The sequence below is a fragment of the Armigeres subalbatus genome, chromosome 1, assembly GCF_024139115.2.
Source record: "Armigeres subalbatus isolate Guangzhou_Male chromosome 1, GZ_Asu_2, whole genome shotgun sequence".
In the NCBI taxonomy this organism is placed as follows: domain Eukaryota; kingdom Metazoa; phylum Arthropoda; class Insecta; order Diptera; family Culicidae; genus Armigeres; species Armigeres subalbatus.
In genome coordinates, this window is record NC_085139.1 from 167,693,815 (window position 1) to 167,815,710 (window position 121,896).

General features: G+C 40.7%; 2 protein-coding genes across 2 annotated transcripts in view; one reads left to right on the plus strand and one right to left on the minus strand.

Moving 5' to 3' along the window:
* LOC134206738 (uncharacterized) overlaps window positions 1–11,329 on the plus strand; it is a 12,928-nt gene extending 1,599 nt beyond the window's left edge. Inside the window, exons 2-3 of the mRNA XM_062682465.1 lie at window positions 10,395–10,664; window positions 11,076–11,329. Of these exons, the coding sequence (XP_062538449.1) occupies window positions 10,395–10,664; window positions 11,076–11,273 (468 nt within the window). The 3' untranslated portion in view covers window positions 11,274–11,329. The remainder of the gene's footprint in view (window positions 1–10,394; window positions 10,665–11,075) is intronic.
* A 48,535-nt stretch (window positions 11,330–59,864) lies between these two features.
* On the minus strand, window positions 59,865–121,036 carry LOC134206739 (uncharacterized). Its single transcript, XM_062682466.1, has 5 exons — window positions 120,883–121,036; window positions 100,660–101,397; window positions 100,095–100,177; window positions 98,181–99,998; window positions 59,865–60,005 (listed from the first exon to the last, which is right to left on the minus strand). The coding sequence occupies exons 1-5, from the start codon at window positions 121,034–121,036 to the stop codon at window positions 59,865–59,867; spliced, it is 2,934 nt and encodes a 977-aa protein (XP_062538450.1).
* Window positions 121,037–121,896: the final 860 nt, after the last annotated feature.

A 121,896-nucleotide genomic window follows, 5' to 3' on the forward strand; every position in this document is an offset into this window, starting at 1 on the left:
TAACTTTACCTGATACATTTTCCGGACACGGAAAAGGTTTTCTCAATCCACAAGCACATCTGTCATTGAGCAGAGGTTCCAATAAAATAAAATAGTATGGACAATGATAGGGCAAACAGATTTGTCAGTAATAGGACTGTCCTCAATCTAAATTAGTCAGTACTGGTACTAAGTAACCTAACGCATTCCGAAATGGGGGGCTAATTGAGTTTATTCCATATTCCGACAGTAAGTTAAAATTCACCACTAATTGTAACATCAGTAAGCTCAAATCACTGCCAAAAGTCCCTTAGGCGCCTAGATGTTAATTAATTCATTTTACTAAATGACTTAATTGGTCCTGTTTAGCTCTTGTTATCTTACATCGCATTAATTAATGTCTAGAAATTTAAAATTCTCCCGTTTGCTATAATTCAACAAATTCTCACTCCGGAGTTCTATCCATCGTGTGAATCAACCGACACTCATTATTGAAGCTTTCACACACAATTTCCCATCATCCCATTCCAGGCCGTTTTTTACATCATTAATTTCTCGTCTCTGCCACGGCTCTAGTAAATCTCATAATCGCATTTATTAGGTTCTAAAACAATTTTCACACCAAGCTTATTTATCTCGTGCATATTTTATGTCGGTATCAACTCTCGACCCACAAGACTGTTCTACGGTAGTGATGAGCCACTCACTCATCCCGTCTCGTCGTCGTTGTCGCTGTCGAAGTTCCTTGCTGGGCCATCAGTAGTCATGAACTTTGTCGTGGCTCATTTCCGTTGCTCCTTGGATGGCACGCATGGGCGAAGAAAAGAGAATGTGTCAAATGTTTACTTTTCATTTCCCACCGAAAACCGTTCATCGTGTAGTTCAGCCAAAAAAAGTTAATGGATACGCGCTTTTTAACACTTACTTCAATCAAACCGGGTGTTACTCAACGTTATAAATCTGAGAGTTTTTGATAATCTTGAATGTGGCCTATGTATGTACATTAGGATAGTTCGAAGAATGCTCAACCACACCACAACGCTCATTCGATTCTATCGCATACTCTGAGCGTCCAAAAGCTAATTTGGATAGAAATTTACTTAGCTCAAGTTTTCATGGAAATTAATATGTGAAGATTAAATTTTCCGCTGTACTGTTTATACCACTTTCACATTGAATAGAAGCGAAAAAAGAGCCCACACACCTAAAAGCAATACTCAATATATTTCATTCAATGAATACCGCATCCTAATCATTCGTTCCAATAACTAGTAAACGACAGTAAAATAATAATGAAAATTAAACGACAGGTGATGCAATGTCGAATATAAAAATAAACTAGATTTAATGTAATCACGAACGTCATCTGATTTTAAACTTATATTTATTCAAATTTCAATGAATTTTGCTTTATTTTTACACAATGTTACATCATGTAATTTTCATTTATTTAGATTTAAAATTACATCACGTTTGTAATTTACATAATATTTTTGGCTGTGAATAGTTGCTACATGGAGCAAATCGCGTAACTATTCGATAGGCAACATTACTGCTCCTGGCGCGAAATGTAGCAGGAACAACTGCAGGCTATCAAGTTGCACTGCACGTTTCAGTGATGCCCTTTGAGAAGTTTAATGATCATGATCTAAGATTCGCAACCTGGTGTAATAAAATCGATTACTAATTAATGAAAAAATTAATCAAGATTCGGTTTTTATTGATTGAATGCAATTGAGTATTGCTTTTAGATCTGTGAGTTTTTTTCGCCTGCATTCAATGGGCATTGCTTACAGTACAGTAAAACAATAATTTCCTTATTTCAATGCTAAGTTAGTTTTTATCCAAATTAGCTCAAATTTTCGGAAGACGTTCAGAACATACGTCAGAATCGAATGAGCGTTTTGTAGCAAAATCGATTTTTTAACTACCCTAATGTACATACACTATGTAAACCCCTGATTTTTTTTTAAAAAGTATCAGTAATTCAACCGGTCAGCCATGAATTACAATTCTCATGCTAAAATAAGCCTTCAGTCAAATTAACTAATTTAGAAGAAATTTTAAGTTGGCTAAAGTCAATATAGTGTTTTTGGGCTATTTGCAAACACAAAAAATATATATGAAAAACCAGATTAATCCACCTAGTGGTGATGATGCCTTTCTCGCTTATTATAAAATGTACCGAGAAAAGTATTTTAGAGGGGTTTAAATTGCACAAATATAAAGCAATTAATGGTTTTTACTGTCATATAGATATCTAAAACATTTGGAATAATTCTTATCATTCTTTAAACTTCCAAATTATTGAAATAATTCATTATGAAAATAAAAATCATAAGTTGTTTTCAGTATTTTTTTATGAGACAAAAATGTGGCAAAATTGGATCGTGAATAAATTAGCTCAGCTTAGCTTAGACTGATTGTACATATCATTGTTTGCTACTCCGTGATTGAACTGGAGCAAATTGTGGCAAAATTGGATCGTGAATAAATTATATCAAAATTGTCATATGATCGGGTGTAGACAAAATCAGGAGTAGACAAAATTTGAACATGTTAAAAATCGGATCATCACATATTCATTTACAAAGAATTAAAAATAATTTTATTTGAAGTTAAATTGTAGACACATAATCAAGCCTAAATGCGTTTAACTAAAAATTTGAGAGCCTATTCCGATTACAAGTTTTACCACGATAAAGCTCTGATAAGAAGTATCTTGATGACAAAATTGTCGTTTAACACCCAAAAGGCCAAGCTCTTTGAGAAAGCGATTTTTGATTTTAAAAAAATCATAACTTTTTTATTTTTTGTCCAATTTTGATGAAATTTTGACACAAGGTCCAATTTTTATTCTACACTGAGTTTTTCGGAATTTCTGGATGGTTCCGGAATTATTCCAGATTCCCTTGGGGTACCAGCAAACTGGTGTTTCGGGTATTTCGCCAGTTACTCAATATTTCTCCATAGAACCCATATCAAACAGTATAAAATAAAAAAAATAGGGGGGTCCCGTAGCGTAGTTGGCTACACGTTCGCCTTATAAGCGAATGGTCATGGGTTCGATTCCCAGCCCCTCCACCAAACCCTCGTCAGTCGCCGGATGCGCAGCCTTTACGGTGGCGTATTGGGGAGCGCCATTACCGTTACGACTGCCTGATGACGACTGACAAATTGTTCTTCTCGGAGGCATTCCTCCAACGTACCCGGATAAATGGCAACCGAACAATGCGCAGCGATCATTGGATTCACGACACGGACAGATGGACACAATAGACTCACGATGAGATGGACCAGCAACGATAACAACAGTGAATAATGGAAAGTCTAAAAATAGATTCTGTGTGGATTCTGGCAGCAGAATACCACAGTAGATCTCGGCACAGTATCGGTTAAGTAACACAGAGTGCCTACCAAATAAAGAAAGGAATAAAAAAAAAGTATAAAAAAATGTTGCCACACTAAAGACGAGTCTCATAGCGATTTTTCCGAAAGTTGGTCTTCCTTACGGACATCCCCAGGAAGTTTCCAAATGTCCTCAGGGAACCTGTAATGGGGACAATTTCGATTTTGCTCCGAAACATGTCGTGCGACGGCTCTTTCTTCACAATTTTTCATGAATATACTCGCTGTTGTTATACAAGTGGTCTATGGCCAGTTTGGCTACTCTTGTGACGCCCGGAATGCCCCCAGGGAACCTGTAAAGAGGACAATTTCGATTTTGCTCCGAAACATGTCGTGCGACGGCTCTTTCTTCACAATTTTTCATGAATATACTCGCTGTTGTTATAAAAGTGGTCTATGGCCAGTTTGGCTACTCTTGTGACGCCCGGAATGCCCCCAGGGAACCTGTAAAGGGGACAATTTCGATTTTACTCCGAAACATGCCGTGCGACGGCTCTTTCTTCACAATTTTTCATGAATATACTCGCTGTTGTTATAAAAGTGGTCTATGGTCAGTTTGCAGCCCTTGGTTCACCCGGAATGCCCCCAGGGAACCTGTAAAGGAGAATATTTCGATTTTACTCTGAAACATGTCGTGCGACGTCTCTTTCTTTACAATCTTGTATCAAGTTATAGATCCCGTTAGAGGCCATCCAGAAACCACGTGGTTATATTTTTGAAAATTTTAAGCCCTCTTCCCCCATGTGATTTATCGTGGTCATTTGGCTGATACCCCCCATATGACCACATGGTTTTTTTTCTCAAGTTTAAAAAAAATCTTATATTTATTACTAAAAATACATGGTTAACTTGCTGAATTTTGAAGATGGACAAAAACAGGAATTTAAATTGATTAAAAAATTAACGCACCATCGAAATTATAAATGTTTATGAATTCGTAAATTGTGATGATGCAATCATGTTGTAATGTGTTTCAGGTATCTAGAACTCGCACACCCCTTCAATGCATCAGCATACAAAAAATGCGTAATTCAGAAGCATTTCTATGGCTTCACATTCCAACTGGAACTTGACCTGCTTTTCTACTTTTAGTATTATATATATATATATATATATATATATATATATATATATATATATATATATATATATATATATATATATATATATATATATATACGTTAGGATCAGAGTTGCCCACGTGCCATCCCATCAGAACGAGCCATCGACCGGCCCATCGATCGATGCAACATAAAAGTGATGACCCAGGGAATTATCCAGCTGAGGTGGCAACGTGCGCAAAGCCAAGCGAACGACAACGGATCGGACGACATCGATGCAGACTTTGACCGGGACCGTTTTGCTGAGTTGATAGATTTAGTTAATAAAAGGTTTAGCGGTAGGAAAATTCAATCAGTTTTCGAGTGAGAAGTGAATGCTACTTATTGTAACTTATAATTAGTGGAATAAAATTATTTTTTTATTGAACTCTGATCCTTCAGAGCATTTCTGGCGCAGTCGTGTAGTCAAATGGTAAAACTTAGTGTGAAGTGTTAATGCAGAGCGAATATCGGTTATCATAATCATCGAGTTTTAAAAGAGGAGCAATTCTACGCGCAATCGAGGGCACCAGTAGTCCAGCATTCAGCTGTCGTGGAGCGGATATCCAGGATTTGAGGCTACCGGAGGATTGTTCCCGCCATTTGGAACCCGTATCTCAACTTCACTCGGACTCCCTGATGAAAATCATCTTGTAAGTACCAACTTCATTACCATTACAAAGCGATAAGTGTATCGAAACGTGTATTAGTGAAAATTCAATTTGTGGGAGTGCGAATAACGAACCCAAATAATTTTATCCCAACGATTATTAGAAAAGTGCATTAACGGAATTTCGTTTGAGGGAGAGCGGATATTGAACCCAAATAATTTCTGTATTAGTGTTCTGTAATTATTGATCCAATTGATCATAAACTGTATTCGAATTCTATTTGAGCTGCGAGTGAATATCGAGCTCAAATAATATTCAGTACTCACAACCAAAATTAGCGCAAACGCGAAAACAAAACGATCCGTGCTATTCAACGCGAATAGAAACGTAGAAATGGCCAACGAATTAACGAAGGAAGAGCTTATTGCTCATGTGCAAAAATTAACAGAAAACCAGGAATCGCTATTTGACATCTTAGCTAGATTGCAAAATAGGGCGGAAGATCCATTTTTAGCTTACAATACCCCCGATCCAATAAAAATGTTAAGCCCTTTCAGTGGCAACAAAAAAAAAACACAAGCTTGGATCGAGGACGTCGAAGATACGTTGAGTCTTTTCGATAAGCACAAACATACACCCACATACAATCAAATTATACGTGCGGTCAAAAGTAAAATAACTGGCAATGCAAAAGAAATTCTAATTGCAGCCGGAAACCCGAGCACCTGGGATGAAATTAAAGAAGTGTTACTTAACGCGTACGGGGACAGAAGGGACCTAGCCTCGCACTTCCAATCTCTTTTTTATATAAGCCAGGGGAACAAAACCATCACGGAGTACTATAATATAACTAAGGGCATTGATACGGCGATAAAATCAACCGCCGCAGTAATGGACGATTATAAATCCAGTACTAAAGCCATAAATAAATTGATCGGTCTTATGACCTTAGCACGATTTATCGATGGTCTAGGGGAAAAATTGTCTATGCACGTCCGAAGGTATAGGCCCGAATCATTAGAAGAAGCTTACCACATAACTATGCAATATTCTAATGCGGCCTATAGGCAAAAATTAGAGCAGAAACCAAGTGTGCAACCACAACATTTTTCAAAGCGAACCTCTAACTATAATGCTCAATCCCATAGTTCTAAACCCAATCACAATAACACCAACAGTAATCAGAGCCAGAATCAGTCCGGCTCCGGCAATTTCAAAAACCATTCATCCAAACAACCGACCGACGGTGACGTCTCTATGAGAACAGCCAGGTCTAAAATGCAATTGAATGCACACATAAACGGAAAACGTAACGATGCAAAGGAACACGAGCTGGATGAACAAGAATCTGATACCCAACCGGTCGATGACTCGGCGTTGGATTCTGATGATGACGAATTCTTTCTCGGAGAGGAGTTAAATTTTCTCGGGGCTCGAAACCTAAATCCAAACGAATGAATAATAACTTTCTTCCTTACTTATCATTTATAACTAGCAAGGGCGAATTGAAATTCTTAATCGACACCGGCGCGAATAAGAATTACATTTCAGCCGATCGAGTTAATCTAGAATACTGTGACGTTGTAAAAGGAGTAAAGGTCTCGAACAATCAAGGGTCACACGAAATCACACATGCGGTTTCATTTGATCCATTTCAGATAAATAAGAAACTAAAGTTCTATGTTCTAAAATTTCACGAGTTTTTCGACGGGCTCATTGGCTATGAGTCATTGCGAGACCTTAACGCCAACTTAAACATAGCTAAGAACACATTAAAGATAGGACGGAAGGAATATAAATTGAAACAGAAGTTTATGAACGATCTTAAAATTAACGTTTCTGAACAAGAGTTCCAATATCTAACAATTAAAACCTTGAAAGACGGAGATTTCACAATCACCGACGAGAGGGATTTCGATAAATTTTCAATTTTACCGGGAATCTACAGAAGTTTAAATGGAAAGGCGACGGTAGCAATTCAAAACCATTTCAGAAAACCTCTAGAGATAAACATGAATCAAATTAACATTAGGCCAGATAAATGCGAAATTGCCGAAAAACCAAATTGTGAGTTGCCGGCAAAGAATGTCGATTATCACCTCAGGAACGAGCATATGAACGATGAAGAGAAAGATGCTCTTAATGAAGTGATCCGCAGAAACTTGGAAATTCTCTACGACGAAAGCGAAAAACTCACGTTTACGCATAAAATATAACATAAAATACGAACAACTGACAATTTGCCGATTCATGTAAAGTCCTATAGATACCCACAAATTTTCGAACAAGAAATTCAAAAACAAGTGAAGAAAATGTTGAACGATGGAATAATTCAGGAATCCATCTCCCCATACACTGCCCCTGTATGGGTCGTACCCAAGAAGGCGGACGCTTCTGGGAAAAAGAAATTTCGTTTGGTTATCGATTACCGAAAACTAAACGAAAAGACAATCAATGATAAGTACCCAATACCTGATATAACCGACATATTAGATAAACTGGGTTGAGCCTGTTATTTTTCTACAATTGATTTAGTATCTGGTTTCCATCAGATACAACTTGATAAAGAGGACACGGAAAAAAACGCATTTTCTGTGAATTCAGGCAAATACGAATTCACAAGAATGCCTTTTGGACTCAAAAATGCTCCGGCAACATTCCAGCGCGTAATGGATTGTATGCTCAGAGATTTAATTGGAGTTTGTTGCTTCGTCTACATGGACGACATTATTATTTTTTCTGCTTCCCTCAAGGAACATCAACTACATCTCGAAACGATTATGAAACGGCTTAAAGAAGCAGGACTAAAGATTCAGCTTGATAAGTGTGAATTCTTTAGAAACGAAGTACAATTTTTAGGTCACGCCGTCACCAAAGATGGAGTGCTACCCAATGAAGACAAAATTAAAGTTATTAGGTCATGGCCAGCATGAGCATGAGCATGAGCATGATGACCGTGCATTTCGTAGTTGCTACTCCGTGATCGCCCAGAACAATCGCAATTGCACAGGGAACCAATGGATGGAAGCATGGGATTTGCTCTCCAACCTCAATGTGCACAGTCCGAGAGCTCTAGTATTTTGGATGGTCGATAACGGCGCTGGCCACGTCCTCACGGTCATCGGGGATGGGAAGGAATTGATGATGCAGTCACTCGCCCACTGCAAGCCGAGAACACCTCTGCACTCGCCACGAGTTCCTGCGGAGTTTTATTGGAATCTGGGGTTTTAGGTTTTATGGCAGAGGTTCGTCTTGGTTAACGGGTTGCCAATGTGATAGTAATGAAAGGGTGGTGCATATTCTAATTGGAAGCCGAAACGAGTTTTTTTGCTCATTTCGATTTCTAACAGTTTCCTGTTAGAACTAATCAAGTTGTAGATATAGGGACAGAAGATGGAAACGGTGTGAAAGCCCATTTCCAGTTCTAGCGATTGCTAGAACATGAGAATTATATGAAAAGAGCAAAGTAGGAGGAATGGAACGGGCCTGGGATTGAACCCATGACCTCCTGTGTATGAGGCAGAAGCGGTAGACATATGACCACCAAGCCCGTTAAAGTTATTAGGTCATGGCCAGTACCTAAAAACGTTAAAGAAATTAGACAGTTTCTTGGAACGTTAGGTTACTACAGAAGATTTATCAAAGATTTCGCTAAACTAGTGAAACCTTTGACAAAGTTACTTCGAAAGGACGCCGAATTCGAAATCACTCCTGAAACGGAGGAATGTTTCATAAAATGCAAGGAGATACTTGTAAGAGATCCCATACTCGCCTACCCGGGCTATGAGAAGGAGTTCATTCTAACGACTGATGCGAGCGATTATGCCATTGGAGCGGTACTATCTCAAGGTACACTTGGGAAAGATCGGCCAGTAGCATTTGCATCAAGAACGCTAAACGTTACCGAAGAAAGATATAGCACTACGGAGAAAGAACTTTTGGCTGTAGTTTGGGCAGTGAAGCACTTCAAAACTTATTTACATGGTCGCAGATTTAAACTGGTAACAGACCATAAACCTTTGATTCACTCAATGACTAACTCTAATGATAAAATCGTTAGATGGAAGTTGCAGTTGAGCGGATTCAATTACGAATTCATCTACAAACCAGGTAAACAGAACGTCGTTGCGGCTACTTCCCGTGGTTTTTGATTGATTGCTGAATGAAAAGTATTATTGTAAACGTCAACCAAAACGTTAATTATTCCGTTAAGGCTCAAACTCATCAAATTCAACCAATCAGGAGGAAATAGCAGAAAACTTTCGTAAAATTCAATCGGCCGTTAAAGTTGAGCTTAATAAAAGAAAACTAAATCACGAGAAAAAAATTTCAAATAATGAAAGCCCTAAACATCTAAATCAGAATGAAAAACTTTATATTAAAAATAGTCAAAGACTAAATAAAGATAGAGACCCGTATAAAATTTCAACAGTTAAAACTAATAACGAACTCACATACATAGATAGTAATGACATAAAAATACATAAAAATCGGATTAAAAAATAAAAACATATAACACCTTAAAGCCCTCAACAGAACAAAACATTAAACAAATGAAATATGTTCCTTTTTCAGATTAATCTTCATCCACCTGATAAATGCGACTACATATAAGGAAATATCGAATAACAATCGCATGGTGGCCATAAAAACAAAAACAGTACGGATAAGGATAGGATACGATAGAACACTACATAAGATTAGTTTGGAATCACTAGAAGATAACATCAAATACATAGAAAAAATCATACACTCATTTAAAACCGTTGAACACTTAGAGCAAACCCTACAGGAAAAGTTAACAATAGCTAAGGAAAAACTTTTTAGTTTAAGCCCAAGTAGAACAAAAAGAGCACTGATAAACGTCCTCGGAACAGCAATTAAATTCATTGCGGGTAATCCAGATAACGAGGATCTTGAGATCATACACGAAGGATTAGGGATATTGAAGAACCAGGAGAATAAGTTAGTACAAAACCAAATCAAGCAGATCCAAATTAACGAACTTTATAAAAACAAAATCAATAACATAACAGATTCCTTGAGGAAAATTAGTTCTACAATCTCTAGAGAATTCAACACAGTACAAAACCTTAGATCAGACTTGGAGTTCATTAATCTCATTTGGAATACAGATAGAATAATTCATATATTAGAATCTATAGAAGAACAAGTCGAGTTCTCCAGATTAGGTCTCATAAATAAGAACATCCTCTCGTTAGATGACAAGCAAGCAATCGCAGGGAAACTTAGGAAGCAAAACATCCACCTTCACTATCTTGACGAAATATTTCAGTATTGCTCAGCAACTACCGGCATCAACGGCGGACAAGCGATGGTACTTGTGAAGACCCCAGTACTAGACGACAACGACTTCGACCTCCTGGAGCTCCACACATTGAAGGTCAACAATTCGAGGATAAAAACCGACATAAACCTGGTGGCTAAGCACGGCAATCTGATCTACGCCCAAACGACAAAATGCGACATTTGTGAAGGTACCAAGCTGATCGAGGACGAATGCATCTATAATATCTTAACGCATCAAACACCAAAATGCACACTCGTAAGTACAATACAAGGATTCCAAGCCAAAGAGATCACAGACGGCGTAATCCTAATTGACACTACAGAAAACATCGAGGTAAACGACTCATGCGAGGATTCAAGAATCATTACCGAACCAACAATAATAGAAATCGGCAATTGCACAATCAGAGCACGTAACTTCACATTCTCTGGTAAAATAGATGTCTTAAGACAAGACAACTACTTGATCCCAATTTACAGTAAACCTCTTCAGAAGTCAAACTACACGTACAACGAGGAGCAAAACTTCATGCTGCGGATTCAAAACCTGGAAGAATTGAGCATGATCCAGCTTTCCTTTAACAGCACACATAAAAGGGTAACTTTTGGAGGGCTAGCCCTCCTGATTTTAACATTTCTCTGTTTCGTCATTGCTTTTCTTTACAAGAAAACTCACAAGAAGGATGCCAAAAAGAACCACGTCGAGGCACTGATGCTTAGAACAAAGAAGCTAGAAGAAGTAGAAGCAACCGATGGTTCGAACAGTCAAACAACAAGAAAGGACCCCGGACAGAAGCGTCTGAAACTCATCCCAGAACCAAGGTTCGAGCTCCTGAAACATCAAACGAGGACGCTTGATACTTGAGGGGGGAGGCGTTAGGATCAGAGTTGCCCACGTGCCATCCCATCAGAACGAGCCATCGACCGGCCCATCGATCAATGCAACATAAAAGTGATGACCCAGGGAATTATCCAGCTGAGGTGGCAACGTGCGCAAAGCCAAGCGAACGACAACGGATCGGACGACATCGATGCAGACTTTGACCGGGACCGTTTTGCTGAGTTGATAGATTTAGTTAATAAAAGGTTTAGCGGTAGGAAAATTCAATCAGTTTCCGAGTGAGAAGTGAATGATACTTATTGTAACTTATAATTAGTGGAATAAAATTATTTTTTTATTGAACTCTGATCCTTCAGAGCTTTTCTTATATATATATATATATATATATATATATATATCTTCTTCTTCTTCTTCTTCTTCTTGGCATTACGTCCCCACACTGAGAGCCGCCTCGCAGCTTAGTGTTCATTAAGCACTTTCACAGTTATTAACTGCGAGGTTTCTAAGCCAGGTTACCATTTTTGCATTCGTATATCATGAGGCTAGCTCGATGATACTTTTATGCCCAGGGAAGTCGAGACAATTTCCAATCCGAAAATTGCCTAGACCGGCCCCGGAAATCGAACCCAGCCACCCTCAGCATGGTCTTGCTTTGTAGCCGCGCATTTTACCGCACGGCCAAGGAGGGCCCCATATATATATATGCTTTTCCTCAGTTATGAATTGAAAGCCTTTTTGTGCCTGCATGAGTATATATATCTTGTGTGGCAAGTACAATGGATACATTATATCCAGGGTGTCGAGAATGTTTCCCAACCGACAACTTCCTAGATAGGAAAGAGAATCGAATTCGCCATCTCCGGATTGGCAATCTTACGTCTTTGTTCGCAAGGCTAAAAATTTAGAAATTTTTGAAAAACTTTAATGTTTAATGTAATGATTTGTCCAAGAATTGTATAGAATCTCCGATAAAAATAATAAAATAAGTGTGCACTATTTATTCCACAGGAAATTATTTATATTGCCGACAGATCTGCCCGAAAAAAAATACACTGGATATTGTTTTGTTTTTGCCTTTCTCGTATACTAAGCATACGTAAAGGCTATATAATATAGTATATATTCGCAACAAGTTGCATTCGACGTAAGATCCTGTTCCTATTGAAAATTGGTCGGGTCGGACTATGGGATCAGAAGTTATGGCCAAAATACTTTTTTATGAAGAAGTGCGCAAAAAAGTGTTCTAGAAAGTCGACTATGAATCGCTTACACTTTATGAGCATGAGCATGAGCATGAGCAGGATAACCGTACAATTCGTAGTTGCTACTCCGTGATTGATTAGAACTTGCGAAATTGCACAGGGAACCAATTGAATGGAGCTTGGGTTTTAGCTATCATTCTCAATGTGCAAATTTCGGAAATTCAATGCATTTTACTAAGTCAATTACGGCGCCGGCCACGTCCTTACGGTCATCAAGGGAAGGAAGGATTATTAGTTCAACTCTCGTTGCTACTAGAGACCGAGTATACCTCTGCATCTCCAATAGTCTTAGGATAGGATATTGTGCTAGTATGAAGGGATATATTATCTGGATTCACTTTGGTAAGTGATGCGATCTATGGGATAGGAATATATGAATGAGAATTAGAAGTACTAGAGTAATGAGAAAGTATTAAAGTGGATTCTAATGGGATTCGTTTTTACAATTAGAATTTGAATGCTATTGGATTCTAATACCACGCACACGTCTACCACACCATCGCTACCCGCACATCAACCTCACACATTTTTACTTGTATGAGGCCTGCACGAGCATAGCGACCGTATATAGCAAGTAACAGGCAGCTTTTTATAACAATTCTATATTTGGAATCATACTTGCTAGCAATGAGAATTTGATTTGCAAAGAGATTTTGAGTTATATGATTAACGAAATTATCTAATAGGAAATTGGAAAGGGCCAGGGATCAAACCCTTAATCTCCTGCTTATGAGGCAGAAGCAGTGACACAAGGCCACCAAGCACCCTAAGACTATGAATCGCTTACACTTTATGTACAATTAGTCTTACAAAATTTTTCAAAATCCACCATACGAGATAGCGATTTTTGGATTTTTTAAATTTGCTGTGACTGGCTGTTGCTGTTGGAATAATATTTCAAGACTTTAATTATGTCCAAGGAATTCAAATTGAACAAGAGTTTTGAAAAATATAATTAAAAAAAATCAAGTTAAATAAACACAATTGAAAAACGCTCACTTTTATAAACATTGAAATTGCTCCGCTCCGCTCACCTACCGCGATTGAACCCATTATCGTATCTCAAAGTTTCTGGCCGGTTGGTGTCTCTATCAAGCCGTTTTATGATCGAAATGTGCAACGATCCAGACCTTTTTTAGAAACAGTTCGCCAACCTGCCGATATTCGCAGATACCCCCCCCCCCACCCCCTCCTCGACAACGTGCAGCCCTTCCCTTAACCCGTCAACAACAGATGATGTCTCCACTTGGCACCCAACGGAGAGCAATACCATCTCATCCAATTTCGAGCAATCGACTTCCAGTTCCGCCCAAACCAATGCCGTCAATCAACAGAGTATTATCGACAATGGTGTAGATAAGCAACTTTTAATCTATTATCAAAATGTTGGCGGAATGAACACACGGATTTCAAATTATATCCTGGCCTCCTCTGATTCAACCCAAGATCAACCCACTAGGTGTTCCAATCTGCCAAATTCATGATTCAGCCATCTTGGATTTTTGTATGGGAGAGCCAGCGGGTTTGTTTATGTTTTGCACCGAAAATGAATTTTTCACCCCCGCCTTCTTCTCGTCCATAAATTGGGCAGATTGAAACACCTAGCTGTGTATTCATCTTGATTCAACCTATGACGCTTTTATTTATTTATTTCGTCAAGCATTGTAGACTACAAACACATTGTTTCACATTGTTTCGCTCTTACCGAGACATGGTTGAAACAAAGTTCATCGATGTATCTCTATCCCGACGCTCATCATACTTCGCTCAGTTCAGCAAGCAACCTACTGCTAGACAATTACAGCATTGCATGCATTCATCAATTGAATCAGATATTGAATGATAATGGTAGGATGCATGATCTCTGCTTCGCGAATTTGGACGGTGACATACGTTACACATTAATTGAGGCCCCTTCACCCCTTGTAACGTCATCTATTCATCATCCATCACTGCTAATTACACTAAATAGCACCATGTCTTGCATCTCCTCCGATCCAGTACAAAGCATCTACTACGACTTTACAAATGGCGACACGTTTTCAAATAAGTTTTCCACAGTCGCCAAGAGTTATTTCGTTACTTGAAACGTTTGAAGAATATCAAAAAGTCCGCCTTGAGGAAATACTGCAAGTACAAATCTCGGTTTAGCAAAGCAGTTTATCTCTCCGCCAACCAACGATATAAGCGTGTAAACAATATACTTTTCAAATCGTATCAGCAAAAAATCGAGCAAAAACTTCGTTACAACCTAAAAGGATTTTGGAACTATGTGAATAAACAGCGAAAAGAATCTGGCCTTCCAACAGTCATGAAAAATGGACACATAGAACAAACATCCACGGAGGGAATATGTGGCCTTTTCCTAAAGCAATTCTCCGGAGCAACTAGTACAGCAATAAGCTGCTGCCAGCGTAACCCCTCCGTCCTCCAGTCGGCCAACATCCTTTAGTTACGGCAGAATACGTCGATGAATGCTGCTCGTCGCTAGCATCATCTACCAGTTGTGGCCCGGATGGTATTCCTTCAACTATTCTCAAAAAATGTTCTACAAGTTTGTCGTTACCTTTGTCAATCCTATTCAACTAATCGTTACGTTCAGGAATGTTTCCGGAATATTGGAAAAAAAATCATACACTTTTCCTGTCTTCAAGGTAATAAGCAAGAGGTTAAAAACTATCGTGGCATAGCAGCGCTATGTGCCATGTCTAAATTGTTCGAACTAGATGTTCTAAAGTTCCTACCCTACAATTGCCTGAACTACATTTCTGAGGATCAACACGGTTTTGTTCCAAAGCGATTTACAAATACTAACTTGATTATCTACATACTCTTCGATTATTATACAAGCTCTTCAGAAAGGACAACAAATCGATTCAATATATACTGACTTCTCATCAGCTTTTGACAAATTCAATCACCAAATCGCTGTCGCCAAATTTGAACGACTTGGATTCTCTGGTTCCATTCTCTGTTGGCTCAGTTCTTATTTAGGAAACAGTAAAATGGCGATAAAAATTGGCGACTGTGTTTCTTCGTTTTCCCCCTGTGACTTCAGGAGTTCCCCAAGGCAGCCATCTTGGTCCTTCAATTTTTAACGTTCAGGTAAACGTCATTAACTTGCTCAAGTGCTTTAAACTATCATTTGCCGACGACTTCAAATTATTTTGGATCGTAAACGGTGTACAAGACACACTTTCCTAGTTATGAGGACCGCTGTAGCACGCTGTAGGTTAATTGAGCTAGATTTACTAAGCGTCCGCCGTGATACTGCCCGTGCATTATTTGTAGCAGACCTTTTACTTCTGAACATTGACTCGCCTCCTCTTTTGTCCCAGCTGAATTTCAACGTCAGCCAACAAAACCTTCGTTCTAGACAATTCTTCTTCTCCGCGGTGCCCGAACGAATTACGGGCACAACGAACCATTTTTGAGCATGTGCAGAAATTTCAATCGTTGCTCAAATGAATTTGATTTTCACTTGAGTCGTAACACTCTTCGGAAAAGGTTTTCCCTCACCCTGTCACACTTTTAGAAATGTTAGTTTGAATTGTTGATACTAGATTTGACTCAGTTAATTATTGTAAATAGTAGTAAGAAATAATTGCATTGTGTATCATTTGGAGTGAAATTGTATTCTGTTGGTACGAAAAGACGAAGAGGTTTTGCGCCCATTTCAGAGAGGGAGCAAAAAGAGTTCAACTCAAACGGGCTTTTCCCTTTTCCGAAAAAAAAGACAAAATAAACAAACTTGTTGTGAGCACATCGGTTTAGGAAAGTGCCCAAAAAGTGATCTAAACTTTTTACGCCCTTTTGGTGTAAATCGATTGTATTTTGGCCAAAACTACCAAGACCATAGTCCGATCCGGCTTATTTTCTAAAGGAAATAATGGGACAGGATTCCCACTCAAATGCAACTTGTTGTGAGCAAATCGGTTAGGGGTAAGTGCCCAAAAAGTGAGTAAGACTTTTTTGCGCACTGACACACATACATCACCTCAATTTGTCGTACTGAGTCCATTGCTATATAACACTATGGGTCTCAGGGCCTTCTATAAAAAGTTTGGTTTTGGAGCGAATATATAGCCTTTACTCGTGCTTAGTACGAGAAAGGCGAAAATGAAATAAACTTTCATGTCACTGGAATATTCGGATCAAAACCATTTTGAACGAAAATTATGTTTTTTTTGTTCCGTTTCACCGATTTTAATTCTACCACCCTGTAAACAAGCTCTGTGAACTGTCAAAACAGTGAGGTTAAGTAAAGATTTTGCATTGGTCTATGGGAAGGAATATTTCTCCGCAAGGAAAAGTGACAGTTCCATTTAATTTAAACAAAAGATATTTTAGTTACCAGATAAAGATTGTCACTGTCGTCGCTGTCCAGAACATCTTTTGCTAGTGAAGATAGGGGAGCTAAATGTCAAAGAAGGAAAATCCATACGATTTGACAGCTTGGTACCCAACATGTTCCGGACAGCAGAACAAAGGGAACCGAAGCGACAATCTTTATCTAGTAATTAAAATATCTTTTATTTAAACACATAGCAGGCGTTATTAGAGTTATGATATTTTCTCTATTTTCCAGATCCAGATCCTCCATTTCTTGTCCTATCTTTTTGCACAGTAATGTTGAAGTCCATACTTTCCCTAATTCGAGAGCTAATCAAGCAAATTAAATTAAATTTATTATTATGAAAATAATAAATGGTCGAAATAGACAAGAAAATGATACGAAGAGAATCAATCTCGCACAATACAAGTTTAATTCATTTTTAAAATCAACAATCTTTTTAATCTCTTTAACAGAACTATCTTACATATAGCATTGCACGGGATGAAAATTAGAAAACAACAGGACCACTACCTGTTAAATTTGACAGGTACTGGTACTGCTGTTTTCTAATTTTCATTAGGTGGGAAATAGTAAGACTACGTGATGACGTCACCGTGCAATAGAGTATTGTTTCATAGTAATTACTCCTCATTTGAAGATTGCTCATTCTTCAACTTTGTTTGCTGAGATAAGTGTATTACTTCTGCTTGAAGTTAAATGCATTTCAAAAATTTCTTTGGAATACACCCAACTTGTTATCAACTTGTTCTTGATCGACCTTTTGTCCATTTCGACCTTATGTCCCTTTTGTCAATTTGTTTTTTCGACGATTTGTCTTTTCGACTTTTTGTCCTTTCGACCTTTTGTCCTTTCTAAATTTTGCCTTTCGACCTTTTGTCGTAGATTCATTAGGATTTTGGTATTCTACATTTCGCAGAACATAGGAGATCAAATTGTTTCAGGCACATGTGAACGTTCAATGCTAGCGAATGGGATGTTTATGCTATTAACCTATCGCAAATTTCCAATGAACTTGGTCTACATCCGATTTCCTCCATTTACTTACATGGGTAGCATTGCGTTATAAAATCTAAATTTTATGGAAATTTCTCGAATTAAATTTAATTTTATGCCAGCGTGCGCCCTGGCTCCTATACGCTGGAAGAACAAATTTATAGTCCTCCGGATCATATCCTTCGTTGCGAACGCGCCAACCGGCAAACTGCCAGGCAGGGTCCTTTTCCGTTTTTGTTGCGGGACGTAGCGAGAAAACTGTTGATGGCGAACTCTTAGGGTTTATCATTTTCACCAGCAGCCATACCACGCGGTTGACGTCGAGAAGCTTGTGATTATTGCCACCATGAAACTTGAGAACGAGCGGACAAATTGGTGGTGCCTGATGGAAGTACACGAATAAATGGACTAAGAAACAGATTGGATTTAAGTGGTACCAAATTGTTCTTCTTTTTGAATGGATCACATAGGTGGTAAGAGCGTGTAAGAAGCTTTTTTGGTCTCGCTGAGTGCTGATGCTGACTTTCATTTTTTCATTTACATGATTTTTCCGAATACAAAAGGATGAGAGATCGAGAGACTTGTAAGAGCTTGAACATGATGGTTCTCGCTAGTCAGTGAACGTACGATGTTTCATAATTTCGATTTCTTTAAAAAGCGATTCAATGAAACTAGTCAAAAACCATTTGTTGATATTCCCACACTTTTTTTTTCATTCCTGAGAACGACTGCTCTTTCTTCACGCTTGCTGAACGTCCTTTCTGAAGAAAGGACGACACGATTGGAACCAAATGCGTCTTTTCTGTAGCAAGGCTGAGAAGTACCCGTTAGTGAACCAGAAAAGCGTGTAATTTATGGTCATGACATCGGGACTTTTTCAGGTTCGAGGATAAAAGGAAACTTTTTTGAATTTGTACACTCTGGTTGTTCGGCATGTCATTTATTGCTCCGAACAAATGTTTGCAAAACGATAAGCATGTTTGTGGATTATGAACTGTTCCAACCAGTTAGTATATTTTCGATTGTTGGTTGGAATTATATTCATATAAAATGCCTTGGTCATAATTCTTCTTCTTCTTCGATTGCTTAACATTCCAACAAGTACTTGGTCTGCTCAGTGTTCCATTAGTATTTCGACAGTTTTCAATTTTTTTTTGAGTATATTTTAAGCTTAAAGCACAGGACTACTACTATCTACTTCTTAGATAACTGTAGTTAAAATAAAAATGACCTAGATGGCCAAAGTTGGTCTTTAGCAAAATGTTTTTCCGTTATCTGATCAGCCTTTACCATCCTAATGTTAACACTCAAGCACACGCGCTAATGTAAATAACACTGACGAAAAAACATCGCTCACGGTACTCAGCATGAGCGAGCCTGCATGTTCGTTCCAGGACCGCGCACGTGCTGAACCGTTAAAGAACTAATTCGGATGAAATTGACTTGGTTCGGAAAGAAAAGTTAAAATATGACATGCCACATTCTAAACTCAGAAAAAAAAGACCAGCTCTACCTAGGTGAATAAAAATATAAAAACTTGTTTGGAAAAACCGAATCATGCTTCACAAAGCCGCAACCTCATAATTGAATATAAAACTTTAAAAAAATTCCTATCATATTTCTCCTTCTAATGTCAAATCCCATTAGGCTGCTTATCCAATTTGCTCGGGGACGGCGCCTGAGTTTGTTTATAAGGCATCTCAAGTGAATAGTTTGGAGCTATGCTGTGAACGACATTTCTAAAACAAAATAAAAGTTTACAACCAGATTATTCAATTTGTAATTGAGCTTATACACTTTCCGTCTAATAGAACAAGAAAAATGAAGAATCAACTTGTCTTGCCGAAGCACGTGCCGGAAAAAAGTAGCTCGTTCTGTGAGCGCTTTCGGATACGGAGACTTTGTGTCATGTTTAGTTTCGAGGATAGTCTTCTTTTCCGAGCTTGCTGGCGACTTTCTCTATTTTGTGTCGTGTGTAGCGCTGCTTCGTGGCTTATATTGCCTTTTTTCGTGAGCTTCACGAGAAAGTTTTCCTGTTGTAAAAGTTTTTAAATTTTGAAGCCAGCAAAAGTGCTGAAAATAACACTCTTCTTGTCAGTTGGGCTGATATCGAAACATGAAGAATGATGCTTTTTGAAAAAAGGTTAGGGTATGTGGTATAAGAAGATTTTCTCTGTACAAAGTATGGTACACCGAAACACATATAATGTAACGAAAACATATATTTTTACCACTTTGGCCTAACGTAGATAACACGCTCATTTCAATGGAAGCTATTCAAAGAGCCGTAAAATTCAGATATATTTTGAAAGATTGGACTGATTGAACCATCTTTCAACAACTCCGTGAGAAATTTTACAGCAAACTTTTCTTCAAAGACCGAAACTGCCGAAAAAATTGCTTAACCTTCCTATAGTGCTTAAAAAATCACACATGATGTTCGGGTCATATTTACCCGGATTTAACTTAGTAATATCTCAGGCATTTCTCAGCAAAATTCACATGTTTATATACCCAAAACAAACGCCAGCTCATAAATTTTCCCAAACTGACCAGAATGATGATCGGTCACTCGTACATTCTGCAGTCACTCACTCACTCACTAACTGTCACTCACTCGCTCACTCTTGCTAACTCACTCTTACTTAATCACGCACTCTTGCTCACTCAATCACTCCTATTTACTCACTCACTTCTACTGACTCATTAACTCTTACTCACACAGTCTTACTCGCTCACTTTTACTCACCCACCCACTCGTCGATTCTGAGACCACGCTTCATCCAGAATCCGTTGCTTTCATTACAGGGACCAAGAAACGACTTCAGCCTTATTGCCCTTGTAGCCATGCTGACGCGAACCGCAAATGCCTCGGGTTCTCTGCATTGTGCATGAGAACGTGCTACATAATCTCCTCCTTCTATTTTCATTTATTTAGTCTACATCTAAACAGATAACACTGAATCAACAATTTGACGCCACAATACACGGTTCGAGGCCGCATCTCTCCATCCTCGAATACGCCCCACCAAGTCGTTCTGCACCTGGTCTGCCCATCTCGCTCGCTGCGCTCCACATCTGCTCCGTCTGCGAACACCATCTTTGCAGGGTTGCTGTCCGGCATTCTTGCAACATGCCCTACCCATCGTACATTTCCGGCTTTAGCTACCTTCTGGATATTGGGTTCGCCGTAGAGCTGGGCGAACTCATGGTTCATTCTTCGCCTCCACACACCGTCTTCTTGCACACCGCCAAAGATGGTCCTAAGCACCCGTCTCTCGAATACTCCGAGTGCTTGCAAGTCCTCCTCGAGCATTGTCCATGTTTCATGTCCGTAGAGGACAACCGGTCTTATTAGCGTCTTGTACATGACACATTTGGTGCGGTGGCGAATCTTTTTTGACCGCAGTTTCTTCTGGAGCCCGTAGTAGGCCCGGCTTCCACAGATGAGCAATGGTCAATTGAATATTGAGAAAAAAATCCCGCAAAACGAAGGGTTTAAACCTGTTATGTAACATTTTGAATATTATTAAGAATATGTATTTGGTTTAAAATGTTTTGATCAACATATTTGCATTATTACAATAGCCAAACACAACCCAAAACAAAATTGAACTATTTTGGCCTAATTTTAAATGTTAAAAATAATATATAAAAATATTTTTTAATTTTTTTTCACATCAGGCTATGTTAATCAATAAGATAAGCTTCGTCACACCTGCATTGAACAATGCAATTTTTTTGATAGCCACTTGATAAACAGCAGCAATTCTTAGGGTGTCCAATTTACCCCCACCACCTACAGTTAGAATAGTTCCAATAGTTCCAATAGTTCTAATTCCAAGAAAGCTATTTGATTGGTGCGCTGTGCATTTTTGTTATTTCTCGTCTCGACCAATCATGACTAGCAACTACGAAGTTTACAGTCAATCGAGCTAAGCTAATACTTAACCCATATTATCCCAGCGTCCTATTGATAGGATAGCTCTTGTCGGCGAGCTTTATCTATTCTCCGGGCGTTAATTGGTTAAACACATGACCCTAATATTCACTTTGTTTCTTATGTAATTTACGTGTATGTGCCTGTAGATACCCATCACCATTCAAAATCGATTGTTTTGAATCTGACTGCATATACCCTTAAGAATAAGTTTTGGCAAGTTCTAGGTTGAAGTTTGGAGTGGATAATTTCAATCATCTATCCTTAGCTCAAAGGAATAGAAAAAATCAAAGTTGAAATCGCATCCACAAGATTCGAGTACTAACTATCCACGCGAATGTCTTTACACTTTTCAATTGTTCGAAACATGATTCTCTCGCAGCGATTGTTGTGAAATATTTACTTCATTGGTCGGTGCATCCATACGACTAACTTGATACTTCAGCCATGCTATACGGTGAAATTCCCATCAAAGAAATTTCCCCCCCCATTCGGATGGGCGTGCATGAATGCGTCAAGTACAAGTGATTTATAAAGCTAAAAATTATTCAAATTTATTCCTCCAACCCAGCTGAATGGTTTCCGCCAGCCAGACAAACCCACATCGGATAGTGATATCCTGCTCCGACCGGCTCCGGTTCTCTCCCTTCTGGTTTTCGTGTTTTTCCAAAAGGGTGGCACTTCTTGACTCCTTCAGAGTGCTGTTGATCCATTTCTGGTGTTTACATTTGTATACCCAATTTGAACTCCTCTTTGAGGATGCCACCAACAGACTGCTCAGCGCCAGTGAGTCTTTCCTCGTGCTTCCCATCGATACACAGGAAGAAGAGACGATTCGAAGCCAATGACTCCGGAACAACCGAATGGATGTCGTTCAGAGATTAGGTGCTTCCGAGACGTGTTTGCTGAGTGTGATCCGAGATGGAAAGATAGGGCGCGCATCAGTTTTTTTAGAATGCCGCTTGTAGCGCAGTTGGGAAGTAAAAACAAGGATAACTTTTAGCTGCTGGTTGGTGTGGGGATGGATGATTTAAGGAATGATAAACAAATTGCGAATAACAGAACACGAGTAAGGTTAAACTACAATTAACTCAGACGTTTTAGAGTATCACGTTAGAATTTTGAATTCAACTTTTTACGTGTTTTACATTTTTATTTCAGTAAATTATTAGCTACAATAGATTAAGGTACTGTTTGCAGTGGAGCATCCAAACAGGCATAAATAGAAAATTAGAAAAATAGCCTTTTTATATAATTTGATGATTTTTTGAAAAGATAAAAGAAAAATGACACGTGCGGGCACGTGATCGAATATTTTCACTAAAATTTAATTATTAGTACCAACATTATTCTGAGAAAACAGTATGATTTTTAGAGAAATATAGGAATTTCTTCATATATTCCAATAGTTATCTCAAGACATTCTCCGGTTCCTCAGAAATTCTATTGAAAACTCCCTTGTATAATCATCTAAGAGCTTCTTCGGAAACTCTTTTAGCAATTCCTTCAAAAATGCCGTTACATAATCTTTCCAAACATATTTCAGCTGTTCTCTTGGAATATTTTCGAGAACTTATTCTGAAATTTCTCCAGGATTTTTTTTCGGATTTTAGTTTCTTCTGAAAATTCTTCAATAACTTTTTCCACTCGAGGAATAATTCAGAAAACTTGATTCCTTTTGACATTACTCCAGAGCTTCCTTCGGCAAATCCACTGAAAAGACTCATGCGGAACTTCCTTCGGAGCTTTCTTTCCCTCTCAGTAAAACTATACAAATTTCTTTCTGAAATTCTTGCAGGAATTATTCCGTATTTTTTGAAAGATTTTTCTCGGAAACTTATTTAAGAGTAAAACAGGAAATCCTGATGCTGTTTCCAGAAGAGTTTCTATCGGAAATATCAAAGGAATCTCCAGAGTAAATTTTCGGAAAGAACTCTTGGAGTAATTTTCGAATGATTCCTGAAAGAATTCTTGAATGAATTTCTGAAAAGATTCCCGAATAAAATTCTAAATAAATATCCGAAGGTCTTCAGGAATTTCTAATAGAATTTCCAGAAGAATGTCCGAAATAATTCCTAAAGGAATTTTGGAAATAATTCCTGGATGAAATTCTGGGGAAATTCATGAGAGATATTTCGCAGGAGTTCCAAGAATTTCTTTCTAGAGTTTCGGAAAGGATATCTGAATTCAATTCCTTAAAAAAATGAACCAGTTCCTAATCTCCGCAGGTTTTCTTAGAGCAATGTTCAAAGAAATTTATGAAGACATTCAGAAATGGAATTCTCCTTAAGGAATTTTGGAAGGTTTTCCATCAACAAATTCCGTGGGTATTCTTGAAGGAATTTCCGAATGGTTTTCCGTGGGAATTTCAAACAAATTTGTAAAGAATTTTACAAAGGATTTACGCAAAAATCCCTTGAAAAATTCCAGATGGAATTTCTGAAGGAATTTTTGAGAAAAAAATCGAAAGGTATTTCCGAAAAAAAATAACTTTCCGTTGGAAATTCCTTAGAATATTCCTTCGAAAATTCAAAGAAATAATAATGAGAAAATTGATTCGGAAATTCCTTTACATTTTTTTCTGGAGCTTCTTTTAGAAAATCATTCGGATATACCCTCAGGAATACCTACAAAAATTGTTTTAAGAATACCTTCAGAAATTCGCTAATGAGCTATTCTTCCGAAGTTTTTTTAATAATAACTTTTGAAATTCCAGTAACTTCTCAAGAAATTCCTTCGAAAGCTTTCGAAAGAAATTCTTGGAATTCTTCCGAAATTTCCCTCAGGATAATCCAGCTTTTTTTTCGAAAATTCTTTAAGGAATTCCTTCTATCATTCCTCCGAATTTTATTCGAGCTTTTCGGGAATCTTTTCAGAAATCCATTTAGAAATTCGTTTTGGAAGACATTAAAAATTGCGTATGGAAATTCTTTTGAGAAATCCTGAGAAACTCCTCAGCAAATACTTTTGGGATTTCTTATTTCATTTTTCAATAATTTTCCGGAAGAATTCTTTCAACAAAATTTCTGTTAAAATTCCTTCAGAAATTTTGAAACAAATTTGATATTGTTTTACTGAATAAACTTCTTTTTACAAGGGCATTCTTCAGAGAGGTTTCCGAAAGAATTACCGGAGGAATGTACAAAGGAACTATTGGGAGAATTTTATAAATTATTCCAGGAGGAGTTTCTGACAGAATTTCTGGATGATTTTAAGGGATGATCCACAGATTGGTGGAAAACGATATTGATAACGTCCGTGAGCTTGGCTACTCAGTAACGAATGTATTTCTTCCACGATTTTGTGTTTTACGGATTTATTCTTCTGTAAGCTAGATATGGCCGATTATTGTGCTTTATGTTGTAGACTGGTTGTAATGTTTTGTTTGGCCAATTACATAAATTAAAAGCTATAACTGGGATTGTTGCTTCTGGTGCAAAAGGAAATTTTCCTAAAGCAAAAAATATATGGCTCGCTGCCAAAATTCACACCGAAGAAGAGAAATAAATTAATGCAGTTAACCTCATTATAAGCGCGAGAATCGACAGTTAGATTTAACCTCTTATGAAAAACGAAAATTTGTTCAAAATATCATAATTCAACGGTTAATGATAAACAAAATCAAATGCAACCATTGTAACCAATGTATTGACTGGCTACACCACAAATTTGGGTAAACTGTTTTAGCTAATGCTATAAAAGCACTACGTTGATGCAGAAAAACACCAGAATGGATTGATTATGTCTATGTTTTGATTGCCCACATCATATAGCTCCGTGCTGCCTCTGACTCCGATTGGTACCTACTGATGATCAAAGCGGCTATCAGCCACTTTTCACCCCCAATCAAGCCGTTCGTCTAAAAAGCACAAAATCGAAATTGAAAGTGAATAGCGATTGTAATCCTCTTCCATTTCTCCCGCAGTTTTGTGATATTCCTCGGTGTGGCAATGTTGCTACGAGGCACCTACAATTGTACGACGCATCATGTCCGTGTACAGGTTTTCCAAATTGAGGGGGCTACAGTTAAGTACAAAAAAAGTGAGTGTTTATCTTGTAATGAACGCTAGATCGACTGTAGCTTTACTTTTTTTAATCACCCTCATGTCATAGAGTAATAAATAAAAGTGAAAAAAAATTGTAGCTCTATATCGGGGACGTTAATAATGGCTGCTTCGAATTTCTTTCTGTACCGTCATCGGGAGTCTGGAGGTCGTAGAGCAAAATCGTTTAAAAAGGTCTCTTATATTTCAGTCTTCTTGTCCTCAGATTCATTCAATTTATTCCACCAGCATTCTAAGTAGTTAAAACAGTGACCCATTCTCACCCCCATTTGACCCTTTGTCACCCCCGACGACGGTATTATGTCTTGTGAGAAGGTGTGTCTTAAGCTCCTCCACCAGCGTGGAGCGCGATGTACATAACGTCGACCCTGATAAGGAACCTAACACTGAAAATAATATACACGCTCATGATACTGGTTTCACACATGAGAAACATACCAATATAACGTATGAATCCAGTTACAAATGTCAAAAAATGAAACGTTCGATATAATGGAAATAAAGCTAGAATGGAAATGAGAAACACGTTAAAATTTGGTGGAATGTTTCAGTGGAAAATCTGGGCGCATGTTCTATGTCAATTTCAAAATTAAAGTATAAATTCGAACATTATCTATAGATAATTATAGATAGATAGATAAATATAGATAGATTAGTATACTAATGAAACACAGTAACAACGTTTGTTGAATAATTGATTTATTATACATAATAAGAACAAAAATACTGGACCAATCATGCATCTGGAAATAAGGTAGCATTTTGTTGAATTTTCCGTATTAGTCTCCTTGGATCTCAGCCAAATTCCCTATATGCAAGTTCCGAAATTCAAGTTAATCTGAAATAGTTGGACATAAATTCTTTAATTTTTGTAAGCTTGAATTTATTTAAACTTACCTTTTTGAAACAAAATACCCAGAAAAACACTAAAAAGCTGCAGCCATTTGCAAATCAATGAAAATTTACATATTATTTTTCTCTCCAGGCGTTTGCTATTTCTTCGATTCATCCATATTGAACAAATTTTCTCTGTTGCGACATGTTTATTGCTATCCCTATCATTGCTACGCCAAACCAAGTTCAAAACACGTCATAATGAACAGTTTTCTCAAATGGTGTTGATTCACATTTATTCCACGCGACTTTAACGTGGATTGGTAGTGAAAACGATGATTGATAAAACACGTTCGATTCACATTTTAAAGAATATTGTGTGAACGTGTATAATATTTTCAGTGTAAAACGAAGCCTCTGGACTACCACAAAAAAATGAGAAAGAAAATAGAGAGAACGTATTTTTTGGCAACCAATCTGGCAATGAAATGAAGTCTTAACTGGAAATTTAAGGCTCCCCCAGACCTAAGCGATTTCATCGTCGCGACGGCGACAACTAGTCGCCACGAATCTATCGTTGGGTCGCTGCAGGAAATGTTCTATTTACGCTTCCATACCAACGACGACAGAATCGCTGTTATCTGCTTACCTACCTATTATTATGTATCCAACTTACTTTTTTGTAGCCGCTGTAATAGATGCTTTATTCGAATACAGTATAGACTATTCGCGGCACTGAATTATCTTTAAGGTCACTCCTTACGGAATCCAAGTTTCAAAGTGCTCGCGTTTTCGGGGGCACACCACTCGATAGGGAGGCAGCGCACAACTGTCATTTTTGTTTATTTGACTTTGCTGCGTCGCAGCATGCATGAAATATTAAAAGTGACAGTTGTGCCTTGTTTATTTATAAAATGTAACAGCACATAAGAAAGGGACTTTAGGGAGATAAATTCAGTTATTTCCGTCAATTGCAGGGAATTCATTGCAGCAGTCTCTGAAAAAAATCGATTTTGAATTTTTTTCCAAAAATGGGGGAAAAAACATTGATATTTTTTAATAAATCCCGAACGCAATAGCCGATTGGGCCAATTTTCAATAGCAAAAAACGAACAGTGGGTAATGTCTGTGACATAACCGCTAAGTGGACGTAGGACTTGACTTGACCATGCCCTTAGGATACATAATATGTCCAAATTTCTCACATCAACTATTTTGGATAAATAATCGGCGTTGCATACCATTCCTTGGCAAAATCTTTTCATCAAACCGACACAGAAATCAAATCTACCTCGAACAAGAATCATAAAAAAAAAAATCAGGAAGTATCTGTCCGGTCACGAAGTATTAGCCTCAACAGTGGCAACCTTCTCACTGAAGGACTGCCTGAAATAAACAACAAGTTGGCTCAGCAGGGGAAGTAGACTGTATCTCATCCCTTCCACTGAAGAGCCTTCTAATCCGTGCGATAGCGACTGAAGGAGAACATTATTTTTATCTCTTAGAGCCTTGAAAAAGTCTGTTTGCTTCGGCTAAGTGCAAAAAGTAAGAAAACGATTTTTTCAAATAACCGCGAATTTCTAGTGATGGTATAAAAAAGACTGAATGCTCTGCGAGTGAATGAACTTTTCTTTTATACCTTATTTTGAATCTTCTCTGCTTCCCAATTGGTGGGCCAATCAGCTAGTGTCTTGTATCCCGCTTCTTTGGCAGCCAAAGCGTCATCATCATCGTTCGAGAAGGGCTTCTTCTTTTTTACGCTTGTTGATCGCTGCTGGCGTCTATTTCCTAACGGGACTTTTCGCTAGATACAGGCCAATAAGCCGGGCAAGCGAGCTTAGAATTGCAGTTCAGGTGGGAAGTATACGTGTTCTTTTCTGAGACGTAACAAGGGACGATCATTCAGTTACGTTCGCTTTGTGTGCGGTCAGTATCAAACAATGTTCATCTACATATTTTTTTATCAATGCCAAAAAATCCAACATTTGATGAAAAATCGATTGATAGTTTACTAATGTTTGAGCTGTTATCTGTTTTTTTATCCAAATAAGATTATGTGAGAGATTTGGACATCTTATGAATCTTTAAAGGCATGGTCAAGCGAAGTCCTTCGTCCACTTCGCGGTTAAATCAGAAAAATTATTAATGAAAATCACGCATAAAATTTTATCTCTAGAATATTGGATTTGGCACCCATTGATCTCTATTATTGGCTCTCTGAAGAACCGTTTGTTTTTTGGACATACATGCTGCATCATGTGGCTTTTCTTCAGCCTGTCTCGGCTCAGCACCGATGCCGGCCGGTCTCGGCTCGACTCTGCTGCTGCTGCCGGTATCTGCTCAGCATTGCTGCTTTGTCGGGTCTGTAGGGTGGACTGCTGATGTACTGGTTAGGTTTCGGCTGATGATGGTCGCTTCGATGGTGTCGAGCCGAAAAAGCGGTCGGTGCAGACTTCATTCCCTGCTAAAAGGTGTGAGTGCTGTTCAATCGATGATGCGGTTGCTTCGCTTGTCCCGGTCAGAATGAAAGGAAAAAATCGCGTTGCGCTATTTTATGACTTCACGGCAGACCCAGCGGCTGCTCATTCGCTGGTGTCTGCACCAATCAGAACGTGGTAATGGAATGATGCAAGAATTATGCGGTACCCATATTTATAGGTTCCCTTGATCTCAATGTTTTTCATTGAAAACAGTTTCATGCCTATTGAAACAAGTTTTTCGGGCCTTATCAAGCATGGACATGGAAGGCATACTTGAAATCTGTTGATTGAGGGGCTTACCGCAGAAATTCATCCACTGAGACGAACGCTATCAACGTTTAAAATCTTTCAACACAGCGTAACGCGGTCGATTTGAATATTTTGAAATGACACCCGGTATAGCAAAGAGAGACGTAAGTCCTACGTCAAAATTAGGAAATATTCCGCGTCGAACGCAACCTGTCGCAAGCAACCTGTCGGTTAAAGCTAAGTACAAAGAAGTGTGTCTACCATTTTTTTGTACACACACATACATACATCACCACAATTTGTCGAGCTGAGTCGATTGTCTATCGAAAGTTCGGTTTTGGAGTGATCTTATAGCCTTTACGTATACTTAGTATACGCGAACGGCAATAAGAAGTAACATGAGCGACAATATCAACAATCTATGGGTAAAAAAAAGTAAAGGTACAGAATCGAGTGCGCCAATTATTGAGTAATAACTCGGAAATCGTGTCTCGTATTCTGTTTATTAGCCTAAGAGTCTTTCGTCGGTAAATACCAAGTCGGTTTTCATGGAAGTGCACATTAACACTATCGCCCTGTCAACGTGTCTCTGTCAGCCACCAGATACTTACTGTTGACAGAGTTTTTGATCAGCCCTGGTCTTTCGGTCTCCTTTTCAAAAAATTGCTAGTGGTAGAATGACCGGCGGTAAAGCCGTGTTGGTTGGTGGCTGAGATGTTGTTTGCAGTGCGAATGTAGTGGTTCCATGACAACGAGTTCGAACAGCTTAGAAACGGCGCTTAATGACGTGATTCCTTGGTAAAGCCTAGTACGCAGCTCTCAAGGAAAACGGTCAAGGAAAATTTGATCAAATTACCAAAGTAATTTTGTCAATCGATCAAGTAAGCAAAAAAAATTATTATTTGTTCTGTCATCAAGCATGTAAGCAAATGGAAATAATAGCTGCAACTTTGTTTTTCTAAAAAAAATCATTTCTTTCAGTAATGTTTGACCAAAATCAATGGATGAACTCCTCTAAAAAAGCCAACGCTGGCCGCTTGTACCGACGTAGATGTGCATCTGAAGATGTCGCCTGTCGTATTCAGTGGTGTCTTATCTTCATCGCCAAAATGTGAAGATTGTGAAGTATTCGTTTGGCTTCCAATGAAATGGTCAATAAACGCTTTGCCGAGATGTGCAGCCGGTGATTTCTAACATGACACGTAGTGAATCAGTTCTCAGCTCTTTTTTTCATTCGCTGGCCACTGAAGGCATAATGGTTGAGTCTCAGAGCGTCTTCTCCGACCCGATTAGAATGCGTACACAGAACTAGGATGCCACTTCCTTCATATTTCTAGTTGTTTGCTGCATGTTATCTTGTCTAGCTGGTAACGTCTCGGTACCTGAAGGTGTTCCGTATTGATTCGAGTCGATCACCTGGTACGCCGAATTCCATTGTCGAATTGATTGTTCTCCACTTTCAAACTTCACTCTCTGAACATTCCACGAACTCTACACTACCGATGCCGCCTTGATCTTCTTTTTCCAATCCTATAATCTTCTGCAGACGGAATGATACTTTTATAGTACTGTTTGTTCAAAATGCAGTTCTAGCTGCTCGAATTCCGTTACATCCTGCTTTATTTTTTGTTGAGCTACTACATTTACTTTTTAATGGGTAAATTGAGATTCTCTGTATAGTTCTCCCTCCCTGTTCATGCGTTCTTATTTGCTTCGAAAGGGGTTGGGCCACTGAATGGGGTTCGAAAAAAATATGTTTTGGCCTTAACCTTCCGGGACTCGCACCGTTGTAAAAAGTACAACACATTTGAAAAAAGAACGCTTGTCGCTCACAAGAGCGGTGGGACTGCGTGAGTGATCCAGGACCATGCGAGTCCCGGAAGGTTAAATGATAGCGTAGGTCGTTTTCACTGGTCTATTTCATATTTTGACAGTGTATGAATACATTTGGAAATATGTAGATAAAAAAGACCTCGACCAGCAAAAAAGGTCTTACAGTCTGAAGAATCCGGGACAATTGTTTTTTTTTACCCGGGAACACCTTCCTTCGCATTCTTTTGAGGCAAAAAACTTACTTGATATTACATGGGCTACAGCTCTTCGATGAACCTACGCCGAATGGAGTATCCTTCTCCACTGGACTCGATCCTGGGCCAATCGCTTCCAGTCGCCCTGAACATTGAGTGCCCTCAGGTCCTCTTCAACTGCAAAAAGCCATCGTGTACGCGGCCTTCCACGAAGCCTGCGGCCTCCTCCGGTCTCTCTACTAAATATTATCTTCGCTTTATGTTCTTCCGGCATACGAACAACGTGACCAGCCCACCGTAGTCTGCCGTGTTGTAAAAGCTTAATAATATCCAGCCCTTTGTATACCTGGTACAATTCGTGATTCATGCGACGCCGCCAGATACCGTTCTCTTGTTTACCGCCGAGTATTGTCCGCAGCACCTTACGCAAAAAACACGATATTCATTATTGGTCGGGGTTCAGCGAAACCGCACCAAGTGCTTTTTTGACTGACTTTCGATATTTTGTTCATCGAATGAAAATCGGAAGTAATTCATATCAATTCATTCGTACACTTGTTGTTGGCCTGCGGGCCGCACCTTTGTTTTGCTTTGACCGTTTCGTACGGAGTGAATTTAACACCAATGTCCATTATATTACCCTGATAGATATATTAGCTGATAGATATATTAAAAAGGTTTTGGCTGAAAACCGACTAGTCACGTTTTTCTTGTAACCGTGTTTCTGAAGTCGGCCAGAAATAGAAGAGCTATATTTTTGATAAATTAATCTACTGGATCTGTTCAAAACTTGTTCTACATACTTTTTTTTTAGAAAAACTAAGCCTCTGCGCGTACTGACGCGTAATGAATAATTTTCAGCCAGGAACTTCTTTGTATATTGCAATGAAAAATTTAACGTAAATTTTCCTGAAAGAGTAGTTTGCAGAAACAGTTTCTGGATAAACCTTGAGGAATTGCTGGGGAATTGGAAGAATTTCAGGAAGACTTTTCCCAGCAATAAATCCTGAAGGGGATTTTGGAGAAATTAGCTTGAGAAATTTTCGTGACGAAGTGACGTGGAGTTTTCATGTAAATTTCCTAGACAACTTTCAGATACATTTTCAGGGGGATTCTTGGAGAAATTTCTGATGGAGTTGGTAAAGAAATTTTCGAAAGAGTTCCTGAAAAAATTTGTGGAGTAATAAACTTCTTTAGGAATTTTCAATAGAGATCTTGAAGAAACTTTCAAGAAAGGGCTTTTTTGAAGTTCTGAGGAAATACTTGCAAGAAGGAATCTGAGTAAGATTTCTTGGTTCAATTCGCAATTGAATTTCCATAGGAGTTTATGGGAAAATTCCTGGAAAAATGTCCGGCAAATTTCCAGAAGAGCTCCCGGAAGGTGTGTTGAAAATTTCTTAGGGAAAATTTTGGAGGATCTCTCGGAGGAACTCTTGAAGGAACTTTCCAATCAGTTCCTGGAGGAACTTTCCGAGGAGTTCCTTGAAAATCTTCCGGAAGAATTTCTAGAGGAATTTCTGGAGGAACATTCCTAGGAAATATTGGATTAACTTTCTGCAATAAGTTCTGGAGAAATTCCTGCAGGAACTTTTGGAGAAATTCCTAGAGGGATTTTTTGAAGAAGATCCGAAAGAATTCCTAATCGATCTTGAGAAGAGATTCCTAACAGAACATCATGAGCAAATCCTGGAGGAACTTTCTGAAGTGTTTCTGGAAGATCCATCGCAAAATTTCTACAGGAACTTCCGGAGAAATTCCAGGTGAAACTTCCCTAGGAAATATTGGAGGAACTTACTGAGGAATTCGTTGAGGAACTTCATGAGGAATTTCGAGAACAACTTCCGAAAGAGTTCCTGGTCGATCTCCATGAGGAATTCCTTAAGAAACTTGCCACGATAATTCCAGAGGAACTTCCTAAGCAATTTCTGGAAGAACTACCAATTCCTGGAGGATCCAGCAGAATAATTTCTAGAGAAACTTCCGAAAAAACTCCTGGTGGATAATATGGAGGAACTTCCGTAAGAATTTGGAGGAGCTTCTGAGGAAATTCTGGAACTTCCAGAAAAATTCTTAAAGGAACTTCCGGAAGAAATCCTATTTTTTTTAGAAGAATTCGTCCGGAAGTTCCTCCTTGAATTCCACTGTAAGTTCCTTCAGGAATTCCTCCAGAAGTTCTTCCAAGAATTCCACCGGAAGTTCCTCCAGGAATTCATTCGGAAATTCCTCCAGCAATTCCTCTGGAAGTTCCTCCAGGAATTCTTCCAGAACTTCCTCCAGGAATTTCTCCGGAAGTTCCTCCAGGAACTCCTCCGGAAGTTCCTCCAGGAATTCCTGGAGGAACTTCCAGAAGAATTGCTGGAGGAATTTGACAAAAGAACTTTCCTCCGACATCTTGGTGGTCGTTCTAACTTAATTCAAAATTGTGATCGTCATGGAAGCAAGCCGGTATGAGCTAATAACTCAGCCATTTTTAAACGATTTTGGTATCAATCGATCAACGGAGTCTTTAAGCTTTTGCTCAACTTATAAAAACAATGGATTAAAGAAGTTAAATCATTAAACAATTAAATTCCGCCTGATACTGTTGAAAATCGGTAAATCAACAAATCCCGTTCGTCGAAACATCAAATGCGATCATCTTACTTAGTTTCTTCAGGGATTCCTCTTGAAGCCCCTTCAGGGTTTCCTCTCGAAATTCCTTCAGAAGTTTTTCGGGAAGTTCTTTTAGGAATTCCTCGGAAAGATCCCTCAGGATTTTTTTTCTGGAAGATCCTTCAGTGATTCCCCCGAAAGTTCCTTCAGAGAATAATCCTGAAATTCCTCCGGATGCTCCTCCTAGAAGTTTTTCAGAAGTTCCATTAGTCATTTATCCGTAAGTTTCTTCAGAAATTTATCCGGAAGTTACCACATCAATTCCTTCAGAAATTCCTACGAAAGTTCCTTTAGAAATTCCTCCGGAAGTTCCTTCGGCAATTCCTCCGAAAGTTCCTACAGAATTTCATCCGGAAGATCTTTTAGGGTTTTCGCCGAAAGTTCCTTAAGGTCTGAGGGAAGCTCTCTCGCGCTATTTTCGTACTAAAATGTTTATAACTCGGAACTGGGAACGAATTTCGCTTATTCCTACTGACAATCTCTTTGAAATTTATCAAGGAATGGTCCTACAAAATTTCATGGACCTACTATTTCCCAAATTTGAATTAAGCTCTAAATACTGAACTATTGTAGAACTAAAATTTTCGCTTCTCAGTACCTCTCTCCGATGATTTGAGGCACAAAGGAACCGAGTTTCGCAAAACTCAACTGACAAAAGTTTTGAATTTTTCCAACGATCATTTTGATGTAATAAAAAGTATATGTCACCGCAATAAATTTTGCAGGAAGCTCTTTTTACTTCAACCAAGTTTTTTAAATTCTATACAATAGTTACCCTTTCGGGAGAGCAGCCAACAGCATATTTTCTTGTGACGCACGGCAGGAAAGGAGCGATGAGAGCGGTAGAAAGACCGTCAACTTTGTATCTAGCGTGACACTAGAAAAAAGCGTATTCCTATTTGTGAACACGAGGATACCAAATATATAAATTGAAATCAAATATAGGAATGAGATGAGATAAACAATTGAAAATAAATAAGACAAATAAAACAAATCAAACAAATAAGCCAAATTAAACAAATAAGACAAATAAGACAAAAAAATCAAATGAGACAAATAAGACAAATAGGACAAATAAGACAAATAAGACAAATTCCTTCGGAAGTTCCTCCAGGAATTCCTTCGAAAGTTCCTCCTGGAATTCCTAAGGAAGTTCCTCCAGAAATTCCTAAAGAAGTTCTTCCAGGAATTCCTAAGGAAGTTCCTCCAGGAATTCCTTCGGAATGTTCTTCCAGGAATTCCTTCGGAAGTTCCTCCAGGAATTCATTCGGAAGTTCTTCAAGGAATTCCTTCGGAAATTCCTCCAGAAATTCCTTCGGTAATTCCTCCAGAAATTCTTTCGGAAGTTCCTCCAGGAATTCCTCCGGAAGTTTCTCCAGGAATTCCTCCACAAGTTCTTCCAGGAATTTCTTTAGAAGTTTCTCCAGGAATTCCTTCGGAAGTTCCTCCAGGAATTCCTTCGGAAGTTCCTCCAGTAATTCCTTCGGAAGTTCCTCCAGGAATTCCTTCGGAAGTTCTTCCAGGAATTCCTTCGGAAGTTCCTCCAGGAATTCCTTCGGAAGTTCCTCCAGGAATTCCTTCGGAAGTTCCTCCAGGAATTCCTTCGGAAGTTCCTCCAGGAATTCCTTCGGAAGTTCCTCCAGGAATTCCTTCGGAAGTTCCTCCAGGAATTCCTTCGGAAGTTTCTCCAGGAATTCCTTCGGAAGTTCCTCCAGGAATTCCTTCGGAAGTTCCTCCAGGAATTCCTCCGGATGTTCCTCCAGGAATTCCTCCGGAAGTTCCTCCAGGAATTCCTTCGGAAGTTCTTCCAGGAATTCCTTCGGAAGTTCCTCCAGGAATTCCTTCGGAAGTTCCTCCAGGAATTCCTTCGGAAGTTCCTCCAGGAATTCCTTCGGAAGTTCCTCCAGGAATTCCTTCGGAAGTTTCTCCAGGAATTCCTTCGGAAGTTCCTCCAGGAATTCCTTCGGAAGTTCCTCCAGGAATTCCTCCGGATGTTCCTCCAGGAATTCCTCCGGAAGTTCCTCCAGGAATTCCTCCGGAAGTTCCTCCAGGAATTCCTCCGGAAGTTCCTCCAGGAATTCCTCCGGAAGTTCCTCCAGGAATTCCTCCGGAAGTTCCTCCAGGAATTCCTCCGGAAGTTCCTCCAGGAATTCCTCCGGAAGTTCCTCCAGGAATTCCTCCGGAAGTTCCTCCAGGAATTCCTCCGGAAGTTCCTCCAGGAATTCCTCCGGAAGTTCCTCCAGGAATTCCTCCGGAAGTTCCTCCAGGAATTCCTCCGGAAGTTCCTCCGGGAATTCCTCCGGAAGTTCCTCCGGGAGGAAGTCCTAAAGGAACTACTGGAGAAAGTCCTAAAGGAACTGCCGGGGAAAGTCTTTAAGGAACTTCCGGAGGGAATCCTAAAAGAACTCACGGAAGAAGTTCTAAAAGAACTTTTGGAAAAAGCTTTAAAAAAAAACTTCCGGAAGAAGTTCTAAAAGAACTTCCGGAGGAATTCCTAAAGGAACATCCGGAGAAATTCCTAGAGGAACTTCCGGAGAAAATCTTAGAGGAACTTCTGGAGGAATTCTTAGATGAACTTACGGAGGAATTGCTAGAGGAATTTCCGGAGGAATTCCTAGAGGATTTTCCGGAGGAATTCCAAGAGGAATTTCCGGAGGAATTCCTAGAGGAACTTCCGGATGAATTCATAGAGGAACTACCGAAGGTATTACCAGAGGAACTTCCGGAGGAATTCCTCGAAGAAATTCCGGAGGAATTCCTAGAAGAAATTCCGGTGGGATTCCTAGAGGAACTTCCGAAGAAACCCTAGAGGAACTTCCGGAGAAATTCCTGAAGGAACTTCCATAGAAATGCCTAGAGGAACTTCCGGAGGAATTTCTAGAGGAACTTCCGGAGGATTTCATAGAGGAACTTCCGGAGGAATTCCTAGAGGAACATCCGAAGGAAATCCTAGAGGAACTTCCGGAGAAATTCATAAAGGAACTTCCGGAGGAATGTATAGAGGAACTTCCGGAAGAATTCCTAGAGGAACTTCCGGAGGAATTCCTAAAGGAACTTTTGGAAGAATTCCTTGAGGAACTTCCGGAGGAAGCCCTCAAAGAACTTCCAGAGAAAGCCTTAAAATAACATCCGGAGAAAGCCCTTAAGAAATTTCCTGAGGAATTCCCAAAGGAACTTCCGGAGTAATTCCTAAAGGATCTTTCGGAGAAATACCTAGAGTAATTTCCAAAGTTGCTTATGGAGGAATTCTTAGAGGAACTTCCGAAGGAATTCCCAAAGAAACTTCCACAGGAATTCTGAAAAGAACATCCGGAGAAAAACCTAAAGTAACTTCTGGATAAATTCCTGAAGGTTCCTTCAGGAATTTATCCAGAAGTTAGGAAGTATTCGGAAGAATTCGTAAAGGAACTTTCGAAAGAATCCTTAGAGGAACTTTCAGAGGAATTCCTAGAAGAACTTGCGGAGGAATTCTTAGAGAAACTTCCGAGGATTTCCTTAAGGTCTGAGGGAAGGGTTTTCCGTTAAAAAAGCACGTGGTAGCACTCTCTGAGAGAGAAAATATCCCAATTCAGCCCGCCAGAATGACGCAGTCAGTATCGCCAAAATGATTTCATCAATATGCAGTTTACAATTGCTTGAGAATTTGCCGTAAACGGAGAACAAAAGGAAAACTTCCGAAGGAATTCCTGGAGGAACTTCCGAAGGAATTCCTGGAGGAACTTCCGAAGGAATTCCTGGAGGAACTTCCGAAGGAATTCCTGGAGGAACTTCCGGAGGAATTCCAGGAGGAACTCCCGAAGGAAATTCCTGGAGGAACTTCCGAAGGAATTCCTGGAGGAACTTCCGAAGGAATTCCTGGAGGAACTTCCGAAGGAATTCCTGGAGGAACTTCCGAAGGAATTCCTGGAGGAACTTCCGAAGGAATTCCTGGAGGAACTTCCGAAGGAATTCCTGGAGGAACTTCCGAAGGAATTCCTGGAGGAACTTCCGAAGGAATTCCTGGAGGAACTTCCGAAGGAATTCCTGGAGGAACTTCCGAAGGAATTCCTGGAGGAACTTCCGAAGGAATTCCTGGAGGAACTTCCGAAGGAATTCCTGGAGGAACTTCCGAAGGAATTCCTGGAGGAACTTCCGAAGGAATTCCTGGAGGAACTTCCGAAGGAATTCCTGGAGGAACTTCCGAAGGAATTCCTGGAGGAACTTCCGAAGGAATTCCTGGAGGAACTTCCGAAGGAATTCCTGGAGGAACTTCCGAAGGAATTCCTGGAGGAACTTCCGAAAGAATTCCTGGAGGAACTTCCGAAGGAATTCCTGGAGGAACTTCCGAAGGAATTCCTGGAGAAACTTCCGAAGGAATTCCTGGAGGAACTTCCGAAAGAATTCCTGGAGGAACTTCCGAAGGAATTCCTGGAGGAACTTCCGAAGGAATTCCTGGAGGAACTTCCGAAGGAATTCCTGGAGGAACTTCCGAAGGAATTCCTGGAGGAACTTCCGAAGGAATTCCTGGAGGAACTTCCGAAGGAATTCCTGGAGGAACTTCCGAAGGAATTCCTGGAGGAACTTCCGAAGGAATTCCTGGAGAAACTTCTAAAGAAATTCCTGGAAGAACTTGTGGAGGAATTCCTGGAGAAACTTCCGGAGGAATTCCTGGAGGAACTTCCGAAAGAATTTCTGGAGGAATTACCGAAGGAATTTCTGGAGGAATTTCCGAAGGAATTCCTTGAAGAACTTCCGAATGAATTCCTGGAGGAACTTCCGAAGGAATTCCTGGAAGAACATTCCGAAGGAATTCCTGGAGGAACTTCCTTAGGAATTCCTGGAAGAACTTCTTTAGGAATTTCTGGAGGAACTTCCTTAGGAATTCCAGGAGGAACTTTCGAAGGAATTCCTGGAGGAACTTCCGAAGGAATTTGTCTTATTTGTCTTATTTGTCCTATTTGTCTTATTTGTCTCATTTGATTTTTTTGTCTTATTTGTCTTATTTGTTTAATTTGGCTTATTTGTTTGATTTGTTTTATTTGTCTTATTTATTTTCAATTGTTTATCTCATCTCATTCCTATATTTGATTTCAATTTATATATTTGGTATCCTCGTGTTCACAAATAGGAATACGCTTTTTTTCTAGTGTCACGCTAGATACAAAGTTGACGGACTTTCTACCGCTCTCATCGCTCCTTTCCTGCCGCATCGCTTAAAATCAATAACACAGAGATGTGTTTGCTTCACACAAAACGGACCTAATGCGGAACATCCCCTAGATGAGCGACAGTTACACAGGTACAAAAATGCCTCGTACGGTCGTGATGACGGTCCTTTTCAACGTGTTAACGTTTGTACAGATTCCTTGTTTCATGAGGAACCAAATACTGTTGAAAATATTGAAATCCAAGCTTCAATAAAACCACACGAGCTATTTTTGTGGCTGTGTAACTATCGCTCATCTAGTGGATGTTCCGCATTAGGTCCGTTTTGTGTGATGCAAACACATATCTGTGTTATTGATTTTAAGCGTGCGTGCGTCACAAGAAAATATGCTGTTGGCTGCTCTCCCGAAAGGGTAACTATTGTATGGAATTTAAAAAACTTGGTTGAAGTAAAAAGAGCTTCCTGCAAAATTTATTGCGGTGACATATACTTTTTATTACATCAAAATGATCGTTGGAAAAATTCAAAACTTTTGTCAGTTGAGTTTTGCGAAACTCGGTTCCTTTGTGCCTCAAATCATCGGAGAGAGGTACTGAGAAGCGAAAATTTTAGTTCTACAATAGTTCAGTATTTAGAGCTTAATTCAAATTTGGGAAATAGTAGGTCCATGAAATTTTGTAGGACCATTCCTTGATAAATTTCAAAGAGATTGTCAGTAGGAATAAGCGAAATTCGTTCCCAGTTCCGAGTTATAAACATTTTAGTACGAAAATAACGCGAGAGAGCTTCCCTCAGACCTTAAGGAACTTTCGGCGAAAACCCTAAAAGAACTTCCGGATGAAATTCTGTAGGAACTTTCGGAGGAATTGCTGAAGGAATTTCCGGAGGAATTTCTAAAAGAACTTTCGTAGGAATTTCTGAAGGAATTGATGTAGTAACTTCCGGATAAATTTCTGAGGAAACTTACGGATAAATGACTAATGGAACTTCTGAAAAAATTCTAGGAGGAGCATCCGGAGGAATTTCAAGATTATTCTCTGAAGGAACTTTCGGGGGAATCACTGAAGGATCTTCCAGAAAAAAAATCCTGAGGGATCTTTCCGAGGAATTCCTAAAAGAACTTCCTGAAAAACTTCTGAAGGAATTTCGAGAGGAAACCCTGAAGGGGCTTCAAGAGGAATCCCTGAAGAAACTAAGTAAGATGATCGCATTTGATGTTTCGACGAACGGGATTTGTTGATTTACCGATTTTCAACAGTATCAGGCGGAATTTAATTGTTTAATGATTTAACTTCTTTAATCCATTGTTTTTATAAGTTGAGCAAAGCTTAAAGACTCCGTTGATCGATTGATACCAAAATCGTTTAAAAATGGCTGAGTTATTAGCTCATACCGGCTTGCTTCCATGACGATCACAATTTTGAATTAAGTTAGAACGACCACCAAGATGTCGGAGGAAAGTTCTTTTGTCAACTAGTGTGGAAAAACTCGATGCAAAATGGAAAATAATATAGAAAAAGAATGGCTAAATCGAGTAAAAGCTCGAGTCATTCAGTATACTAAATGCAGCTTCATTGACTCGGGCATTAACTTGATTTAGCCATTCTTTTTTTATATTACACCCGGTTCTTTTTTTACACGGGTGGGTTTTAGTTGATTACGACCTTCAGCGTTGATGAAACTATGAGTTAACCCCTTGAAAAAATTCAAAAAAAATCAAAGAAAATTCAGTTGGTATTTAAAAAGCTGTGAAAAATCAGGTTGACCGGGAAATTAAAGAATGCCAACCGTGTAAAAAAATATTGCGTGTATGTTCCATTTGGCATCAAGTTTTTCCACACAAGAACAGCTATTAAGAGGCAGAGCTCCAGATTACGTTATATATGGCAACAACGAAAAGTATAATGAACATCTCTCAATTATTTGATAATATTACATATATGATATAATTTTATTGATTGGAAATAATAAAACTGTTTCCAAAACAGAAAAAAGAGCGACAACATAAAACTAAAAAAGTCTACACTTTTCCCGATTAATAATGCGAACACTCATTGACACTTACGAGCACTTGGCTGTCCTCATGAGAACTCACATATCAAGCTCTATCCAGCAGTCACTTAGAATTCTAATGAATGCAATGTCAAATAATCTATCAATTAACAATTCCCATTCATTCAACTTTATACTCTTTTTTGGAGAAAAAAAAATCTTGAATTTAGAAAACGTTTTTTTAAGACTTTTGCTCGTTTGAATATTAGTTGTTTTTTTTCCACCCCTTGACCTTTCGAAGGGGTAATGGCCTTATATGGTGATAATAATTAAAAATTTGGCAGGGTAAATGTTGCGCATGGCATATCATTGGTACTTCGTGTAATTGAGACATTTAATCAGACCCTATTGAGCGGTTCTTCGGCTCCTGCCAAGAAACTTCTAACCCTATATCTCCATGGGATCGATCAGATAAAGAGCTTTGGTGGAAACTTTGAAATTTTTTGGATGCGCAACTTCTCGGCTCATATTTACAACAACGTCTGTATGCCTCGTTACGGGCGGTTTAACTACGCCCAAGTGTCTTTGAGTAACCCTAAGCAAAAGTGAAATATAGGTTTTGGTGTCAAGCCCTGCAAGATAACCTTAGAAAAAATAAACAAAAAATAATCTTAACTTTCGAATACAATTCGGAACAATCGACAAAATCCACAGTAGCTATTGGATGGTCGGTACAAGGAACTACACATCTATTCGTCGAAAGCACACACTAATTGCCATAATTGCATTGAAAAACCGCGGATTTGAAATCGTAGCACTACAGGAGGTGTATTGGATGGGATCAATGGGAACAGCTTTCATAGTCTCATCAAAATCATCATAGGATATTCAATCGCTCAGGTTGGCCAGCATGAAGAGATGAGTCCGACCATTGAAAAGTTTAGCGCCCAACGCCTGACGAACGTAAACTGCTTGCAACTGATTGATTTCATTATTTTCAAGAACGTGGGAATTCGTAGCACCTACTTCCTTCCGCTAACAGCTGGGAAAACTTAGATCTGTAATTAATTGCGATTAGTTAATTAAAAACAGCGATTAAAAACAAAAACAATGTGGAGAACTTATAACCAAACGTCACTTTACTTGCGGAATAATGCATCGGTGCATTATTTCGCAAGGGTAGACGAAAGTCTGTATTTTATTTACTGCAATACGCCTGCTATTGCTAAATCATTTGATTTCCTTGTTAGCTCCGTACTATTCAAGGAACATCAGCAGCAGAAGCATTCCTTGACCGCTACTTGTCCTATCTATTTGCACAGTACTTTAGAAGTCCATACCACCCTTAATCGTCTACGTTGCGTTTGCTACCTTTCTTGTGCACCGGGAACATGTAAGCGATTTTCCAGCAAGATGGAAATATTCCACTAGACAGTGACAAATGAAAAATACGATGAAGAGGGTCAACCAAACAAGAAATTTGTTTTTTGAGGAAAGCAGACGGAATACCGTCTGGTCCTGGATTATAGGACGACTTGAGTTTTGTTGCGGCCCTAGATATAGCGTCAACGTCGACATCTAACACGCCTAATGTTTGGTTGCTTAATGGAACGTTGCTAGCTGCGAGTCTAACTTGGTCAGCACTAATACGCTCATCGCTAAAGACACTGGCAAATTTTTCAGCGAATAGCCCACAGAGCTCCGATGGGGTAGACGCTGTTTCACCGTTGTACTGCATTGAAGATTGCAGACCAGATTCTTTGCGCTGTTTGTTGATGTAACTCCAAAAAGATTTTGGCCGCTACTTGAACTTACGCTCAATGCTGTGCTGGTAACGCAAAAAGTTCTGACGACTGACACGCTGGTATTCATGGTTGAGCCTCACGTACTGATCTCGCAGTGGTAGTGTCCGATACTTGGTAAATTGCCTCAGAGCAGCTCTCTTAACTGTCTTCAGTTTTCGTAATCCGCTTGTCTGCCAGGGAGGTCGCGAAATGTTATTCAGAACTCTCTTTGGAACGTGCCTATCGATGACGTACATCATGACATGTGAGAAGGCTAGAGCAGCTTCATCCACATCATGCGTATTGAGAACGTTTCCCCAATCGATACTCGATAATACATTTGAAATACTTAAGTGGTCGGCTTTCTTAAAATCGAATGACACGGGAGCAGTACGTTCGATGAAGTCGTGTACATGACTGTATTCGATGCTGATAAGTAGTGGAGGGTGATGAGCAGCATTTTTGACCAGTGCGCAAGGTGCTGGCAAGATGAGCGGTGCATTGTCCTGTCTGCTTACAAAGCATAGGTCCAAAGTGCAACCGTTTTCATTCACAATGCCATTTATTTGGCTAAGAGTGGCTGAGCTGTAGTTATCCAAAAGGCTGACAGCGCCAGCATGCAGGATCGAATGTTCTGGATCAGGGTAAAGGAAACCGCTGTGGGACTGCTTCCAAGAGACACCAGTCAGGTTGAAATCGCCCAGGACAAGCACTTCGTCAGTCGGAGTGGCCGTTTCAAAGACGGCGTAGACTGACTGGCAGTGAGTATCGATGAGTTGTATGTCACGGACCAGATCAGGAGGAATATACAACGAGAACAGGAACAGTTTTCGGTCACCCATCTCGATTGATACCCAGACTTGTTCGAGACTCCTCCAAGAATCACTTTCAATTGGTTTTGCTTTGATTCCGGAACGCACGGCAATCAAGACACCGCCACCAGTAGACTTCCTGCTGTTGTGTTGATTCCGATCGCAACGAAATACTTCGTAATCGTGACCAAACATTTGGCTGGAAAGTGATCTGGAGTCGAGCCATGTCTCTGTTATTACTATAACGTCGTAGCAGGAACTGGAAATAGCGAGGCGGTGGTCGTCGATGCTGGTGTTCAGACCACCTACGTTTTGATAGTAGATGGTAATGTATGTTGCTTTCTCATCGCGATGCTGTTGTACACTGGAATTTGAGACACTCTTAGGCGAAGCAATAGTTGGTCGCTGATCATACTTGCCAAACATTGAAGGTCGGAAGGCCCCGTCTCCCGACTCAAACGCAGGGCCGGGACGACTGCTGGTCGCTGGCAGGAGTGGCTCGACTGCGATGAGTGGAATAGGGGCTTCCTCACTGCTTGTGTCGAATGTGCGTCCCGGTGCAGAACAGGACGGATAAACAGCCGAGGCTTGACGTTGATGTCGAGGAATGGTAAGTGGTGCTTGCAGGTGCTGCGTGCGCATTGATTTACTGCAACTCGGAGGGATTTCAGACGAAGGCGAAGCTGACGGTTGATAATACTTGCCAAAAATTGGTTTCCGGAAGACCCCGTTTCCCAGCTCATACGCAGGGCCGGGAAGGCTGCTGGTCACTGGTAGGGATGGCTCGACTGCGATGAGTGGAATAGGGGCTTCCTCACGACCGGTGTTAAGTGTGCGTCCCGGTAGAGAACTGAATGAATAGTCAGCCGGAGCTGGACGTTGCGTTTGGCTTGGTGCGAGTCGATAGCTTGGGTTAGATCTCGGTGACAAACTAGCAGAGAATGGATCGTTGATGCTAAGGACGAAAAACGGATCAGAGAGCGGAATGTTCCATGGTGTTGCGTACTTGCCTGTAGATGGAGTTCGGAAGACCTCATCTCCCAACTCAGACGCAGGACCGGGACGGCTGTTGGTCGCTGGCAGGAGGGGCTCGACTGCGTTGAGAGGGATTGAGGCTTCCTCAGAGCTAGCGGCAAGATTGCGTCCCGATGTTCGGCTTGTAATTTTCAAGTGCTGCTGACTAGACAAACTGCTGAAAGGGGAAGACGGATGAGAGAACGGATCGCTCTGTGATGCCGTATACTTGCCTGTGCAAGCAAGGTGGAAGCCCCCTTTCCCACCACCAATCTCAGGACCCAGACGGCTATGATGAACGGAGGCAGCAGAGAGCGGGACTGGATTGGGGCTTCCAATAAGCTTTCTACGGCGCGTCAGGGTGTTGCGGAGTCTTTAGGATGAGTGATTTGCCATCGTATGAAAGGATGTTGTGCGGTTTTGCAGTGGCTTGCGATCAACACGCCGGGTCCTGTCCGGAAGTGGGAGTCAAGAACTGGGAGGCGTCCGGGACTGGAGAGATGATGACAGAAGGCGTGTTCACGTGGGGCATCCATAGGTTTTTTGAGAGGTCCTTAAACTCTCGGAAAAGTATTCCTGTCGACCAAGTGTCTGGACTAAGTGCAACTTCCTTCAATCTTACTGCCATTCCGACCTTGAATGACATGAAGCTCATTCTGCTATTGATATAGTACGGCAAAATGCATCTGCGTGTGAAATTTTATAAAGTTGAAAACGTTAAAAAAATAGATTAATGCACTTAGCGGCGATGATGCCTTTCTCGTGCATCGTAAAATGTATTGAACAAATCACATAAGAAAGGTCAAAAAAGCACTTTAGGGGAATAGAAAGGATGTTGTATATCATTTTGCATGTTTTTGTATTAATCACTATGCATTGCCACCATTCTTAAAAAAAAAAATTCTTCGATTTTGAAAAAAAATCAAGCCTTGGGAAAAGCCAATGATTTTTCAATAAATATTGTCAATGCAATGTCCGATCGGGCCAATTTTCAATAGCAAACAATGGGACCGCATTCCCCGTCGAATGCGAATGTTTCGAGTAAATCGGGCAATACAAAGTTTCAGAAAAATGTGTCTATAATGTTTTTTTATCTTTATTAAGGAGTTTTTAAATTTTCAGCACCGCTGTGTCTATGAAAAATTGCTTTCAAAAAACGGTAAAACAAACGAGAAAGGCAAAAAAATGAAACTAGTAGCAAAATAGTTTGATTTTTTTATGTCTTTCGTCATACCAATTATTTTGGTGACTTTTTTTTAGCTTCTCAACGTGCAGAATAGTCAGTGGTAGGCAAAAATCCAGCAACGGCTTTAAATTCATTGGTTTCATGGTTTCAATATGTTCTGATCCCGTAGCACCCCCTTCTGCAAGGTGTTGTGACGTACGGCTGTTGTCGGAAAGCAAAATCCCCTTATGAGGAGAACGCCGACAAGAGCGAAATGTATGGGTATTCATTCAGACAAATCGTTAAATCAGACGGGTGTTTGTCTGTTTAGATTACGTTTCATGCTCTTTTGGGCCCGGTCGTGAAGTGTACTTCGAGAGGAATTTAATATGTGGATAAAAAATGAAGAACGAAATGATACATACAACCCCAAGTTTATTTACAAGTTTTTTACTGTTACTATGGAAGCACAAACTCTAAAAAACTCTGAATAATCACTTAGCGGTGATGTTCCTTTTTTTTTGTGTATTATAAGGGGGGACCCTTGGGAAAAAATGGGGAAAAAACAATGTTTTTTAATAACTCCTGAACGCAATAGCCGAAATAAAATAGGAAGGATTCCGTCGTCGAATACAAATAGGATAAGGCTAAGTACAAAAAAGTGTCAAGTGCCCACAGCTTAAATCGTTATTGGTGCACTAATTTTCCTGATTTCAATGTAAAGTGCTGCTTTAGAAAACAGCCGAAAACACTAATTCAAGTTGAAGCACATTCAAATTTAAACCAAATGAGCTGGAATTGGCAAGGATTGGGAGCATAAATCGAACAGTTTATTAAACCCACTTTATTAAATGTGAACAGATCAATTGCCTACATCCATAGATTGGATGGAAAATGAACCAAAATTAAGGTAAAATGCCCAATAGTGGACCCCCTTGTAGCGAAATTTTGCTCTTTTTGTCATAAGGAGTTGAAATTTTCAACATATTACTTCTGCTTGACATCTAATGCCAAGTTCTGCATCTCCTCTTCACGATACATATATAAAACACTCAAATACACGACGTTTATCGTTGAAATTAACATTTTAAAGTCTGACTTAATTCGCCCTATAGTAGACAGGGGGTCCATAATAGGAATTTGCTTCCCTATAGTCGACACTTCATTTGATTTTTATGTTCCGTTTCGGGACGTTCTTCTTCCCTATTATGGACCCCCCAAAATATTCCTATAATGGACACTCTCGTGTTTATTTTTTATAGAAGTGTAAAAAATCATTAATTTTACTTTCCATAGCATTGCCAATACATGTAATCAGATCATAGGACTGTAAGGTAGGTTCTCCCGATGGAATTTCATAGTATAATGTTCACATTGTGCTGTAATAATGCAAAAATGGCTGGATGGTCCACTATTGGGCACTTTACCCTAAATCACTTCTTTCAGCCAAAACATCAACAATTTTCGTTCGAACCACCATAACCTTTATTACTTTTTAAAACAATGACCGATCGTTACCAAAATCAATTGCAATCAACTTGCCTTCTGTCAATTGAATCTTTTTTTTTCTTCAAAAAAGTCGGTTAGGGATTACTTTATAAAAAGTTGGTTATTGCGTTTCTTCATTTTTGTGGATACACACGGACAGACAGACATTTGCTCAGTTCGTCGAACATGAGTCGATTGGTATGTAACACTTTGGGTCCCGAGCCTTCTATAAAATTTTAGTTTTTGGAGTGAAATGATAGCCATTAGCTACAACTATTGGTGTACGAGGAAGGCAGAAATGTGAAACATGTGTTTTCAATGCATGCTCTTCCTAACAAACGTGCTTATTCATAACACTCACATACTTTTCGAATCTAACAATGACATTGTAATAATTGTCATCATCGCATACACCGTAGCACTTCGAAACGCTTTGAAAAGATTTACTGTGACAACTGAACACTTGAGTGTTTTTGAGCTCGTTTTCCCTTTTTTGCAGGAACAAAATCTACGAGGGGTCCACGTATCAGCACAGCAGAATAAATATATAATTCACAAACTCACATTTTTTGGGAAGCACACTGCAGCCTAATAGATTTTATATGCCCATAAATTTCAGAATTTATTCCGTGGTATTTCTACAAATCGTCCCCCGATCACGGGATCGCATTCTTCTTTTTATTGCCAGGACTTTCACTCACTACATCATCCAAGGAAATGTATCCACTGGTGTGTTTGGTTCTTTTGGCTTGCTTTGTTTGGACATTCACAAACGCAAGATGAACCACACTTGGAGAATACCGAAAGAGCCTGCCTCTTGCAGAGAAGTGGAAAAAGATTTATAAACAGGAAAATTGCGCTTTTGACTCCGAAGCACCATAAAGGAGATAAGCACGTGGGACATTCTGAGCGAAGGGCGAAAAAATGAATAACCATTGATGCATGGTTTCCCCTTCTCGCTGGAAATGGGTAGTTGGCATCATATGGGGAGAAGCATGAAGAGGGCGCATAATGTGTGAATTACATTTTGGATATACTTGGCCTATTGGACTGTTGACTCACATTACGGTGTGCTTCGCTTACGTATGTGATGATTTCATGTGGTATGGGGAATGTTTCTTCGCATTGAGAATGAAAGGTTGATATTGCTCGCTTAATGGGATGGAAGTTACCATTATGTTTCAATTACAAAAGCGTTCTTATGTTGTTATGCTATGAAAAAATATATTGATGTTTTTATTCCGTAGAAGATGGTAGATATATTATTATACATGGGATAGAAACAAAACGGCTATTTGTAACAAACTCAGTACAAATATGCTATATTGTTCAAAGTTTTTTTGAAATGCCTAATGGTCCTTTTTTCACAGTTTTTAGCTACAAGATCTCTAAACCATGTCAGCATGAGAACATTATTTTAGCGGTAAGTAAGAAAACTCTTCGAAACAGTTCAACAAGTCGTAAGCTTCTTACATCAGTCGTTACGGTTTTACTACTGAGCTTGGAGAGGTAGCAGCTATGGAGAAAGTATCTTATAAATATGCCATGTTTCTCGATAGAAAATAATACTTGGATCTTCTAATAGGCAAAAACGTAAAGTCAAGTTTGAAGCAAATTGATTCAGACTTGTCTGAGCATAGTTTGTATTACACTCAACCCTCTTTTTACGCCACTTTTTTATACGACACTTCGTTTTACGGCCCTCTTTTAACGGCACGTGGCTTAAAAAGAATTATAAGCAATATTGTCATCCAAAAGAGAACCTACTGGAAGGGATTCTTAGAAAGAAGAGAAAAGAATCCAAAGAATTAAGTTGCTGTTTTGCATTTTCAACATTTGCCTTTAACAAGTGTTCCATTCCATATCATCCAAGAACTCTCTGGAGTCAACACGCGTTATCAAGACCTTAAGATCTACATGCGTAACCAAAAGGCGGTTATGTCTTTTAAAATGTGGTTCATGTCCTATTTGATACATAAAATAAAATTGGATATGTTTTTAATAACTGCTCAATTTCAGGTCATCCAAGAATTCTCTGGAGTATAGGCGTTAAGGTCTACACGCGTAACCAACGGGTTGATATCCCTTTTATAAATGGTTTATGTGTCATTTGATGCAGGAAACCAAATCGGATGCTCCTCCAATAACTGTTCCGTTTAAGGTCATCCCAGAATTCCATGGAGTTTAGGCCTTAAGGTATTCACGGGAAAACAAAAGGTTGTTATTTCTTTTTTTAATGGTTCATGTCCTATTCCATCTAGTGAACAAAATTGGATATGTTTTCAATTGTTCCTTTCCAGTTCATCCAAGAATTCTCTGGAATATAGGCCTTGAAGTCTTCAATAACCGTTTCAGGTCATCCCAAAATTCCCTGGAGTATAGCCCTTAACGTAATCAAAGGGCTGTTATCTCTTTTTGGAGTATAGGCGTTAAGGTCTACACGCGTAACAAAAGGAAAGTTATCTCTTTTTTTTAATGGTTCATGTCCTATTCGATCTAGTGAACCAAAGTTGGTATCCTTTCAATAGCTGTTCCTTCCTAGTTCATTCAAGAATTCCCTGGAGTATATGACTTGAGTATTACACGCGTAACCAAAGGCTTATTCTCTCTATGTGAAACGGGTCTATGTCCTTTTCAATCCATAGATAAAAATGGATTCGCTTTCAATAACTGTTCCGTCCTAAATCGTCCATAAGTTTCCTGAAAATTGAAAATTTAGACTATCATTGATAAAACATATAACTAACACTTAAAAATTCGAATAAATTTATGTTCGAAGTTAAAAACTAGTCGACGAAAGTAACAAAGACAAAACATTTGTGAAAGATTTTAGTGTTGATCCAATCGTACAGTTGGGATCCGTTCAATTCGCTGCTCTCCGGAGATGCAAAAATAGGCTCAAAGCAAGGACCATACCCCAAAAATCGTCAGTCTAATCACTGATTCCCTCTGGTCAAAAGGTAGGCTTAGTACCTTGGGAGAATCCAAGGAAAGCTCGAAAGTCTCAAAGTGTCTCGATTTGCTGTTTTTTTAGGTTGCTTAGGTCCGTCCAAGCCGACGTGGTTCCCTTTTTTTCAATTTGTTTATTTAATAGGCTCAGTTGTTTTAAGAAAAACTCTACGGAGCCGAGAGCAAAAAAATAATATAAATAGGGGAAGTGCACCGGTTTTGGCCAACTTAGTACCTAATTTGGCCAACCCTGAAAAATACATATTTTTCTAAAATAATCGATCAGTTGAAAGCAGCGTTGAAGCGTTAGGGATATATCTCTTGTTGGAACTAATAAAACCCTTGCGAATTGCTTTATTTTTGGAGTTATTCGCAAAATTGGCCAAATTAGGAACATGGCCAAAACTGGTACAGTTCCCCTATTACTGGCACTTGAACCAGACCCGGAAGCTGAAAGATGAGCCCGCCGCTGATCCGCAGGTGGATGAGATATAGCTTCCTTAATCGCGACTGCAACCTCTTCCAGTGTTACGTCGTCTTTCTTACGACGTTTTTTTTATCTACCTGTTTGTTGTCACGTACAACCGACTGTGTCCTGTTTTTTCGGACTTTCCTTTGGACTAGAACCTCGATGAAGTCATCATCCGAAGTTTCCGATGATACTTGTTTTTCTTCCTTTCCAGCAACGACGCCAGCATACGTGGTACCTTTTTCTTGCTTTCCAGGCTTGTTCCGCACTTGTTGAGGGCAGGAATCACGTCGATGACCAACTACTTGACACCGAAATTGTATATCCTTCATTCCATCGTAAAAAAACTTTTTTTTAACCGGAGACACCTATGGATGGTGGAATACTTTTTCCGATTTCCATGTGTACACCACGAACACCTGTGAACAGCAGGGTTGTTACGGAGATCCTGAAATATTTTCCGCGCCAAATCCGCGCCGACTAAAATCAAATCCGCGCCATTTCCGCGCGACATGAAATCCATTCCGCGTCAAATCCGCGTGATCCAGATCTAAATTCTAAGCAAATACACGTTAAATGTCAATTTTTGTATAACAATTTATTGAGCGTCTTCCATTCAAGTTATTTTTTTTACAATTATTACTAATTCCAAATAAGATTTTAAACTGCAACATAACATATGTTTGTATCAAAATGCTAATAGGGCTAATAAACCGGCAGTAAGTATTACAATGGCCTGATTCGCCACTAAAGGTACTGAATCCAAGGGATTTGACTAAACAGTCAAAACTATTTGCATAAGCACCGCTTTTTGGCTTTGGCATGTTTTGTTCCGTTATTATCAGGTTTTTTTTTTGTTGATAGAACTTTATAAAATTCGGCTCAAGGTACGTTGATTACAAATGAGTGTTAAGGCCAGATTTGATCATAATTTATCAAAAATAAACGTGGCAAATACTACAATATCTGCCAAAATCGCAGTTTCTTTTAAAGTTATTGATTAGGCAGCTTTGTTGTAGTTATTGATCGCAAGACAAACTTGCTTAGATATTGAAGATATAGACAATGAAGCTCCGTTTTTAAACAAAACTTCTGTGAAACAAATATTTGAATTCATATCAAGAAACAAATAATACAAAATCTAACATAGTTGCTCAAGCTCATAGTTGCGATGATTTTTAAGTCAGAATCAAGCGTAAATTCCTTCAAAAATTCCAGAGGAATATTTTTAGAAATTTCTTTGGAGATACGGCAGAGTAATCTCCAACAGAAATTAGTCCGTTATTTCTCTTTCAATTCTTGTAACAAGCTTTTCTAAAAATTTACGCAGAATTTTTTTTGACCATTCTTACTGGAATTTCATTTGAAAACTCCGAGAACTCCTGTAGAAATTCATCTTTCGAGCGACGAATTTTCATGGAAATGTTTGCAGAAATCCAACTGCCCTTGGATCTGCTGAAGTGCAGAAGTTGCTCCAAATTGTCTGTGGAAATTCTTCCGAGAACATCTGTGGGAATTCCTCAAAGTATTCTTACAAAAATTCTCCTGGGAAATTATTTTGTAATTCATTTGGGAATTTTGTCGTGAGTTCAAGTAAATTCTCCACGAATAACCTGCGGAATATCTTCAGAGCTTACTTGCAGAAATCCCGTTATGAATTCCTACGGAAATCGCCTTAGAAATTCTTGCAGAAATTGATTGGTGACTTCTTGCGGAAAAACTCCCGGTTCTATCATCTTCTAATATTTGATCGAGTTTCTACGGAAGAACTTATTAAAATGAGGCATCTGCATTAAATCACAGAACATTTTTATGTTTTCAATTGTTGTATAAACCTTTATTCGTACTAGATGAATGTTATAAAGGAAATATAAAATGTTCCAATATTATGGAAGAATTCCTGACGACTTTTGAAAAATGATATGCTGAGTGGTTCATCGTAAAAGAAACAATCAATCAGAAACTAACAAATATCTTGGAATTACGAAGAAATTGGCAAGATGAAAATGGGTGTTCATGTCCTTCAATAGACATGGCTTGTGTGCGTCGTGTTTTAGAATGGATTAAAATGACAACAAGTGGCATAACTCTCCTCTTAACATTTGTTTAAATAATGCTTGAGAGTGTAATGCATATGCCATTAAATAAGGACTTGGACATATACAAAAAATAATGTTAATGAACTTGAAACGTAAATTTGTTCTCAACAACTAGATAGGCATAAAACTAATTTTTAAATAAACTTCCTTAGATTTTTTCTTGTAAATTTGGACCTAAAACTAAATCCGCGCCAAATCCGCGCGAAACCCTAAAATCGTTAAGTAAATCCGCGCCAAATCCGCAAAAACCGCGAAAATCGCGAAATCCGCGTAGTCGTAACAACCCTGCAGGTGTCCCAGACCCAATTTCGCGGGAAATTTCTCTCTAACAATACGATCCACTTTACCAAAAAACCCGAGCACCAGCGATAAATTTTGGTCTTTGACTTCCGGCGGCAGATCAAATACGCGGACATACCGCAAATTGGTACCTGCGATTTCCATCCGAACTTCAACCGACGTCCCACTTGAGTAAACAAACTTTCGCAGCTCCGTATTTCTCCTCATGGATTCGTCCATCGCATCACGAGAAACGAATTTGATGTACAGCGAGCGATCATGTGCCGTTTTGTACGCTGTGTCCATAAGTGATAAATCAGCCTCCTGCTGCTTCAAAAAGCTGGCGATTTCTGCCCAAGAGGGACGCGGACTTCCAATTGAGAACCGAAACTGAAAGTTATTCACAAACACTCTGTCACTCATTTTGTTTTTGCCTTTCTCGTACAACAAAGTTGTACCGAAAGGCTATCATTTCACTCTGAAAACGAACTTTTTACAGGAACATCTGATAGTAAAGTTTCTTATACCATTCGACTCAGTTTGATGAATCGAGGTGATGTCTGTGTGTGTGTATGTTTGTGTGTCTGTATGGTCACTTTATCAACCTCAAAAATTCACACGATTTTCATGTACTTAGACTTAACTGATTTTATCGCAACAAGTAGCATTCCGCAGAGCCACTCTTCTAATTACATGCTATTCAATTTCATCAAGATTGATTAATGCGTTTGCAGCTGACAAGGCAAATGGTTTAGGCAGTTTTCCATTTTTTCCCATATAATCGGGACTACGAGCATTGAGCAGCTACCATGCTATAATATAAATTACGTTTGCTCGATGGGTTAGAAACCTCGCTACGGCAATATCGATAACTCTAACGCAACGAGCAAAGCTTTTCAAAGCTTGCAATGTGGAACGTGTTGAACACGAAAACTTATCGACAAACAACGTACGCGCTTCAAAGTTTAGAGCCGACTCGATGATGTTTATTGCCATTATACTTTATCGGAGCATTCGCACCAACACAGTTGTAAGTTTCATCGTTGGCAACAGAAATTGCACTCGTTAACGACACGATTAACTGCTGGTTCGTACGCTCGTGGCCATGATGGTATTTGCGTTTGTTTTGTGTCATACATTGGAAGGGGAAAAAGAGGGGTTTCATTGATGCTTCAACATGCTGTTTGGTTTGGGTGGTGTGGAGTTATGGTGAAGTTTGGGTGATTTCAAGGGCAAATTTGAAAATAGTTTTCGTTTTATACATCTCCTTATTTCCATACTAGTCACTCTCAAAATTGAGCGTACAGTATGGATTAGTTCACCACATTCGAAAATTTCAAAGGAAATTAAATGCTTGGCTCGGTTGTTTTTATTGCATTTCAATATTCATCCCTTCCCTCAATGTATGCGTACATAAAATTGTTGAAATTTTTTCTCTAAAGTTCATTTATTTGAACATAATCTCAAAATACGCCTATTAGATGTGACAAAATTGAGCTTACAGCAAATTTTTTTCTATCAAATTTCTTATTATAAACACGATCAATGTATTTTAATATTGTTATTTCATGATTATATTTATAATAATAAACATCCGCTACTTAAACATTCAATGTTTTGAAATAAAACCATGTTTTGGTCAAAATGGCGAACAAGTGAGAGGTAAGAACATTGCTATTTAACAATTCAATGCTGCTGGGCAAAATAGATGCTTTTATTTGTATATTTCACCGGCATAGTGTCTTATATATGATAGATAATCGAAATCGAGCAAGACATACGATAAATTTGGGAAAATTCAGTCGGTAAATGATGAAAACAGGTGTAAACATACAGAGAAAACGATAAATGTTAGGAATGACATGAAAAAACCATTAAAATACATAAATCGTGTTTATAATCAGAAATTTTATAGAAAAAATTCGCTGTACGCTCAATTTTGTCACATCTAATAGGCGTATTTTGAGATTATTTTCAAATAAATGAACTTTAGAGAAAAAATTTCAACCATTTTATGTACGTATACATTGAAGGAATGGATGATTATTGAAATGCATTAAAAACAACCGAGCTTACAATTAAATTTCCTTTAGAATTTTCGAATATATTCATCTAATCCATGGTGTACGCTCAATTTTGAGAGTGACTGTATATTACGTATGCGGTTTTGTTAGTCTTCTATATCGTTCAAAAATGGCATCGGGCCTTAGCGAAGGGGGTGGGTGTGATGTTGGTTGAATAATCTTAAATGTATTGGACGTCATATGCTAGTCGGCCTTGAGAATTATTGGCTTTATTTTCAAAATGTTCGTGTAGATTTCACTCAGAAATCGAACCTTTCGAACCTGAAGTCTTGGAGACCCGTGATGTAATATACCAACCCGACCAGTTAGTCATAATATCAATATGTGTCTCAAATAACAATAGGTACTTGAAATAATTTCAAAATAAATGAAAGAAAATTTCACGATCGTCATAACTTGACTATAACATAATGTATCATGCTTATTTTACAGAAAAACAAAATTGCCAACATTGGAAAAAAACGAAGTTCCTTCAGTATATCTCGATTTAATCGAGAAAGGCATCGTCACCGCTAGGTGGATTAATTTGGTTTTTTTTGGTGCGATTCCTACGGTTGTATACTATTTCGCCGAAAAACACTTCGCGGAGTTTTTCTTCGCTGTACGATATTCCGCGGAATGTATCAACTCTCCGAAATACGTTTCGCGGAATGAACCTTTTTTCCGAAAGACATTTCGCGGAATGTACCTTTTCACCGAAAATCATTCCGCGGCATTCCATTAGAATAATTATCATTGAAATATTTATGGATTTCAGCTGAACTACATGCAATCTGGGTTATATTCTTTTGGATTGTGATTTAATGCAATGAAAGAATGTAATGCCTCCTTTGAATGACCGCAACCGGTCATTATAACGCAAAATGAGGGGACAATACCTTCTTGAAATGGACACGTTTGCTCGGTATAAAGAAAATAAAGGAGGTAGTCCCTTCTATGAATTAACGCATCAGCCCTATAAAGGGAAAAGATAATGCCTACTTTGAACGGGTGCGTTTGCCTTAGAGATGGTCGGGTTTGCAAACCCGAACCCGATTTGTAAATTTCCTTTAAACCCGGACCCGACCCGAACCCGGAATAATTTTTATATCAAACCCGAACCCGACTCGTACCCGATAATGTTTGCATTCGTAAGCCCTTACTCGACCCAAACCCGACACAATTTAAGCCCGCACTCAAGTCTTGCCCGAAAATTCAAACTAGACATTTCCGGTTTGATTTTCAAATCGACAAAAAATTAAGCCCAAATAACGAACTAGCCTCACAATTAACAATAAAATAATATTCAGTTTTTGATTTCTTAAACCCGTACCCGACCCGGACCCGATTTGTTAAATCTCACAAACCCGAACCCGTAGAAGGCGAAAGGAGTTGTTAATGTCTTTTTCAAAAGAACTTGTCTGCCCGGTATAAGGCGAAGGGAGGAGTAAAAAAAAAATCGGCTGTTTTAGGTATATAAGTTTTAACGTATTAATCTCGTGTGAAACTTCGCAGGTAATAATTGTGGAAGTGCTGAATGAACATTAAGCTATTATTAATAATATTCCGCGAAATGGTACATTCCGCCAAAAGTCATTCGGCGAAAAGGTACAAACCGCCAAATGTCGTACCGTCAAAAGTTACAAACCGCCAAATGTTATTCCGCGAAATGTTTGACCACGAAAATGAATTCCGCGAAATAGTTTTCGGCGAAATGTTATACAATCGATTTCTACGACTGAAAGGTACTGGCGAACGAAAAATAATGGGAATAATGGATGGCAAACGTGCGTGATGGTTACTTATGGCACCGAAACTACAAAAGCACAACTATTCCGTCTGTATCTGACAACGTCTGCGACTGAACTGAACATGGTTCCCTTGATTTGTTGCAGCTATCCAGTAGTGGAAGCTCTCCAAGATTTTTCCCAGTTGTCTCGCACTGTCTTTCTGATCCAGGTTTTTACGCCTCCCACAAGGATCGTTGACGTAAATTGCCGGCCTTGATATCCGACCCTGGCAAGGTAATCAGCCGTGTTGTTGCCAAGCACTCTGCAGTGCCCCGAGATCCAAGCAAAGTTCTTATTGAGAGCATGTTTTCTAGGATGCCTTGTATCCAGAAGTGATGAGGCGTTTCGCTCTGAAGTGCGGAGATAACACTAGCAGAGTCTGATAGGACGAGGACGGGCTTCCTGGACCAGTAGGTGGCGGCGATGTAAACCATAGCTGCATCGGCCAAGAAGATGGTACAGATGTCCGGGAGACTAGTTGAGATAGTCATGTTGGTCCCGGTGACCCTGATGCCAACTCCACGGCCTGAAACGGACGCACCCGTATACTTGTGTTCGTAATTGTTGAATTTTCTGTTTAATAGTTTGGCCACCGACCTTATGAGAGCCAGCGAGTTGTTATCCATTCGGAAATTATGAGCTAAGGAGCTGTTAATGTTGGCTTTTGGAGAGTGCAAGCTCCTTCCCGAGCTGCACACATATTTTAAACAAGTTTCTTCTACTCATATACGACCAAATTTAGTCATACATGAGTTTTTGCAATCAAATTCGTGTGAACTGTGCTGCTAGGGTTACTCCATGCCAGTGGACTCGCTGGTCATCGTGTGAAGAATCCGGTCTCTTTCGATATGGAGAGGGATCCTGTACTCTCCGGTAGTTACGGCGGCGAATGAGGCGGCTTTTTGGCAAATGACCGCTTGCACAAGATGGATAAATGGCAAGATGTCTGCCTCGGCACCTCGGAGTTTCAATAGGGTTACAGCAAGGGACAGCGTCATCACCAGTACGGAGCCCTGGGGTACCTCAGATTCCTCCAGAAAAGTCCTCGAACCCTGGTGCCCGAGTAGGACTTTAAAGGAGTGCCCTATAAGAAAATTCCGAACGAACGCAAAGATGTTGCGGAAAATCCCCACTCGCTCAACTGTTGAAGGACGAAGGGGTTTCAAGTCCTGTTGAAGTACAAAGGTGGTTCAAGTTCTGTTGAAGGCCTTGGAGATATCCAGAGATACCAGGTCGACGTATTTGCCCTCGTTGTAAGCGTCCTGCAAGGGTGGAATGCGTGCTGCCAGAACCCGAGTCTACCTTTTGCTTCCAGTTTGCCGCGCAGCCTCCAGTTAACAGCCTCGACGACCTTGCACACAAGAGGTCAGCGAACTTTACCGGTACTTAGTGACATCCCGGGAGGAGATACTGTTCTTAGGAATGCGGATGACCAAACTTCTTCGTCACTCTTCCGGGAAGATTTGGTCAACCTACATTTGGTTGACCAACTCTAGGACAAGAAAGGTTGTTAGGGACGAAATACTCCCAGTGATTGTCCATTGGAATTCTGTGGAGTAGCCGTTCACCGATGCAAGCCCGGCAAAGTACTCTCCAAGCGTGTTGGCTACTCCGGTGGAATCGATAATGGTACTACCAGATGTACCGAGGTAGATGGGAGAAGATCTTCGCTTGCCACTAAGCGCGTTGAAAATCCCCCAGAGATCGGCAGCGGATTGAGCCAGGTTGACTGAAGTGGAAGTCCTCCCACTGTTTCCTCTTGGCTTGAGTAATATTTTAGTATTACTGACCTGCATTCATAGTGCTTGTCTTTGTAGTCTTGAAGGGCATTCCTTTATCAGAATGACCAGCGGGAAGTCTCCGTAGCGCTCGGAGGGCCTTTCTTCTCGCATTAACCACCCGATGCGTATCATCCGACCACCAGCGGAGTATCTTTCGTCCTGGCCGGATGCTGGTTTGCGGGATGCAGGCAACGGTGGCATCCAGGATGGTTTGGGTGAACTCAGGGAGAGTTGTGGGAGTGTTTCGTTCAAACGTACGTCGAATGTGGAGGTCATATGCCTTCAGTCGGCGTCATCATAACGCCATCTTGGCCTGCGGGTGATGTCCGATGGCGAGGCATGGATGCCCGAGCAGCACACATGTTGTACAAAGATCACAGTAGCTAATGTGTGACCCTATTTAGTCACAATTAGGTTGCCGTAACCAGTTTCATTAGACTTGTGCTGCATGGGTGGTTACCGAAATCGGAATGTAAATGCTCCCGAATAAGTCCGCAGATACTTCCCACTTGAGGGCAATTACAATAGACCGACTAGCAGCGGTCACGTCGATGGCAGTGGCCGAGTGGCCATTAAACAAGGTGGGCGAACCATTGTTCAGTGATACAAGGTCCGCAGTTTCGAGCGATTCAAGTAGGGCGGCACCTTGGGGATCAGTCCTTGAATCACCCCAGGCCGGGTGATGTGCGTTCATGTTCCCCAAGAGAGAAGGAGACTAGTCGATTATATTGCTTACCTTTCTTATGATGCCCGGTAGATTGCCGCATGGTAAATAGACGTTTACCACACTAACTAAGAAACTACATCGGAGACGGACTCCGACAACTGGGAGGTCTTCGTTGAACTGGAGTACGTCGAACGGGACATCCCGAAGGACCCCTATCGCCACGGAATGCCGGATGTTAGGACCTACATTAGGAGTCCACTTAAACTTCCTGCAAGAGAGCGTGATCCATGGAGTTATGTGCGATCCGATTGACCTCCTGCAGGCCAATGATCCACGACGGGCTGTCGTGCGTTAACAGCTCCAGATTGGGAAGGTTATTCCAGAAGCCGTTGATGTTCCACTGGAGACAGAAGTTGACCTCCAATGGAAGTGTGGGGTCGGAAAAGGAACAAGCAGGCTACCTTGATCTGATCCGGTTGAAGGTAGGGGCGATGTGTTCGACGTACCAGTTGAGTTGTGCTGGTCAGGGGGAAGAAACCAGATTGTGTGTTAAGATCGTGTCCTTCGGATGTATCCACAGGATCGACACATGTATCGACGGGAGATTCTGTGATCAAAGGTGATTGTTTCCTAGATCCGGAAGCAAGGCCGGAAGGAGGAGCTGGATGAAGATGCTGGAAGATGTATGACTTGCACCCCAGGTTGGGGTGCCTGGGAGGCCTACACAGATAGAAAAAGTTGTTGAAATTTACAGGAAAGTAATGCACATAAAGGGAATGCCAAAAAGAGCGTAATCTTAAACGATATTTTTGCTTGAATGTATGCAATTTGTATTGCATTATGCAGGCTTGTCATTAGTCACAGTCCATAGTCATAGTCAAGCAATATAGAGCAACGTTTGACTTGCAGTATAAATCAATCGCAATAGGCTCATCAAATCGCAAAGCCGCGTTGTCAGAACGAGGACATAATTTGCTTGTCATTTGTTGAGTACGTCTCGTTACTATGGATAACGCGAACGATGTTTACCAGAAAATGACCCTCTCTAGATAGAGCAAAGACAGTCGTGAAGCTCGTTGTAGTGTTTAAGTTACCTACGGCATGAAGCCAAAGTTACCTGTGATTTATCGGTCATATCATCGTGTGTTAGTGCACAACCGTCACGGATCACCATTGGTGCAAAGGTTAGCGTTTACGCCTGCAGATCGTAAGGTTCTGAGTTCGATCCTTCAGTATATGTTTTATCAATTTTTTTTTGTTGCAATTACATATTTAAATGTCTTATTGAATTTTATCTTTGAAGATATTAATGAGATCTTAGGCAAGTATAAAATACGTTTTTTAATTGGCCATCTTGAAAAACTGCGTAGCGATATTGTTTAGATTAGTCTTAAATATAAAAGGTCCAGAACATTTTAGTCGCGACCATCAAATTAACAACGGTCAGAGCCACTGAAGGTCAATGAGTGAAAACACTTGCTATGGTTACCTGTGTTTTCTTGGTCGCGATGTGATGGCTTATGGCTAGGAGCATTGGTTGCTAACATAGCGTTTAGTAACGACGATCAACAGCAGTAAAAACTAAGCATTCTAATGACTGTCATGACCAATGCCAAGCCTGGCATTATGTCACTATTTAGTCGACTAACTGGCATGATGCTATACAAATTGCATACATTTAGGGCGAAATTTATGGAAAAGATTCATGTATGCTCAGAATAGTGTAATTTTCCGCGCCTGTATTTTTTACGCACCGATTAGATTTCATTATTTTTTTCTGTGTAGAACGCTGTGACTGTTGGGACTTATTGCCAGGGTTGCTATTCTTAAAAGGAGTAGATAGATTTTCCGTTACGCGTATTGATTTTAAGGCCTGTACTTGAACTCTTGGAACTCATCAATAGCCTGGAATGGATCATGCATTTAATTCATATTCAATTTGTTTTAAATTATCACTAAGAACATGTTCAAATTATAAATAAGCAAATTGATCTTTCGTTAAGCGTTCTGACCTTAAGGCCTGAATTCCAATTCTTGGAATAATTGGATGGTTTTGAATGGAACATGCATTCAAGTCATACCCAATTTGGTTCAAATGATCACTAAGAGCATGAGCATGTTTTCTGGAAGGATGAAATATATCTTTCATTACGCTTATTCATCCTAAGGTCTGTAGTTCGATTCTTGGAATTCTTGGATAGCCTGAAATGGAACATGCAATCAATTCGTATTCAATTTGGTTCAAATGATCACTAAGAGTATGTTGCATTTCTAAATGGAGCATGTAAATCTTTCGTTATGCATATTGACCTTAAGGCCTATACTCCAATTCTTGGAATCCTTGAATGGCCTAGTAGTGAACATGGATTAAATTTTTATCCAAATTGATTCAAATGATCACAAAGCGTATGTTGCATTTCTGATAGGAACAAACAGATCTTTCGTTACGCATATTGACCTTCAGGCATGTACTCCAGTTCTTGGAATTCTTAGATGGCTTGTAAGAAAACAAATGTTGAAGTCATTTCCAATTTGATTAATGAATCGCAAGGAATATTGATTTTTGGACCGCTTTTGGGAACATGTTCCATATCAAAAATACTTATATATGTTGGTGTATGCGTGAAAGCCTGAAAGCCTAAACTCCAAAGAGTTCTTGGAAACCCTAGAACATGTGATGAAAACATATCCAAAGTCTTTTTACGTCATATTTTTTTACGTACCCCCTATAAGTAGTATAAAAAGAGGATTAAGTGTAGTTAAATTTTAAAGCCTTAGTTGTTCATGTCATTTCAATTTTCTGATTAATCTCACTTTCACTTATTCAAATTTATATTTAACACTGAAGACAATATAGACAACAAACACTCTCGTTGATTTCATATTGAAACCATCCTGGGAAATGTAGGATGAATAAAATAATCAGAAAACTTTTTCTCATAAATATTTAAAATTTAAACAAACACAAAACTGTAAGAAAAGTTTTATTATAATCGGTTGTTTGGCCGATCCCGCGCCAAGAAAAACCCGGCTGACTGGGGTTTTGCGAAGACGTTGTGATAGAAACGAACCGGCGGATACCGACAGCGGAAACATGATTATGTTTACATTTCTGCTGTTAGTGGGTTGAGATGAAAAAAGTGCCCTTGATGGATGGCGTGCGTACCCTTGCCTGCCACAACTTATGATTCCAAGGGAACATCCGGAGAAAGTTTCGATTAGCTCCGCTAGCTCGTTTCAAAGCGATGCTCCGTTGTCTGTTTTACACTTGATACCAAACTAATGGAAAAAAGTGCAACATTGCATCAGATGCTTACCGGATGCGATTGGTTATCTGATCGGAGCACTTTGGTGGATTACCTGATTCTAGCTTTGAGTTTTTTCTCGTGTTATTGCATTGGTGGTGCTCGAAGAAGCAATCAAACTCTTTTCAAGATTTGAGAAGTTTTTTGCTGGTTATCTGCGCACAAACAAAAATCTTGTAGAGAGAATAAGTCAAAAGTATCTCAACCAAATTTCTTGATTTTCATTTACATAACTAAAAGCCTATAGATACCAATCTAAGCGACTGAATTTAGAACTACGCACATCATTCAACTCATCTTAACCTCCAATAATCGGTTTTTCCTAAATACCGTATCCGTGCTTATTCTGTTGCAGCTTAAAGGAACAAAAAACAAGTTTTGTACATCTTTGATTAATTTCACTAAACGTCGTTTTGCTATATTAAAACCGAAAGCAATCCAATCCATATTGCCGGGACGAGTACGTCCCACCGTCGACGGACAAGGATTGCCATTAGAAAGATTAGGTTCTTAGGAAAATTGCTACCATCTCGCTTATGGATATTGCCCCTGAGAAAGCTGTTCCGCTTTCGGGAGCGATTGATACCTACCACAAGAAGCCACAAGAGCATGAAATCGAATGCTGAGGTAAAATCAAGTGGAAAGCAAATTTCATCCCTCCATTCAAAAATGTTAACGCTCTGATAAACTTCCCTGCCCGATGGAAATAATAAAACGAAGATAATAGGTTAATAAAATTTTAGCTGGCATGTTTTCCCTATTCATTTGATTTCAATTATGGGATTCCGGTGGTATGTTGCTGGATAGTCGCTTCTCTCCTGGTGCTACCATTCGCATCTTGGAGTGGAAAGTCCTTGAATGAGATATTTGCATGTAACGTCAATCGCATACTAGGACACCAAACGGATAAAAATGAATAATGATCAAAAACAAAAGCCTATTTACTAAAAAGATGGTTGAATTTTTTTCTGGCTGTTCATGGATACCCTAAAATGTTCGTCTCTGACCTGTTTCATTTTCCCATAATTTAGCTTTTTTACTACAATTTAGGCTTTACCTTTATTTTCTTTTTCGGAACTGGATTTTACTAAAACATTGTCATGTCGTAGAATGCTATTCATATGAATGCTTCCTAGACCATACCAAGAATCCTAACTTTTCCGCATGACTTTCTGTGTAGACACGCATCATATCAATGTGTTTCGAAAAATCCGAAGAAAAGATATTTTAGTTAAAAGATAAAGATTGTCGCTGTCGTCGCTGTCCGGAGCATCTTGATGGCATGTTTTGGACAGCAGAACGAAAAGAACCGAAGCGATAATCTTTTTCTTGTAACTAAAATATCAAGTAACAAGTTGGTGAAACAGTTATGAGAGTATTTTGTTCTTCAAAACAAACATATCCGTCGAGATAATATTATTCTTCTCAAGATAATTTTCATTTACTAATTATTTCGACTGTAGTTTTCGAAGATGGCTTTTTAGTCTTGACAATATCAAAACACTGTTACTGTTTGTACAACGTTTCGATCCGTTTAGGATCTTCCTAATCTGTGGTTCTGCTAAACCGTTGTTTGTCACGAGGTAAGGATTTTGCCACATAAACGAGAACGGTTCGAGCACCAAGTTTATGGTAAAATTCTTTTTGCTTGTCATTTTCTGGAATTCAGTACCTGGCACTACATCGATCATCATTGTTTTTTAATTTTCATATACGCCAAAATGAGCACGAAGGAAAGATGTCCATCATCTGATATATGACACCCATAGTGAATAGAGCGATCACACAAGCTTTTAATCCAATTTAACGCATGGCGAGTGTGTTGGCATGTGTTCTACCGAGCAGTAGTGATTCAATATCCGAGGCGAAAAGGGACTTTGTGAATAAACTTCACAGTTCTGCTGTTTGATAAAGCTTCAAATTATAGATAAAATTTAATAAAAGCGATCCGGCAACAATATTTGATTAAGCAAATTGGGTTTCGAGGCGATCCTGTTGTTGTGACCTGTTGCATTGCATTTCCTTGACAATTTTAAACGGACCTTAGGGATCATCCATATATTACGTAACGCTTGCACGGCACAGTGTTTTATTTCGTCATTTTCACGATCGAAATATAAAAATTCAAAAAGTATTGAATTTAGAAGCGCATCTTTTGATACAAACAGTTTGATGATTAATCCCAATGTTCAGCAAAAACATGTTTTTTCTGATTTGCTACAATTTTGTAGAAGAGACAGAAAATGGGAAAGATCATTTGAAAGACTTAAAATGAAAAATATCTCGGGTACTTATTCAAAAAGACGTATGTGATTTTGTAAACAAAGATTCAAACGTCGATTTGTCCAATCTGATAGCACTCCCACGCAAACCATGACCACATATAGGTTGGGGAAGCCTTCGGCTACCTGTTGATGGTGTTGGTTTGCGTGGGAGTGCCATCAGATTCGACAAATCGACGTTTGAATCTTTGTTTACAAAATCACATACGTCCTTTTGAATAAGTACCCGAGATATGTTTTTTATGGGTTTTCACATACATCGTCTTGAGCTTGCTATATATTAGAGAAAGAGACTCGGCATGTTCAACAAAGTTGTTCGTAATAACTTTTGCTACAACAATGCTGAAGACACTACGTGTCGATCGCATTCTGGTAGAAAAATATGTTTTTCCACTCACTTTTAGGGGGATTAATCATCGAACTGTATGGCAACTCTGTTGAAGAGACGGAAAATGTTAAAAATTATTAAAATTAGTTAAAGTTAAGAGAATGGTTTTAAGGAGGGTTTCCACATAAAACATGTTTAACTTGTTATAATAAAAAGTTAGAAATTCGGCTCTTTGTCAAAGTTGTTTGTAAAAATATTTGTTACAATTTTTTTTGCCAGATGCGCTAAGTATTTTTTCAAAATATGTTGTACAAAAGGAAAAGTTGTTTCCAAATTTATCTGAATTTCATTTCGATGTTCTGTTTTTCATCGCTTACGCAATTCACTAACATAGTTTTAGTATCTGAAAGCAACTTCATTCCACTTCTTGGTCAAGCTCGGGCTTTTGATACAATGGAATCCGACAAAACCAGAAACCAATGCGTCAGCTCCTTATGTGTCGTAAAATTTACCTGCAGCAGATGCTTTCGCTATTGATTCAAATTGAAACGCTTCGCCATGTGTGCTGTGTACGTTTATTGTATTTTCGCCATTTCAGGCCATTTCATCGAAAAGAAATCATAATTTCCATTCTAACTCTTTCTAATGATTTTTCACATTTTTCATCTCTTCAACCCATTTCGGCCAGGGCTACGATTTGAAATTATAAAATTCATTGTTCTCTTTTGCGTTCTCTTTTGTCACCTTTGCATGAAATTTGGAAGAAAGATTCATTACATCCTATATTTTTGTGTAGATGTTTTGATTTGGTGGTTGGTTCCTTGGGGCGGTTTTATTGAGGGACTCCCCTGAGTTAAATGGGGTCAAAATAGGTCAACTAGCAGTAAATGCTCTCAATAATGATGCAATCGTTTTTATTCATCATTTGCAATACTGGGTATGGAAACTGGACGTATGGACCTTCAAAATCCGGTAACAGATGCTCAGAGCATCTGAGCACATTAAACACTTCCGGAGGTTCCTTGGGAATTTGGTGCCCTCAAGGAAGTGGTCACTTTTTGAGTGATTCTGAAACCCGGTTTGCGACATACCAAACTTCATGATTTTGCAACACAAATACAATAGAAGACATTTGCAGAGCTTCTGGGCGCATTGGCCACTTCCGGAGGTTTTCTGGGAAGTGGTCACTTTTCGAATGGTTCTAAAACTTAGCTTGCATAACATCAAACTTCATGATTTTTCAAAACAAATAAAATAGAAGTCATTAGCAGAGCATCTGAGCGCATTGGCCACTTACGGAGGTTTTCTAGGAAATAGGAAGGTTCCCCAGATAAATAGTCACTATTTGAATGGTTCTGAAACCTAACGTGCAACACATCAAACTTCATGATTTTGTAGCACGAATATAATAGATGGCATGAGCAGAGCATCTGAGCACATTGGCCCCTTCCGAAGGTTCCTTGGGAACCTGGTCGCCTCAAGAAAGTGGTCACTTTTTGAAAGATTCTGAAACCCAGCTTGCGACACATCAAACTTCATGATTTTGCAACACGAATGCAATATAAGACAATAGCAGAGCATCTGAGTACATTGGCCACTTCTGGTGGTTCGCTGGGAACCTGGTGCTCCAGGGAAGTGGTCACTTTTCGAATGGTTCTGAAACCTACCTTGCGAGACATTAAACTTCATGATTTTCATGACACTGGGTTTCAGAATCTTTAAAAAAGTGACCACTTCGCTGAGGGTACAGGTTCTCAGGAAACCTCTGGAAGTGGCCAATGTTCTCAGATGCTCTGCTATTGTCTTCTGTTGCATTTTTGTTGCAAAATCATGAAGTTTGATGTGTCGCAATCTGGGTTTCAGAATCATTAGAAAAGTGACCACTTTCCTGAGGGAACCAGGTGCCCGGAACACCAGCAATCTGATTTTTAGGGTCCAAACGTCCAGTTTCCATTCTAAGTATTGCAAAATGATGAATAAATACGATTGCATCATTATTGAGAGCATTTACTACTAGTTATCAACTATTACCTTCCTTGACCTATTTTTGACCCTATTTGACCCAGAGGACCCCCTCGATAAAACTGTCCCCAAGGAACCAATAACCAAATCAAAACATCTACACCAAAACATAGGATATAATGCATCTTTCCTCCAAATTTCATGCAAATCGGTTAAAAAACAAGAGAACGGTGAGTTTTATAATATCAAATCGTAGCCCGGGCTGAAACTTGTTAACAAAGTTGGCATACAAGCAAAAATACATGTTTTTGCCGGCAAATTGTAACTATCTGTCTGTTATAAAACCAAAGTTATCCAAATATTTTGATTATTCATGAGTTTACAAGTTTTTAACACAGCAATCGAGAAGACTATTGTTAACAAAAGTTTTCAATGTCAGCAGAAAGAAGAAATGAGCGACTTCCAGCATATTGTGAAGAAATTTTTGACTTTTTACAATTAAGGAAATAATTACAAGTGAAAATTCCTCTAAAATATGGATAATTTAAAGATAACTTTTGCTGTATGTAAGATGTAGTATTCAGAAAAAGCAGGCATTTTTGCTTGATTATTAACTTTGTAGAAGATATGGAAAATGGGAAAATCATCGGAAAGAGTTAGAATAAAAATATGGTTTTAATGGAGTTTTTACATAAAACGATTTACTAATTAATGATTTGAGTGTATTACTTCTACGTAAAGTTAAACGATTTACAATGATATGGAAATGCTAATATCATCTTCCAAACTTAGACGTACATGTTCATGATAGAATTTGAGGCGGAAGTATAGAATTCATAGATCTACTGTTTTCATCAAAAGATGCGCTTATAAATATCTTGATACTTTTGTGAACAAATCCCATATCCAAAATCAACACTTTTGGAGTTTTTATATTTCGATCGTGAAAATGACAAAATAAAACACTGTGGAGGGGAGGGGGTTGCTTGAAATAAACTAAAGGTAAGGTAAGCTTGAAAATGGCCATATAGCAAGGAATTTTATAGTTTGTTGTGATTTAGCCACTATGTTTCTTAGCTCTACTCAAATGGGATTTTCCCTGATCCAGAAAATAAAATATAATAAAAAATAAATTAAAAACTATTTGAATATTTAGATTGTTTAATAAATGGGATATCGTTATGAAATTCAATAGTGATCTACTAAGCTTTATTCTCTGTCAAATGCAACTTGTTGCGAGAGAATCGGTTGAGAATTACTATGTAAAAAAATGGCTTTTTATTACAACTATGCACACAAACATACATTGATGTATAACAACATGGGACTCTGAGCCTTATATAAAAAGTTCGTTTTTGGAGTGAAATTATAGCCTATACAACTTTGTTGGGTCTCTAATAGCCTTGCGAGCAAAGGCGTAGGATTGCCAATTCGGAGATGGAGAGTTCAATTCTCGGTTCGGTCTAGGATGTTTTCGGGTTGAAAACATTCTCAACTCCTTGGGCATCGTGTATCCATTGTACTTGCCACACAAGATACATACTCATGCAATGGCGGGCATAGAAAAGCTTTCAGTTAACAACTGAGGAAATGCCAATAGAATACTAAACTGAAAAGCAGGCCAAGTTCCAGTTGGAATGTAGAGCCATTGAAGAAGAAGAAGAACCTTGTTGTACGCGAAAGGCAAAATAGTCATTTTGTAATGGTCGTTCTAGAGCAGCGCGATTTTTTACTAAATCATTTCCAACAGTGACCCGGGAGTTAATTCGTAGCTTTTACTTATCGATGACCGCAGGGTTTCACCAGATGGCCATCCGGAAAATCCGGAACATCCATGAGAATGGATAATTCATAAAGTTCGTACTAGTGCAGCATGATTTTTTTTTCTAAATCGTATCGTAAATAACAAATAACAAATCATAATACTAAAAATTTGCCTTTTTTCGCAATTAATAACCAGAAATCATTTTTTTAACCACCACGAATTATGCATTTTGCCATTATCCATGATTTTGGATCATATGAAATAGCTTAAGGGTTGATAAACTAAAATAATTGATCAAATTTTATTTTTTGGTCTTTTTTATCAAAATAAATAAACAAATCATCACAGCAGGCTTTGGAATATTGTAATTTTTAGCAAGGTTGATCGAAGTTAGGTTTCAAACATCTTCTCTGAAGAAATCACATGATAAAAACGCTATTTCAAAGATTTGGCGTGTGGGACTTTTATGCGAACAGCGCTCAAAATTGTGAATATTGACCAAATATGTCGGCATTAACACTAGGATACATTCGCTGAAAAAACTTACGCGGATACAACATTCGTGCTGAAAATTGTTGTAACTAAATTTTCAAATGACTATATCTCGGTCGCTTTTCAACCGATTTTCTCAGATTTCTTTCCAACCTTTTGGCCATCTCTTCTAGTTTCTGGACATTACAAAATATTGTATCTAGTGGAGTTCGCTAGAGCTGTGGGAGTGAAGCAACGGATTCAGAAAAAAAAGGAATTTTGGTGATATACACATATTTTATTACCGAAAATGATATCTATCCTTCTAGTGATGGTCGAAATATTGAACGAACATTCGAAAGACATCATCTGGAACATAGGAACATATTTTGAGCATCCCAATTGTGCATACGGTGATAATTCAGTGCCTGATGAAACTGCTTTATACTAAACGGTGTATGAAACTACAAACAGCGATTCTGGACGAGACCCCGAAAACTGTTCACCAGCTTTAATTTCATCTTCCAATGAACAAAACATATCGCCGGCTCCTATTCATCTCAGTCACTGTATCTCTAATTTGACTGGAGCGCAATCATCGACCACTTCGCCAATACTGCTGCCAATATCAACGTCGCTGATACCGGGTACAGGATCCGTACCACTAACAGTTTATTATCAAAACGTTGGTAGAATGCGCACGAAAACCAACGAATTCTTCCTTGCCGCTGCATCCATTATAGTTTGTAGCAGTCAGAAAAAGTGTAAATATTTTGTATAAAGTTTATTATAATTAAGGTAGATTGTAACCATTTCCGTCTTTCAATCGCCAATAAACTGTACATATTTGTCCCTTGACGTATGCAAACGGGCACTATCAATCAGCCAAGCTCTCCAAGGTCGAAGTCATTTGTTTTCTGGAAAAGGAGGGAAAGGGATAGCAGCGCGACGATCTTGTCAAATTATCAATCGTGTCGATAAAGTCACGACTGTACACAAAGGGGTCGGGAAATGAAGTACTTCCGGTTGTGTCCGAGTCCCACCTTCCTTAATCTGAGGATTCACAGACTCGATCATTTCGTCCGTGACTTTCCGTAAAGTTAGAAGTGTTCGCGTTTGTTAGCTAGTGTTTCGTTTGCCAAAAGTAGGTCCTATTAGTGACGTTAAATGTAATTGATTAATAAAATAATTGTTCGTTCAACAGTAGGTTAAAGTTACGTGTGCGGTGTGAAATTGTGTGCGATAGTGGAAATCAAAGCCAAGATAAAAGGTAGTCCATCGTGCTCTAATTGTGCTAGTTGTGCCTGTGCTTATTTGTTTCGTCTAGCCATATTGGCTTGGGGAAGATCCATTAATTACGTAACGCTTAGAGGGGGGAGGGGGGTTGGTCAAAGTGTGACGATCCATACAAAATTTTCAGATGTTTCATACAAAAAGTGTGACATAGGGGGGAGGGGGGGTTGAAAATGTCCAATTTTTGCGTTACGTAATTAATGGATCTTCCCTTGGGCTTCTCACCCGCAGAATTTCCACGCACCCAAGCGCGATACCTGTTCCCCCAACGGACGGAAAAGACTGAACGTCGGAAGTAGACTGGTCCGTCACCATACTTGTCTAAGGGAGCTCTGGGGACTTCCACGTGGACGAAGTCCACCAGCCGGTTAATCCAACCGCCGGCAAAGCAAGCAACCGCCATCGCTTCATTGAGCAGCGATCGCCAGGAGCATCGACCCTACCCCGTAGGTCATCGACTGTAGTAAGTCGCATCGAATCGGTGAGTCTCCAATCCAAGTCTATTTTTGCATGGAGTGCGGCGTCCGAGGAGGGCGCCGCGGAGGGATATTTTTTGCCAGTCTTAGACTGAGGACCCGTGAAAGTACTATTGAAGTTGGAGTGGAGTTGGAGTGGAAATCCCACCAACCGCTCAAGTCTGTCGTCATCAGTGAAAAGCGTGCGTGAGCCCATTTTCGCCCCACATAAATTCCCACCTAATACCCGGAGCACAGAATGACGAGAAACTGAACTTCCGATCATCCGTGACGTCACACAACGTGTAGAAGCACAGAGTACATGAGAGTATGAGATAGGATAGAGCAAACCGCACACAAGCTAGATATAGGCAATAGAACGAACACCAACACATAAACCAATGCGATCTCACCCCCCACTCCCCCCATGAGTATGTGTATCTTCAGTAATGTAAGCAAATAAACTGTTCCATTCATGTAAATAAAGCTTTGATTATGCCGTCCCTAGCTATTAATTAATTGTGTTTAACGTAATTCCGGTCTGTTGTAGTTTTCGGTTTCGTCCTCTATGTGTTGAGTTTGACTGAGTATGTTGTTTTGCTTCCAACTTTGTGGGAGACGAATAGATGAACCGAGAGAGTCGACCGATGATGATAGGCGCACTCACACTTAGAGTGTATTAGGTGTGGTGGGCTCTCACCGTCTTTCTGAGTGGCATCGTGGCTGTAAAGCATGCTGCGAAATGGATCAATCAAGGTAACTCATTTTGCACTCACCGCATCAAAACAACGGCGGCACTGTATATGCATATTTCTATTCATGTGTGTTTGACAGAACATGTCTACGGTGGCGCAATCTGTTCATTTCATAGCGGCAGTTTCTGCTTATTGATTGGTCCATTAGGGTGATACCGTTTGGCAAGATTTAGTTCGTAGCCAGTTGGAACGATCCGTAAATCCTATCTGAAAAATAAATGGACTCGCCCCGGGCAAATTAACTTGGGCCGTGGTCTCCTTAATGGAGTGGCGCTTAAGCCACGTGCTTTTAAGAACGGATCGCTCCGTGCCGGCTCCAAGTTATTACTGAAACTTGGCTCAGAAGTGATGTGCAAAACACCGAACTTGCTGATAATTACAACATCTATCGATGCGATCGCAGCAGCTCGACTAGTAGTCTCCAACGAGGTGGAGGAACTCTTATCGCAGTTAAATGCATTTTGACAAGTTTGTCGGTTCATCTATCGGAGAGTGAAACACTTGAGCAGATTGTTGTGAAGGTTATGCTGATCCATAAATCCGTTTACATCTGTGGCATTTACTTGAGGCCGAACAGTGATCCCGATAAATTTGTTGCGCTTCCGACTGTGTAAATCAAATCGTCAACATAGCTACCCCCTGTGACACCGTAATCTTAGTTGGGGATTACAACCTTTCTCGGCTCGAATGGTTATATGATGACGAAGTGGAAGGATACTTGCCAACCAACGCTTCTTCCGAGCAGGAGTTAACTCTAACTGAAACTTTGATTGCTAGTGGCTTGAAGCAAATCTGCAATGTATCAAATTCGAACGGAGCTGAGCTTATTGAAGCACCATATTCAATTTTAAGCCCTGACCGCCACCACAAACCGTTCGTTCTACGTCTGGATTTTCTTAACCCGGTTCATATTCTCCAATCTGCAGTGGAAGGAATGGACTTAGATTTTGACTTCTCTCGCTGTGACTACGAGGCTGTGAAGAACGAGCTTAATTCACTTGATTGGTTCCAGATACTCAGTGGAGACGATATTAACAACTCGATTACATCACGGTGTCATGCAGGCATGCTCCTCTTCGTAGATCTTTACCTCGGAAGACGTACAAGCAACTCTGGTGGAACGCTGAACCACAGCATCGACGTAACATACTTCGTAAAACGCGTCGCAGGTTTTTCCGTAACCGGACTGCGACAAACAGAGCTCTTCTGCAAACCGTTGAATCGTAATACGAAAATCTCGTGTCGTGTACCTTTCGTGAGTATGTTCACCGTGTACAAAATGAAGCTAAATCGAACCCGTCAGCTTTCTGGCGTTTCATCAAAACCAGGAAAAAATGTTGTCCACTGTGAGTTTTGCTGATGTTACATCGAATGATATCTTTGAATCTGCTGAGCTCTTCGCAAGTTTTTTCAAATCGGTGTACAATACGACTCCTCCTCCAGATTCGGCAGACCTTCTTAACTCTCTTCCATCATACAACATGAACTTTCCGCGCCCCACATTCTCCGTAGCTGAAATTTCAAAATCATTAGGAGCTGTCGATCCATCGAAAGGTCCAGGTCCAGATAGACTACCTCCTGTTTTCATTCAACGATGTGCTGAAGTGTTAGGATTGCCGGTTTGCATTTTGTTCAACATGTCGCTTGCGCTAGGAGTCTTCCCAGATGAGTGGAAAATATCAGCAGTTACTCCAATTCATAAGGCGGGTAGCTCCCATAATGTTGAGAACTATCGTCCAAACTCGATTCTTAGTTGTCTGGTCAAAACACTAGAACTGTTGATTCATGAACGTATGTATGTGGCTGCTAAACCTGTTATCTCTGAGTATCAACATGGCTTTGTGCGAAATCGCTCAACTGTAACAAACCTGATGATCTACACTAGCATGCTGGATTCTAACCTGGAGAAGAGATGTCAAGTTGACAGCATTTACATCGACTTTTCGAAGGCTTTCGATAAAGTTCCTCACGGATTAACTTTAAAGAAATTACAACGTTTGGGATTTCCTGACTGGATTGTCACTTGGCTGCGTTCTTACCTGATTGGTGGGTCATCCTTTGTTAAATTAGGCACTGTCTCATCCAATACATATCCTACGCCATCCGGAGTGACACAAGGCAGTCACCTAGGACCGCTGATTTTCATCATCTTCGTAAACGACTTATACTGTAAACTTCGATCTCATCGCCTCATGTACGCCGACGATTTGAAAATATTTCGAATAATTCGATCATTGACCGATTGTCTTGCGCTGCAACAAGATCTAGATGTTATAGCCAACTGGAGTTGTTTAAATGGTATGGAGATAAATGCGTCGAAATGCAATTCAATGAGTTTTACCAAATGCAAAACGCAGATAAACTTTCGTTACTTGGCATGTGGAAACGAACTGAAAAGTGTGAGCTCCATGAAGGACCTGGGAGTTACGTTTGACCGCAAGCTGAATTTTAATAAGCATATTGCAACGATACCGCCAAGGATTTAGCCGTTCTAGGCTTCATGCGCCGGAACGCTGCTGATTTTGATGACGTTTACTCCCTGAAAAGCCTGTATTGCTGCCTCGTGCGAAGCATACTCGAATATGCTGTGCAGGTGTGGGCGCCCTATCACGAAATCCAGATGACGCGATTCGAAAGGGTCCAACGCAGTTTTGTTTATTTTGCCTTCAAGCGATTGCCGTGGGATAATCCTTTGAGGTTACCACATTACGAAGAGCGATGCCAACTGATTCGACTCGAACAACCAACACGATGCCAACAACCACGTGGGCTGCCCTGAGCTCTTGCAGCAAGTTAACTTTCATGTCCCAGCCCGTCGCTCCCGCCAACGTCAGCTCTTTCAGTCTGTCCGACACTCCACAATGTTTTGGCAAAACCACCCGCTGGAACGTTGCTTCAACCTCCTCAACGACATTGATTGGTTCGATTTTAATTGTAGCAGAACGATATTCAAAACTAGATTAAGGCAAATTTTAAGTTAGCATATATAAGTTTTAAACCAGTCTGTACAGTTAACACTGAAGATGAAGATAAATAAATAAAAATAATAATATTTAAATGCTTGTCTTCTGTGAACTTGATAAATAGAATATAAACTCTACTGGAAACATAATGTTTTAGGATCTGCTAATTGTTCTGGAATTTGAATTAAATGGTCTATCGAATCAACCACGACTTCAATGATGTCCCTAGCCGCAGTATCAACCCAATCATGTCCTCCAAGGACTAAAATAAAAACTCCCCCTGAAAAATTAGAAAATTCCCATAAAAAATAGAAAATTGCCAATAAAGAAATCAGGGTATGAGCAATAAATAAATATAAAATTTCCACAAATAAAACAAAATTTCCATAAGCAATTTAGAATTTTCCACAAAACAAAAATAAATAAGCACTTTTAAAAGCAACAATTGCAATTATAAAAGAAGAATTTCCATAAATAAATCAATATGAGCAATAAAAAATTAAAAATTTTCCACAAAATAATCAATAAAGAGCAATAAAAAAGTAAAAATTTCCATAAAAAAAACAGAAAGCAATAAAGCTGATGAAATTTTACATGAACTTTAAACGCTTTTAAAGAAGGGGTCATATTTATTTATTGCTCATATCCTGATTTCTTTATTGAGGCATTCCACGGAGGCATGCCAGTCGATCCTGAGCGACCATTTCGAAAATATCTGAAACTTTGCACAGTTTTTCAATTTCATCTAAATCGTCATTTTTCGATATCAAATCTTCATATTGAGTCACGGCTTACTTTTCAAAAGGTGTATGTGAAAATGGTTCAAAAATATTTAAAAAGCAGCACAGCAAAAACGGAATGTTCGATTGTTATGATTTTTTCAGCAAAGTTAGAGCAAACTAAATGATAGTTCTTAAGAAAAAGCGCACAGCAAAAAAAAAATTTTTTTACCTTTCAAAATATCATTTTTGTCACAAAAACTCAAATATCTCAAAACCCTATATTTCTACGAACGTAAACGGTTCATTATATTAGCTATCTACCATAAAAATTGGTTATGGTAAACTAATAAACAAAAAAGTTATGACATTTCAAACATTTCACAATTTTCACATTTAGTAAAAAAAATGTTTTCCCGTGTAAGTTATTTCGAGAATTGCAGTTTGATGCAGATTTTATTGTTAAGGGCTTTGCGTGATTTAAACAAGTTGTTTTCATGATATTTTGATTTAATTATTCATAGCATCTATAAGAAACTTAGACACGATCCAGTGTTGTGATCAAAAGTATTGATAATGTCATAATTTTCATTGTACGTGACTGGCGAAAAATTCTTTTAATAGTTTTGAAACCTGTTGATAATAAGAAACATATCAAAATGTTATTTTTAAGACAAAAGCTGCAAAATCAAAGATTTATATACACGTATACGTTTATAGTTTACCTGCAAAAAATATACCTCTAGGATGGAGAATAGACTTTATGATCGGGAGGAAACGGGTATCTTCAACAACAACAAATGCATGAAAGGTACATACCATGACAATGCTCACGAAAAAGCAAAAAAAAATACTACCACTAAGGTTGTTAAAGACCTTAAGGTAATTTTTTTTGTTCAGTCAAGCAAACGACACCAATCTAGTCAGTAAAAACTTAAAAAGTGATTTTGTTTATTGGAATATAACGAACAACATGAGTAGCCGCTTTCTCAACTGTTGTAGGCCGTTTGATGGAAAAAAGAGTTCAAAAAAGTTACGAAATCTCACCGAAAGCACCATAGATAAACTGAAAGCGACTGGTTATGCTCCAATGTCCACATTGAATACAAATTTACGCATTTGCACGTCCTGTCGTCTAAACGTTGACAAAAGAGCAATCTGTATATCATCGATTGAGCAGAGCGCAGGAAGTTCGAAAACCACAACAACTGAGGAATTGCCAGATGTACCGACAACAACTGAGGAATTACCAGAAGTATCAAGTGCTGAGAGCCTTGCCACCGTACCATCAGCGAAATCTGTTTCAACAAATCAATCGGAAGATGAGTGTATCCAAAAGGTCAACATCGAACGCTTTAACGAGGGTATAGCTGGGATAAAAGTGACTCTGATTAAATGGAGTAAGATGGACTACGTTTATTACCCGGAGAAAAAATACCGTGAAATATACGAAGCTGTACGAAGAAACCTCTTTAAATTAGGACCTGATGATGTGGAAAATACAGACTACGATGAGGTAATTATAAATATGAAGGAAAGGTTCTCGAATGCAGCCACGACAAGGAAAGAAAAATTATTGATTTTGTCGATGCTGCCAAGTTCGTGGTCTATTCAGGATGCCATTGATGAGTTCAAAACCAATAGAAATATAGTAAAAGAGGCAAAACAATTAAAGAATAACTGTCTTTCAACCAAAAATACGAGGTCTAGTACTGCATTTACAGATGAGACAAAAGAAATAGTAGTTCAATATTTTGAAGATGATGAAGTAAGTTGAGCTATGCCTGGTCAAAAAGATTATGTATCAGTAAAAAAAGATGGAAAGCGTCAAACAATCCAAAAACGATTAATGATGACGACTTTGAAAGAAGCGTACACACGTTTTAAGGAAATTCACGATAATATTAAAGTAGGTTTTTCCTCATTTGCAAGCCTTCGGTCAAGGCAATGCAAGCTTCTTTCCAATTCAGGAACACATAATGTGTGTGTGTGTACAACCCATGAAAATATTAATCTTATTTTACATAGTTTGAAAAGAATCAATTTAACAAAGGATATTAAAATGTTAACTGGTAGTCTTTTGTGTGAAAATACAACATCAAATTGCTATCTACGATCTTGTTCGGATTGTCCAGGTTCTTCATTGGAAAATACTTTATTCGCTGAGTTTAAAGAAAAATATATTGATCAGTTATCATTTGAGCAATAGGTGACCACGGATAGGTGTGACCTAGAAACTATTGTAAAACCTGTAGATGAGTAGTGTCATATTTTTGCTTGAAATTAGAAAGTTTAATCCCTCACGATTTCATTTAAACAGAACAATCCAGCTTTTTAAAAAAATACGAAAAATACATTACAAAATGGTGAATTTTTAGTCATTTGAAATTTTTCTGAAAATTACAGCTTTGTATTGCAAGATGAAGTGCAGTCCCATCACTGGAACGTACAACAAGCTACAATTCATCCATTCGTTATTTATTTTAATGGAAGTACGCAAATTGAACACTTAAGTTTTATTATAATTTCCGAAGATTCAAGACACGATTCATTATCCGTAAACTTGTTCATTGAAAAAAATTATTAACTTTTTACGCGTTGATAAGAATAAAGTAGTCAAAAAGATATATTTCATGTCTGATGAAGCAGCGTCGCAGTACAAAAATCGTAAGAATTTTTCGAGCCTATGTCAATTTAAATCAATGTACGGAATTGATGCAGAATGGCATTTTTTGCGACGTCACATGGCAAAGGTCCTTGTGATGCTATTGGAGGAACAATAAAGCGCATGGCCACAAGAGCAAGTTTAGCCAAAGAACGTGAGCATCCAATTAAAACTGCGAAAGAACTTTTTGATTGGGCGAATCGTAGAAAAGAAAAAGATTTAACCAAATTATCATTTTGTTTTACTACTACTGAAGAGTACGAAATAAAGGCTTCAGTGCTCAGCGAGCAATACAATAATACAAAAACGATCCAAGGAACCCAAAAATTTCACTGTTTCATTCCATTGTCGGAAATTAAAATTAAAGCAAAACTATACTCAAACTGTGCTGATAATAATTCAAAAGTGTTCGATAGTGTAAAAAATTTGAATAAAAATAAATAAAAAATAAGTATTAATAAACTGTTTTCATGATATCATAACCCATACCGAAATTCAAACCCAAAACTCTTAGAGTTTCTATAACAACATTGTGTAACTGCCACATTTAATTTAATAATTAGGATAATATAGGGTAACCGGCGGTAATGTTGGCCCTGGATGTAACATTGGCTCATCACGCAAATAATTCAATATTTCAGCGATAATACGTCGATTTGTAGGGAGATATTAACCACTGCTTCTTTAGAAAAGTGTATCAAACATATATCTGCTTCATAACTCTAGATTTATACACTTCTTAAACCATTAAAAGCAATTATCTTGCGTGAAAAATCACTTTTACTCGGTTTTTTAACAGCCATGTTTCGTTGACTTATGCAGGCTGGCTGTGCTAGAGTTTTTCTTTTGCCCAATAAAAGAGTTTTCTGAATGAACATACCTGCTTTCGCACATCAGATGAATGGATAACAACCACACTATGTCAGCTATCATTTTTATTTCACAATTTCCATTAGTAAAGCGACATAATTAACCAAAACTTTTTTGGACAATACTGGGGGCACCCGTAGCCAAATGGTGGCATGCGCTTTCGATTTGTAGCACCACGTTAGTATAGGTGAAACTCTAAAATCAAAACATTCTCACCAATAACCCGTACTGGAGAAAATAACCGAAAGCTGCAGATAGACTTTCTTTCTTTATTTAGTATTCACTTCATCGGACTGTACAGTCTTAATGAAGCCTGATGGAGAAAAGCCATATTGAGCGACTTCCCATGTAGCTAACTCAATATGGCGTAAAAACTCCATATCTTTTTAACATCATTACAAAATAAAACAATATAAAACATTTGACGTACGGAATACAAACATTCACTTATCATTAATAAAATGTTATTGCTTGCGATTAGGTTGCTAAGAATTTTTGTAAAAACAGGTTAATCCACTCAGCGGTCAAGTTTCATTCGCAAATTACATAACGCTAAACTCAACCCACACCAAGCCTCTAGTAATGCTTCATGTATGGTAGGGTTCTGAAATTTATAAAGTCCTTAACGCTCAGACAAGTACCTTCCCCTTCCCACAACCTAAAACGTCATGTAGTTTGTAAATGGGCCCTCATTACGCTTTTCTCGAATCACGATATAGGCCTTTTCATGTGACACTGCCGAGACTGCACTTGTTTACAATCGCTGAACAGGCCTGCAAGTCCGAAGCTGTCACTTTCATAGAAGATCTGTCAATTGACGATGAAATCAGCTGTTTTTAAACGTCTCGTGAAAAGGCCCATAATCGCTTTCATTCGCAGAACATACCAAAAATAATTGCCTACCTTACGGCTTCTAAACACGATTCAAGCATCAACCTTTCGTGGTTCGATACACCATTTTCTTCATAATTTTGCAAATAAATGATTCAATTAGTGTAAGAATATTTAGTTTTATCATCTTTCGCATGAATCCTACAAACAATTTCTCATTTGATAATGGAAAGATACAATGGATTATTATATTATGTTTCATTAAATAAACTTTCAACGTAATTTCATGTGCATAATTTCAAGTCAAATTACTTGACAAATACCTTCATCATAATTTAGATTTATTATTGCTTGCAAAATGTATTTTGATCTGTAAAATGATACCGAAAAAGTATTCTTTCAACTCGGGAAGTTGAAACACGTGAGAGTTTTGAGAGGATTCACAACAGCTGATCGACATAGAGAGGAGTGGAATCAAACGCACGTACCAATCATAAAACTTCAATACAGGCAGAGTTAAAAACAAGCATCCAATAATTGTATTTATGAATAATTGTGTAATAATATCAGGTAGTTGGCACAGTTATAACTGTTTATGCACAGTGCAAAGCAAGGAATTGCCTTGAATAAGTTTTACAATTGGCTTTCTTCAGTAGTGCGTTATGCATCATTCCCACCTAAAGCATTGTTTACGTTTTGGAAAAAAGTTACTTTGAGAGTATCGCGAGAGCGAGAGCAACACAACTGCCATGGTTTCAACTAGCAGTAAATCTCAAAATTATGCGGCAGCCAATAATTAACGTATGCAATTTGTTTGAAGGCACAACATGAGGGCTAGAACATGTAGCCTTTTTGCAATTGCAGTTTTTAATACAGTTTTCATTTTTCTAAACTTCTTCACTTGCAAATATGGTAAATATTTGGGAAAAAATGATTCATATAATAGTATTTTCGTTAGCATGTCCTTGGTAAATAAGATGATTTGATTTTCTCTATTTGTTTGCATGCTGCCTTTATTCAACGCAAGCAAAATGACTGGCACTATAAACAGCAACCCGTCTTTATCTCTCGTATGTTCGAAATCAACAATCAGTCGTCCCAAGTGGGCTGAAAAATTATCCACCTGATAGGGACAAGGATGCCGACGTTTTGTCCATTTCTCTCGAGACTTTCGCTGGTTTTAATGAGATATTGCGGACATTCATCGTCGTTTTTTGTTATTTGGCGTCAAAACCAAATGTAAGCAAGCCGACTGGTGGAATAATTCTGGTTGGAAATGCAATATATGAAGACTTATAACGATTAATGTGCTCAACCGTAGCATAATGGGCCAAGGTTTGAGCCGTTACCCCTAGATCGAGTAGAGAGACGCATCGATCATTCCCTGCAAAAAAAATATTCTGGTGCTGATATTAAATGTCAAATCTAAGATTATTTTTGTTATCTGTTAATTCATTTTTATTTATTTATACATATAATATTTATACATATAATATGCATAATATCGATGAATACATAAATATGGAATATCATAAAAACAACTTGTTTAACTCACGCAAGGCCCTTAACAATAAAATCAGCATCAAACTGCGATTCTTAAAAAAAAATACACGGAAATTTTTTTTTGTTTAATATGTGTGAAAATTGTGAAATGTTTGAAATGTCATAACTTTTTTGTTTATTAGTTTACCATCACCAAATTTTTATGGTAGATAGCTAATATAATGGACCGTTTTCCCTAAAAAATTTACGTTCGTAAAAGATAGGGTTTTGGGATATTTGAGTTTTTGCGACAAAAATGATATTTTCCAAAGCAAAAAAAAATTTTTGTACGGTGTACATTTTTTTAAGAAAGTACTACAAGACGGCGAAGACGCCATCTTGTTTCCAATTGAACCGTCAAAAGCGGTTCCGATTCGACTTGTTAACATTTTGCATCCATAAGAAGCAAGCAAATAGTTCAAGTGCTGCCAGTCTTATTTTTACGATATCATGCATTTTTATACGTTGCCATTTCGACAGTTTATCACTCCGCCGGTCTCTGGTTATAGGGTTGCTAGTTCAGATCTTATCTGTGTGATAGAAAACTAATTATAAAAATAGGCTCTTCTATTTCGGAATGGTTCACAAACGGGTCTGGTGTTCCATAGGGAAACTATTCTCCCTCTTTTGCAGCGATGTTGTCCTCAATGTTGGCAAAGGCTACTTCATATTATATACAAATGGCATGAAAATATATCTTGTGGTCGTTAATTTGTCAGCAGCAGAAGCTCCTAGAGAGCTTTTCTCGTCTGGTGTTTGACCTGTCACATGACTTTGAGCGTGTTAAAGTGTTCCGTCGTAAGTTTCGATCGAAAGCAGTGCCTGCACAACCACACCGGTGTTAAACCGATAAACCATGCTTATTCTATTCAAGATCTTGAAGTTGTTCTCGATGCCGAGCTAACGTTCAAGTAACAAGAAGGAGTTATCAAGCGAGGACGTCGTCAAATTGGGTTTGTGTCTAAAATCACTAAAGAATATCGTAACCTATATATATATAACCTGAAGCCTTTGCTGTAAATCTATATATTTGGAAATTACAAGGCAATTCTTTCTTCGGAAGGTCCGCAGAGAACTTCTTTGAAAATTCCATAGAAAAGTAATTCTGAGATTCAATTAAAAAAAAGCGCTGACATTTTTTTCGATCTTCGATAAAATTCTTCCAAAATTGTCAATTCAAATTTATCAGGAATTCTAATAGTCCAAATATGTACTTCTTTTTCGTAAAAGTCTTCCGGATTGACACTGATGTGTTTTTGGATAATTATGTACACTCAATACGGGGCCATAAACAATAATTGGTTTATATGGGTTCATTGGAATGTTTTTGGTTTGGTGGACTTATTATTACCCGCTCCTGAATGAAGCGGATATCCTGCAGCACTTAGAACATTATATGAGTACTGAGCGTAGGTTTGAAAAGTACCATTCTTCTGAGGAGCTGAAACTAAGGCTATAGATCATCGATGCGCATAAATAACAAACTGCAAAATACTTGTAAATAGTATAAAACGTAATTGCTAGGGATGGTGGAAATTCGCGGCAAAATTTTCAAAATTTCGCGGACAGTCAATTCAGAAAATCTGAAAATTCGCGGCAATTTCGCGGTAAACTGTATTTCGGTACAAAAAATAAAAAAGACAATGTAGATTACATATTTATTTAAATTGTTATTTTTTTTTTTTTATTTCTTTGCATTATGGAACGTACACACGGTCAAGCAGTTTGACCAACATTGACTCCACCTCTCGTTTATTCAAACATCCATCAAGTTTTACCAACAGCGGCACGAACAATCAATTTATTCGACCAACAATATCACACACGAACGACCGAAGCGCCAACTTGAGCACCAACTATCAAAAATATATGGGGGTTTGTGCAACTTCACTACAAATGCTCAAACATGTTCGGCGAACCTTGACTCCACCCCCGACAACTCAAACCAAAATCAAACCGTTTTTATTTTTTCCAACCGAGCCGCCAACTGTCAGATGGTTGTTCGAACAACTTCACACACGTTCAAACAAAGCTGCAACCGGAGCGTTTTCTTGTGGGCGGAATCAATGTTCGTCAAACTGCTTGACTGGAGTGTACGTTGCATTACTGATCAAAAGCCAATTGTTTTTCGTCAACTTTTGGCGCTGGGAAGTGTTGATTAAATTGTACTGGCAGACACTTCGTTCAGCATCTACCGAGTTTCCAGGAATAGACAGATATTTCACCGCTATTTTGAAGAGCTGAGAAAGTGGAAAGAGGCCGAATGAGAAAAATAGATTTTAAAAATGCCACAAGATAATCAACGTTGGGAGACTTTTTTCTCCAAACTTCGCCAAGCCATAATGTGAGTATTGCAGGTCATGTGAATGCAATTCGGTAGTAACCCTTTGAGAATCTCTAAATATTTTTTACGTCTCTAACTATTTTTAAAATTTGAAAGAAAAACAAAATTGTTCTACAATTTAATTGTGGCTTAACATACGACCAATTTCGGACTTTGCACTTAAAAAAATATATATTTTCGAGACGTCAAAAAATGCGTTTTTTGTCGAGTGTATTGACTAGGTCAAGAAATCGACTGAGGCAATAGAATGGAATAAAATTATTGACGGGAAAAGTTAATTTCGCGGTTTTTCGCGAAAATGTTTAAATTTCGCGGCCAACATCAAATTTCGCGGATTTCGCGGCTTCCGCGAAATCGCGAATTTCCACCACCCCTAGTAAATGCGTTGATATCGTTGCGGGGGACATTACGGTTCAAGCTCCAGTGCAATTCGGAGATATCAAAAGATTTCATACACAACTGCCAGTAAACAATATATGTTTAGAAGACATAATTCTTATTAAATATTTGTAACGGCCTAAGGTTCCCATAGAAAATGGAGTTAGGAAGAAAATTAGTTAGATGAGATATATACGGAGCAAAAGTGTGATTCAGTGAATATTTGGTTTAACGGGTTGAGTTTTCTTCGCAGGTCAAAAGAATAAAGTTAAATACTTATGCGGTACAATGAAGACGTACCTTATCCAAAGTTATTTAACTTTTCTATACTTTCAACGCAAGTATTTAATAAACATACCATTCTTGGTCGGATCGAAAAAAAAAAATTGAAAATTTGTGCGAACCATTCGAAAGCTGGAGCTTGCTTAAGAAAATTGAATCTTCTATGAGTTATTTATTGCTTTAAAGGGTCGCCCTTGCAAGTTGTGCCATTCACTCCTGCGAGTTTCCTGACTGCTACAAGAGAAAACTTTTCCGGGATGAAACGCGATACGACGCGATTTCGGCTACGTCGTCGTTAGACACAAAAATGGCGCAAGTTAGTCCTTTTCAACCAAAGATAACTGGTCTCAAGTGCAGATGGAGATCTGAGGTTTTCGAGAAAAGCGAACAAGTTTCGTGTTCTGCTATTCAAACTGTATCCAGTCTGACACGTAATAAGATATACTGCCGAAACATCTCGCAAGCATACCGAACCGGGTGGGCTACCAACAGTCGAAAAGAATTTGATGTGAGGTTCTTGAGAAGGAGAGAATAAACGAAGTAAATTCCACAAGTTTTTAATCCATGATGGTCTGGAAAATTAAAATCCGTAAGACACTTGTAACTTGATCGAATGAAATTGCTTGGCACTTCCACCATTCTGAGGCACATTCTGGGGTGTGAAATGATGCAAACACTTTGCCCAGCATTCAACTTTATCTGCCGTTGTTGAATACGAAGTTTGCTGGCTTCCTCTGTGGAGTCGCAAAACCAAGACCCAAGCCAAGGGCAAAAGTGAAAACACAACCGCAAAGCAATATGGTACTTAATTTTATTATCGACACTTCTCTCCCAGCATCGTCAGTAGACTGCCGTTAAGTAAGAAAAAGTTTTCCAAAGATTGGTACGATAAAATCTTTTGGCTTCTTGATTCGGGAAAAGATTTACCGACCCCAAAAACATAAACGAAGCGGTTAACTCAGTTTGGGAGGGAATAATTAATTTAATAAAAGTCAAGACTAGGGGCAGCATGGAATGCGGGAGTATCGAGCTTATGATTCGTAAACCTGTTGAAGTGCTTTCACAGTTTATGGTTTAGTCTATAATCTATGGAAGCGAAATCGATACCCTCAAACGCCTTCGAGTTTATGATCCAAATCTAATGTCAACGACGTAAGCGCCGGAGTAATAATATACAATGGGAATAATCTCTGACCAATTCAATTATATGCTCCAGTCTGAATGCAAAGAAGCAGCACCGAACGCGTCGTGTGGAATTCATAAAATTTTCATGCTTCATACTGACGATTAGGTTTGTGTTAATTAAATCCTAAATGAATATAAATCGACTTGAAAATTGCTCTCGCTCTTCAAAGGAGCTTGACGCATATAAGGGGAACCATGAGACGAGCACATTTCGCCAGCACGGCATCATTACTTGAGAAAATGTGCGTAGGATATGCGACGATGAGCTGAAGACATTGACGGATGAAGTGGACGCAGAATCTAGAGCACTTTTGTTCTTATCGTACAGTGGGGATTGCAGTGCTGGAAGAGTTTCAAATTTTAAAGTGGAAAATAAACGAATTTTGATTTTTTTTTTTTTGAAAATGTGTTATACTCCAAAGCACAACAATGTTGCTTACTGGGTGTATTTTTAAAAGTTTCTCCCTTAGGTTCAATTTTTACTTTTTTTTTTTACTCAACGCTACCGATCTTACCAATTTTCAATAGAAAACAATGGGACAGGATTCCCCGTCCAATGCAACAAATCGATTAAGGATAAGTGCCTAAAAATAAGTAATCCTTTTTTCGCACATACATACACACATACAGACACTACTTCAATTCATCTAGCTGATATATAAAAAAATTCGAAAATTTGCGTTTGGAGTGTTCATACAGCCTTTTTGTTACACCTTGCTATATGAAAAACGCAAAATAAATACTTGGGTTTCCGGAAATCACACAGAAAATATTTAATTTTCATATTTGGCATCATTGCAACACTACTAGCTGGAAACATGGCTCAATTCTACGCCAGTGGTATAGTGTCGAGAGTTCAATTATGTTTGGCTCTTCCTAACGATACACTTGGCTGGCGGAAGCGCGTCGATCTCGTTGCTCCCGCAGTTCAATCCGGATAGCAAGTGCGCCCGGTATTTGATGGTTATTAAACGGTTGTTTCGCAACTTTGCACATCCAGCACCAGTTCGCGGAAAGCACGAGGATGTTTATTTACATAACCTCACCCACATCTTGCAGAGAAGTAGCTGTGTGAAAGCTAACGCTCCGAAGAAGACGAAGCCGGCTGATCGGATGTTGGAAGTGAGAGTTTAAGTGATGCTTCAGAATACTCGAGAAGTGTAGCACTTACCGTTTCAAAACTGGAGAGTTTTCCATCCCCCTCCATTGCTTGATTCTAATCTGCAGGGAAGATGCTGGTGTGAAATGCTTTTCAGTACTCTACCGGCGGCGTCAACGGTGAAAGTAATTGTTTTCTTCAGTAATTGATGAGCTTCTATTTGAGTGACAATACAAATTGTTGTATTGCGTTAAGAGTTCGTAACCGCTGCTTGAAGGTAATGAGAGGATTCTGAAGAACTTACCACATTCATGCTTGAGCGTTCTACGGTAGTATATTACGTTGAACTGCAAACGTGCTATCTGTACCAAATCAGTTCCATTTGGATGCACATACATCCTTTTCATCTACTCTCTTCATATTACATTCGCCCGTTTAAAATTTTTGGCCAACAAAAATTTCCATATTAAAAATATTTCCCTTACCCAAGTTAGGTCAGCTTGAATGGATGGAAATGGAATTCAGCGCAAGAGGCCTTTGCATCTTCTTTTTTATGTTTTCCACTTCTCCTGCCGTTGGGTTTTCTTTTCAGGTATGGGGAGAATATTTTGTTTTTCGGATCGGGAGATTCACTCGAATGCTGTTTTACATGTTGTTGCATTTATATCTAGCTGAAAGTTTGTTTCAAAGAAAACTTTCATATTCAGGTGAATTTCAAGTTTTCTTGAGTGTAACAAATTTGGTTTAAGTAGATATGGTTGAAAATGGTTCATTGCTCTTCAAAAAGAGCAGTAGGGCACTGCCAGCAATTTTCTGTCTCCTTCGATTTTCATGAATGTTAAAAAACAACAAGACCAGAAAAAATATGTAAGCTCTTTTAGTGGAATGTCTTCAACTGTCTAAGATCAGTCTTGTACTTTCCATTTGATTCCACCACGTTTTGTTATCTTTACAGAGAGTACGAGAGACTGCATACTGCCTCACAGTTGAGGTCGAAATACGTATATGTAAATATATCAAACCGTGGTGGAATTAAATGGAAAGTACTAAACTCGTCTTAGACACTCAATTATGTAACAATGTAACGATGTGATGTAGGTACTTGAGATACCTGCCTGATTATAGCTACTCGAAAAAGAATTTATTTTTAGTAACTAACCGAATGTAAATATATTCACATTAACCTTCTTCTTCTTCTTCTTCTTCAATGGCTCTTCATTCCAACTGGAACTTGACCTACTTTTCATTTCTATTAGCTTTTCCTTAGTTATTAATTGAAAGCTTTTCTATGTTCGCCATTGCAAGAGTACCTATGTTATGTGGCAAGTGCAATGGGTACACTATGTCCATAGAGTCGAGAATTTTTCCAAACCCGAAAACATCCTAGACCGGACCGATAATCGAACTCGCCATCTCCGGATTGGCATTCCTACGCCTTTGCAAGGCTACTGGAGACTGGTACTGGTATACCCAATATTTTTTTACAGTTTCGCATCATAGTACCTAGCTTACAGTTCGTTTAAGAGTGATAAAACAGCCTACTTTTCGATAAAATCAATAAAATGAGTACTTTATTGACCACTAGTTGACCCGGCAGGCATTGTGCTGCCCACAGTCGCACTCACGACGGCTGCGATGAGATTGACCGGAGAATATGCTGAGATCCATGTTTTTCACTGCATTGACTCTGGCATATTTCAACCCTGGTGATTATACATTAACAGCTCAGCGTGTCCATCGATCGGTGAGCACTGAGCAGCAATCCATGACTTCTTGTCAGTTCTCCGTGGCGTGCACACGCATCCACGAAGAGCCGCGCGCCGTCATCGCATTTCACTCCGGCCGTTTGGGGCCACACATTTTCGCGATCCTACCAGCCCAAGCAACCAGTAGTTCAGATTGTATCTTAATTTGTTCCTAATCGAACCAATTAGTTCACTTTTGGTTCACATTCAGTTCCAAGCGCCTTAACGGAACTTCAAAGTTCACTTTTGCGCTCCCACCATACAAAAAATACCTAAAATGCGAGCTGATTAGCCAAAACATCTCCTTCTTATCCGAACTTCTGGTTGCTTGGGAGGTTATTTTTTGGATCCTGACGCTGATATCAAAAGGTGAGTTGAATTCAATTGGTTATTTTGATGGTTCAAAAAAATCACACGGCAAGGTATTGCTACAAAGTGCGCCTGGAAGACCGCTGAAAAATGGATTGAGGTTTGGAAAATCCCAGAACGTGTCTGGAAATGGATTGAGGCTTGGAAAATTACAAAGCGTGTTTGGAAGACCGCTGAAAAATGAATTGTGGTTTGATAGTGGAGAAGTTAGTGAATCGGCGGCTAAGGGATAAATTATAAGCTGATGGTAGGTTTGGCAGGCAACACGGGATCATTTTTCACATACCCTGGGAGATGTTCTGCAGCACGCCTACATGGACGGCAAGCACTTGAATCTACTTTTCTTGGATATCTCCAAGGCCTTCAACGGGGCTTGGACATCTGTCGTCCTCCAGTTGAAATATGGGTCTGGTTCTGGGTCTCGTAGCGTGGTTGGTTACACATTCGTCTCATAAGCGGATGATCATGGGTTCGATTCCAAGCTCAACAACAAATCTCGCCGGGCCGCTGAAGGATGCCGTGATGGGCAACGCTTTGAGAAACGCTTGTGCATCACGACCATCTGGCAGTGACTGGTAATGCATTTTATTAGAGGCATACCTCTACTGGACATGGAAAAGGGCTCCGTTCTAGCCATCACGTATATAATATCTATGTACTAGCTGTATGTATTCCGTCTTGCCCGGAATTGCCAGTTTGATTCGCAGTTTTTGTTAAAATCGGAAAATGACAAAACCAGTGTCCAGGAGAAGATAAACCGTTCACGTAAGGGCCACGTGCCACAGCCCGATATGTGTAAGGACATAAACAGGAACCTTCTTACAACCGAGCGTGAGGTGATCCAAATGAGGCGGCAGCACTACGAAGAGCACCTGAATGGCGATCTGGCAGACAACGGTGGTGGTATGGAAATGAACCTAGGAGCATGCGCGCAGGATATGCTACTTTCAGCTCCGAATCTCCAGCAAATCCAGGAGGAGATCGGCCGACTGAAAAACAACAAAACCCCTGGAGTTGACCAACTACCAGGAGAGGTGTTTTAACACGGTGGTGAGGCACTGGTTAGAGCGCTGCACTGGGTAATTACTATGGCTTGGGAGTATGAGGTTCTGCCGCAGGAGTGGATGGAAGGTGTCGTGTTTCCTATCTACTAAAAGGGCGATAAGCTGGATTGTAGCAATTACCGCGCAATCACATTGCTGATCGCCGCCTACAAGGTACTCTCCCAAATTTTATGCCGCCGACTAACACCAATTGCAAGAGAGTTCGTGGGGCAGTACCAGGCAGGATTTACGGGTGAACGCTCTACCACAGACCAGGTGTTCGCCGTACGTCACGTATTGCAGAAATGCCGCGAATACAACGTGCCCACACATCATCTATTTATCGACTTCAAAGCCGCATATGATACAATTGATCGGGACCAACTATGGCAGCTAAAGCACGAAAACGGATTTCCGGATAAACTGATACGATTGATCACGGCGACGATCGATCGAGTGATGTGCGTAGTTTGAGTTTCAGGGGCATTCTCGAGTCCCTTAGAGGGTTACGGCAAGGTGATGGTCTTTCGTGTCTGCTATTCAACATCGCTTTGGAGGGCGTAATACGAAGGGCAGGGATTGACACATTTATATTATGGCACATAACTTTGAGAGGGGTCTGGGTCATTTGGCATAAAGTCATTTGGCATAACGCCATTTGGCATAAGGTCATTTGGCATAAAGGCCATTTGGCATAATGGTCATTTGGCATAACGGACGTTTGGCATAATTTAGAACCGCAAGAAAAGAGTGGGTCATTTGGCATAATTTTGAACTGTAAAAGCGAAAGGGATATTTCATGTAATGTTTAGCGTAGATTAAGTAGGTCGAGGCTGTTTTCTGATAAATTTAGACTGATGGTAGAGATTTTCCGAAAGAATGAAAACAAAACGGCAAAATTGCTTCTGAGGGAGGGATCACATCCATCATTAACTTATTTCGGCCACATGCCTACTTTTAAAGAAGAGATCGCATCCATCATGGCCTTAATCCGGACATGCTCCTTAAGACCGGATCTAATCCACCGTTTCCTTAATCTGGCAAGCGCCTAACTAACTCAAGCAATACACTTGTCGTAGACGAGTTACTAAAACCAATCAAGTCACATATGAGTAACTGCCACCAAATCAATCTGAATTGTGCTACTCGGGGAAGAGATCACATTAACCATTGATTTATTCCCGGTTAGCGCCTACTTATAAAGAAGGAGTCACATCCACCATTTGCCAAAATCCGAGCAGGGCCTACTTTCAAAGAAAGAATCACATCTACCATTGCCACAATTTGGGCCACACACCTGCTTTTAAAGAAGGGATTACATCTACCATTGCTTCAATCCGGGCAAGCGCCTACTTTCAAAGAACGAATCAAACCCTCCATTGCCATAATCCGTGCAAGCGCTTATTTTTAAAGAAGGGATCACATCCACCATTGCCTCAATCCGGGCATGCGACTTCTTTTAAAGAAGAAATCACATCCACCATATTCATAATCTGGACAAGCGCCTACTTTTAAAGAAGGGATCACAGCCACCATTGCCTCAATCCGGGAAAGCGCCTACTTTTAAAGAAGGGATCACATCCTCCATTGCCATAATCCATACAAGCGTTTACTTTTAAAGAAGGGATCGCATCCACCATGGCCTTAATCCGAGCATCCACCTACTTTTGAAGAAGGGATCACATCCACCATTGTCTCAATCCGGGCAAGCGCCTTCTTTTAAAGAAGGAATCACATCCACCATTGTTATAATCCGGGCAAGCGCCTACTTTTAAAGAAGGGATCACATCCGCCATTGCCACAATCCATGCAAGCGCCGTCTTTTAAAGAAGGGATCGCATCCACCATGACCTTAATCCGGGCAAGCGCCTACTTTTAAAGAAGAGATCATATCCTCCATTGCATAATCCGGGCCAGCATCTACTTTAAAAGAAGGGATCACATCCTTCATTGCTATAATACGGCCACACGCCTACTTTTGAAGAAGGTATTATATCCTCCTTTGCCATAATCCGGCCACACGCCTACTTCTGAAGAAGTGATTACATCCACCATTGCCCTAATCGGGGCATGGCCTATTTTGGCATTGCATTGCAAATGCATTCTTTCCACGAGAGGATAATGTCTTTTTAATATTGTTATCGACGGGTGTTATATTTACTATTCCGGAGTGCTTCCTGTACCACTTAGTCACCATTCAGCGAACGCAAAGAAAAGTTATGCCAAAAGACCCTTACTTTTGACGCTGGTTACAATTATGCCAAATGTCCGTTATGCCAAATGACCGTTATGCCAAATGGCCTTTATGCCAAATGACCTTATGCCAAATGGCGTTATGCCAAATGACTTTATGCCAAATGGCCCGCTCCCCTTTGAGAGGATGGAGGAAGCCTACATTAAAGCTATGTCCATTTAGAATCCGGAATCATTTATTGTATTGCAGCGGCACGGAAAGTGACCGCTGCAAGAATTCTTTTACAGCGGCTTGCCTACCTAGGCGTCCACTTGCTATGGTATAAATTTCACGAAGTTTCGTGCAGCGTGTCAAAAATTATTCCAGATGGAAGCCGAAAGGAGAGAAAAAAATTCTGCACAATCACGTTGATAATCCTGCTCATCGACGATGGAACCTGCGTCAAAATGGATTTCGGACAGCTTCCTAGCCAAAAATTCTACATGGTGATGGCACGAGGAGTAGTTCCTGCGAAGTTTAGGTTTGCTTTTTGGACAAACTTGTAAAAAAAAAAACAAATGATTTTGGCAAGGGATATGCAGTTGTGGAGCAAAGACCTGAGTGTTTGTGACGAATAAGACGATGGACTCGAAGCTATACATAGAGGAATGTCTCAAAAGCCGCGGCCGACCTTCCATAAAGCCCATAAAGGTCCCGTGAAGTTTTGGCCTGATTTGGCGAGTTGCCACTACAGCCGGGAAGTCATCCAGTGGTACCGCGATAATAACGAAGATTTCATCGACAAAAACATAAATCCACGCAACTGCCCACAGCTCCGGCCCATCGAGACATTTTAGGCAGTAATGAAGCGGAAGCTTAAGAAAAGTGGAAAAAGTGGAAAAACAGCTCGGGACGCGACTCAGATGACCAAAATGTGGAACAAATATGCCAAGGAAGTTGACTCCGGAGGTGTGCATCTTTTGATGAGAGGAATAAAGAAGAAGGTGCGAATTTTCACTAGAAACAAGAAGAAATTATTTGTACCAATATTTTTTCCTTAAAGTACAGTGAATTACCCTTGTTTTGATGTATAAACCTTATTTGTACGTCAATCCGTTACCGAGATACAGATGATTTTATTATTCCGGATTCTAAATGGACACAGCTTTAAACTGAAAAGTAAAGCTAAACGGATTGGACTAGTCATCAACACGTCGAAGACGAAGTACATGATAGGAAGAGGCTCAAGAGAGGTCAATGTAAGCCACAAATCACAAGTTTCTATCGGTGGTGACGAAATCGAGGTGGTTGAAGAATTCGTGTACTTGGGCTAACTGGTGACCGCCGATAACGATATCAGCAGAGAAATTCGGAGACGCATCATGGCAGGAAATCGTACGTACTTTGGACTCGGACAGTAATCCGGTGAAAATGATTCTCGACAACGATCCGGAACAAGAAGGAGAGGTGCATAGCGGGCAAGATGGATCGATCAGGTGGAGGACGATTTACGGACCCTCCGCAGACTGCGTGGTTGGCGAATTGCAGCCATGGACCGAGCTGAATGAAGAAGACTTTTATGTATTGCACAGGCCACTCCGGCCTTAGTCTGGTAATAAAATAAACAGTGTCCAGGTATCCAGCTAGCCTTGCGTGCAAAGGCGTAGGATTGCCAATCCGGAAATGTCGCTTTCGATTCTTGTTCTGGTCCAGAATGTTTTCGGGTTGAAAACATTCCTCGAATCCTTGGGCATGGTGTATCCATTGTACTTGCCCCACAAGATACATACTCATACTTTGGCGGCATAGAAAGCCTTCAATTAAAAACTGTAGAAATGCTAACTCAGCTCTCACTTGAAAAGCAGCCCAAGTTCCTGGTGAAATATAGAGCAAAAGCATGACGTGAAAATTGTTATCGGAGACGCTAACGCTCAGGTCGGTAGAGAGGACTTTTTCCATCCCATAATCGGTAGGGAGAGCCTTCACTCCGCTACCAATGACAATGACAACGGCCTACGGCTAATAAATTTTGCTGCTGCCAGAGGGATGGCCATCAGTAGCACCTACTTTGCACGGGAGAACATCCGAAAGCACACCAGCAGACACCCAAATGGTGAAACTTGCAACCAGATAGACCATGTTCTGGTGGATGGGCCATTTTTCGGATGTTATCGATGTGCGGACATTCAGAGGTCCGAACATTGACTCTGATCACTACCTCGTTGTCAGTAAAATTCGATCACGGTTGTCAACTGTATCGAACGAAAGATCACAGCGAACGATGCGTTACAATATCCAGCGATTGTTGGCGGAAAGAGTATCGGCTGAGTACCGCCAGAAGCTCGATGAACGGATAAGTACAATCAACGTTAGCGACAACATCAACGATCTATGGGAGTCAGTCCATGGAGCAGTGAGCACAACAGCACGAGAAGTGGTAGGCACTGCACAGAGGCGACCCAGGACGGGTTGGTTCAATGTGGAGTGTCAGAGAGTGACAGACGAGAAGAACGTTGCCAGAAGCCGGATGTTGGTGTCGGGTACCCGATCGAATAGAGATCAGTACAAGGAAGCAAGAGCAGCCGAAAAACGAACCTATCACAGGAAGAAAAAAGAGTACGAAGAAAAAGTTATTAGTGAGGCTCAGGAAAAAATGGAGCAGAACGATATGCGGAGGTTTTATGAGTCTGACAATGGCGTGTGGAGAAACACAGCGCCATCTCCCGTCATGTGCAACGACCAACAAGGCAATTTGCTGACAGATAAAACTGAAGTGGCTGCCAGGTGGAAGCAACACTTCGAGACTTTGTTGGATGGAGGAAATGACGGTGCATCGGTGAACAGAATAAATATTAGCGACGATGGACAAGCTGTGGAGTCACCTACACTAGATGAGGTTAAAAAAGCTGTTAAAGAACTGAAAAACAATAAGGCTGCGGGGAAGGACCAGCTCTCGGCTGAATTTCTCAAACACGGCAGTGAGCAGCTTTATGAAGTTCTGCACCATATTTTGTCGAAAATATGGGAAGATGAGGAAATGCCTGCTAGCTGGTTGGACGGTCTCATTTGCCCTCTATTTAAGAAAGGGCACAGACTGGAGTGCGCCAATTATCGAGGAATAACCCTCCTTAATTCGGCGTACAAAATTATGTCCCGTATTCTGTTCAACAGATTGAGACCGCTTGAAAAGTCCTTCATCGGTGAATACCAAGCAGGTTTTCGTGAGGGCCGATCAACTGAGACAAATCCTTGACAAATTCCGGGAGTACAACTTGCAGACACATCATCTGTTTATTGATTTCAAGGCGGGGTACGATTCAGTGAAACGGAATGAATTATGGCAAATTATGCTTGAACATGGTTTTCCGGCGAAACTGATACGGCTGATTCGTATAACGTTGGACGGATCGATATCAAGTGTAAGGGTTGCGGATGAAATATCGACGTCATTTGTTACCTTAGATGGATTAAAGCAGGGTGATGCACTCTCGAATCTACTGTTCAATATAGCGCTCGAGGGAGCGATTAGGAGAGCTGGTGTGCAAAGAAGCGGAACCATTATCACAAAATCGCATATGCTCCTGGGATTTGCGGACGATATCGATATTATCGGAATTGATAGCCGTGCCGTGGAAGAGGCTTTTGTGCCTGTGAAGATGCCTGGAAATCACCCATTACGCTCGCTAAGAACTCTGCTGCAACACGTCCTACCTGTTCGGATGCCAACTCACGTTATGACCGTGCCTGCTTCCGATCGACCTCACTTCAATATGGATGTGTCGACATAGATACATTAGAATATAGAGTGGCGGGTAATATGTCGAGTCACCCCGCATATCCTCCTTCTCCTCTATAGAAAAAATTATGTTACCTATTGATGACCAGCATTATAAGAACATATCCTTATGTAAGTTTATGCACATCACCACTATAGATAGTGGAATATATAGATGAGCGAAGATAAATCCTCTGTCTCCAAACGAGCATGACGTCACTATTACAATGGAAACGTTAAGGGCTGTGACGTCATATGCGCGTGTGCACGGGCAAAAAAATCGACTCAGCCATGCTTTCGCTCATCTATAGATTCTACTATCTATCAAGGTGAATAAGAACCCTGCTATCTATAATCACCACGTGATTGCACATAATGTACGTGGTATCATCAACAAAGTAGCTGTAGAAGAAAAAAGTATGTCATGCCTCTTAATTGACTTGGCATAGTAACGCAATAACAGCTAGAAAATCATTTCCTCCGTAGACTCCACAGCAAGAAGATGTTTTTTTCAAGCTGGAAAAAAAGTCAGAGGAAAAAAAATGAAACGCACTTATCAAGCAGTTATCTATTTTAATTGGTGTTTTGCGAACGTAAGTATTAACATTAATATTTAATTATTTCATGAATTGTAAGTTTTTTTCACCTGGAGCATCTCTTTCTTCCACAGGCTACGGATTTCCCTCTATCGAGCGAACGTATGACGACAAGTGAGATGGGGTTCTTCTGTCCCGTTTTGGGCGTTCAGTACGGTCATCTATGCTCGGCGCTACTGGAACCAGGTACGGATCTGCTCCTTTCTCACTCGCTGGCTTTTCATCCCGCCATTCTTGAACTTTTTTTGTTTGAGATACATGGCGGCGAAGTTGTTGACCATCGGAATCACAGAGAACCAAGCTACCATTGCGTTCCTCCAAAACAACGTATCGTTTCATACTAAATCTACTGTCCCCTTTGGTTCTCGATTGACGTTCTACGACCACTGTGTCGCCTGGCTTTACTCTACAAGCCCTAGCCCCGCGTCGAGCGTCCTCACGTTGCTTCGACTGCAGCTTTGCATCACGATCACGTGTATCTAATACATTGTCATCGCAATTTGACTTCCCGTGATGAAGGAGTGGTAATCCACGTTTAATTTTACGGCCCAAAAGTACCTCTTCCGGCGGTAGTTTTGTGGTTGTATGGTCCGCGGCATTATATGCTTGGACTGCAGCCTGCAGTTCCTGTTGGTAATTAGTTCCTGCAGACACTGCGATGCACATGGCTTTATTAACAACCTTCATGAACCCTTCTACCAATCCATTTTGCTGTGGATAGAAGGGTGTGGAAAATATGACTTGGATACCACGTTCCGAACAATACTTTGCGTAGTCTTCTCCATTAAAGGGTGGTCCGTTGTCCGTCTTTATCGCCCTGGGGAAACCTTCCCTGTCGAAAATGGAATTTAAAACTGCTTTGGTATGTTCAAACTTTGTCGATTTTACCACCCGTGCTACTGCATATCTTGACCTCAAATCAATTACAACCAAAATCAACACATTCCCGAATTTGTTATATGGACCGTTAAAATCCAAGGCTATCGTTTCCCAAACTGCTTTGGGAGCGAATAACCTTTGCATGGGGGTCGGCCTCTCTGGTCTGCCATTAACTACACACGAAACACATGATTTGACCCACTTTTCTGCGTCACTGGACATTCCTGGCCACCAAACACGTTTCCTCAAGATACTTTTGAATTTGGCTTCAAGTGGATGGCCTGCATGTGCGATTTGAAGCGCCTTTTCTTGTAGATCTTGAGGAATAACAGCACAGCCATTTTTACTTATTATCCCATCCGAATAGCGAAGATCGTCTGCAATAGCTTTGTACCTCAGAAGACTCTTTGGCCATTTTCCCGTTTCAATTGAACCAATAACCTATATAAAATGTAATGTATAGCTTAATGCGTTACATGGAGAAATGAATATAAAATTTACCTGGAGAAGAACATCGTCCTTTTTCGTCGATTCTCGTATTTCTTCCTCAGTAAGAAACGCAGGTGAAGGACAAATTTCCCAAGGACTCACTTCCTCATTAAATGCTTCGTCTTCTCCTTCATAAAGACGCGACGAAGGATCCGCAATGTTTTCATGGCCTCGAATGTACTCTATATCGTAATTATATGGGCTCAGGCGTAAAGCCCAACCGTCAGCTCTTGTCAGGGCCCTTTTCGATTCCTCGCGAGTCCGTCTCAAAATAAATGCCATCCCCTGTGCATCTGTGCGAAGTACAAAGTGTCTCCCCAACAGAAAGTAGGAGAAATGCTCCACTGCCCATACGGCACTCAAAGCCTCTCGCTGGTTTTGCGCGTACTTCTTTTCTGTTGGGGTTAACGACTTCGAAGCGAAACTAATAATTCGATTACTGCCATCTTGATTCTGTTGCACAAGAACAGCTCCCAATGCACGCGGTGAGGCGTCTGTATATAGGAAGGTCTTGTCATTTTGCGAGAAGAAGCCAAGGGATACTGTGGAATGAATTATGCGATCCTTGATTAACCTGATACCTGAAGTCCAGTTTAATGATGAAATTACTGCCCACAGTGGGCTGGAAATCTCAGCGAAATCCTTAATATATGGACTCACAAAAGACGCGAGCCCAAGAAAACTTCTTAGTTCCGATGCGGTAGTCGGCTGCCGGAATTTTTGGATATCTTTGACCTTGTTTTCGTCGATATTGAATCCGGTTTCATTGAGCTCATGACCCAAAAACTTTAAATGCGTTTTATCGAACTCGCATTTATCGGTATTCAATGAGAGGTTATTCATGCGCAATATTTGCAATACACGTGCAACTGTCTTTCTAAGCTCTTCGATGGTGTCGGCGAATAGTAATATATCATCTATGTACACTATTTTGTTTTTAATGTCTTTGAGAACGCGCATCATTTCTCGCTGGAATATTTCCGGCGCACAGTTCACACCAAAAATTAAGCGGGTGAAACGGTACATCCCATTTTCTGATAGGAACGTCGTCAGATCTCTTGACTCTTCACTCAATTCAAGATGGTAGAAGGCATTGCAAAGTTCGAGCTTAGAGAAGAACTTAGCACCATGCAATTTTATCCTCATTTCGTCAATAGATGGCATCCGAAAATACTCTCGCTTGATGGCTTTGTTAGGTGCCCGCATATTCACCACCAAGCGAAAATCTTTATTTCCCTTAGGAACTGCGGACATCCCACTTATCCATTGGGTTGCAGTGCTAACTTTTTCAATTATCCCTCGAGTCTCCATTTCTTCGAGTCTCTGTCGTGCACCGTCACGATATGCAGCTGGGATATTGTAGTACGCATTACGTACTGGGCTTATTGATTCGTCAACACTAAACTTCACCTTAACTCCAGGCATTTTCGGAAAAATGCTCGAATAACAACTATTAATCGATTGTCCTACTTTCAGGAGCTCCATATCGCTGGCTGTGGTTCTTCCAAGCAAAGATCGCTTTCCATCCCTGACAACGAAGAAATCGGCGGGGATAGTAGGTTTTGAACATCCAATCGCTTCAATTGTTGCTGTGAAAGCAAACTCGACCACCATTGCATTGCTGGAGGCGTACGCTCGCAGATTACATTTTGGTCGCTTGAGCGGAATAAGCTGAACATCCCCAGCGTCGACCTGCGACTTCAAGTTGTCCCAGTCGGTGCCTCCTAAGACATTCGCGTCAGCTCCTGAATCGATCAAGAATGATATCGGACGAGACGAACCAACTCTACAATCGATCAACACATCTGGGAGCGAGAGAGCATTTATTTGCTAAAATGGACATAATTTTACAGATATAAATAACACATTTACAAAACAAACGCGTTTATTAAATTCTCTTTATCGTATAGGTTACTGATCGATTACCTGTTCACTGGATCTCTCGTCGACGGTGTTCCGTGGAAGCTCCTCATCCTTGACTACGTTGACATGACGGTTACGGCAAGCCACTGCGAAATGTCCAAGTGCACCACACGAATTACAATTCTTCCGTTTTGCAGGGCATTCAGCGCCCCGGTGGAATGAACGGTAGCAACTAGGGCACCTGTTACGTCGACTCACTTGTGCTTGAGATTGATATCTATCTCTTCTGAATGGCATTCTGTTAGCATGGAAACTCTTCGGTGGATTTCCATTCCTTCGTTGATCTTCAGATCTGCGCATAAATCTAGCTGGGAAGCATCGCCCTGCTGCTATTGCGTTGGACTCTACAACCGGCGATGCAGACTCAGCCTGGAAAGCTTCCGCACGAGTGGCAGATTGCACGATGAAATTGGAGTCGTGGCCGTACATGCGGGCAGCCTTCTTGAGTTCTTGATTTCGAAGTCCCTCAGAAGCTGAGTCCTCACGAAACGGTCTTGGTCATCCGGACTATAACCGCATAGCTGTACCTTCCTAGTTAATCTTGCATGGAAGTTTACAGCAGACTCACCTTCCTCTTGGCGCATGTTTGAAAAGCTTTCATGCTCCGCTGCTGGGTCAGTCATTGACTTGAGGTAATTATCGATATTTTTCACAAAAATCTCGTAGCACCCTTCTTCTTCTGGATCGGGACGAAGCTTCGCAGCTCGGACAACGCTTTTCAATTCCTCACCCATTGACAACAAAAGAAGTTCCACTCGGCGCTTTGGGTTCCTGACGTTCGACAATGATGAAGCTATTTCGAAGTCTTCGATGAAGCATGTCCAAGCTTCCCACATCTTTGTGGCCGGAACATTTTTCGGAAAAGGAGTAATATTGTCCCAGCGGATAGTCCCTTCAGCTGCGATCTCGGATGGCGTGAGTGGTGCGATGTATGGTATGGTCGGACTGCTTTCCGTATGGTGGCCGATATGGTGCTTGGATAGAATCGCATGATGGCCGTCACGGTCCTTAGACAGTTCCTTGATGGCGTTTTCAAGTTCTTTGACTCGTTCTCGCAGTTCGAGCTCAGGATCCGGCGCTACACATGAGTAATGCGCAAACTCATCGGATTCACCGGCCACCTCTTCCTCACAAGATGCATGTCGGTCGGGACGAGGGCGTACGTACAGTCCGTTCAGATCACTGAATTCCATCACATTATCCGTATCGCTTTCGGAACTGGCTGGTGGGGCACGCACATATTTTCCCGGAGAGTACATTTTCCTTTTTAATCCTTTCTCGTTTGCTGATTTTATTAGCTGTGTTACTGGTGACGAAAGAAATATTTCAGTCGATTGTCATACATTATATAAGTGATCAAGCTACAAGAATGGCATATCTGTCGTTGCGTTAGAGATAACTAAAGCATACATGTTATCAAAATGTGCTTACATTATTGAATAAATAGAGCAACAAAAAAAAAATCTGTAGTTTCCTTCAGGGTATATTTTTTTTTTGTTCGAATAAATTCGTTTCCTGGCACCACAATACAACTCAACAATGCCGTTGCTATCAGTAATTCAACGAATAATTTAAATATTCAATTTTAAGCGGACTTTCTAACTCTTCAATCAAACGATCCTCCCAACTCGCTTTTCTTTGAAAGCAGCGGTTCTCCCAACTCGCTTTTTTTAATTCAGCGGTCCTCCCAACTCGCTTCTATTCAAGTCAACGTTTCTCTTTCAATCCAGCGGTCCTCCCAACTCGCTTTTTTCATTTTCCTAACATTTCAATCAAGCGGTCCTCCCAACTCGCTTTTCTTTGAAAGCAGCGGTTCTCCCAACTCGCTTTTTTTTTAATTCAGCGGTCCTCCCAACTCGCTTCTATTCAAGTCAACGTTTCTCTTTCAATCCAGCGGTCCTCCCAACTCGCTTTCCTTTCAATTCAGCGGTCCTCCCAACTCGCTTTTTTTTTATTCAAGCCGTTTACAAAAAAAACCTGATAGGTACAGCAGTCCGTGTTTTTCCACATTTAACGCCTTCTGTACACAAATTCACCTCAAACCAAATTATGTTTTTTTTGGAAACCTGTGCTCATTTTTTTTGACTTGCTTGCTTTAGATTCAACTTTTTTTTTTCCACCCACATTTTTGTACGCTTCAAACTGATAGCCATTCTGGCAGCCAGTTTGAAAAGAAATGTTACTGGATCGTATTTTCACTTGGCCTGCGCAATGAGTGATTTCCTTTCACTAGACGTTTGATTATTATAACCGGTCGTTTAATTTCGCTGTGATAAGGCAGCGAACAACCTGCCACGGTCGCCAGATGTGAAGATGCCAGCCGCCATCAGGAAATCACCCATTACGCTCGCTAAGAACTCTGCTGCAACACGTCCTACCTGTTCGGATGCCAATTCACGTTATGACCGTGCCTGCTTCCGATCGACCTCGCTTCAATATGGATGTGTCGACATAGATACATTAGAATATAGAGTGGCGGGTAATATGTCGAGTCACCCCGCATAGTGCCTTTTAAGAGGGAGACAGGATTGATGGCAGACGGGCAGACGAGGATTGGTCACGATCAATACCAGCAAAACGAAGTACATCGCTGGCAATCAACGTGGGTTCATTAGTGGTGGTGGTAGCGAAATGGTGCTGGATGGTGAAAAATTTGAAGTGGTGGAAGTGTGTATCTTGGAACATTAGTGACGTGCGATAATGATGTTACCTGCGAGGTGAAAAGGCGTATTGCAGCTGCAAATAGGGCTTATTACGGACTTCGTAACCAGCTTAAGTCCCGTAGTCTGTAAATGAAAACAAAACTCGCGCTGTATACTACTCTGATTCTTCCGGTGGCTTTATACGGCCATGAGACATGGACGTTAAAGGAGGCTGATCGGAGAGCTTTCGGAGTGTTTGAGCGTAAGGTGCTGCGGACAATACTCTGTGGTAAACAGGAGAACGGTATCTTGCGGCGTCGCATGAATCACGAATTGTACTAGGTGTATAAAGGGCTGGATATTATGGCTTTTTGCAGTTGAAGAGAACCTGAGGACGCTCAATGTTCAGGGCGACTGGAAGCGATTGGCCCCGGATCGAGTCCAGTGGAGAAGGATACTCCTCGGCGCAGGTTCATCGAAGAACTGTTACAGTAGCCCATCAAGTATCAAGTAAGCATCATTTTCGAAAATTTAAATTAAGCCAGATGTCTAACTTTACTATGTCCTAGTAACGTTTTGGCTTTATACTGGTCTCATTACACTCTTGAATGGTGACTTATAGACTTCAAGAGCATTATAAAACTTTAAATGTTACTTGGGTGATGAACATCTACAAACATCTACAAAAGATATAAACGCCAAAAATCATCGCAACAACCTCTAAAGGACCGTGATGAACTTACCTTTAAGATAAAAAATATCGAAATATTAAAAAAAAACTTTAATCGACAAGAGCTTCCCTGTACTCTACAAGTCTTCTGAACTTTGCGATTCGTTCCGTTCACGTTTTGACCATGTTAAAGTGATTTTTAACCTTTGAATTGCATAAAACAATGTATCCCCTAAAAGTCGATTCTATCCCATTCTTAAATTTATTACATATCATTGCTATTTTATTTTTCCTGTTTTGTCCGTGGACATTTGAGTAATATTATTGCTAGTGTGCGATTTACCATTAAATTATTAAAAATCAGAAGCTGAAAATTTGTCATAAATTTACACGTTGGATTTCTGCAAACGAATTGTTCGAACAAAGAAGCTTTGATTTCACTTGTTACTACGATGTACTCGATGCTAAAAGCATACAGACATATGGTGCAATGAAATGAAATTTGTAAGTCGTTTGTTGTAAGTAGGTTGTAAGCATCAAATATCATCGAAAACAAATGCTTCTTTGATCGAATAACTTGTTTGAAGAAATCCTAACGCAAGTCCGAACGTGTAAATTTCTGACAAATGTTCAGCTTCTGATATTTAATTCTGATTGGTTCAACAGGCTTATTTGGCCTCACAAACCTCATGTCTCACCGAAGAACCATTGTGTCAGGTGTGTTTAGTGCCTTATCCAACACTTTGTAAGCTTGTAAAAGTACTATCTTAATGTTGGAATTAATGTATTAAATCTGTCTTTGGCTGCCCCAACATTTACACTTGAATCATCCATTCTAGAGCACACTAGAGGCTACCGTAATACACGGTCCAGTTTGAAGGATTACCAAATGATTGTTCCATTTTATTAATTCCAGTGCAACATATGCTTCTGAAAGGGCTGACCAGGCACATCCAAAACTCAACATGCTAGATTATACGGAGAAAAAAATATCTAATACCACCTACGTAAAAAGGGGTTGCAAACCGCCACCGTCATCATCAATCGATTGTTCGGTTCAGACCATACTGGGTGATGAAAACGCCACTCACAACGGACATTGAATCCTGGGGCGGTGTGGTGTGGTAAAAAAAAAGTGCGCCGGGTTATGCCCAATCAACAACTCATCTCTAACGACCATAAAACCCTTTAAGCCGCTACCGAACCGACGTCCGCGTGTATCCTTGTTCGAAAAAATACGATTTTTCCGTTCCAGTCTACGCTGTAACCTCTCATTCGATTCACGTTTGTATATTTCTGCGGAGGGTGTATGACATATGATTTTGTGTTGACAAAGTGTTTGTACAGTTTACACAACTTTTTGAGCTACGTGAAGCCTGGCGGATTCTGTTCCAAACAATCTGGAACCGAACCATTCGGGATATCACATGCCCTTATTCTTCACACTGGGACATCCGCTATGCATGAATTGCGCGGATTTCTCAGTGGGGAGTTTCAAAAGATAAACATCATTGGTGCGGGGTGGTAGCGAAAATGTCCCCATCAGTGCGGTGTCGATGCACCGCCGGTGAGTGAATTTGTGTTAATTGATTCAGTCTCGTCAGATTTTCGACTTGTGATTGCTGCTGATCGGAATACATGCACCTGATATCCGTGTGACAACCGTACAGCAGTAATGTAATGACAGACTAATTAGAGGAGCTATCAGAGCTAATCTGATGAAACGGTTAGTTCCGGAGAAGAAACATTGAATTAATGGGCTTTTTGCTGCTTTAACCAAACTGTGCGGGTTTTATGTGATGCATGATGAGGTTATGTGGGCCTGCGGTAGTTCGCTACCTCTTGATAATTAAATTATACTCAATACAGATTTAAAATTTTAATGGATGTGGTAATGATGAAATAATATGATGGAATTTTCAATATTTTGACAGTCCCGTCTGGCAGAAAAAACAACGTCATTTTGTCACGGGATCATATCGTTGTCTACTAGCTCAGTTTTAATGATTTAAAATGAAGAGATGAGAAGAGACTTCAGGCTCCAGTTATTTGTGACTTTAAATACTCATCTGCTTATTTTTGCCTTTCTCGTATACTAAGTATACGGTAAAGGCTATATGATCGCTCCAAAAACAAACTTTTTATAGAAGGCCCGGAGACCCATAGTGTTATATACCAATCGACTCAGTTCGACGAATTGAGGTGATATCTGTGTGTGTGTGTATGTGTGTGTGTGTGTGTGCGCAAAACTACTCTAAAAAATGTCACTCATTTTTCGGGCACTTATCCTTAACCGATTTGCTCGCAACAAGTCGCATTCGACGCAGAATCCTGTCCCATTGTTTCCTATTTGAAATTGGCCAGATCGGACTATGGGATCGAGAGTTATGGCCAAAATACAAATTCATACGAAAAAATCGCGTAAAAAATGTCACTCATTTTTCGGGCACTTATTGTCAACCGATTTGCTCGCAACAAGTTGCATTCGACGCAGAATTCTGTCCCATTGTTTCCTATTTGAAATTGGCCAGATCGGACTATGGGATCGAGAGTTATGGCCAAAATACAAATTCAAATCGCGTAAAAAATGTCACTCATTTTTGGGGCACTTATTGTCAACCGATTTGCTCGCAACAAGTCGCATTCGACGCAGAATCCTGTCCCATTGTTTCCTATTTAAAATTGGCCAGATCGGACTATGGGATCGAGAGTTATGGCCAAAATACAAATTCATACGAAAAAATCGCGTAAAAAATGTCACTCATTTTTCGGGCACTTATTGTCAACCGATTTGCTCGCAACAAGTTGCATTCGACGCAGAATTCTGTCCCATTGTATCCTATTTGAAATTGGCCAGATCGGACTATGGGATCGAGAGTTATGGCCAAAATACAAATTCATACGAAAAAATCGCGTAAAAAATGTCACTCATTTTTCGGGCACTTATTGTCAACCGATTTGCTCGCAACAAGTCGCATTCGACGCAGAATCCTGTCCCATTGTTTCCTATTTGAAATTGGCCAGATCGGACTATGGGATCGAGAGTTATGGCCAAAATACAAATTCATACGAAAAAATCGCGTAAAAAATGTCACTCATTTTTCGGGCACTTATTGTCAACCGATTTGCTCGCAACAAGTTGCATTCGACGCAGAATCCTGTCCCATTGTTTCCTATTTGAAATTGGCCAGATCAGACTATGGGATCGAAAGTTATGGCCAAAATACAAATTCATATGACAAAATCGCGTAAAAAATGTCACTCACTTTTCGGGCACTTATCCTCAACCGATTCGCTTGCAACAAGTTGCATTCGACGCAGAATCCTGTCCCATTGTTTCCTATTTGAAATTGGCCAGATCGGACTATGGGATCATAAGTTATGGCCAAAATACAAATTCATACGGAAAAATCACGTAAAAAATGTCACTCATTTTCCGGGCACTTATCCTCAATCGATTTGCTCACAACAAGTTGCATTCGACGTAAAATCCTGTCCCGTTGTTTCCTATTGAAAATTGGCCAGATCGGACTATGGGATCGAAAATTATACCATTTTTGCCTTTCTCGTATGATCGCTCCAAAAACAAACTTTTTATAGAAGGCCCGGAGACCCATAGTGTTATATACCAATCGACTCAGTTCGACGAATTGAGGTGATGTCTGTGTGTGTGTGTGTGTGTGTGTGTGTGTGTGTGTGTGTGTGTGTGTGTGTGTGTGTGTGTGTGTGTGTGTGTGTGTGTGTGTATGTGTGTGTATGTGTGTGTGTGTGCGCAAAACTACTCAAAAAATGTCACTCATTTTTCAGGCACTTATCCTCAACCGATTTGTTCGCAACAAGTTGCATTCGACGCAGAATCCTGTCCCATTGTTTCCTATTTGAAATTGGCCAGATCGGACTATGGGATCAAAAGTTATGGCCAAAATACAAATTCATACAAAAAAATCGCGTAAAATTTGTCACTCATTTTTCGGGCACTTATCCTCAACCGATTTGCTCGCAACAAGTTGCATTCGACGCAGAATCCTGTCCCATTGTTTCCTATTTGAAATTGGCCAGATCGGACTATGGCATCGGAAGTTATGGCCAAAATACAAATTCATACGAAAAAATCGCGTAAGAAATGTCACTCATTTTTCGGGCACTTATCCTCAACCGATTTGCTCGCAACAAGTTGCATTCGACGCAGAATCCTGTCCCATAATTTGCTATTTGAAATTGGCCAGATCGGACCATGGGATCGAGAGTTATGGCCAAAATACAAATTCATACGAAAAAATCGCGTAAAAAATGTCACTCATTTTTCGGGCACTTATTGTCAACCGATTTGCTCACAACAAGTTGCATTCGACGCAGAATCCTGTCCCATAGTTTCCTATTTGAAATTGGCCAGATCGGACTATGGAATCGAGAGTTATGGCCAAAATACAAATTCATACGAAAAAATCGCGTAAAAAATGTCACTCATTTTTCGGGCACTTATTGTCAACCGATTTGCTCACATCAAGTTGCATTCGACGCAGAATCCTGTCCCGTTGTTTCCTATTTGTAATTTACCAGATCGGACTATGGGATCGAAAGTTATGGCCAAAATACAAATTCATACGAAAAAATCGCGTAAAACATGTCACTCATTTTTCGGGCACTTATCCTCAACCGATTTGCTCGTAACAAGTGTCATTCGACGTAGAATCCTGTCCCATTGTTTCCTATTGATAATTGGCCAGATCGGACTATGGGATCGAAAATTATACCATTTTTGCCTTTCTCGTATACTAAGTATACGGTAATGGCTATATGAACGCTCCAAAAACAAACTTTTTATAGAAGGCCCGGATACCCATAGTGTTATATACCAATCGACTCAGTTCGACGAATTGAGGTGATGTCTGTGTGTGTTTTTTTTTTTTTCTTCCTAATCAATGGAGGGGGAATCTGCTCAACAGACATCCTGGGTTGACCAGGAAGTGCTGGGTTAGGGGCCACCTCCAATGAGGGAGGCAGGACTGCATCCCCGACCAGCTAAACCGTTTCCATTGCCGCCAAGCCCATCGTCCCTTCGGTACAACCAGAAAGTAATGCTTCAAAGGGGGACCAGTGCATAACGCACCCTCGAGGTTAGCTGCGTGTCCTTGCAGCATCGAACATCGTGACTCGCTTTTTTAGAAGAACACCATGGTATCGTGCCAGCGCATTGCCGGCTTTCCAGGTGGCCTTACCACGCCTTATGTCCTCGGAAGGTGGGCAGGGTCGACTTCGCGCCTGCTTCCCTCTGCACGACTGGTATCAAGAATGATGATGCCGCGTGCACCCCAAATTGACCTTTCTGCGATAGGGCCTATTCGCCAGCACACAGAGGGACTTGCCGACGCGGTGCCTACGCCTGCCCCAGCCTTGACGAGGACCCCTTTCCGTCCTCGGGCTCGGAACCCGCCCGGTTGACCGACGCACAATGGTCGGAACCCGTGATTTGATGAACTTAATTATTTTGTGCCCAAACGGCTGATATGATCTAAATAGTGTCTTCAGAGAAAAAAATCACAAAAATATTGCCCATATTTGAGTGGATTTTATTTTTCAATAGTACCTACTATTGAAAAAGTTGAAATTCTAACTTTTTTCACCAACGTGATAAAAAAAAAGTTTCTTCGGCAAAGTTGTAGATCTAGCAAAAATATGACATTTTGCTATAGAAACTTTTTTCCTACGATGAATACTTTTGGAAATATGAGCGTTTTTTATGGAAACTCCCTTAAATTTTGTATTTTTGGTATAACTTTTTTTCTGAGCAAAACTCAGATTTGTGATGTTCTACAAAAATGTGAGTATTAAAAAACTACGCGTTTTGATAAATATAAAATATTGCTACGACAACTATATCAAAAGTTATGAAACGTTTAAAGTCAATTTCACACTGATTTCAATTGCGTATAGGGGAGAAGGTGGCAAACCGAATCACAATGTCAAGTACTCTTCTGAAAGTTCAGACTTCATAGTATAAAGTAGTGAAAGTTTCGTGAGTGCCAATTCATAAACAAAGAATTGGCATAATTCAAAAGTATGTAGTTTTATTTAGAAAAATACACTATTTTTCAATAAGATGCGTATAGGGGATAGGGTGGCACACCGGGACACAATGTCAGGCACATTTTAGAAAGTTCTCATTCTATAGTTTAAAGATGTGAAGGTTTGGTGAGTGTCAATTCACACATGCTTATTCTGCGTCTCGTATGAGGTGAAGCGTTTCGAATGAAGTGACAATTGTCGATACCTCCCATCTGAAATACACGGTCGTTTTACGTGAGACGTGTCGAAATCGACAATTCTCGGGTCAGTCGAGACGCAGAACAAGCAAATCTACATCGTTAATTTTATATGCGTATATGCGTATATGGAAGAAGTTATGACCTTTCTCGACCTATAGTGGTTAGATGTTTGACTGCAATGTCGATATGGCTGGGATCATTTGTCGGTCTGGTCAAATAAATTTTCTTATGGCATAAGAGTACTATCAAGCAGGTTTATTGGATATACAAATGCATAAATAGTAGTTTAGTATAGAATCCTGGAAATTGGTAACTATGAAATTACTTAATTAACATTGAATAAGTAGTTATGTGTAGTGGCGGATGTCACAGATGAAGACAGGGAGAGAGATGGCAAACATTGTCGAATAGTTATGTGATAGCTTGTTCTGCATTGAATAGTAGTGATAGATATTTCGTGGGCGCTAATTAAGTGAATAATTATGTTGAATATTTATAAATTTTTAAGCCACATTTAATATTTTTTAAATTGTCCATAAGAAGACAGATGGCACTTCAACTTTCTTGGGAAAATAATATTAATATCATTGATTTTTTAGCCGATGCCTGGAATGGGATATCTTCCAGCAAAACAACTTCGTACCTTATTGGGTGGCTTCTTAAAATTGGTAATTATTATATTTTTGCTAGGTCCACAACTTCCACTAGATCAACAACATCTTGCCGAAAGATGGCTAAGAATGGTCCCATCTCTTACATATATGCATATAAAATTACGCAGAAGGCTATAATAATGTCCTGTGGGTGAGAAACAGGTTTAAAAAAATTGCGTGTCAAGCTTAGCCGAGATCTAGCTGACAGTGCAAGACAAAACCAATGCAATCCAATTCTCTAAGGCAACATAACAACGCAGAACAAAATTTGACCTTTCAGGTGGCGCACGCTTTGGTTGTTATTTCCTTGTTTTAAATTTATTTATATTTTGTATTTTGTCTGACGACAGTATTTATTTAATTTGATGCGTAGTTTCGAGGGCTCCCTCTCAGGTACTGTGGAAGCCGACCCTAGTTGTTTGTGTGTGAATTGGCACTCACTGAACAATCACACTTTCAAACCATAAAGAAAAAACTTTCTAAAATGTGCCTGACATTGTGTCCCGGTGTGCCACACTCTCTCCTATACGCATATAATTGAAAAATAGTGTTTTTTCTATAGAAAATTCCACACTTGTGAGCTACGCCAATTCTTCGATAATAAATTGGCACTCACGAAACTTTCACTACTTCAAAGTATGAAGTCTTAACTTTCAGTAGAGTACCTGACCTTGCGATTCGGTTTGCCACCTTCTCCCCTATACGTAATTGAAATCAGTGTGAAATTGACTTTAAAAGTTTCATAACTTTTGATATAATTGTCGTTGCAAAGTTTAATATATATCAAAACGCGTAGTTTTTTAGTGCTCACATTTTTGTAGAACATCACGAATCTGAGTTTTGCTTAGAAAAAAAGTTATACCAAAAATACTAAATTTAAGGGAGTTTCCATAAAAAACGCTCATATCTCCAAAAGTATTCATCGTAGGAAAAAAGTTTCTATAGCAAAATGTCATATTTTTGCTAGATCTACAACTTTGCCGAAGAAACTTTTTTTTATCACGTTTGTGAAAAAAGTTAAATTTTCAACTTTTTCAATAGTAGGTACTATTGAAAAGTAAAACCCACTCAAATATGGGCACTATTTTTGTGATTTTTTTTTCTGAAGACACTATTTAGATCATATCAGCTGTGTGGGCATACCATAATTAAGTTCATCAAATCACGGGTTCCGACCATTGTGCGACGCCGCGAAAGCGACGATACCATGTTGTTTTTCACGCGGCCACTTGTTCGATAAAAGGATCGAGTTCGACCACAGGGCACCGGTATGACCCATGAAGCCGACTTCGAACCCTTGGACCACCTCTTATTTGCGCCTGAACTAGCCATCCCTCGAGTCCACGCGCCACCTTCTGTGTAGCTCCGAGACGATTTGGACGATAGCCGATAAAACGGCGTTCCAGCCAACTTCATTTTTACACATCCTCCGGACTAGGTTGTCCGGGGTAGTGTCCAGACCACATGTGGCAAGCATGTGGTCACGCATTGTGCGAAAACGCGGGCACACGAACAACACGTGTTCCGCCGTTTCCTCTAAACCAACGCACACCGGAAACTCGGGCGAGGCCGAGTGTCCGAACCGGTGTAGGTACTGTCTGAAGCAACCATGGCCTGTAAGGACCTGGGTCAGGTGGAAAGTGATTTCCCCATGGCGCCTCTTGACCCACGTACCTATCTCCGGTATCAACCTATGTGTCCATCTACCCTTAGTGGAACTGTCCCACGCACGCTGCCATTTGACCATTGAGGCCAACCTGACAGTCCTGCGGATGCCTCTCGTGCCGCGCATTTCAAAGCACTCTATGTCTTCACCGATAACGATGTCAATAGGCATCATACCGGTGATGACGCAGAGTGCATCGTGCGACACGGTACGGTACGCGCTCGCAACTCTTAGGCACATGAGCCTATACGTACTTTCTAACTTCGTTCTGTAGCAGTTAATACGCAGGGCCGTGCCCCAAGCTGGCCCCCATACCTCAGTATGGACAGAGCAACGCTAGCCAGAAGCTTGCGCTTGCTGGCATAAACCGCAGAGCTATTGGACATCATCCGGGACAATGCCACTATAGCTGTGGAGGCACGCTTGCAGGCGTAATTGACGTGGCTATCAAAGGTGAGCTTATCGTCGATTATTACCCCCAAGAGTTTGATTGAGCGTTCAGAGGTGATCGTGCAGTTGCCTGCCCTTATCACCGCTTGCTGCTCCGACTTTCGGTTGTTAACAACAACCACCTCAGTCTTGTGGTGAGCCAGTTCTAACTTCCTGGAACTCATCCACTCCTCCACAATTGCGGTCGAGTGGGCTGCAGTCAACTCCACCTCTTCGATCGATTCGCCGTAGACCTCCAGCGTAATATCGTCAGCAAAGCCGACGATTGCCACGCCCACCGGGAACTTCAACCTCAAGACACCGTCGTACATGACGTTCCATAACACCGGACCCAGTATGGAACCTTGCGGAACCCCTGAGGTTATGTCAACGCACTTCTGACCCGCCTCCGTGTCGTATACCAGTACTCGATTCTGGAAGTAGCTTCCGAGAATCTTGTACAGGTACTCGGGAATTCCAAGACGCAGGAGCGCATCTGCAATAGCTGCCCAACTGGCACTATTGAAAGCATTCCTCACGTCGAGAGTCACTATTGCACAATAGCGAACTCCCCTCCTCTTACGCTGGATAGCTATCTCCGCGGATTTGGTAACCGACAAGATAGCGTCTACGGTCGACTTACCCTTTCGGAAGCCAAACTGGTTACTCGATAGACCATCCGCACCTTCCGTGCGTATCAAAAACCTGTTGAGGATGATCTTCTCGAGCACCTTCCCCGCCGTGTCAAGCAGGCATATTGGTCTATATGCCGACGGATCCCCCGGTGGTTTTCCCGCTTTTGGCAGTAGGACCAAGCTCTGCCTTTTCCATGCTTCAGGGAAGACTCCCTCGTCCAGGCATCTCTGCATAACAGATCTGAACATCTCGGGAGCCTCGGCAATGGCCGCTTTGATGGCCAGGTTCGGAATACCATCCGGTCCTGGCGCCTTACCTACACTAAGGGACTGTGCAATCCCCGCAAGTTGTTGATGTTGTTGATGTCTGTGTGTGTGTGTGTGTGTGTGTGTGTGTGTGTGTTTTTTTTTTTTTTTTTTTTTTGCAAGGGTTAAAGGCCATCAAAAATCTGCGCGACCGACACCTCGAGCATCCACACTATGCTCGAAGGCGAACAGGGATGGGCTCCTCCCGACCTGCTAAAAATGTGCCTCCCGGATAAACCGGGTCCCTTATCCTCCTTGCCTCGATCCCCCTGGACCACTGGATGCTGCGACTACTTCGGGGGGCTGTGCTCATGCACTTCTTCTAAAACTCCGGCCCCTAGCTTAGGCTAGTTCGCCGACTGGCTTGCTGAGATCCACTGCTACGTCTCGATCCTCGGCGGTTGTGCCGCAAACTTCCTCACTCGAATCCTCCTGACTTCCCCGGCGTCGAGGGTGGTCCACCAGTTCCGGTGAAGGAAACTTCCGCACTGATGGTGCCCTGACTACCGGCGGCTATCGCAGGGGACGCTTTCGCGCATTGCGCCGACTTCGTCTTCGGGTTGCAGAGGTGGTCCGACAGTTCCGGTGGTGGATAACGTCCGCACTGGCGGTGCCCTACATACCCGAAGCACTTCCTTCTTCTTTCTTCAGCAGGTTGACGGTTCGAGTGCCGAGGTCGGTCCGACGATTCCGGTTGGCAGAAGACTTCCGGTTCGCTGGCGCCCCGACGACTCGAGACCCAACACTGCTCACTGTGCTGGATTTTGCTCCAAACCGACGCTTACTTGCTGGTCCCTTCTCCATCGACGCTGCAGCTCTGACATTATTTGTGTCACGACTCTGGTTACCGCATGCCACGTACCTTCATCGCGACACATTCGCTCTGCGATGTTGTCCGCCCTTATGGCAGGCATTCTCCTACGTGCCTCCGCAAACCTCGGGCAGTCGAATATCACGTGCTCTGGAGTCTCCTCTACGTCGATACACGCCGGGCAGAATGGCGATGACGCATGGCCACACCGGTGCAAATATTGGCGGAAACAACCGTGTCCGGACAGGAACTGTGTGAGGTAAAAGTTCACCTCACCATGCTCCCTGTTCACCCACGTCGACACATTGGGGATGAGCCGGTGGGTCCACCTTCCATTATCCGCATTGTCCCACTCCTGCTGCCACTTCACCATAGAGTCCAGTCTCACCGCCTTCCTCACATTTCTGGTATCCCTCCGTTGGTAGCACTCGATGTCCTCTGCTAGGGTTATGCAGACTGGAATCATCCTGCGATAACGCAAACTGCCTCCGACGAAATAGTTCGGTACGCACTCGCGACTCGAATGGCCATTAGACGAAACACGCTATTCAGCTTCCTCCGGTTACGTTTCGTCTTGAGCGCAGCTCCCCAGGCCGGAACTCCGTACCTTAGTATCGAGGATGATACTGACGCAAGAAGACGCCTACTGCTGCCTTTCGGACCGCCGACGTTCGGCATGATCCTTGCTAACGCACTGATCATTTGAGCCGCCTTTTCACAGGAATAGTCCACGTGGGTGTTGAAGTTCAACCGGTCATCAATCATCACACCTAGATGTCTCAGAGTCCGCACCGACGGGATGTCGTGCCCTCCAATGGTAATCTGCATCCGCTGGATTACTTTGCAGTTGCTGACCAGCATCACTTCCGTTTTGTGATGAGCCAGCTGCAGCTTGACTCCATTCATCCAGGTTTCTACTGCGTCGGTCGCTTCCGCCACCAGCATTTCCACCTCCTCCAATGACTCACCGGTTATCGTTAGGACGACATCATCCGCGAATCCGTAAATCTTTACACCTTTGGGCAACTTCAGCATCAGCACCCCGTTGTACATCACATTCCATAACGTCGGGCCTAGTATGGACCCTTGTGGAACGCCCGCCGTAACCCTGATCGACTTCTGCCCCGAGTTCGTGTCGTAAACCAGAATCCGGTTCAGGAAGTAGCTCCTAAGGATCTTACACAGGAAGTCGGGGATTCGCATTCCATGCAGCGCTGCGGCGATGGCCTCCCAGCTGGCACTATTGAACGCGTTTTGACGTCAATCGTCACTACCGCGCAGAACCGATTGCCGCTCCTCTTCTTCTTGGACGCCCTCTGCATCTTCAATGACTGTCCTGATTGCATCCACAGTCGATCTGCCTTTGCGGAATCCGAACTGTTTTTCCGATAAGCCAGTCTCACCCTCCGTGAACTGTGTAAGCCTATTAAGGATAACCCTTTCCAGAAGCTTCCCCAGTGTATCCAGCAGACATATGGGCCTATACGATGCTGGATTCCCCGGCGGTTTTCCTGGTTTCGGCAGCAGCACCAGTTTCTGGATCTTCCACGTGTCCGGAAAATTACCGTCTACTAAACACTTCTGCAGCACCATCCTGAACAGATCCGGGAACGCCAAAATCGCGGATTTTAGAGCCACATTTGGAATTCCATCCGGACCCGGAGCTTTTTTCAACTTCAAACCTTTCGCCACTGATAATAGCTCGTCATTGGTGACTTGCATACCTGTAGCGGTTACTCGGTCTTCATCTTCGTACGGCGTACGCGGCCACGTCGTAGAACCATGCTGCGGGAAAAGACCGTCCACGATGATCTTCAGCTTGTCTGGACACATTTCGGCTGGCGTCGCTGGACCCCTGATCTTCTTTGTCACAACTCGATAAGCGTTACCCCTGGCACAACTCCTTGAAGCAGTTAGACTTGCTGATTTGGATCGCCCGTTTGAATGCCGCTCTAGCTTCACGGAAAACTATCTTTCGCTCCTCTCTGACCATTTCAGACCGTGCCCTCTGAACGTGTCTCCTAGCTCTGAGACAGGCAGCGCGAAGGTTAGCAAGATTTTCGTTCCACCAGTAACTTGGCCGTCGGCTATTCGTTGGCTCCAATTTCCTCGGCATCGTCGCATCGCAAGCCCTCGCTAGCGTTTCCGTCAGTTGGTCTGCGTCAAGGTTTGTAGCGTCGCTGTTCACTCGAAGTGCTTCGATAAAAATCCTTATCGAAGTCCTTCGTCTTCCATCTTCGATCACCAGTCCTTGTCTTTCGTCGTACCGTCAGTGTACCAACACTATACCAGATCGTCTGGTGATCGCTATGAGTATAGTCTTCACAAACTTTCCAGTTCATGTTCCTCGCCAGCGACGGACTGCAGGACGTGACGACGATGGTTAACTCTGTGCCATCTCTGCGGAATGTACTGACGACGCCTTCGTTGCCCAATCTCACTTCCAGCTTTGTCAGCGCCTCCAGCAAACTGTAACCTCTGGCTTTTGTCAGTCTGCTTCCCCAATCCACTGCCCAAGCATTGAAATCGCCTCCGATGATCACTGGATTTCGGCCGATCAGCTTTTCCGTGAGTGAGTCCAGCATCCGGTTATACTGCTCCAAAGTCCACCTTGGGGGTGCGTAACAGCTACAGACAAAGATCCCGTTAATTTTGGCGATTACGAAACCCTCGCTTGAACTGTCTACCACCTCTTGGATAGGAAATCTGCCCATCACTTGGATAGCCGCAATCCCCGTAGCATCCGCCACCCAGTTGCCGTTGTCAGAAGGAATCCGGTACGGCTCAGCAATAATTGCCACGTCGCACATTGCTTCTGTTGTCGACTGCCACAACAGCTGCTGTGCGGTGTCGCAATGGTTGAGATTCAACTGGATGATCTCCATTAATCTCGGCCCGCCATCGCCTTCTTGTAGGCAGGGCATTGAAAGCCACCCGTCATGTGGTCGTTTCCATCCTCCGGTTTGCAGAGCAGGCATCTTGGTTGCTTCGTGCAGTCCCTAGCAACGTGTCCTTCTCCACCACATTTCCTACAAAGACCGGATCTGTCTGGGCCACTGCAGTTTCGCGCCTGGTGTCCAAATGCCATACATTTGAAGCATCGCTCCATCTGTTTGGTGATTCGAGGGGTGAGTCTCAACGGACACATAGACCATCCGACCTTCACCTTGGCCACCTCCACCATTTTGTTGGCAGCATCTACCGGTAGTCGTATCGCTGCTATTTGTGTACCACCGTACGCTTTCCTCAACCGAATGGTCATCTGAACTACGCCCAGCATGCATTGTGAGATCAGTGCATCCCTCAGTTCGTCTATCGTGGTGATCTCGTCCAGGTCTCTGCATTCGACCACGGCCTCCTGCGTTAAAGCCCTTACGTTTCCTTCACTACCTAAGGAATTGGCAATGAGCTCCCGGAAGGCCGAGCTCTTGACCGTGGGATCCTTCTTCAGCTCGAACAGCAATTCCCCCTTCTGAGTACGCCTAGTCCTCACCACTTTTTCACCCAAGTCCTTGAGCACCGGGTCTTCTCTCACCTTCCTCACGAGAAGAGCGATGTTTTTCTTTCTTCTTCTGCTCCTTCTTCTTTTCCACGTACTCCTTCTGCTTCTTTCTCTTCTCTCGCTGACTTTCCACGGTTTGCCAATCACCGTTCTTGACGCCTTCCTTCAGTACGCTAGCACTATCTTGCACGTTCCGCTGCTTCTTCGGGATTTCCTGCTCTCCTGGAGAGTCCCTGCTTCGCTTCTCCGTGCGAGTAGCTCATTGGTGTTTGCAGTGTCTCGACTGTTATATGCTCCGCTGCATCTTTCAGTGCTTTTTCAGCTGCTTCCGCTCTTCTTTTGAGCGCGTTCTGTTCGTGCTCAGCAGATTTAACGGCGGACTTGATGCTCGTCACTAGAAGCTTGATCTTCGTGTTAACATTGTGCTTGTCCTTCACGAAGTCATAGAGCTCGTTGACTCGCTTCCGCACCTCCATCAGGTTGGACCTCCCAAATTGTAGATCCTCCTGAATAGCACTACTTTCCGATTTTGGGGTGGACACCCTATTTCCGGATCCTAGCTCCTGTTGGCCTGCCTGGTTCTCAGCAGCCTTGGCCATACTGCTGGTACTTGCTACTGCTGCCTGCGCCATCACTGGAGATCGCTGCAGCCTCCCACTCTTTGCGAAAACATTCGCACCGCCTGCTCCTTCGTTGATTGTAGAATTTGTTTCCATGTAAAAAGGGTCCCCCCTCCGGGCCGTTATCTCTTCCTGTTGTAGATAGTCGCCTCTTGTGATCCCATGGGTGCCTTTGTAACAGTGAGGTCCATGCAAGGGTTGACTCCAGTGCCTTATAACACCTTGTTCAGAGCCGGATCGGCGTAAATCAGGAATGGTGCATCTGAACCTACTACCCACCGGTATAGGTGACAAGTGTTGAGCGTTACCGGAGGCCTGCCAGGTTGTTTACCGGGACGGAGGCAGACGAACCATTAGCCTGCTTGCCATTTTAAAAAGATGTCACTCTTTTTTACTCAGGAAACAGAATAGCTCGACTGTCAGCCCATATACGCCTAATCCTATCCAAAAACCGAGAATCGTCCAATGTCGTTTGCCGTGACCAGTATACCATAATCAGGATCTTACTGGCATCAATCCTGATGTGCCGGTTGGCACACCTGTTGGGCTTTTATAGAGGTTCAACAGAGCCCACTGTCAAACCCCACCACGTTCTAGACAGGCCCCCTAACTCGCAGTGGCCATGGGGAGGGGTCGTCAAGCCCTTGGACAAAGTCCCTGCTGCCCCCATGTGTGTGTGTGTGTGTGTGTGTATGTGTGTGTGTATGTGTGTGTGTGTGTGTGTGCGCAAAACTACTCAAAAAAATGTTACTCATTTTTCGGGCACTTATCCTTAACCGATTTGCTCGCAACAAGTCGCATTCGACGCAGAATTCTGGCCCATTGTTTCCTATTTGAAATTGGCCAGATCGGACTATGGGATCGAGAGTTATGGCCAAAATACAAATTCATACGAAAAAATCGCGTAAAAAATGTCACTCATTTTTCGGGCACTTATTGTCAACCGATTTGCTCGCACTAAGTCGCATTCGACGCAGAATCCTGTCCCATTGTTTCCTATTTGAAATTGGCCAGATCGGACTATGGGATCGAAAGTTATGGCCAAAATACAAATTCATACGAAAAAATCGCGTAAAAAATGTCACTCATTTTTCGGGCACTTATTGTCAATCGATTTGCTCGCAACAAGTTGCATTCGACGCAGAATTCTGTCCCATTGTTTCCTATTTGAAATTGGCCAGATCGGACTATGGGATCGAAAGTTATGGCCAAAATACAAATTCATATGACAAAATCGCGTAAAAAATGTCACTCATTTTCGGGCACTTATCCTCAACCGATTTGCTCGTAACAAGTTGCATTCGACGCAGAATCCTGTCCCATTGTTTCCTATTTGAAATTGGCCAGATCAGACTATGGGATCGAAAGTTATGGCCAAAATACAAATTCATACGAAAAAATCGCGTAAAAAATGTCACTCATTTTTCGGGCACTTATTGTCAACCGATTTGCTCGCAACAAGTTGCATTCGACGCAGAATTCTGCCCCATTGTTTCCTATTTGAAATTGGTCAGATCGAACTATGGGATCATAAGTTATGGCCAAAATACAAATTCATACGGAAAAATCGCGTAAAAAATGTCACTCATTTTCCGGGCACTTATCCTCAATCGATTTGCTCACAACAAGTTGCATTCGACGTAGAATCCTGTCCCGTTGTTTCCTATTGAAAATTGGCCAGATCGGACTATGGGATCGAAAATTATACCATTTTGCCTTTCTCGTATACTAAGTATACGGTAAAGGCTATATGATCGCTCCAAAAACAAACTTTTTATAGAAGGCCCGGAGACCCATAGTGTTATATACCAATCGACTCAGTTCGACGAATTGAGGTGATGTCTGTGTGTGTGTGTGTGTGTGTGTGTGTGTGTGTGTGTGTGTGTGTGTGTGTGTGTGTGTGTGTGTGTGTGTGTGTGTGTGTGTTTTTTTTTTTTTTTTTTTTTATATAGAGGGATGAAGGCAAATCTGCTTACAGACACCTGAAATTATCACTCAGGGAGTGGGGTTGGCGCGGTCGGCAGAAGGCCGGCCCGCCGAACCCACTAAACCCACCCAAGTAACAGAAGGTTACTTGAGTTACCCTCTCTTCACATGCCCTGTTCCCCCCGGGACTTACTGGATGTCAATACTTCGGAGGGGGGCTGTGCTCATGCACTTCACGTGTTCAGCCTCTAGCTAGCACAGCTAGTTCGCTACATTTTCTCATCGAAGCATTTTTTATTCGGTTTGCGCGTCTCTTAATCTTTGACGCTCACTGTCTCTCTTCCTCATGCCATTCAGCACCACTGTATCTTTTGAGCCATTTAGCTCTCGACGTGTTCGCAGTCTACTCAGATAGTCCCCGGCGGCGAATCTATCCTACTCCGACGGAAGTCCCCGGCGGCGAGAGCTTCCCGAAAACCGACGACCCGTGGAAGTTTATTGCGTGTCCAACACTAATGTCTCACCTAGATAGTCCGAGGCACTTTCTCACTTCAACGGGAAACCGGTTGGGTGCCAAAGTCGGTCCAGAGATTCCGGGTGGAGCATAACGTCCGGTTCACTGGCGCTTCGACTACCCAAAACCGATTATTCGACGCGTCACGAACTACTCAGCATAGTCCCCGGCGGTGGATCTAGCCTACTCCGACTAGAAGCTTCCCGGTAGCGGAAACTCTCCCGAACGGAACTTTTGTTAACATTGAGCCGTTCGGCTCCCAGCATAGTTTCCTTGACTTTTTGCTGCACTTTTCGTTGAGCCATTTAGCTCCCAGCTAAATCGCGGGCTACTCGGATGATCCCCGGCGGCAGATCTATCCTACTCCGACAGGAGTTCCCCGACGTTGAATTTCCCTCGGAACCGACGACTCGCTTCTGTGTAAGACTTGTTTTTACCACTTTTAACATTTCTGGTGTTTTCCAGATCAGCGCAGGACTGGAGGCCTTTCTTACTTCAGCGAGTGACCGGTCCGAGTGCCGAAGTCGATCCAGAGATTCCGGGTGGAGCATAGCGTCCGGTTCAATGGTGCTCCGACGACCCGAAACCAGTTCTACCAACGCGTCACGTTCTACTCGGCCTAGTCCCCGACGATGGATCTAGCCTACTCCGACTAGAGGCTCCCCGGCGGCGGAAACTCTTCGATATTAATCTTCTGTATTCTTGAGCCATTAAGCTCCCAACTGGATCGCGATTTACTCAGATTGTCCCCGGCGGCGGATCTATCCTACACCGACAGGAAGTTCCCCGACGACGGAAGCTTCCCCGTGACCGACCGACCGATTATGATCGCTTCCAGACACCCTCTGGTCTTCACGCCATTTTCGCTGCAGCGATTTCATGATCTGCGTTACCACTCTTCCTATTTCGTTCCACGTATTCTCATTTTTGCACATTTCTTGCACGATGTTCTCGGGGTTTATATTACTAGCGCTGCCTACTGAGAGCACACTTCGCTCTGTCCTGAATCGAGGACAGTCGAAGAACACGTGCTCCGGTGTCTCCTCGCAGTTCGGGCAGGCTGGGCAAAGGGGACTCTGCGTGTCCGAATCTGTGCAGATACTTCCGAAAACATCCATGGCCCGACAAGAATTGTGTCAGGAAGAAGTTCACTTCCCCGTGTTTT

Bases quoted from the DNA above. Each gene is read 5' to 3' on its own strand.
- LOC134206739 (XM_062682466.1), bottom strand. From the start codon at position 121,036: ATGGCTCAACGAAAAGTGCAGCAAAAAGTCAAGGAAACTATGCTGGGA. The intron at 100,178-100,659 runs GTGAGTCTGCTG...GACATTTCGCAG, and splicing joins AAACATGCGCCAAGAGGAAG to TGGCTTGCCGTAACCGTCAT. The intron at 60,006-98,180 runs GTAAATTTTATA...TTCTGTCTCCAG, and splicing joins AGGACGATGTTCTTCTCCAG to TGGAACATCAACGGCTTCTG.